The 124,234-nt window shown below is 42.9% G+C and overlaps 3 protein-coding genes across 3 annotated transcripts in view; 2 read left to right on the forward strand and 1 right to left on the reverse strand.

The window, feature by feature from the left end:
* Positions 1–1,191: 1,191 nt before the first annotated feature.
* selenos (selenoprotein S) lies at positions 1,192–6,515 on the forward strand. Its single transcript, XM_083916539.1, has 6 exons — positions 1,192–1,449; positions 2,855–2,986; positions 4,096–4,202; positions 4,287–4,376; positions 4,874–4,946; positions 5,949–6,515. The coding sequence occupies exons 1-6, from the start codon at positions 1,350–1,352 to the stop codon at positions 6,026–6,028; spliced, it is 582 nt and encodes a 193-aa protein (XP_083772665.1). The 5' UTR covers positions 1,192–1,349; the 3' UTR covers positions 6,029–6,515.
* Positions 6,516–7,920: 1,405 nt separating this feature from the next.
* Positions 7,921–60,864, forward strand: chsy1 (chondroitin sulfate synthase 1). Its single transcript, XM_083915562.1, has 3 exons — positions 7,921–8,594; positions 12,207–12,702; positions 58,063–60,864. Exons 1-3 carry the CDS (start codon positions 8,284–8,286, stop codon positions 59,653–59,655), a joined length of 2,400 nt encoding a protein of 799 aa, XP_083771688.1. The 5' UTR covers positions 7,921–8,283; the 3' UTR covers positions 59,656–60,864.
* A 14,236-nt stretch (positions 60,865–75,100) lies between these two features.
* The window catches only part of lrrk1 (leucine-rich repeat kinase 1), a 128,712-nt gene continuing 79,578 nt past the window's right edge, over positions 75,101–124,234 (reverse strand). Inside the window, 22 exon segments of the mRNA XM_083915136.1 lie at positions 75,101–77,421; positions 80,580–80,681; positions 81,986–82,438; positions 83,642–83,856; positions 84,467–84,664; positions 86,071–86,187; positions 87,312–87,429; positions 91,147–91,298; positions 92,534–92,728; positions 101,191–101,328; positions 101,546–101,685; positions 101,786–101,983; positions 102,935–103,104; positions 112,858–113,164; positions 114,004–114,143; positions 114,870–115,036; positions 115,119–115,290; positions 116,416–116,513; positions 116,632–116,810; positions 120,007–120,166; positions 121,438–121,558; positions 121,880–122,052. Of these exon segments, the coding sequence (XP_083771262.1) occupies positions 77,244–77,421; positions 80,580–80,681; positions 81,986–82,438; positions 83,642–83,856; positions 84,467–84,664; positions 86,071–86,187; positions 87,312–87,429; positions 91,147–91,298; positions 92,534–92,728; positions 101,191–101,328; positions 101,546–101,685; positions 101,786–101,983; positions 102,935–103,104; positions 112,858–113,164; positions 114,004–114,143; positions 114,870–115,036; positions 115,119–115,290; positions 116,416–116,513; positions 116,632–116,810; positions 120,007–120,166; positions 121,438–121,558; positions 121,880–122,052 (3,891 nt within the window). The 3' untranslated portion in view covers positions 75,101–77,243.

The following is a 124,234-nucleotide window of genomic DNA, read 5'->3' on the forward strand; positions in this document are numbered from 1 at the left end:
AACTGCACCTGTGAACGTGCTCCCCAAACAGCAGGGTAAGGACATAATGGCCTTGGATGAGATCCTCACTGTTAACTGTGCCTTAACAAACACGGGCAAAAGTGTTGTGTGAGTGCCCCCTGCTGTTGCCTGTTGGAAGAACTTCTTAGGACGGCTGCATACTGTATCTGCAAACACTGAACATGTGATTCTGCTCCAAGTCAAATAAAGGAGACCCTAACAAAGGAAGGGGGAGAGGCTGGGCCAGGATGCATGGATGGAGTTCAGAAACACCACAGTGTCAATAGAAGAGATTTGTTGCTGTTGTTCTTTTATTCTTTTTAAAGATACATTTTAACGTAAGCATCATCTGCCATGGACTTCTCACTGCAGGATGATGGACCAGACATTGCATTAACAGCCAGTGGAAATCCTTTGCACCCCGTTTCTGTCTTTACCATGTACGCACATTGCGGTGAACATCCCGCATTTGTAAGTCAGCTTCCACATGATCTGATCTGTGTTTCCTATATGCTCAATCACAAGGATAATCATGTCCTGTGGGCATAGAATATAGAGTGTTTTTTTATCTCTGAAACGTATTTTAATTAACAGGGAGATGGAAATTGATACCCCATCAAATTTGATGAAAAAACAAAATGGGTATTGTTTGGATATACTGGATATGTGAATTATGCCAAGAGGAAAGGAGCTGGAGTGTTAAATTACTGTGGCTCATCCACTACAAACAAGAGGCCCTTTAAAGATCTGAAATGTAAGCACAGGGGTACAAAGAGAATTAAAATAAGGTGGGCCGTGATTGTGTTTCCAGGTCACTGGCAGCAGTAGCTCAGTCCATAGGTGACTGTGTGACTGGCTGCGGACCGGAGTGTCGCCGGTTTGAGTGTGTGGACCATGAACGGAACAATCACATGAAGTTGCTTTGTAGGTTTACTGTTGAGATCTATGAAGACCTTTGTCGGAACTCTGCACGTGGCGAGGAGGCTGTAAGTGTGTAGAGAGTGTGTAGGGTGTCCTGACCTGGGATCACTTTCGTCATGATCTTGCACTATGAATACAACTGGATTGTTCACACCAATATTGGAACCCGTGCGACAAACTCCAGAACGGTAGGGGGCGGTGTGCGCCTAACGTTGGTATTGCAATCCGCCCCAAAAACAAGAAAAAGAAGAAACAGAAGAAGAAGAGGAGGAGGAGGAGGAGGAAGCCAGCTGTAGCAAAGATGGTTGACGTTGGAAAGAGTCTTCAGTACGATAAGTAACTTTGGAGTCGATACGGTTTGCTCCGCAGCACGGCAGACCCCCGTTGGTGTCCTGAACAGACAGACAGAGACAGACAGGCAGGCGGACATGGATGACGTGGAGATTGAAGATGTCGATGACGGGCACTCCCCGTACCAACCGGAGAAGCCTATCAGAAACCAGGATCTGACGTCCCTCAGCCTAACCGGTAACTTTAACGTGGCGCCACGATGACGTCAGCTTGTTTCACGGTGGATTCCATTGATTTAACTAACCGGACTGGTGTCTGGTGTTAGCATGTTGCTAGTAAACACTGATTACGCATCAGCCAGTGACGTATGCGGGGCAGAACATACGTCATCAACTAATTTAGCGGTGTCACGATTCGATTCTACTTTCGATTTTAAGGAGATCGGGCACAACATTGTGTGTGTGTATGGTAATGTTGGTGGGTCTTCTTTTATTAAAACTAAAAAACCCAGTGTTGGTTGACCAACAGTGAGCTGGTCTGATGCCAATCTGATGCCGGTCTGATGCCAGGCTGATGCCGGTCTGATGCCAGGCTGATGCTGGTCTGATGCCGGGGTTCGTGTTGACTGAGTTAAAAGCTGAGGAGCAGATTAAAGACCTGGAACATGTGTGAGTGTGGTCCATGTTTTTAGTAATGTCCAAAAGGGGCTGGCAGGCGCTTCCACCCCTCCCTTTGCTTTCAACACAAACTGGAGTGGATCCAGTGTGTGTGCGACCCAGCAGGTCACATCCCACCCGGCCATGCACTTGCACAGACCAGATGTCAAGGCCACTGCTCTGTAGTCTTCACTGGTTTCTCACACGGCTCTGGTTTGATCTTGGTCCATTCTGACTCACTCTCTTCCACTGTTCACTAACTGGAGTGGGTTTCTTACACATAACTCTGTTGCCATGGATTTTCCAGAGATTCTTTATGAGGTTATGGGGTGCAGATATGCAGAAGTCATTCAAACCTGTGGCCTCTACACTTCCTGTTAATTTTTGAATCCTAGAGATCTTCTCTTCTGACACAGTGGTTACTGTATATTGTTATTAAGATATGTAATGACCTATATCGTGATAGATTTGTGTAATCGCCTAGCCCTAATATCCCATATATCTAATTCAATTCAATTCAATTCAATTCAATTTTATTGGTAGTGTCAAATCATAACAAAAGTTATCTTAGGACATTTTGCAGAGTAGGTAAAGACCACACTCTATGACTTATTTATGATTTACATATACCCAACAATTCCCCCATTGAGTACGGTGGCAACGAAAACCTTCCCTATAACAGGCAGGAACGTGGGACAGACCCAGCTCTGTGGAGGGTGGCCATCTGTATCTGTAAATGCCAATGTCACTGAGGGGACATTTCAACATTATATTCATTCATGTAAGGAGCCTGAACTCCTCCTGGTTTTATTAATGACATCAATAATTGTGATAATCTCACGTTCTCTTTTTGAACCCATACTTCTCTGTCATCCCAGTTCCTTTTTAGTGACATGATCAGGGTTAATACGCCCTCATTGTAAATGCATATGGAGCTAAGTTCTCTTGAAAGATGACCCATGCTGTGTTTGCTCTTGCCCCCACAGTGGGAGAGCTTCTCGCCCAGTATGGATGGTACCTGCTGGTTGTGACTGTTCTGGTCTATCTGCTCATCCAGCACTTGAGCAGGAGGAGATCCAGCCAGAGCCGCCACAGCTCAGCCCCACTAACACCGCAAGGTCAGAAACAGCACCTCCCACTACATCCCTGCTACACTGTTCCCAAGACAAGGCTACATCAGTCAAATCGGAGTCAGTGGATCCAACACAATCACATATTGTATCCCACTACATATAGTCGTTACAAAAAATCTGATACATGCAGGTAGTGCCTACTGCAGCACCAGTCTGTTACCCCTGTTACAAAGCCTCTTAAATGCAGGGTTGCGCTTTTATTATTATTCGGGAATGCCGGCGTTGAAGTCACGACTGGGTCAGTTTTTATGGCGCCTTAGCTAGGTCTGTGTGAATGACCAAAAAGCTGGCTTTAATTTATTCTGCCACTGTTGTGTAATCTCTGTGTGGAAAACCCTTATCTAACAAGTCACTGATTATCAAAAGTAAGTGAGGAAAAGGTTTCTGGAAAGAGACATGTGACTGTGTTGTTGTGCCTCGTCAATAAAAGCTCTATCCAGTTCTATCTTGATACAATAATACTACCATTCCATTCCATATGTATGTCTATCAATGCCATTCAGATGTGTGAGTAACTGTGTCAGAATAGAGACACCAAATGCTTCTGTATGCAGGGCTCCAGACTCACTTTGTTACATTGGTTTCACAGGTGAACCTAACTTTTCCATAAAGTGCACCCAATTTTTTTCACTGCGCAAGTTGGTGCCGCAATAATACATTTTAAGCATTGCTTTTTTTGTCAGCTCTCATACACATTGGTCATTTGACAGATCAGGGTTTCAGAGTCTGAAACACGCAGCCCCCTTAGTTCACTTGCTTAGTTTGTTATCCATCCCATAGACTTGCAATTAGTAAGTCAAGATAGCCTTATATTGCTGTTTGACATAACTTCAGACTATAAAATCCATAAAGACGGTCTGCCCTCAGGTATTTATTAGTTTCTGTCTCTGGGCAAGTTTAAAAAAAACAGCGACATTTCCTATAACTACTGTGTCTCTGACCTCTCTATGAAACCTCTATGTGATAACTACTGAAAGAACTAAGGCCGTATTTTGTCACTGAGCCTCCCCTCAAACTGTTTGGAGCCCCTGGAGAGGTAAGTGCCACTGCTCACATAAGTGAAGCTAAATGTCATGTTTGTTTGTTTGGTGAAGAGGCTGATTTAGTGGCTAGAAGACAGGAAGCCATGGAAGCAGCTCGCATGAAGATGCAACAGGAGCTTGATGCCAAAGCCGATCTCTTCAGAGAGAAGCAGAGACAGGTGCAGTAGTGAAGGGACATGTTGAGAATTGTTTTTCCATGATGTCACACCTGAACTGAATATGTGATGCATTTTGTTGAACAGCAACAAGAAGAGAAGAGGAGGCAGAAAATAGAGATATGGGAGAGCATGCAACAGGGAAAGAGTTCCAAAGGAAGTGCACAACCTTCTCAGGTGAGTTTACCTTTGTCTCTCTCGCTGGTGTGGACACAATTTAAAATGACATGAACATTAATTTTCATTTATTTGTTTTAAAATCATTTTACAGAGGTGTGTGTGTGTGTGTGTGTGTGTGTGTGCGCGCGCGCCACTCATTTAACAAGCCTGTGCACAGATCATTTTCTGCACTGTGTTCTTCTTCACCATTGGATAAAAGTGTCTACTCTACTTCACCGTGTTGTTGTGGCGTCTGTACGACCACACCTCACATCCCGCTGAGAGCTACATCCAATCAGCATCCGGGCTCTCTGTTTGGTGACTCTCTGAGATCACCTGTGCGTTTATGTCTAAATGATCACACAACCGTTGTTACTGACATGCGTCTCTGTTTTAGACAGTGATTTGATCCGAGGTTGTAAAGGCTGTTAACTGAGGCTAACCACATTCACACAGATGAGTGTGGTCCTGGTCTAGTCCTCGCTGTAGTATCTGATGAATGCTTCTCACTGCAGGCCACTGGAGAGGCCAGCTCATCAACAACAGTGTTGAAACCAAAGGCGGACAAGAAGCCACTTCGCAGCGCAGGTATGTCCTACTCTGAAGCACAGTCGGCACACACTGTAGCTTTAAACGGGTGCTGCTTGAGTTTTTTTAAATATCTACATAATCTACACAAAGCATATGTTACCACAGGATGTGTTGAACCAGAGTCTAAATAAAGCTCATTCTCCTTTACAGTCACTTGGCAGGTCACACTTCAAGTCAAATTCCGGCGCGAAATCAGTCGCTAACAGCCTAGCTGTGCTAGCCATGGCTAACAGTGATTAGCTCAGGGCAGCACGGTGAAGGTATACAAACGTCTTTTTTAACCACTAATACTGCTCAAAATAACAGCAAACCTCTGCAGCAGCATGAGAAGAGTCCCTACACATACAGACAGTGAAAATAATTGTCAGTGGCCGCCCTATCACAAGTGAGGAAGTCAGAAAACTTACACTGAGTTACCTCGGTCAGAGAGGCTCAACTAAGCTGAACTGACCAGCGTAGCAAAAAAGAACGCTCTCCTTCCATTTGAATTAGAAAAATGAAATCTCATCTCAAAGCACTGTGATGTGTTTTACTCTGCTGATTGGTGACCCCATAAAGGTATATATTTATGACTAACTATAATTATGATTTCACAGTTTTATCAAAATCACAATATCGACTAGTGCAATACACAAATTGCAAGGAGAACAATACTTGTTAAAGGCCAAACTGGTCTCAAAGTCCCATCCTGACTGAAGTATTGCTGACAGAGATGTCCCAGCCTACAATTGGTATTCTACAGGCTTAAGAAATCTTTGTTTGATACTGATCCTCACAAAAATCTCTCCATGATCATTTTGATATAGTCTTCAATGAAAATGAACAATATCGTAATCATATCGCAGTTGCAATATCAAAATAACTGCAATTAGATCTTTTGCTCATATGGTGCAGCCCTATTTCACACATAAACAGCGTGTTATCCCCAGACTCACTGCCATGGCAGGGGTCCAGTCCTTGGCTCAGCAGCACTCTGCATCCTGCTGTTCTGTGTTTCAGACTACAATCCCCTGGCTGGACAGGGAGGAGGCTCCTGCTCCTGGAGGCCTGGCAGGAGAGGCCCGTCATCTGGTGGATGAGGTTAAAGAAGGTCAGAGACGTTGGTCTATGTGACCTTTGACCTCTGACATCCTGATGTGCACGCTCACTGACTGAACCAAGCTGACAATATCACCGATCCACACTTTGTTCAAATGTTTGCTTCAACGTGTATACAGCTGCCCTTCTGTTTGATTTGATCCTTCTTCTCTGATCCCTCTGCATCCCTGTGATTATCATAAATCATGCTGTTTAGGGATAAATACATTTTGGGATTGAAAGCTTGTAATGATGCCATTCCTGTAAGCGGTGTGTTACCAGCAGGTGTGGCTGATGAACTTCAGTCAGTGTGGGGTTTTTTTTGCACATATTTTGTTTTGTTTCTGGATGTGTTCCTCCGTAGCTATAGATTTGATATTCATACAGCAACCGTAGCTGGTGGACATATGGTCAATAAGCTCAAATTTGGAACCATCAAAATGTAAGGAGGATATGCCAATGTTTTTATGCAATAAAGATATGATCATATGTGGGCTTTTGTATTTGTCCAGCAGTGAATCCACTACCACCTGAAGGTGCAGCGTGCTGGGTGCAGCTTCTAGAAACTTTATCTATACAGGAAGTGTAATGTTAATATCAACAAATGTCATACATACAACATCAAAAGAAGACGAGTCAGTTACCAAACATGTGCGTGCGTGTGTGCGTGCGCGCGCGCGCGTCCGTGTGTGTAAAAAAAACCTTCAACTTCTCTGGAAACATAACCAACACAACGTATGGGAGTTGCTGTAGACGGCTTAGACCACATGGTGGCGCTCAAGACCAGAGCGGACTGAGTAATGCTACGTTCAACTGCGTTCAATTCTGTATAGCTCATAAAAAAGGCCAAATATACCACACGTTATTAGCTTTATTATGTAGATAAAATGTATATGTATATTGTTACACGTTAACACTACACTTCTTAGGTGTTTCCCAGGACTTGTTTCTAATGTTCTCAGTTATGTTCTTTGCAGCTTTATTTTAAATTCTGGACTTAGTGAAGCACTGAGCGACCATAATAAATTCTAGTGTCATACTAATACTTAAAGTGAGAATAGTAATTAATGTTAATGGTTATAGGCATGAGTCACAACATAACCATTTATCATATATATATATATATATATATATATATATATATATATATATATATATATATATATTGGGGTTATTATAAAAGCGTTTAGATCAGATAAACCCAAGCGTATAGACAACTAACCTCACGCTACAAATGGGTTCAGTATTACTGTGTGTGGGATTTCCCCATAAGACCTGAACTCAGCATTGTTCGATCAAATTTTCAGGGGGGAAGTTAACTACGACTCCCATGGTGCATTTCGGTAATCTAATCACAGAGTTTACAATTCTGTCCCGTAGGCCGCAGACGATTTGACGTATGGTTATATCAATTCACTTTTAATTTCAGGGTCATTTTGGAATAACTATGGTGTGGTAGTTTGTTAACAATTGCGTCAACTAAGAGTTTTGACTTCGCTACAACTGTGAATGGCACCTCGGACTGGATTCTTCTTCATGGCAACGGCGACAGAGGCTCTTGGGTATTGTAGTATTTAGAGCCGCACGCCAGCCCAAATTGACGGATGAGAGCAATTTTTCCGCAACAACGTTGAAATGATTGAAGCAGGTGGTCCTCCCGTATAACATCGACACATTGTCCAGGGGATCACTGTCTCCATATTACGCGACGTTGAGGATACTGACAGAAAAAAAAAGAAAATAAATTGAAACACAGTACTTCCGTCCCCTCCCACTTCGAAGGCATTCATCACACAGCCAGTCAAAGCACGTCTACGGAAAGGCCGTTGGGTCAAACCACTGATCCCTTCGCGATCAGCGATCTCGACAGTCCGACATTCTTCCAATGGTGAGATAAAAGCGAGAATGGGGCCGCTATTCAAGGCAAAGAGGAAAACGGCTGCATGTGGGGATCGGCGCTGAAGTTTGCCGATGGTCGACGGTGACGGACAGCTCGATGAGAGGAAGCAGCGGCAGAGAAGGGTTCAGGTGGCGGCTTCAAGGAGACTGCTGTGATGCTACGTGGGCAACTGGAAGAAAAGGGCTTTTCTGCTGTGAGAGAGTGTGTGTGAGCCTGGTTGGCTGGAGACACGGGAGTCCTACCGATCCGCTTTTGTTGTTTTATTTCTTTCTTTTTGTCTTTATTGGTTTGCTTTTACAGAAGCGCTGTTTTTAGGACCCAGCGAGGATATTCAGTGAGCTGGCGAAGTTTTGGGGAATGGCAGGTCGAAGCCGAAGAGCATGGTTTAGTGTTCTGTTGGGACTGGTTGTCGGGTTCACGCTGGCTTCCAGACTCATCTTACCCAAGGCGACCGAGCTGAAGAAAGCGGGCCAGAAGCGAAAGGCGAACCCTGCCGGCTGTGGCTTGAACGGGGCTCAAAGAAATGAATACGGCGGAGTACTATGGCCACCGCAAGATAACGGTTCACCGGCGACCGACAAGCCTGGCTCCCGGTCCAGTAATTTCCTGTTCGTCGGTGTCATGACTGCCCAGAAGTACCTTAAGAGCCGAGCTGTGGCGGCACACAGGTACGTGACGTGTCAGACAACAATGCTGCTTTCCACACACACATTTGGCGCATTTGACCTATATGGAAGCTAATGGTCCACCAGTCCTCCTTTAAGACTGCAGCCTTCTTATAAGCTTACCTGGAGGAACACGGACCGACACAGGCCTGCATACAACACAACAGTACGAGGGTAGATAGCAGCGGTCATTTCTGCCCGTTTTCTGCGCTCGGTCTTTGTTCCACTGATAGCTAGCACCCGACCCAGGGTTTGCTTTCCAAGAGGATCCAGGAGAAAACACCTAAATGCACCAACTTAGCTGCTGCGTGCTCGGGCTAGTGTATGTGGTCATTTACTGAAATGATGTTCCTTTTATATCCCCAGCTCTGGCTTTAAGGTAATCTAATCACCACTGTCATCATATTATGCCTCTTCATTGAAGCTATGTTAACCCTGACCCATGTTTTTTTCATGGCTACACCCTTCTATCAAATGGACATATTCTACATGTCTGCTGCAGTCTACACACACGTCTCCAAACTTCATCCAGGCAGGTTCGGTTACTTTGAGCAAGCACTGAACCTAATGTTTATTTACACCACCAATCAGTCTGTTGATTATTCCTCCACTTATTCCATTCACCATTTATCTCACAGAATATCAGAAACTGGAACAATGTTATGATCCAAGAGTCTGAACCTTCAAATGTCATGTTTTGTCCAACTGTCCAAAATCTAAATATGTTCAGCCCGAATGTTTACCAACTTGATTCATTGACTGGTTGTTTCAGTCCTAGGCTCTATCCAGCTCTGTGGGTTTGAACAGTGAGTTTGCACTGACGGACCCACTGGCATGTCAGTGGGGTTTGAGAGGTTATTAAGCTTGAAGTGTCATCTGTTCCAGGGAACGTAAGGCATTCTGTCGGGTCTGCTAGTTCTGCACGAGGTCTCCGGGGCTACCGAGACAGTATGCCAACCAGGCCTTCTCAAACCTTTTCATTTCAACAGTCCCCTGACAGAATCCCATCAGAGATCTGTCTGAGTGCTGGCGTTTCCTCACCGCACTACACACACAGTCATATTCAGTCAGAACTCGATTTGTTATTTCCACTGAACAACTCCTGGGACCTCAGACAGAGCGTGTGGCTCTGATGATTCTGAATGTAGTCATTGTTGAATTCGGAAATTTGGGGTGCACCGATCTGAGACTTGTATAGATTCAATACACACTCATCGCTGGATTGGGTGGTGTAACAGCCAATTACTTTCTTAATTAATCGTTTTGTAGTTTGGTCAATAAAATGTCTGAAATTGTTAAAGTGTGGATCAGTGTTTCTCAAAGCCCAAGATGATGTCCTCAAATGTATTGTTTTGTCCACAACTGAATTTACTCAAACCCATTGTTTGAATTCAATACTTGACAACTAATCGATTATTTGAGTTTTTAAGAGCACGTTGTACACTGATTTGCATATTGCGGAAGTCATTGCGCGTTTGTTTGCATAAATCTTAGTGGTGTGATGTGCTAATGCTTTATAATGTCAGAGAAAATCCTGTATGTTACATACTGATGTCTTAATTCCTGTTATTAGCTGCTGCATTTTATAGGATTACACTTGAGTTGTAATAACTCTGGCCTGATTTGGCTGATGTGATCTCATCACAGGATGGTCTATAGTTCCTTTTTAATTTAGAAGATTCTTTTTTTTACCATGCTGCTGGTGCACAATTTTTATTGTTTAAATGTTAAATAACAATTCCGTTAATGTATGCGTTCATTTGTGGTTTGTTTTACAAAGTTTTTAAAGCGATGTTTAAGTGGAGCCCGAGGTTGCCTTCTACATAAAGAATGATCCCTGTCACAGTAAGGATTCAGCCTAGTAATGAAACAACGGTAACAGATCGCTACTCTGTATCAGTCCAAACCCAGTTATACAGAAAAAAGGCCTTATATGTCCAACTGCCATGAAAAGTGTTCTAATGTGCAACTAAAATGATATTCCTTCCTGTCTATGCGAAGTAGATCTTAAAATCTTCTCACACTGTAGAAAATGTGTTTAGCAGGCTAGTTTTTATTTTATTGGAGGTTAAAGTTTATGAATAATTAGGGGCGTGGCCTCTTGAGTGACAGTTAGCCTCTGACCCTCACTTCTCCTCGGAGGTAAACGTCAGCCAGATGGACGTATCTCCCTCCCCCCAACGTCACATACATGTCCTTTTTTGGTAAGAGGATATGAGGCGGAGTCCAAGTCTGACAAGATGGTAACTCCCGTAGGCGAGGATGATTGGATCAAGTTGAGAGACTGGACCTCGGTGGAGAGGCTAGGTCCAGTTGGAGCCCTTTGGACTGTGCTGTAAATGAGCAGTCCATCCGTAGTCAGTGGATGCGTTGTTTATTCTGTTAAAACAAGACACTGTTAAACCTAGTTCTTCTTTTAATTCCATTTCAAAAGCCCCATACCTGGAATGACTGTTAGGCTTCAACTGAATTATTTTGTGAGCCAAGAGGAAATATAGCACTTTTCTCCATCGCAGACATGCTTGCAATATTTGTGGCAATTGTGAATGCACTGAATGAAAGTAGTTCTCTTAAAACATTAGTTCACCCACCACATGCAATGAACCATAGTGATGAATATCCGTTCTTAATTAAAGGACACATTCTGCTTTTGGTGGCACTTCAGTAGAGGAACCATCACACATCAGTTTCATGTTAAAGGGGACCTATTCTGCATTTTGGTCATATGTATTGTATAGTGTTACAGTGTCAGATGTTCATATCAAACGTGGTCAAAGCTTCCAATAATCTGGCCCAGATTTCAGACCGCTCTGAACGCTCCGTTTCCAACCGCGTTCTCGGCTCAAGGTGACGTCAATATAATAATGATATGGTCATCTGATCCAGGAGTACTACTGCACTGTTTACATTACGTACACAGCTGAAACAACATTGACTGATAACAAGCTCATACTAAGTCAAATTTCTAATGTGAAAATCTGATGCAAAATATTTTGAGGGAATGTAATGTGAAGATTGCAGCTTTGTTTTGACATCAAAAATCATCATAAACATTTTTTTATCTCCATAATTTCCCCTGAAACTGTTCTGTTCATTTTGCACTTAAGTTAATAAAATGAGAAAATACCCCAGTACATTTTATTTTTCAAGCATTTCATTCAAAAGAGTATTCAGGCTTTTCAATGTGTTTTTTTCATATAGACTATGAAATTACCACAAAATAGGAAAGGTTATGTCTATTGTCTGTTGTTTTACTGTACTTGACACACATCAAATAAGCCAATGAGACAGATTTTTCCGTGTAACAACTTTTCACGGAGAAATCCCAGAGTTGCCAACAGTCATTAACAGCTGGAAGTGGCTAACAGTGATTAGCTTGGGGTAGTATGGTGAAGGCATTCAAACGTCTTTTATAACCACTAATACTGCTCAAAATAACAGCAAACCTCTGCAGCAGCACGAGAAGAGTCCCTACACAGGAAACAACAACATAGTTAGAGAAGCCAGAGCGCCCGTCCGTCCGTGCGTGCGTCCGTCCGTCCGTCCGTCCGTGTCCCTCTTGCTTGTTCTTTGACCTTTCTGTCATTCCTTCCATCTCTTTCTGTTTGTGTGCAGGACGTGGGCACAGACGATTCCAGGTCATGTGGAGTTCTTCTCCAGTGAGGGCTCTGACACCTCCATACCCATTCCCATAGTGGCTCTGAAGAATGTGGACGACTCGTACCCGCCGCAGAAAAAGTCCTTTATGATGCTCAAGTACATGCACGACCATTACCTGGACAAGTACGAGTGGTTCATGAGGGCCGATGACGATGTCTACATAAAGAGTGAGAAGCTCGAGGGCTTCCTGCGCAGCCTCAACAGTAGTGATGCCATCTTCCTGGGCCAAACTGGCATGGGAGCCCGGGACGAGCTGGGGAAATTGGCCCTGGAGCCCGGAGAGAACTTCTGCATGGGGGGGCCAGGGGTCATCATGAGCCGCGAGGTCCTCAAGAGGATGGTGCCCCACATCCGAGAGTGTCTACAGGAGATGTACACCACCCATGAGGACGTGGAGGTGGGCCGGTGTGTCAGGAGGTTTGCCGGGGTCCAGTGCGTCTGGTCCTATGAGGTGAGACGCTTTCATTTTGTGTTCCTATCAGATTTTTTATACCATTGGCACAGAACCCCTCTAGATGGAAGACTTAAGGACCCTTATATAGAAAAATATGGAATGACTTTAACAAATCAAAAATCTTTCTCGATAATTTCTCGATAACGGCAGCCCAGGCCGGCGCAGTAATCCCCTGTTAACACCGACACGTCCAGCAGGTGTGAGCGAGCATCTATCATTTTTGTGGCCTGTGCTTTAAATCTTTTAACCTCAGTAGCACCAGTGCAGTGTGAACAGCCCTGAACATGACAAGGGGAAAGATATAGGCTAAAAAAAAACAGGGCTCAAGTTAAAGCCCACGACTAACTCACTCTAATCATACTTTAACTGTTGTTTAGGTGGGTACATTTGTGTCTGTTTGAGTGGGATAAGAGAACAGAGACGTGTAATTGCGCTGTGAGCACCACAGGGTCGCCCTGATCCTTGTCTGTGTGCTGGCCCTGACCCGTCGGCTGTTCTTTGACCTGGAACACTCTCACAGCATTCCATTGGCCGGTACACTGTCCTGCCTGCACTGCTGTGTGATGTTTACACAACAAGGTGTTCTGTTGTTTAGATAGCGTCACACCAAAGTGTTCTTTTTCAACCGGTTTGATTGTTTGCACATAAATCACTTAAAGCACAGAATACTGTTGACACACAATCACAACCACAAACATTCACTTCACATCCATCTCCATACAAGGGTCATCCATCTCCATCCAGGGTGGAAACAGCCACACTGGCATGTGCTGAGTTCAGAGAGTGAAGTGGATATGCTGCGAGTGTTGCTTCCTCCTCACTATGAGCTTAACTCCTCTGCAGTTCTGTTACTCGGCACTTCTGCAGAACTGGTTGGCCTGCTGGCCTGTGTGGCATTTAGTCAGTGTTGAGACTTGTGCGAGTGTTGTCATTGTGTTTCATGAGAAACGTGATTAAGACATCACTGCTTACCAAATCAGCCCACCAGTGTGGCCCCGTGTTGGGACAGAGTTTTGAAATCTGTGCCGCAGCCTCGTCATCCGAGGAGAGCGTGTTCACTCCAAGCAGCCTGTTCTGTGACATGTTGAGACACGGCTATGTTACTCAAAAGAGTCAAAGCCCTTTGAAATGAATCAAGTGACTGTGAGAAGACAGGAGATCTGTGAATGATAAAAGGCGTCTTGGTTATGTGCTCAGCTCAAGGAGGAAATAGTAGTAGTGCCGCACAATTCATCTTTTTTTATGTCTGTTAATGCAGACTTTAAGGTTAAACTTTGTTTGTTGTTGATACAAATGATATTGCTAATTACTAAATATATATACGGATGTTGGAGCTGTAGGAGGTGTTTGTGACTGAAGCTCTGTCTAATTGACATTACACGACTTTAGCCCTCACTCACAATCAGAGGCAAATCAGCGTAGCCTCAGTGCTTGCAAAAAGCTATTCCAGCACTATGTGTGAACTGTTTAAAGACTTGAGTCGTGTGACCGCTTTCACGCAGAAAAATAACCTTAGGTCACACTCACACTCTCCATCCGTGCCGTGCCCAGACAGGTTTTACGGGTAAAGCCTAGTTGTTTGACCAGTGTGAGTGCAACCGTACCGCACCTAGCTGCGGCCCGCTCTCCGGCCACGGACAGTTTGGGAGAGGTGGGCTTTTGTAAAGCACGTTTGCACATGTACAAGCACGAGCGTGCGCACGTGTACAAGCATGAGGCCTACGGCGGCTCTGACGTCATTTATCTACGCCTGTTCGGACATAGAAAAAAGAAGGACGACCCATGCGCAGACATTTAAAACAATGGCGGCGAAAGGTTCACGTTGATGTGATGCAGAGGTGGAGTGTTTACTGCAGATTTGGTTGATGAAAATATTCAAAAACAGTCGACAAGACGCACAAAAACTCAGAGGTCTATGGAAAGATTTGGAAACAAAGCCACGCATCGCCATGACGTCATCAATGCGTGTGACGTGTTACGGTGTGATGACGTATAGGCAGGCAAGAAGCATTCGCGCAAGGCCCATGAGTACAAACAGGCCTGGGCAGCGGGGGGAGAGGGGCATGGTATGGACGGACAGTGTGAGTGCGCCCTTAGTTCTGTCAACATAGGGTTGTGTTATTAATATGCCAACTAGCATCATTGATCCATCCTGTAGGTCGCCCACTTTGTCTGTTTGAATGATGAATTACCACTCATGCAGATGCAGAACGTGCTAGGTGGCCGTCGGCTGTGGCCTTTGCGGTGTGTTCAAGTGCCTTTTTCTTTGGGTGAGACACAGGCGACACAATAGTCTGCCTTTGCTGCCGTTAATTCTCTGAAGTGTAAGATTTCTGGCAGGGTCAAAGTGGCAAGTGCAAAATCAACTATTCAGTCCGGTTGATTTAAAGCAGCTTATAGTTCAGTATGCTTCAATTGAGTGAATGTAGTTCAGGTGGATTTAAGAAAGACAGACCATTGACCACTGTGAACATGAGGCACAGCTCCAGAAACAAGGCCAGCAGACTGTACGGCCACAGTATGACTGTAAAGGCCTCATCTTTCCCAGCATGTGCTAAATGAGTTTGTTGCCATGGTTAGCCATGTTCTGCTGTAATGATGGAGAGTTGTTGTGGAAGAAACAGTCTCCCCTCAAACACGAGAGCAGCAACTTGACAAAAAAAGTTCTATATATAGAACAGGATGGTTCTTTGGGTTCTGGCAGCAAAAGGTAGTAAAAGTCTTACAGGGCCAAGGAGCCTTTTCCCAGCATGCACTGGACCGGAGGCATTCAGAGGGAGACAGGCAAACTTGGATAGGTAAAATTATTTTTATACTTTATATAATACAAATTTTTTGTATTATATAGGTCAAGCAGGTCAGCTAGCAAGGAGAGGGAGGTTGAAACCAGCGCAGAGCAGATTTAAACAAAGTCGGAGCAGCGAACTCCTGCTCCAGTGCTGTTACAGTACCCCTCACACCATTAGGTGTAAGCACGCCCAAGCTCGTCTCGTGTTATTACAGTAAGGCAGCATGCAGATGCTCAGCCTCAGTCGTCTGGTAACACAACACAGCTTTTCTCTTTTCTTTGAGTGAGTGGTGAGCTATTTGAGTGGAGCAGCGAGGGGAACAGCTCCGCGAGCGAGGAGTAGAAACTCCAACTGTTCACATGCTTTGAACCAAACATGGCTGCACGCTCTGCTACACAGCTCCTCAATGCTGAGGCAGAATTGTTGTGTTCATGGCTGATAAACATTTAAAAGTGACGCAAGTGCAGATGCTCTGACTGTAAGGCCATTGGACCGTCACTGTGGTCTCCTGTACAGGCAGTCCAACCTTGAACTTGTGAAAAGCCATGCACATGCAGCGGGCACCGGTCTCAAAAATTGGGAAGGTCCATGACATAAGGAAAATATGTGGATGTGATAATATTGTTAAATAACGTTATTATTTCCGATACACGGACAGATATTAAAGTCTACTCATTTCGGCCTTTCTGCTGTTTCAGCTCATTGAAGATAACACAAAAGCCACCAGTAGAATAAGAATGATAGTTACGCTTTAAAGTTCACTGTTAAAGGGTCTGTCTTTGTATAAATCACCTTCTTTTTCGTTGATTTTGCTCTGCTGTTTGCCGATGCATGACACCAACTCCGTGGATACACCGGAAAATAAGCAGCTGTATTCACACATGAGCTCACTCTGAGATTACCCGGTCTTTGTACTAGGGAGCTGGCAGTGTAAACAATGTGGTAAGACAAAATATTGCTGTTCACTGTAAGAGTGAGGTTAATTTTTAAAATCCAACAATTCTGTAATGTTTCATCATGGGATTCTTTTAAAAGCACCTTAGTCAGCCATAGTCAGATCCACAGTGTAGTTGTGCCTGTAGTCAGGAGAACTTCTAAAGGAGTCTCAGGGCAGAGGAGTCCATGTTAGGGAGTACACCGATATGCTGAGGAGACCAGTGACCCATCGGTCTTTTGAAATGTTTGTTTTTGCGGTTGTGCTCTGAGAGGGACGATATTTCTAGATCGACAGTCAGACGTGCTCATGCTAGACCAACACACAGGAAGTCAGCCGCCCACACTCCGCTACGTACGTGTGTGTGTGTGTGTGTGTGTGTGTGTGTGTGTGTGTGTGTGTGTGTGTGTGTGTGTGTGTGTGTGTGTGTGTGTGTGTGTGTGTGTGTGTGTGTGTGTGTGTGTGTGTGTGTGTGTGTGTGTGTGTGTGTGTGTGTGTGTGTGTGTGTGTGTGTGTGTGTGTGTGTGTGTGTGTGTGTGTGTGTGTGTGTGTGTGTGTGTGTGTGTGTGTGTGTGTGTGTGTGTGTGTGTGTGTGTGTGTGACCTTGGATGGTGTCCAACTTCCTCATTAAAGTTGTATACACCTCAGCAATGTTAAAGTTCTGTTGAACTGATCAAGCTTTAACAGCTAACACTGAGCAGTTTCACATGTGTATCTGTGTACTGAATGTGTCCGTCCTCTCCTGTTGTGGAGTGTGTTCCGAGTCAGACGGAGCAGTCATCCTGTGGTCACAGCTCAGTGTGCTTCTCCTCTGTCCCTCCGCAGCAGTGCCTTTGCATCGTGCTAAAAGTAGGCTCTGCCATGTTTACACACAGCATTCAAAAATCAACAGAAATGCAAGGCCAGAGTGCTGAATTAGCATGACTTACAGCTCTGCAGCATGAAGCACAGGCTGTGTGTGGCTGCAGCAGCAGTTTCTATGCAGGATGGGGCTTTATATGTCTAGCAGCGACCACTGAAACCTGTAAAAGTCTTCATTACGGTGGGTGGCCTTTTTCTGATTAATCTCTATTTTCTGTTAAAGTTTAGTCATCTTATTCTGTAAAGGAGTTTGCATGGCCCTGGCACCTTCCCCTTAGTCAATTACAGTGAAACCACTTGTTGTTGTTTTTTCTTCTGCATGCTTGTGGCAGACATGCTCCTTCTTTAAACTACAGTGTTTGGTGTTTTGCACGTTTGGTCAGCTTGCAAGCTTGCAATGGAGTCGACCTAGAGCCCCACTTAGACATGCGTCTCAGCGTAGTCTGCATTTCTGGTTGCTGAAGAGCCATTGTGAAGCTTAGAGTGGGCAGCTTCAGCCGTTGCCATCGTGGCAGTGTCTGACGTTGCCTTACTCCCGACTATTCTGAAAATGCTAGCCACTTGGGATGGAACCCACCTGTCTCTCAACCATGGCACTTCCACATTAGCTTCGTTTCTCAGACCCGGAGGTTGCAGCTCGTTTCATAAGTGTGATGTCAGTTCTCCACGTCCGTGTTTCCCAAAGCTTGAGATGACGTCCTCAAATGTCTTTGTGGGCACAGACAATTCCAGGTCATGTGGAGTTCTTCTCCAGCGAGGGCTCTGATGCCTCCATACCCATTCCCATAGTGGCTCTGCAGCCCAGACCACACATTCATCAGATTACATATGAAACCATGTGCAGCACAAATTAAATTGAGACAGGAAGGAATAATAGGAACGCAGTTAATCCTAAAGAAACGAGGCAGCCAGGCGAGAGTACAATAGTGCTGTTGTTGCACGCAGCCGTGCAAAGTGAGAGGGTCGGCACAGGTTTGGCAGCCCTGCAGGCCCCTCAGGAGAAATTAGGATTAGGAGGTGGACTTGTAGCTCTCGGCTCTGCAGCCTTGTGATTCCTATTAGCTGTGTTGGAGCTTGTTTGTGAACTGGCATGCAGGGAGAGGATGGGATGGTCTCAGTGCGTCTGAGGAAAGCAGGCTCCTGCTCACCTTTAGGACATTATACAATTTAGAGTAAGTAAGCAGGCCACAGGGTCACAGCCAGGTAGAGCTGGGCCGGATGCTTTGTCTTTTTCATTGGTTTTTGATCATATATCATAAATTTATATTGGTGGGAATTCAGATTGAAGATCCAATCATTTTCGTTGTCATGCGGGGATGGGATACCCTAGAGCATGTGCTAAAGGTTACTGTGCAATAATAATAATAATAATAATAATAATAATAATAATAATAATAATAATAATAATAATAATAATAATAATAATAATAGGTCTGAATTGAACGCATGAAGCTAGCTACATTGAATGTTGTCAGAACTAGATTGGAATGTATATTCCAGTTGCTGTCACACAGCCTCTGATAGGGCAGTTCAATACCTGACCTCTGTTGTCACCACAGCTTCCTTATCCTAGTAGTAGTAGTAGTAGTAGTAGTAGTAGTAGTAATATTATTAGTATTAGTAGTAAGGAACCTGACTGTCCAGGCATGATACCCTGCCTGCATCTGGAGTTGAAACTTGCCTGATTAAGAAAGGTTGATTTAACACTTTGGTGGACAGCTTCCTGACATGTGTTCTGGTGCCCTGGCAGGAGCTTGTGTAAGAGGAGCACAAAACACTGTATGATGAAGCACAAGTTAACGCATCAAACGCTAGTCCAGTCACTACACACCGTAGTCCAGTCCATAGTGGACATAAAGCTCCACCAGGTAAATCACAATTCCTTCTCCCGGCCAACATATTGTCTATGTTGTATAGAGCTGACTGTTCAGTGAGCAGGTAGTGTGGCTCACCAACCAACCACTGTAGACCAGGTTCTTCACGGCAAATCTTGGAGAAGTTCCTAATTGTTGTTTTATTATTACTTTTATTATTTTGATGTCTACTGCTGCCAAGCAACAGACTAACTTCCATATTAACTTCTGTATTAACTGGCTTGCAGAAGAGGGGGGCATGGCAGAGTTTGCTGGCTGCACCGTGTTTTCATGCTGCATTGGCTACAGATAATACAGGACTACTAGGTCTGGATGATATTCGTTTGTTGGGTAGGTATTTGGTTTTCATTTGGTGTTTGGATGTTTGTTGTGTTTTTAACACACTAGTTAAAAAAGAATACTCCTTAATTAAAGCGATAGACACGTGTTGCATCACATCGTTTCCATTTCAGCTCAGTGTGGGTCTTTACTGTGTTTTGCTGTCCTTTACTATCTCTTCTCTCTTTTCGTCTCCTCACGCTCGGTTGCTGTGTGATCAACAGAGAGCAGCTGCAGGACAGTCTCCAACTTCTTGTTCTGCTGCCAACATTAACTGCTGTGTTTCAACAATGTAGGCTTCAAAGATGTGCATGTAAGCAGAAAGTTACTCAGTGTTTGGAGCAATTACCAGTAATTAACCCCTTATGTATGAATTCCACTGAAACACTGCAGCCTGTGCATGTTGGAGCGGAAGCTGAACAGGTAACTTTAATGGCAATTTCAAGGGCATCAGTTAATCTCATGAACGTAGGCTACATTAACTCATGCAAGGTTGTATTCCTCAAGCTGAAACGAGCGATCTACAAGTTTGTACAGAGAGTTTTGTGAATCAGACTTGGAACTATGAGACTGTATAATAGAAATGGACATATCTTCTTGGCCTGAAAAGTGAAGCCAATGCAGAGGTACCTTAAAACAGCATTCTTTCTAATGCCCAGCAGGGGGCAACTCCACTGGTTTCCAAAAGAAGTCTATTTGTAAAGAAGTCAATGCGAAAATTAGTGTCCTCCTCACTTGATTTATTACCTCAGTAAACATTTTTCTAATGAGTTTACAGTTTCACCGGGGTAAACCCTGGACAGGACGCCAGTCTATCACAGGACACATAGAGACAAACTGAGACAGACAACCATTCACACATACGGGCAATTTTAGAGTCATCAATGAACCTGACACCTGCATGTCTTTGGAGTGTGGGAGGAAGCCGTTTTCACCGGAGAAAACCCACGCAGACACAGGGAGAACATGCAAACTCCACACAGAAGGGCCCCAGCCGGGATTTAAACCAGGAACCCTCTTGCTGTGAGGCGACAGTGCTAACCACCACACGACCGTGCTGCCCTTTTACACAAAGCTGAGTTATATAAAACTGTCTTGGTTTACCCCATTTACATTTGATGCTACTGTATGTGTGTTGGGTGAATCACACACAAAACTATGGCCATAGAAGCTGTAACACTGACATTATTTCATGATCATGACATTCGAGTTGCCAAAGAATAGTACTATGAACATCTTTGGACTATATTTGCAGTATACAAGCACAGGTAGAGAGAGAGAGAGAGAGTGTGTGTGTGTGTGTGTGTGTGTGTGTGTGTGTGTGTGTGTGTGTGTGTGTGTGTGTGTGTGTGTGTGTGTGTGTGTGTGTGTGTGTGTGTGTGTGTGTGTGTGTGTGTGTGTGTGTGTGTGTGTGTGTGTGTGTGTGTGTGTGTGTGTGTGTGTGTGTGTGTGTGTGTGTGTGTGTGTGTGTGTGTGTGTGTGTGTGTGTGTGTGTGTGTGTGTGTGTGTGTGTGTGTGTGTGTGTGTGTGTGTGTGTGTGTGTGTGTGTGTGTGTGTGTGTGTGTGTGTGTGTGTGTGTGCTCTTTCTTCTTGCACTTTTAGGCAGGTTAAGGCAGTGGAGACCCAGTACGTTGGCTAATGGCTAATTGTTAAAAAATGTGTATTAAATCCTGTCTGATATGACACATGGAATGCTAAGTATGAATGGTGGCCTTGTCATATTTGTAGCCAGTGTACAGCTCTGTCTAGAGGAGACCCATAAGATATAATGTGTTCTCTCTCTTGTCCTCAGACCTTTGTTCTTATTCAGGTTTGACTTTCAGCTTTCCTCCTCTCTTGTCTCATGTACCCAGAAGCCTTCTCCTCTTTCCTGTCTGTTTGGCCAAAGCATTTACTGCCACTCTAAAGCTGCCACTGTAGGCCTTAGTCATGCTCCTGGGCTCCCCCTCCTCCCTCCTAACATTTCTTTCTCTCTCTCCCTTCTTTAACTTTGACAATGTCCTGGCAAGAATTAAACTCCAGGGTAAATACTGACTTTTGGGAGAATTATGGCATATGTTAAGACATTGAAACAGACATACTCAGTAAAAGAGTTGATAATGGTAAAAACCTTTCAAACCCCACATCAGTCTGATCCAGGTTATACTATTACTATTATACTGTTGTTATTGTTTTTAGCTGCTGTGGAAAGATACATTACAAGTGACTGGTGTGTGAACATGCATACAACAGTAACACATCAGTATACCTTGCAGGATTACTAAGGTCTGGAGTGGTACAGGATCTGCACATCTCCCCGTTGAGCCCAGAACTGGGTTGATCAAGCCATTCTTGTTAAAACCCTGGGCAGCAGCCCAGTGGGAGGGCCAGCCTCCCTCCATCTGCTGACTGCAGAGTCAGCCTCTGCCCAGAACTCGGTTTAGTGTCAGCCAACAAAGTCTATTCTAGTTTTCATGTTCCTGTAAGGCTATAGAAAAGAAGAGTTTCAAAGGAAGTTCTGTTTTCAAAATGAAACAGTAGCTGCACTGATAAATGGTCTTAATACATTTTAAAGTGATGATCTCTTCATTTCTGTATGATTGATTGATTTTTCCATTAGCTGCTGCAAAGTCTAGATCCACTATATAACCTACTGGCCATAGTGTCTCCATTATTAAGCTGAGTGTTGGCCTGTCAGATGAGCAGCCTAACAACTCTGTGGGCTAAACATGTTTCTCATCTGTTGATTTCTTCTGGCATTTTAGGTTTACGTTGACTATACGAGCAAGGAGAAATCCTTAAAAAGCAAAACGAGCAAGAGCAAAAGCAAAAACCCATGTTTTTTTCAGTTGCTTCATTTAAAAAGAAACGCCTGTGCCTTTAGATATGCTTTGCTATATAGTGAAAACACAGACGATGCATTAAATAGGCAAGTGTAACTCTGCCACAGACATCAGCCTAGTGAATTCCTTGACAATCTACATATATGAAGAAGTGATTCCATCAAGTGGCATAGATTTTCACAATGACAAAAATTTAAAGGAATCATGGTTTTCATGTGTTTCCACTGTAGCGGATTGCCTGAATGTTCTTTTCTTAGTGTGCCACCCAAAGATTTCCCACCCCTATTAGATGTGAAACTATTTAAACATTTCAAAGGGGGGTCGAAGAATGGTCTGATAGTTCACAGTGAATATTGAATAATATTTCTGTTTTTATATATATATGTGTTGAGGGCAGCTCAGCTTAGAACATATCATCTCGCCACTGACCAGTCCTCTCTAATGAGGTCAAATTTGTAGTGACGTTGGCTAAGATAACACGTTGCCTGCTAAATTTCCACCTCACAGCTAGCTCCATAACAGGCTAATGTGTTCCCAAGAAACAAAACGACATAAACATGAAATATGCCTCAAAAGTTGTGGTGACAGATCATCTGAACCAGCTGGATTCAGTTTAAATGAACTTGGTGGATAACGACAGCTCCAACCGAAAGATGGGGGCAACTTCTTTACTCATTTCCGAGACACTGCACGTCATGTGATCATGATGTCATACTGGGGGTGCACGCGTGTGAGTTTTCAAGTCTTTTTTCCAGATGAACTTGTGTCAGCATGATAACACTAGTCCATCTGACTTAAAGCCCCAATCCTTTCTACAGTGTATCATCAATTCCCTGTACATACAGACAAAACTTATAGACCAATTCCAAATAGTTGCCCATGTCCTTGTTTGTAATGCAAACCTAGTCATAATAATAATAGTAATAATCATAGTCTGTCAACTATGGTGACTATTGTCACTAAGTTGTGCTCCGTAGGATTTCCATCTATTTAATTGTCTTTTAAGTTCCTCTCTATCACAGAGTGAGTTCAAACATTGGTGATTGATCATGTGACCCACTAATGAAAGCACTTGTCTCTTTGCTGAGTATTCACATCTGTGTGTCTGTGGAGACATTCCCTCTCTAGATGTAAATGTGCCGCCATTTTAGTGACTCTGCTGACAGCTGTTGGTCTGTCGGCCCAGATCATCACTAACAGTTATGCTGCATTCACTTGTTGTTGGAAATCGTAAATTTCTAACTTCTGGGGCAGATGTGTAAATGTGTGTGTGTCTGTGTGGATTTAAGAGGGGAACATATAGGGGACTGACTGGAAGTAGAGAGGTGAATGTGTGTCAATAAAGTTTACAAAAAAGCACATTAAAAAGTCAACACAGTGACCATGAACGTGACAAGATGGAGGCTCTAAAAGAACAGGCTCACCTGCAGTTACACAGTACAGTTAAGGTCACTGTACTGTGTATTGGATATTATGAAAAAAAGATTACAATACTTTGAGAATAAAGTCATAATAGAATAGGCTACTTTAAGTTATATTATTAAGTATTTTAAATTTTCACCTGTTTTCCTTTTCAAGTATCGCCTCTGTATCTTGTTTTCGAGTGTGTCATGGATGGCCACTTATTGTAAAAAGGGTTTGAACCAGGTGCCATTTAGGCTCCCATATGTATTTTTAAGTGTTATTACTTTAAACATGAGTTTGATTGCAGTGCTTGAGAAATGGCAAAACTGGAAACTATACCGTTTAATGCAATGTTTTTCGGAGAATGAGAAAACTGAAGAAACATGAGTCGTGTGAGCAGCATGTCTCGCTGTGATTTTAGTGGCATTCTGTGGTTGTTTTGTTTCTTCTTTTATGTATTTGACTTGTTTTGGCCTTTGTCCCTGCATGTTCTTACACTTGCATCAGTTTGTGGAAATGTGAACTATGTTTAGTGTGGCTGTATCGTCCAAGGACATTGTTAGTTGGTGTGGAGTGTTTCCAGGGGCATGCATCACGCCTGGAATGTAAGATATGTTAGTTGTTCCAGCACAGGCGTCTCAGGTAGTTGTGATGTCTCTCTTTGTGTAAAGAGCGGAAGTTTTGATGTATCCATAAATTATACCTTCCTGCCTTTTTTATTTAATCTCCTCTGCTTCTGATGCTAACTGATGTTTTTAACAGTCAGTGTCTTTTACTTCTGTTTTATTAATGCCTGCGAGGCTTTATTTAATGTATCTTTTGGTTTAACATATCATCAGATCAGACTTTCAAAACTATTTTCTTCTTCAAAATAAGATAAATACAAACTCTCAAAAAAAAGCGTCTCTCCCTATAGTTTGAATGCTCATTGATGCCAACTGTGTGGATGAATGAATGAATGAATGTCCTGCCAAACACTTTGCTCCCTGCTCGTCCACCCTGCAGATAAAGCAGATTTAAGCTCTGCTGCTGACATTGGCCTACATTGGGGGCAGTGCACTAACCAGTAAGCCATAATCTTTATCCATCCACGCGGGAATGTATTTGTCTGTCGATCCACCACCCGTCATCATCTAAACATTTACTCCTTCTGATTCTATAGTGGCCACTGTGTTTGTAGAAGAGTGTGGATGGGTCGGATATCTTGGCTCTCCAGCCCCACCCTCCTCGTAACTCCTCTCCTACACTCCAGCCCAACACCCATTTAATGAGGATATGTCAGGAGCCATTGCTGATTTCCTGGCGTCAATTGCCACACTGGAAGAGCAATTGATACGTAGGGTCCTCCATTACAGCACTGTTTGCAGGTTCACATGCTTGCTCAAAAATCATGTATAAAATAATTCAGGTGGGATCTTTTTCTATTTTCCTTCACTTTACTATTTATACATACTTACTTACTAAACTTTCATGCACTGTAGTATAAAGTGCTACAATGTAGGTGATGCAATCAGTCCGGGTCTCGGTCCGGGAGGACAGTGTGATCACGCTGGCAGACTGCGAGAGCAGCGTGGAGACCCTGAGACGCTGATCAGTCAGAGGAGGAGAATTGCTTAAATCAGATAGGAGCTGCAACAGAGAGAGAGCGTCTCAAAGAGGGCGAATAGAGGTGCAGCAGCCACCTATGAAAATGGTTTTAACATTAAAGCATGCACAAATGTTCTAGTAGAAACACAAAATACAAGTATGAACCTGAACATGAGCGTAATGTGTCCTCTGTAAAGGTCTTTACAGATCCACTCGGTTCCTTGTAACCAAGACGCTGAGAGAGAACACTCCAAGTAGGGTCTTATGTTACCACTATTGGGTGGTGTGTGTCCATATAGCCCCTTTCACAGAAACACTGCAAATCTGAAGTTATTTGGATATTACCTGGCAAAGCTGTATGTAAGAACCAGACGTCCACCACACTATACCCTCCCAGCTCCCTGTACGAATACGTTTATTCTCTGAGTGGGCCCATCTGTGAATACAGCCGCTCATCGTGTGGTGTATCCACAGCAAGCAAGTCTGCACGGGGATGTTTTTTCTCTTTGATACCAAAACCATCAGACAAATTCAAAAAGAGGCAAAGACCAAATTATGAAGCGGCTACATGGCCGCCGTATACTCCGCATCCTGTCCTGCATCCTTTACGCTCTACCAGGCGCCCGTCCGTCGTCTAAACCAAACAGAGTATTTCCAGTAGATGAGAGTCTCTGTTGTGCAGTGTATGTGAAAGGAAAAAGAAAATGTTAGTGGAATCAGGTGTGGGCATTGTCAGGAGTGTATATGTGCTCTGCTCAGGCTGATTTATCCTTGGGTGTGTTTGGGACCAGTCTGACTGTCTGTGACTTCCTTTCGGATCAGGTCTCCTTTTTAAAAAAAATGTATGGACATTTGAATATATAACATTCATTTAGCCAACACTTTTATCCAAAGGGACTTGAACCATGAAGACACCACCCAAAAAGTGTAAGAATCATGCAAGTAGCCTATTTATTTATTAATAAGCAAAACTGCTTCAAGTGCTACATTTGAAACACAAGATGGGAGAGTTAATATATTGATATATAATTTCATTCTTGGACGTCATGGAGGTCAGATCAGGTTAAAACACCCCGGTTCTATTTGAGTGCATCACTGTGTTCAGCTGATTCAAAAGAAAACCTAATGAAAATAATGCTTGCTGCATCCCATGTATTCAGATGACGTAACAGGCAGGCAGCTGGGGCCGGGCAGAGCCACAGCAGGAGCCCTGAGGCTGGTCCATTCACCGTGCTCGATCCATCATGACACCCATCACAGTCAATCACAGTGGTGGTGTTAAGCCTCCAGCATCCAATTAGAGGAGATTAGTTCTAAGAGTCTTACGATGACCATGCAGGTCCTCACCATGTGTTTCCTCCTCATAGACGGATCAAAGGGGATCACTCATACCACTCCATGTTCACTTCACCATGGCCTTTTACCTGCATGCCGTATGCTGTTGTGTACAGGGGATTTAACTTGGATGTTAGAAGGCAGAGCCAGCATGTTCCTCTTACTGTTGTGAATTGAAAGAATGGGATTCTATCATTTTAAACGTTCCTTGTCAGAGCGATGAATCTGAAACCGTTCGTTCTTTCTAGTCCTGTCTGCTTAAAAGAGTAACTAGAATGACTGTTTTATTATGGCCCATCGTTTTCCTAAGTAACACACCTAATATCTGATTGATGAGAGAGTTCTGGTGAGGGGAAGAGAAATAGAGACCATGATGTTACGGGGCTCTCATACAGTATATTCTGTAAGCTTAGCTCACAGAATGTATTGATACCAATGCTGTTATGAGTTCTAAGCTTACTGGTCCGATTCTTTATCCACTCCCTTCCTGATCAATTTTCTGTGTGGAAAAAATGTCAGCCTACACAGGCTTTCAGTGCCAGCACAACTGTTTTATTATCTGAGTCTGAACACGGTGTGAATGAAATGAGAGAATATTTGCGCATCTTTCCTTTATATTTAGGTTTTCTTAGTCAAAGAAAGAATCTGCTAAGCCTGCCTTGATGGCATAAAATGTTATAATAAAGATGCGCTTTGGACCATTTGACTCTTCCTCATTCCAAGTTTTCAGCAGTGTAGTGAACCAAGTTTGCATGTGTTTCATGTTATGGTTTTGCAACATGTAAGTATTGATAAAAAAACTGATAAGCTCGGATGCATACAATTGTAGTTGCGACTCAAATTTGTTACCAGTTCTCAACTGGAACCGGTTCTCTGTTCCCATCCCTATGTGTGGATGACACCTTCTACTTCAATACTGGCTTCGGACCTGTTCTGTGTTCTAGATGAATGAAGATGTCTGGATGGACACAGTGTAACGCTCAACATCATTGATTCAGTGTGGGAACATACCAGGGCAGGATCATACTGAGTGTTCCACTGTATGTCCCTGTGTGTGCTACGGTGAATGATGTGTGGAAAGAACACCAAATGTATGAAATGTCATCCTTGATAAGATGACAGACATCCATATAGCATATAGACATGAATAACGCTCCTGTAGTGTATATGTATGTGTGTATATATATATATATACAGTATATATATATATATATATATATATATATATATATATAAAATTTGATCCGTTTAGGTGACTCTCAGAGGAGAGACGGACAGGCCTATAATGGACTGTGGGCGTCTTCATATACCAATTCTACCAGTCTGGTTGGGAGCACCATCTCTCACTTATCTCATCTTTTCCTGTAGTGGATTAGTTGCTGAACTAGAGGCACATGATGCTTTGATGGCACACAGGTAATTGACTGAGCTCTGTGATTTGAAGGAATCTGTAAACCTCACTTCAGTAAACAGAGATTCCTTTTGGTTTTTAATTTCTTCATGTGTCCTGACAGAAGTAGCTGTGTAAAGAATGAAGAAAACCTTAGCTCCAATATAAATCATAAGAAGATATAGTAAATAGCTATTTCCATCTTTCAGTTCTTCAGTTGAGGTTTTTGATACTCCACTCAGGCTGTAACAGTGCACAGAAGTGACAAGGACACACACGAGCCCCCTGCTGAGGACTGAGGGAACATTTTGACAACCGGTAGACTGTTTTCGTTATGAGCATGAGGAACACTTCAAACACTTGTTTATTACGCTGTACAGACACTGTACATACTCATGCTTTAAATACCATATACCCTGTACATCAGTGTTGGCGCTGCAATGATGAAAATTAAAGGAATCATGGTTTTCATGTGTTTCAACTGTAGCGGATTGCCTGAATGTTCTTTTCTTAGCGTGCCAGTCGGTGTTCAATCTGACAATTTAATGGTTAGGTTCGTATTAAAGGTCAATCCCCACATGGATAAATTAATCAGTGTTAACAGGGGTCCCATGCATGCTGTATAGGCATACATGGGGCTGTGTGACCCCTGAACGCACAATGTGCGTGCGTGCGTGCGTGCGTGCGTGCGTGCGTGCGTGCGTGCGTGCGTGCGTGCGTGCGTGCATGTGACCACACGTCACTTCCCACTGAGAGCTACATCCAATCGGGTAAATCTCAGGGGACAAAAGAGGCCCTGCTCTCCGATAGGGCCATTTTCTACTTGGTCAAGCGGTCAAGCATTTTATTGATATCACCCTGAACCTTCCCCAGGTGATTGCTGACATAATTATATTAAATTTTGTTTTCTGAAATTATCTATTTAAATATGCAAATAATATGAAATGTGCTCATTTGAATTAATGTCCAGAACAGAAATCTGAATCCTTGTTTCATTTTGTTGACATATGAGAGTCGAAGGTTTTTTACTCCATGAATGAGAAAATGCTGGCATAAATGGATTTCTCCATGTTTTTATGAATCAGGCTCTGAATGCTATCTGAACAAAGGCCTGTGTAAAACCCTTCAGAATATCGACCGGAATGAAAGTGGAAGCTTTGGTGTGTGTAAGTGCTGCTGAAGAGGAGATTTCTGGATCAGAGAGAGAAAAACAGCCTTTAAAGAGATTTCTGTCAAAATCAAACATTCTGTAAGACACTACCGGAGAAGAGGCTCAACAACGTTAACTAATAGATACCACCATGAAACTTCTGTAATGTTCTGTTTAAATGTGTGAATGAGGCATTATCTCATGCTACCTTTGGGTGAATTTAGGATAAATCTACAGACAAACAGACAGAGTGAAGTCAAATAAATGTTTTCTTTCCTCCGGTCTGAAAGAAGACATGCTGAGGAAGAAAAATAGCCCAACATCTGTAAATTGACCAAATGATGATTTTTGCCTGGGGTGTCTCCCCTTAAGAGTTGCACTATTTACTGTGCACTGTTTCCTTGACAGAGTAGCCAATCACAGCCAACACGTGAAACTCCAAGAACATCAACATGTCTGCTTTGAAGATAAATGATGGCAGGGCAAAGAGCTGCTCTTGAATGTACGAGAAAACTGGATTTGCTTCAGCTTCTTAGCCTGTAATACAGCTTGCCATTGCAAAGGCACCATACCCCTGCATGTCAGCAGATACTACTTATATCTTCTCCTGAATGGTTTGTTTGATTCCACATTAAATGCATTAAGCCTACAACTAATCCTGTGGAAGATCATTTAGTTAACATTACAACCAAGGGCCAGAATGTTTTGAGCCTAAGCCTGAAAGTTTTTGGTCAGAACTTGGCATCTTTATTTAGGAGAGCAGAACTTTAATTGTAATAAAGTGCTCTACATGACATGCACATACAGATAGAAAGTAAAGTTACTCACAGACAGCTTGTTTAGAAGGTATTTGGCTGACAAAATATTTCAAATAAGGAACATTATTTTAAAACCTTTAAAAACCACAGGGCCCAGCATCTTTTTTAACCTTTTTTTGTGCGTCTGTTCAGAGCTCATCCAGTTAAATATCTGGTGTTGTCACTTTCACTGCTGTTCAGGAAACTATCACAAGAAAGACAAAAAAGCCCATTTTGGGAGCAAATTCACCAGACAATAAATGTTGCTGCTGAGTGATGTGCTTTTATCACTATTTTGGAGACGGGCCCTGCTGACATTGACAAAACATAATGTTATGTAATTACATAATTATTTATCCAACAGAAAAACAAAACCTGTGAGTGGAGCAGTAACCCACCGTCATTAGTTTAAAACAGATGCAGAACATTTGTATTGATAAAAAAGCAGCCCTACAGGATCTTGGCTTAACTCCAGGTATTTTGCAGGCATGCCTCTGCTGAGGTGGGAAGGTCACATTGGAAGAAATATTGTCCTTGATGAATATTTCCACTGCTGGGATGCAGACTGAGGAGATAGGACCGCCTCGGCTGTCTTAACCATGGTACAGAGAAAGTAAAAAGGTGTCATTTCTGTTCATTTATGGGGACAAAGTTAGTTCCCGATCATACCAAAGTCGTCAGCTTGTACCCTGTACTGAGCATCTGCGTCCAGACAGATAGTTGTATTGTCTTCATACAACATCACGGGTCTGAAGTTAACATACCGCTGTCAGAAAACCGCTTCATTTTAAATTCCTATGGGTTGTACGGCTTCCTCTGGGGATAGGCTAAAAACAGCTCTATGGACCCAATTATAGAGTGCCTATAGAAAGTCATGATACCCTTTTGAAATAGGGTAGGGTGTCACTTTTATGTTTTTACAGCATGGTATGATACATAAAAAAATATATTTTCCAGCATGATTTACACATTTTGCCTTACAGCATTCAAGTGAAAATCTTTTTTTTTCTCCAAATTTCTGAATATTAATAAAAAATAAAAAAAAACTAGAAAAGCATGGTTGGAAAAGTAATGAGTCCCTTAGGAATAAACATTCTCAGGTATAACCAATCACCTTCCAGATCACACACCAAGTTAATTGGCCTCCACCTGACATCAACTGTGGTGTTTTTGATTTGACTTCAGAATAAAATCACCAGTTCCTTGAGGATTCCATTCCTAGTAGTGCATGGTAACACAAAGAGTTCACCATGGTTGGAAAGATGTTGTGGATAGGCACAACTTAGGAGAAGGATATAAAAAGATTTCAAAGGCTTTAACTATCCCTCCGAGGACCGTTCAGAGTATTGTCCAGAAGTGGAAGGCATATGGATCCACCCAGACCTTGCCTAGATCGGGCCGCCCCTCCAAACTGGATGACCGAGCCAGGAAAAGATTGATCAGGGAAGCATGGGGCTTACAATGGTTACAAGCATCACAGTGACTTGGAAAATTGGCTCTATGAAGCACCTTCCACTGTAAAAGGCCGTGCCTGGCACAAATCGAGGATGAGTGGACCAGTTTTAGAGTGTCCCTCCACTGGTCATCAGTAATGTCTACCCCAAAATCCTTTCCAGCAATCTTATTATAAATGACAGATATCAGTCGTTTGTGTTGTACATTCAGAACAGGAATTGGTCCATCTCAGCTTCAGGGGAGCGGTTCGGAAAATACGGGAATTGCTTTTGGATAAAATGTCTCATTTGAAGGTACCGAAAAAAGGCTATTAGGCAGGCTGTATTTGTCCGACATAGATGCAAAGGATGCAAAAACCCCTTTGTCATACAAGTCATTAGGAGTTTTGAGGCCCTTATCTGACCATATGCGGAACGTAGGGTCAGTGCAGGAAGGGGGAAACGCAAAATTATTCATAACTGGGGTACGGGTTGAAGCCCTATGCAATCTGTACTGCTTCCTAAACTGGATCCTAATTTTAATAGTTTTGGTGTCTACCATATTAGGTGAGACCTTATGGGCAGTTATGGGGAGCTGTGAGCAAATCGTAGAGTGCAAAGAGCAGGAGGAAGATGCTATCTCAGTATGAGCCCAGGATGGGCAGACGCCTGTAACTCCACCGTGGAGCCAAAATAAAAGTTTATTAATGTTGCAAGCCCAGAAGTAGTGGCGGAAATTAGGGAGTGCTAGTCCACCTTCATGTTTATGGAGTTGGAGAATATGTTTTTTTATTCGGGCTGGTTTATTCTGCCAAGTAAAAGCGTTAAGTTGTTGGTCAAGATTAGCAAAAAAACGATTTTTTTCAGACAAATCGGGAGGTGTTGAAAAAGATACAAGAACTTTGGTAAAAGGACCATCTTAATAAGATTAAGGCCTGCCCATCTAGACAAGTCTGACTTGCATTTATCCAAAAGTGGCTGGAAGTTCTTTTGAAAAAGCTTCCTGAAGGAGCTGGTGATTAACACCCCCAAATACTTGAACCCCTTATCAGCTGTTTTAAAGGGAATTATGGATTGTGAGAGTGATCTCGCCAAGTTAGACTTTAGTTTAACTCCATTAAATGAACTCTAAACATTTCACCCTCATTTATTTTTGGTTACAAAGATAAGAATTTAGACTTTAGTTTAACTCTAAACTAACACTAAACATTACACCCTCATTTATATTTGGTTACAAAGATAAGAAGTTAGACTTTAGTTTAACTCCATTATATGAACTCTAAACATTACACCCTCATTTATTTTTGTTTACAAAGATAATAAGTTAGACTTTAGTTTAACTCCATTATATGAACTCTAAAAATAACACCCTCATTTATTTTTGGTTACAAAGATAAGAATTTAGACTTTAGTTTAACTCCATTAAACTAACTCTAAACATTACACCCTCATTTATATTTGGTTACAAAGATAAGAAGTTAGACTTTAGTTTAACTCCATTATATGAACTCTAAACATTACACCATCATTTATATTTGGTTACAAAGATAAGAATTTAGACTTTAGTTTAACTCCATTAAACTAACTCTAAACATTAAACCATAATTTATATTTGGTTACAAAGATAAGAAGTTAGACTTTAGTTTAACTCCATTATATGAACTCTAAACATTACACCATCATTTATATTTGGTTACAAAGATAAGAATTTAGACTTTAGTTTAACTCCATTATATGAACTCTAAACATTACACCATCATTTATATTTGGTTACAAAGATGAGAATTTAGTCTTTAGTTTAACTCCATTATATGAACTCTAAACATTACACCATCATTTATATTTGGTTACAAAGATAAGAATTTAGACTTTAGTTTAACTCTATTAAACTAACACTAAACATTACACCCTCATTTATATTTGGTTACAAAGATAAGAAGTTAGACTTTAGTTTAACTCCATTATATGAACTCTAAACATTACACCATCATTTATATTTGGTTACAAAGATAAGAATTTAGACTTTAGTTTAACTCTATTAAACTAACACTAAACATTACACCCTCATTTATATTTGGTTACAAAGATAAGAAGTTAGACTTTAGTTTATCTCCATTAAATGAACTCTAAACATTACACTATCATTTATATTTGGTTACAAAGATAAGAATTTAGACTTTAGTTTAACTCCATTAAACTAACTCTAAACATTACACCATCATTTATATTTGGTTGCAAAGAAGAAGAAGAAGAGAAGAAGAATTCCTTTATTTGTGGGGAAATTCGATTTTCACTCTTTTTTTTCTTACAAAGATAAGAAGTTAGACTTTAGTTTAACCCCATTAAATGAACTCTAGGTCAGTGAAGCTGCTTGTGTTCTGCCACCAGGAAGTGTCTGGACGCCTGTTGTTTACAAACATTCTGAAATGCCGTATAAGTTCTGTATAAGGAAGACAGTTTGGCCTCAGTGTCAGGGCTGGTAAAACCTAAGATATAGGGGTTGAGACTAGTGTAAGGTGTGTGTTAATGCATATGCACCTGAAAGAGGAATTCCTCACTCCTTGTGCTGTGTGTGGCTGTGGGATTAGAAGGCTGCCTTTGTCTGTGAGCTGGAGCAGGTTGGAGCTGGGTGGAGGGCTCAGGTTGCTGCTGGAGGAATGGTTGGAGGAAGAGGTGAGGATGCCTCAGAGAGAGGAAGGGATCAAGGCCAGAGACAGGAGGACGATTGTCCTCAGGTATGCCTCAAAGGCTCTGTGTGTCATACATCAATCAGTCAGTACCACATTCATTTTAAAATTTCAGTGTAATTACTGTAAGAACCCCAGGGGACATCTGTAAATGTATTCACTTTATGGTGGTGTGAAACGTAAAATGTAATGCAATGTAAAAAACAGAAAATCGACATCATACTGAAGAGGATAAAACCAGAAAGCAGTCCTCTGTGACAAGTTATTGACAGGCTCTGACAAGCCATACATCACCACAGCCCAAAGCTATGCCTTCAACTTTCTTATTGGGCCTATGTCTGACCAACGGTCCAACACTCTTTAGTTTAGAATGACTTAAACTTAGAAAAGCAGCAAATCTAAACTCTTTTGAACCTCCTGTGGTGTTTTACCCTTTTTATTGTTTGACTCTCACTTAATGTCAACTCCAGACACAGGCGGATTTACTGTCATGATTTCAGTTACAAATATAGTCAGTTTGTTTCATCCAGTATTCAGCAGCACTATACACAGATTGTATGACAGGCAGCTAGTACTATGAAAATTGTACTGTATGCTAGAGCTGCAACAGTTAGTCCATTAATCGATTAGTTGTCAGCTATTAAATTAATGGCCAAATATTTTGATAATCAATGAATCATTTTGAGTCCTTTCTTTTTAAAGAAAAAATGTCAACATTCTCCGACTGCAGCTTGGTAAATAGGAATATTTTCTGGTTTCTTTCCTCCTCTATGCCAGTAAACTGAATATCTTGACTAAACACGCGTCTGATGGTGACATAGGCTTTGAGAAATACTAATCAACACCATTTTCTCACATTTATGGAAAAAACAACTCATAAATGAATTGAGAAAATGATCAACAGATTAATCGATGATGAAAATAACTTTTAGTTGCATCCATAGATCCAGCTCAACCAAGTATACCACTAAATCAAACACCATAATGGAGCCCTTTATTGCATGTCCAAACTCATCCCACTCATTTGTTTTAATTTCGGCAGACTTCCTCAGAATGATAAGTGGACCTGACCTTCTATAATGTACTGAACTCTTCTAAGTTTGAAACAAATAACCAGCAGTTGCCATATTTGTCACTGATTGGTCCAGAGGGGGACACCGACGTGTTTTCAAGTGTAGCATAGTCCAGATTGATTGCATTCTTAGATGATGAATCTTTGAGGTGCAAGGCTGTCAGAGACGCAGAGCAATGCTCACAGTCCCAAGGCTACAGAGGGAGGCTATCAGACAGAAACTCATAAGGGCCTTGTGGAGCTTGGAGCTGACTCTGCTCTGACTGGATTCTGTCCCTGATGAAGTCTCCTCGGTCTGGGTTTGAATAGGTGATTCATCAGCCCCAGTGGTATGAGCAGACTGAGACGCAGCCCAGCTGCAGCAGGCCCAGGATATTCTACAGACTCTCAGAATGTGTAGCAAACCTTGAGTTGTTGTGGTCGTTTCGACTCACTGTGTGGATCTTTAACTGACAGCAGCTCCACTGGCTTTTACCCATTTCATAGTGTTACATTCAGCAGCTCTCGAGTGTATCCACAACAAACTTCTTCAGGTCAGTTAATAATGCAACAGTTTTATCGTACCGCAGCTCCCTCGGGCTGCCTGCCTTCATATCCACAGCAGCATCTCACCTCAACACTCCATAATGATATGTATCATGACATGTGTCCCCCCTGCCCAAATGAACCCACCTATACCTCCTCAGGCCCCTCCTCTCGTTTCTCTCTAACCTGTGCCAACTGTCTAGAAGTGCGCTCATTTTTTCCATCTGCTCACTCTCTTCTCTCCCTGCTCTGCTTTCCTCAGCGGAAATAGTCGTCTCACAATATGCGCACTTGAGCTTGTTTCAAAATCCAATGCATCCCAGCTTTCCACTATGCCTATTTCTTTTTCTCTTGCTATGTGGAGGGAGAGTACTATCACACCTCGAAAGACAGCAATATCCATGGTGATAGCCTAGACAAGTAACAGTTTCAGTGTCAGTGGTGACTGTAGTAGCTGTAGAAGTAGTAGTAACCGTGGCAGCATTATCAATGGACAACAACTTTATTTAGTTATTTAACTACCAAACAATTACTATTTAAGGGTTCATTAATTAGACATGGGCTTGAATTGTGGACAAAATAAACTGTGACACACAGGACTTCACCACAGCCAGAGAGGCGGGGTACATTTGACTTTGGTCAGCAGATGAGAATGTTCTCAGGGGTCAAATGTGAACTCAGTGTCACTTTCTTTAGACAGGTTTAAAGAAGAAGCCACATGAAAGTCAGTATGTCCTCAGGCAAGGCATGCTATTCTGCTGCTAATCTGCTGCACACTGAGACACTTTTAATCAGACAGGGAGATGAATAGGATTGTCACACACACACACACACACACACACGCACGCCACACCTCACATGAGGCCAGTCAGTCTCACTGGCTCATCGCGTGTCTGTCTTCCTGGGAGCAATTTCACACTCGTGCACTGCCACCATTCATCATGCTGTCTGCTAAAACCAAGCAGAAAGTCATATGATACAAGCCAAATGCAAGCAGACCTGGGAATCCCAGAGTTAGCACTGTTCTATAAACCTGGACATGTGACATCATGCTTCAGTTTTACCATGTCTGCATGAGCAAGGACAGCACACTTCCCCCTGTTAGCTGCACAGTGGCAGACTGGAGGATGCAGAATTCTGTAGTTCTACAGTGGGAGGCTAATCATCAGTCATTTCCTAAAAGCAAACTCTTCTTAACCACACAGGTTATGAGCCACTATTGCTTCTTAGTGAATATATTGGTCAGCTGGTACATCTGGTCATTTCAGAGGGAGAGGATCACATTGGGCTTGGCTTATTGCTCGCCATAAAAAAGGCTTTCATAGTATATCATGTAAGCAGATTGATTCCAGTCATTTAGCTAAGCTCAGTTAAGCTCTGTAGCATAAGAGTCGAGAGGAGGAAATGTAAAAGATAACATTTAGACAGAGGGCATGTGGGTCTGCACATGTTGAGCAGATCAACAGCCAGACTAATAATTCAGAGAACAATGAGAGGTTTCTTCCTCTTGAGCCTGGGCTAATGCACTCCCTGGCACCATACAAGCTTCCTCCAACAACAAAATTTCATTAGGAAGTGGAGACCTCATTATAGTCAATGACTGAACTGACTTTTTGTTTATTGTGCTTTGCAGTAGCTGTGACTCTGAACATGCTGTGGCCAGTTTAAATGAGGATAGAGAGTGGATAAAACCAACTTTCTAATCCGATGTAATTAGGCAGAAGAGCCAGTGATCAGTTAACGCGGTCTCATAGGAACTGTTCAGATTCCACATATATTCAGTTTGTTTGTGCTGACCATAGCCATCATATTGTATATCAACGATTGAAGGGATGATCAATAATTGTTTCCTATGCTGATATGAAGGCGATTTAACCTCCCTGCTCCACTGCTGTCATCTGGCAGACTGTGTGCCTGTTCAAGTGGCCAGTCTAGTCCATCAGAAGGACTTGGACAATAGCTTTGGAACCCTTCAGAGTGGCCAATGAGACTATTCAAAATTATAACTATTAAACACAGTTGAACAAAGGTTAATACTGGCCTGCAAATCTGCCATCTGCAGATCGCAGCGAAAAGGAAACACACTTTAATATGTATTATATATTCTGACTCTGGCTATTTGAATACATAAAATAAAAAAGTTGCTATATGACACCATTTCAAAATCACCCCAAGCAACATTTTCTTAAAAAAGGTTTTCATATCAGCCGTACCTGGAAACATACAGGCCGATAAAGATCGATACAGATATGTCTGTGATATATATCAGCTGACTGATATATCGATCTGGCTCGAATTCCGCCATGGCCCGTGTCACTTCTCGAGTGTATTTTTGTGACACACCCACACATACTCATGGTGATTCCTCCTGGTTAAAGATCTTGTATGGTATGAGCCCCTGCTGCCGGTCAGTCATGTAGTGGGAAAACGACAGCATTAAGACACACCAATACAAGACAGCAAGTAGTGTAGTGTCTATATTTGTGTACCCGAAAGTTTTCTCTTTTTACAAGCTTGTGTCCACTAAAGGAAACTAACTGACTGCAATGATTAACTTCAGCATTTGTCATGCGGCATGAAAGTGTGTTTCGACAAAACAACAAATGTCCTGTAATTTAAGCCAAAGCTCTCCAGATTCAGCTGTAAGAGAAGAGCTGTGAAGGTTTCCCTGCACCATCAGCAGCCAGTGGTGGTCACATTGCTGCTGGGAGGTTTAAGAGGGGTTCTCCCTGGGTCAGTGGTGACATCTGGACTAGCCATAACCGTCAGCATACAGCTGTTGTTCCATTTACCTGGGGGTCGGACGGCCATGCCGTCGCTGGGATCAAACAGGGACAGGGTTGTAATTAGTACCCAACTCCCGCCACCCCCCCTGGGCAGGCCACAGGGTTGAGGGAGGGACTGCTCACTGTATGCATGTTTCAGCTCCACAGCTGAATTCTAAACACTCATGGGACTGGAGAGCTTTCTCCGTCTCTGTGCTCTGCAGTTCCACCAGGCGTTCAAGGGCTCAGCAACTGCATTGCCCCATTGGGGCGAGGAGAATGGAAGGAAAAAAGAAATCAACAGAGGTGATGATGATGATGAAACAAGAAAACACCTAACAACTCATAAACTACAATTTTATTGAGCATGAAAATAATAAATATAGTTTAAATGACATTAACGATAAGTCTGGAACGTCATGGTGATGAAGAGACAAGGATTATAAGCCTGTACACTACAATAATATAATTCAGTTTTGAACACAAATGACTCTATACACCTTAGCACATTTACTATACAGTCAAATTAGATTGAAATATGACAACTAATGAGAATAGTTTCCTTTTTAAGCAGCATGTTCTATCTATTATTCTATTACTTTCCCTGATGTTCTGGGTTTTTGAAAACTCAAGGTTGTTCTTTAGTCTGGACAGGCAGAAACACTGCTCAGCCTGTTTTAGTTTAAAAAACTCCAGGTCATTCCTTAGTCTGGAGAGGCAGATACCGAAACATTTGGAAACGACGCTCAGCCTGTTTAAGTTTGAAAACTCCAGATTGTTCTTTAGTCCGGACAGGCAGAAACGGAAACGTTTGGAAACACTGCTCAGCCTGTTTTAGTTTGAAAACTCCAGGTTGTTCTTTAGTCTGGACAGGCAGAAACTGAGATGTTTGAAAACTCCAGGTTGTTCTTTAGTCTGGACAGACAGAAACATTTGGGAACACTGCTCAGCCTATTTTAGTTTGAAAACTCCAGGTTGTTCTTTAGTCCAGACAGGCTGAAACGGAAACATTTGGAAACACTGCTCAGCCTGTTTTAGTTTGAATACTCCAGGTTGTTCTTTAGTCTGGACAGACAGAAACATTTGGGAACACCGCTCAGCCTGTTTTAGTCTGAAAACTCCAGGTTGTTCTTTAGTCAGGACAGACAGAAACATTTGGGAACACTGCTCAGCCTATTTTAGTCTGAAAACTCCAGGTTGTTCTTTAGTCTGGACAGGCAGAAACAGAGACGTTTAGAAACACTGCTCAGCCTGTTTTAGTCTGAAAACTCCAGGTTGTTCTTTAGTCTGGACAGACAGAAACATTTGGGAACACTGCTCAGCCTGTTTTAGTCTGAAAACTCCAGGTTGTTCTTTAGTCTGGACAGGCAGAAACAGAAACGTTTGGAAACACTGTTCAGCCTGTTTTAGTCTGAAAACTCCAGGTTGTTCTTTAGTCTGGACAGACAGAAACATTTGGGAACACTGCTCAGCCTGTTTTAGTCTGAAAACTCCAGGTTGTTCTTTAGTCAGGACAGACAGAAACATTTGGGAACACTGCTCATCCTGTTTTAGTCTGAAAACTCCAGGTTGTTTTTTAGTCTGGACAGGCAGAGACGTTTGGAAACGATGACGCAGACCCTCACGTCAGTCAGTCTTATCAGTAAGGTAGGCTGACATACCTTTTGTGATTTTTGTCCTGACTGTGTGGTGCTCCTTTTTCTTTGTCATGACTTCCTCTGGTGATGGATAATCCTCCTCGTACTGCTCTAATGTTGCTGTGTTTACTTTGAATCAAAACTCTGAGTTCCACCTCCTCGTCTGTCCAAGATAATAAATCTCTTACTTTTTACCATTGCTGTTCTTCCTCTGAAGTATTTTCTGGATTTTTAACATCCATGATTTTCAACTGCAGAGTAACATTAGACAGTCTGCTTCCTGTATACACCAGCAAGCACATGCCCAGTGATTGTTTTAGTTTTGAAACGTTGTTTTATACTAAAAAAATCGTCTGGCTGTACTATAGCCTAAATGTGGATTGTGTGGAACATGGGGGAGGCAGCACTGTGAGAGGGTTCACTGTGGATTTATTGTATTTATACTACTGGCTTCAGTTAGGCCTCACAAATGTTTCTATCATTCTCTATTGTCTCTTACTATCTGTTGAGTAATTGTGAACTGCCTGTAAGATCACGTTTAAAAAAACAAGACACAACTCAGACATTAACAGAAGCCCAAAACTAACAACTATAGACCTAATAATCTTGGTCTTCCTTCATCCTCCAGAGGATCTGAGAGCTGTGACAGGATGAAGCTGCTTATTTAGCAGGTGCTGCTTCAAGTACTTCCTCACCTCGTTCACACACACACACACACACACACACACACACACACACACACACACACACACACACACACACACACACACACACACACACACACACACACACACACACACACACACACACACACACACACACACACACACACACACACACACACACACACACACACACACACACGTTGATAAGAGCTCTTAACATGGCACGGTAAGAAATGTGACATCAAAGGGAAGATTTGCTGTAGGAATGAAGGGATTGTTTAGGGCGGGGACTGAGGTGAAGATTATAGGCTTGCATAAACATATTCACTTTCTGTGTGTGTGTGTGTGTGTGTGTGTGTGTGTGTGTGTGTGTGTGTGTGTGTGTGTGTGTGTGTGTGTGTGTGTGTGTGTGTGTGTGTGTGTGTGTGTGTGTGTGTGTGTGTGTGTGTGTGTGTGTGTGTGTGTGTGTGTGTGTGTGTGTGTGTGTGTGTGTGTGTGTGTGTGTGTGTGTGTGTGTGTGTGTGTGTGTGCGCACTTACTTGTCTCTGAGCTTTCCTACACCCACATCCCAGTTCCTGTTGTTCCTCCAGCTTCCTTGGGCGGCACTCACTAAATGCTAGCTCCATGGACCACCAGGACTCCACAAGTATGCTGCTGCCCACCGCACAGCTATAATTTCCTTCCACAATTAAAAAAAGAAGAAGGAAAAATTGACCAATATTGGGTAGTTTTTCCCTTCACTTTTATGGAAGGTTTTAATTTAGGCTTTTGCCTTGATGTTAGAAAGCAGTTCATGCTGTGGATCCGCCCATGCTTTGCCTGTCTGTAAGCAGACAGATAGGGATGAAGCAGCTGTTGACTTCTTCTACCAATGATGAGTGACTGCTGTGGGCCTCAGGTGACAGGAAACCTTATCCATATCACAACTAGGTAAAGTGTTTCCTGGTTAGACTGGTGAGTAAACACAGTGTCTCCTGTGGACTGTGGTTGGGGTGAGGACTGATTTAATTGTCTCATCTCATCTCATCTTCAACCGCTTATCCGGGGTCGGGTCGCGGGGGCAGCAGCTTTAGCAGGGGACCCCAAACTTCCCTTTCCCGGGCCACATCAACCAGCTCTAACTGTGGGATCCCAAGGCGTTCCCAGGCCAGTGTGGAGATATAATCTCTCCACCTAGTCCTGGGTCTTCCTCGAGGCCTCGTCCCAGCTGTACGTGCCTGGAACACCTCCCTAGGGAGGCGCCCAGGGGGCATCCTTACTAGATGCCCGAACCACCTCAACTGGCTCCTTTCAACGCAAAGGAGCAGCGGCTCTACTCAGAGTTCCTCACGGATGGCTGAACTTTTCACCCTATCTCTAAGGCAGACTCCAGCCACCCTTCTGAGAAAACCCTTTTCGGCCGCTTGTACCAGCGACCTTGTTCTTTCGGTCATGACCCAGCTTTCATGACCATAGGTGAGGGTAGGAATGAAGATTGACCGGTAGATCGAGAGCTTTGCCTTCCAACAGTGCGGTAGAGCGACTGCAACACCACCCCTGCTGCTCCGATTCTCCGGCCAAACTCACTCTCCATCGTCCCCGTACTTGTGAACATGATCCCAAGGTATTTGAACACCTTTACTTGGGCTAAGGACTCATTCCCTACCTGGAGTAAGCAATCCACCGGTTTCCTGCTGAGAGCCATGGCCTCAGATTTAGAGGTGCTGATCCTCATCCCAGCCGATCAAGTGAGTGATGAAGGTCACTGACCGACAGTGCCATCAGGACCACTTCTGCAAAAAGCAGAGACGAGATCCTCAGCCCACCGAACTGCAACCCCTCCCCACCACGACTATGCCTCGATATTGGTGACAAAGCCCACCCCTAGCGGAGGCCAACCCCCACCGGGAACGAATCCGACTTACTGCCTAGGATCCGGACACAGCTCTCGCTTTGGGTGTACAAAGATTGGATGGCCCACAAAAGTGACCCCCTCACCCCATACTCCCGCAGCACCTCTCACAGTATCTCCCAAGGGACCTGGTCATATGCCTTCTTCAGATCCACAAAACACATGTAGACTGGATGGGCCTACTCCAAGGCCCCCTCCAGGATCCTTGCGAGAGTAAAGAGCTGGTCCGTTGTTCCGCATTGTTCCTCTTCGATCTGAGGTTCGACTATAGGACGAACCCTCCTTTCCAGCACCTTGGAGTAGACTTTACCAGGGAGGCTGAGTAGTGTGATACCCCTGTATTGGCACACACCCTCTTGTCCCCCTTTTTAAACAGAGGAACCACCACCCCAGTCTGCCACTCCCTTGGCACTGTCCCAGACTTCCATGCAATGTTGAAGAGACGTGTCAACCAAGACAGCCCCTCCAAACCCAAAGCTTTCAGCATTTCTGGACGAATCTCATCAATCCCTGGGGCTTTGCCACTGTGGAGTTGTTTGACTACCTCAGTTCCTCAAAGTGCTCCTTCCACCGCCCGATTACCTCATCGGCTGAGGTCACCAGCGTCCCGTCCTTACTGTAAACAGCTTGGACGGTTCCCCGTTTCCCCCTCATGAGATGTCGAATGGTTTTCCAGAAGCACCTTGGTGCCGCTCGAAAGTCCTTTCCCATGACTTCTCCGAACCCCTCCCACACCCGCTGCTTTGCCTCTGAAAGGCTGCAGCCCTTCTGGCCTGTCGGTACCTTGCAACTGCCTCTGGAGACTTCTGGGATAGCATATCCCGGAAGGCCTCCTTCTTCAGTCGGACAGCTTCCCTGACCACCGGTGTCCACTACAGTGTTCGAGGGTTACTGCCCCTTGAGGCACCTAAGACCTTGAGGCCACAGCTCACCGCTGCAGCTTCAGCAATGGAAGCTTTAAACATCGCCCACTCCGGTTCAATGCCCCCAACCTCCACAGGGATGCCAGAAAAGCTCCAACGGAGGTGCGAGTTAAAGATCTCTCGTACAGGGGCCTCCTCAAGACGTTCCCAGTTCACCCGCACTACTCGTTTGGGCTTACCTGGTCTGTCCAGAATCTTCCCCCATCCTCTGACCCAACTCACCACCAGATGGTGATCAGTTGACAGCTCTGCCCCTCTCTGTACTCGAGTGTCCAAAACATACGGCCTCAGATCAGATAATACGATCCTAAGATGCTCTGGTACCACTTACACTTATGAGCATCCTTATGTTCAAACATGGTATTAGTTATAGACAATCCGTGACTAGCACAGAAGTCTAATAACTGACGACCACTCGGATTTAGACCAGGGAGGCCCTTCCTCCCTATCACGCCTCTCCAGGTGTCTCCATCATTGCCCATGTGGGCGTTGAAGTCTCCCAGCAGAACTATGGAGTCCCCTACTGGAGCCCCATGCAGGACTCCATTAAGGGCCTCCAAGAAGACAGAATACTCTGAACTTCTGTTCGGTGCATATGCACAAACAACAGTCAGAGTTTTCCTCCCTACCACCCGCAGGCGTAAGGAGGCGACCCTCTCATCCACCGAGGTGAACTCCAACACCGCGGCGCTCAGCCGGGGGTTTGTGAGTATCCCTACACCCACCCGGCGCCTCACACCCTGGGCAACTCCAGAGAAGAATAGGGTCCAACCCCTATCCAGGAGTACGGTTCCAGAACCGAGACTGTGTGTGGAGGTAAGCCCCACCAGATCTGGTAGCGCTCCACCTCCCGCACAAGCTCCGGCTCCTTCCCCGACAGAGAGTGACTTTCCATGTCCCCAGAGCCAGCTTCTGCTGCCCGTGTCTGGTCCGTCGAGGCCCCTCACCTTCAATGCCACCCGTGCAGCAGCGCACCCGACCCAAGTGGTTCCTCCTGCGAGTGGTGGGCCCACAGGATGTTATTGTATTGTATATAATCATTTCACATTTCAAAGGTTGAATTAAACTTATGTTCTACATTCTGAAAATCAGTTGAGCCTCTGAGACAGATTTGAAAAAAGCAGGGGAGACGAGGGGATTGGATGAAGGGTACGAGCCAATGGGAGCCTTCCGTGACGAATGGCTCCCATTGGCCAGTTTCTCTGCAAGTCTACAGCTGATAGACTGAATGGATTTTTTTGGTTCTCTTTCCTATTTATATTGGGTAGATTGGACTACAGGACCCTAAACAGCACATAAACTATGTTAATAATAATTACCAATATTCCAAATCGTAGAAGAAGAGATTCTCCTCTTGAAAAGCTTCAGGACTCTGGAGATCTGCAGGTGTGTCAGAACAGGTCTGGATGGGATGACGCTGGCTTCACCTGGCAGTGGACTGGGATTTTTAAAGTAATGATGGATGTTAGCACGAGGCAGTGTCCAGGGGCCTCATACCTGCTACCCCTCTGTTAGACCTGTCCACACTGCACTACGTTACTCTGCTTCTGAATCAGAGACACCTACCTCCATGATGTATACTTTAATCATTTAAGCTTTCTACAAAGAATGTTTTGTCAATTTCCATATCATAACTTCTGCTGATGCCCAAATAATTGAACTGCACCTTCTAATATATCCAAGTGTTTCCCCATAATGTCTACTCGGAAAATAACGCCAAATGGAGATCATCTTGCAATGGGATCACACCATCATCAAGTAAGGGGGAAATGGCCACTTCCCTACTTCCCACACTCTCTACACAGTTGAGTACCTTAACTCACCAAGAACTATTACTGTAATGAGAACTACAGATATATAGTTTAAAAAAACGCTTTCAGAGCAATGTAATAAAAGATTAATTTTATTAATTAATTAATTTGATCAAAATCCATCTGAATTCACAGGACGTCACATTCAGACTCTATAGAATAATAAATAAAGTGTGATAAAGTTTAGGCTACTTACTGCAATCAACATCTCTCTCACCTGAGGATGCACAGCCCCATGACTGTACGGCATAGCAGCAGCTTCTTTTCAACTGTTTTCTTTTTATTCTTATGAATATTAAAAATGACAAATTAAAGATCAATCAAATAACTCATAAATGTATCGGCTGTTTCTTCCTCTTTAAAGTGAGCTAATTTGAAGGCATACAGCTCTGTTAACAGAACGTTTTATCGTTCTTCAGTGTGGATGCTCACATTGTTATAGTGGTGGTTATAGTTATAGTCATAGGTCTTGGTGTGGACGGCCCTTTACAGTAAGAATTACAGTCAGTGAGCCACTGTTCAATGTTCCTTTTTTAAAATGTCTGAAATATTATTTTCAGTATTTTCTTTTGTTTTCCCCTGCTGTACCAAACCCTGAACTTTGTTTACAGTCACAGACTGAGCTGAGCGTTTAGACTCGTTTAGATAGCAGCGGCCCATGGGAGGACTCTTTCAACTTTGTTTTTTCACAATTGAATATAAATTTCTGCTTGAGGCGTCCGTTTGTTACAGTGCAGTCTTATCTAGATGGACGTGAAGCGTGAAGTGTCTACTTCTGCTTTTGCCCTGTGTAGTGTCATTGTGGTAGGGTTGTGCTCTCTCTTGGTTTCCCTGTATGTACAGAAATGTATACTGAGAGTAAGCTGTCATAGTATAGTCAAACAAACTTAGTGTGTTCTCACTTTGAATAATAGGGTTGTGTTTGCTGCTGAAAGTGGCGTACATAAAGGAAGGCCTGTGCTCTGTGTTTCTGGGTGCTTTTGATGTGACACCATTCTTCCGCACATGCTTGGCTGTTTGCCCTCCTCAGGGCAAAAGAAGTGTTTTGAACAACGGGTTGAATCTGAGGATAATGGCACACATTTTCAGACACCTGTCCTGGAAGATATTCACAGGGGATTGAGTCTGTTCAAACTCAGGTTCCTGTCTCATCTCCACACAGCTGGCCATGGGGGTGTGAATGGGTCTGAATGTCAGATTGTCGGTTCCCGAAAAATTATAGAAATGATCAGACAGTCCCCCCGTTAATCTGACGTCAAAAAAGGTGTGCAGGGAGGTGGTTTCAGAAGCTGTTCAGCCATCCTACAGGCACTTCTGACAAACTATACTGGCCCCTGTAGTCTGTGCACTCGTGTGGTGAGATAAAGTACTGTTCATTTTGCATTTGTGCTTTATGTCATCCTATCTCAAAATTCTGTTCAGTTTTTTGGCTCTTCATATTTTCCTCTCTGTTTTGGAGCACAGTCAAAATGCCCCATGTATAGAGGCCGTGGCGGCCGCAGGTTCGACTCCGACCTGCTGCCTTTGCTGCATGTCTCTCCCCCTCTCTCTCACCCGATTTCCTGTCTGTCCTATATAATAAAAGGCTTGAAAAAACTGCCAGAAAATACACTAAGTGAGAGGCTGTAGAGATCATGACATTGGGACAATGCAGCATTTTCATTTTCAAAACATGCATGTGGTTTTCTGTACTTCCACAGGTGAAGTTATGGTAAAGAGAGCTGTTGCTCCATCATTTACTGCTTCCTCCGGCATGATATCCTGTCTGTCCACCGACGAGGTTCTGCTTTGGCACAGGGGAATTAAAAGAGAGGTTGCTTTGTTAAAGATTGGGAGATAAGGACTCGAGGCTGAGGCGATGTCCAACGGAGGCTGACATCCGATCACAAACCCTGTGGTTCCCATGAATCCCCCAGGTGGCAGGATGTTTGAGCCACATAGTGCCACGAGGACCAAGATAAGACATCTGTCATCTTAGAGTGATTTGTGTTGAAGCTTCATTTGTGACCGTTGTCTCATTATAAACAGAACTCTCTCAACAGTAGTGAAGATATAAAACACAGTTGAAACAAAGAGGTCGACAAATTGTTTCTGATCTTGTTCATCCCCTTTAAAGAATTCATAATGTTGTGTTTGTGAAGACACCATGGAGCCTTATTATTATTAATAATAATAATAATAATAAGTCACCTTCATGGTGAAGTGTCGGCAATGCAGAGCTCTCCTAGTTAAGTGATAAAATGATTGTTTTTTGTTGCTTTGCACTGACCTGAAGTCAAAGTCAGAATGGGATGTTTGAGTCCAGACTTTACAGTCACAGTTTGAGTTGCTTTTCTTTTTCTGAGAGCTGTGAGCAACCCAAGACAACAGTTTTTTCATCACGTTTCAACTCTCTTCTGTAATTGATCGTAACAGAGCATATCTCCCATCTCTCCCTGGAGCCTGAGCTAAAGAAGACATCTGGACAGAGGGACCGGCTGGAGGGAACAAAGGGCCTTTTCTGCTCCCTGTCCCAAGTCCTTCCAGTCCTCAGTGGCCTGTTGATATTCCTTCTTTATTAATGCTCTTAGCATGCTGAAGTAATAACAACTTATATTCAGATAATGGCTAAATCGATTATTTTCATTATCGATGAATCTGTTGATTATTTTTGCCCTTTAAAATGTCAGAAAATAGGGGCAAATGTCCATCAAAGTTTCCCAAGTCCAAGGTGGTGTCTTTGAATGAATTATTTTGTCAGTCTAAAAGACAAATATATTTTTTATTTATTATAAATTTATTTTAAATTATGTAAAACAGAGAAAAGCAGGAAATCTCTAACCAAGTTATTTAGAACATCCTCCGTTCATCATCCACAGCCACCTTTGTTGTTTACTATCAAGACTACGACTGCACTGAGAGGAAGCAGTCTTTGATTGGTGATTAGGGATGTTCTGGCATAGTTCAAATCAATCTTTATTTATATGGCACTTTTCATACTTTGACAGTAGCAGCTGGAGGGTAGGAAATCCCATATTTCTCTCTGAAAACACTATTTTCTGCCATTTTTGCATGAAAAATTACTTTAACAATTAATTGATTATCAAAATCAATTGTGTCAATTATTTTTCTGTCTATCGACTAATTGATCAATCGATTCGTTTCAACACTTATCCAGATAATCGTGTTATTATTGTGATGTACATCATGTAAGTTAAAGCCCGAGCAGAAGATTTATCACTGGGATTTATGATCAAGATTCAAAGTAATGAAATATCACAGAAAATCCATATAAACTCCTTTAGACATGCACTTGACTCCTATTCTGTTGTAACTGTCTTAACATATACGTCATATTCACATTACTATAAATATTATTATAGTTACTGTTGGGCTTTGCTTGCATCTCTGCAAGTGTGTCTGTTTGTCTCTCTCTGTCCATCTGTGTGTCTTTTCTCTCTTTCTCTCTCCTTTCTTCCTCCCCAACCGGTCAAGACAGATGGCCGTCCTCCACAGAGCTGGGTCTGTCTGACGTTCCTGCCTGTTAAAGGGAAGGTTTTCGTTGCCACCGACTCTACAGAGGAATTGTTGGGTCCATGTAAATCATAAATAAGTCACTGAGTGTGGTCTTTACCTACTCTGTAAAGTGTCCTGAGGTAACTTTTGTTATGATTCGACACTATAAATAAAATTGAATTGAATTGAATTGAATTCAGTAATTCACTGGCAGGCTGGTGTTATTCTATCTGCCTTCTCAGTATCTAGTAATGTGAGTCTGTGAGTCTGCAGACATGGCTGACATTCCAACTCTTATGCACCATACACTATTTTGTGGTCCTAATGTAATGCACATAGTGTGATTTTAATGTGAGCTGTCCTAGGACTGCAGTGTAATAAATGTACATGCAGGGAATTCTAAACATGACTACCTGAAGCTGCAGTTTAATGATGAACTGTTATCACTTTGATAAATACCAGTTCAGAGGTTTGCTGTCATGGAAACAGTGCAGTGAAGTTGCTGGGGGAGGGGATCGTATTTCTACAGCTGGTCTGTGAACTGAAGATTTCTGCCAATATGTTGAATCAACCAGATTAGCAATGACCTAACTGGAACCGTACTGCAGAGTAGAGGGAATCAACAGTCCAATTAACTGGCAAAGATGTTCTATACTGACATAGACTGATGCATGCTTTCCTTTTTGAATTTGTGCTACTTAACAGCATGATTGGACACTTTGCTGCTGCTCAGGCAGGATTGCAGCTGCCACCAGCAGAGAATGGCTGTGTGGACGGATGCAGTTCAGTGTAGTGCAACAGGATTGCATAATGCTAGATGAAGTGATCAGCTACTTGTGTTTGTGACAGGAACATGTCAATGCTTGTGTCATATCCCTGCAGGCGTTTCTCATGAAGAACAACAAAGCCTGCTTACTCTCATTGCTGCTATGTTCCTGAAAAGACAAACATCTGTCAGGATGTTTGTTGTTATTTGGTCAATTTCCAACTAAGAAAACCGGAAAATAGTGTTTGACCTGTAATGTCTCTGTTTTAGCAGCTTGTAGTGTACAAGAAAGGAAAAGGTTGCACTTTTCAACTAGTGTTCTTTGCATTCATACACAAATAAAATAGTCTCGATGGCTTATTCGATGACCCAATTTGCATAAAAAGGCCTGGGATGATTTTACACAGGAATTTCACTTTAAGTCATTTCCATATATGAGTACTAGCATTAAATGATTAAAGCATGCTCGAGTACTGCAAAGAAAATCTAACGTGAGGAGGTTAACTAGCTAACACTCATGGGGCAGTCCAGCACCATCATCTTTGGTCAAAATTACAATCAAAACAATTGAATATGTTGAATGTTGTTGTAATGTTGGTGGCTAGCATGAGCCACTTGTCAAAGTAGCACATCACAGTGTTATATTTACAGTAACATATCAAAGAAAAGAAGAAGTGAGTCGAACGAATACTGGCATCCACATTGCAGTGGAGTGTGGCGGCTCTGCTCTCCTTTCTTCTGTTCCTTCTCATATCCTCCCTCCTGTCTTTCTAATAATCCTGACCTGTTCCTGTTTGGTGCTTCATTTAGAGTCAGCCCACTCTCATCACTTCGTCTGCTGACTCATTTCTGCTCATTTCTACTAAGTCTTTTCTCTTGCCAGAGGCTTCATACGTTTGAATGTGCATTATATTTTTCACTCCCTAATCTTCCCCATTGTTTATCCTGTCATTAAAATGACTGCACAAAGGCATTTCTGCACTATTCCTAGTGACTCGTGCAAGTTGGTGTCACAGAATGTTACTGGAAATGTTTCAGATAGAAATATAAATACATTTTATAGCTGAAAAAGCAAACAGACACAAAATAACAGCTGGAACAGATAAAGATTAAATAAAGTCTGTAATTGGATTGTGCCGAAGCCACACGTTTTAGACCAACAGTTTTAAATGAGGCTTCATAGAGACTTTTCATCCATAGTCATTTATTTAATATTACACTGCTGGGGAAGAGATGTACAGCATATGCGCACCTTTTTCATTTTCTTACATTAGCGATCATCTTTACCTCAGTTTTGTTTTGTTATGTATCGACAAAATGCAGAAGCTTGCCATTTGAAGTACTGTACCAAGGTTTGAAACTTTGGATCCCAGCAAGACTAGTTGGACTTTTTTTTAAAGTTTGACTCCTCATTCTCTCTTTCAATTCAATTTTAATTTTTTAATGCCTGTACACTACCCCTCCTTGCCTCTTCTCATCTGTCTTCTCATCTGTCCCTCTCTGAGGTCTCTTGCCCTGTTCCCTCTTTATGTCCGATCAATGAATGTCACCTCTTTGTTTTATCAGTTAAACAAACAACAAAGTTTATGGGGCGGGATTCCATTTTACAAATGACTTGGGGCCCGTCCACACGAAGACACCATTTATTATGGTTTTGGCTGAGCATCCACAGCAGCCGGCATTATCGGAGCCTTTTGTGACCAGGTCCCAGAGTGTGAAGATTTGAAAACGCCCCCCATGGCGTTGTGGTCTGGACGGTGAAAGCTCATACTTTGTTAAATGATGCCGTTATCGCCCCACCTCTGACCTCTAACCCTGCAGTGTCACATAACAACAACAGTGTTTTATGTGCGCCTGTTCGGACATAGAAAAAAAAAAAAGACGGACCATGCGCGGACATTTAACAAAAACAACAATGGTGGCGAAAGGTTCACATTGCTTACATCCATAATTTAATTTTTAATTTATCCATCCATCCATCCATCCATCCATCCATCCATCCATCCATCCATCCATCCATCCATCCATCCATCCATCCATCCATCCATCCATCCATCCATCCATCCATCCATCCATCCATCCATCCATCCATCCATCCATCCATCCATCCATCCATCCATCCATCCATCCATCCATCCATCCATCCATCCATCCATCCATCCATCCATCCATCCATCCATCCATCCATCCATCCATCCATCCATCCATCCATCCATCCATCCATCCATCCATCCATCCATCCATCCATCCATCCATCCATCCATCCATCCATCCATCCATCCATCCATCCATCCATCCATCCATCCATCCATCCATCCATCCATCCATCCATCCATCCATCCATCCATCCATCCATCCATCCATCCATCCATCCATCCATCCATCCATCCATCCATCCATCCATCCATCCATCCATCCATCCATCCATCCATCCATCCATCCATCCATCCATATGAATTCCCCCTCTCACACAGCTCCCACAGCCTGATTTGGGTGACATTGACGAGTGGTTCAACCCGGTGGCTTGTGCTCTTAAGTTGAGAATATTTGGACTTTTATGCATATCTAAGAACTGCTACAAAAGAGTGAGAGGAGAGTTTTGCGTTTCTGCCTACATGTCTCTGTGATCACATCCTGAGGACATAAGGACTTCAGTGTTTCCCATGCAGAGACCAATGTGTGGCGCAGCGCCAAAGAATCAACACCAAGCGCCACAAATTGATTCTGGGTTTGTTTGTTTTTTCAACGTGATTTTTAAATTTATAAATATCTTTCCATTCATTCATCTCCGCATAACACTCTTCCTCCCTTTCATTCTAGTACACAAACAAACACACACACACACACACACAAACAGGAGCGCACACTTGCCAATATCAAGAAGACCCGCACTCGCCGGACGTTTTCAACCAACCCAGCTAAAACTCGGACCACAAGTATTACTATTAAAATATAAGGCTATTTATTTAAGTGTTTAAGAGACTGCTAAACAGCCTCACACAAAAAAAGATATATTCGATTAAATAGTCGATTAAAATGTGTGCCGAATCAAATAGGCTGAAATGAAAAATTAATAGCATTGTTCTATCTACTTTTGACTTTTGGAAGTTAAAGAAGTTGTGTATCTTCATCCATGTGTGTGTGTGTGTGTGTGTGTGTGTGTGTGTGTGTGTGTGTGTGTGTGTGTGTGTGTGTGTGTGTGTGTGTGTGTGTGTGTGTGTGTGTGTGTGTGTGTGTGTGTGTGTGTGTGTGTGTGTGTGTGTGTGTGTGTGTGTGTGTGTGTGTGTGTGTGTGTGTGTGTGTGTGTGTGTGTGTGTGTGTGTGTGTGTGTGTGTGTGTACACGATCCTGCACCACACATTGCTGCCTGGTCTGTGGGAAACACTGGCCTTGGTTGTGTCTAATATATACACTGGAGATCGAAATTAGAAAACAAAGTATTAATTCTTGATTTATTCTGAAATACTGTTATTTTTTACTGTTCATTATTTGATCAGATTCAAGGAACTGTTTAACCTGTTTTGCAGTGTGACTGTCCTCTCATGCACTTGTTTTACGTGGACGTCCTACCTTCTCAAGGGACTTTAATGAATCTGTGTCCTAAGTTTCAATATTCTTGAAATGACAGCCATCAGAGAGAGGTTGGGTGTTTACAGTCTGAGAGGGTCATCCCTTTGGTCTTTACCTGGACAACCTTCTGTCTCAGGGTTTCAGTCTCCTTAGAGCAGCTGCCATCTTACAAAGTAACCAGGAGAGCTGCAGATAAATAGGGTGGGTCCGACAATGAAGTCAATTGTCACCAGGTGTCCCAATAACTGTTTTTTTTTTCACTAAATAAAGGTTTTTGTTGAAGTGCCTTGGCTATTTGAAAAAACAGTGGTGGCATAGACACAGAGGATATTCTATCAAATTATGAAGGGTAAAAAATTACAGTATTTCAAGTATTAAAAATGTGTTCTCTAATTTTGATCTCCAGTGTACGGTCCTTGTCCTTGTTTGAAATGAGTTCAGTATCAGGGTCAAGTGCAGCCATTCTGCTTCTCATCAGCTCCCAGAGCTATCAAACAGATGTTTGAAACAAAGCATGCAGGGCTTCAGCTCCCAGCAGTACCATCTGACTAACCTTTGCCTTTGTTAGACAACCATTGTAGTTGGAGCAGGGATCTTGTGAGGTTAATGACTGTGAAGAAATTGCACTAAGGAGTCATAAGTTGCAACGGTGACCACAAAAGTGGAGGTCACGTAATTAGAAGGAGTGGTAATGATGGTAAAGCCACAGGAGAGAGCCATAAACGTCCTGACCAATTGGCTGTCAGCTGAGGACCACTGGTGGTACCCTGCTGGATACAGTCTGAGCCAAAAACTGAACTAGCCTGGAAAAATTCTGTGGGGAGGGAAACTACTAAGGTGTCTCAATAAAACAAAAATAACAGACAAAAGCCTGGGGCAGTAAGTGGAAACTTATTACCAGAAATGTTAGAACAACTCTTTCATACATGCACCCTTTATGTTAGTATGTATGTCTGACTTATGTCTGGAAGCAACCTGGTCCATTTTTCTGAACTTATTTATATCAAATTAGGGATATATTTCTCAATAACAAGCATTACTTACATTAATAATCAGTACCAGTTCAATTTAATTCAGTTCAATTTTATTTACAGTGCCGAATCATGACAAAAGTTATCTCAGGACACTTTACAGAGTAGGTAAAGACCACACTCTATGACTTATTTATGATTTACATAGACCCAACAATTCCCCCGTAGAGTACGGTGGCAACGAAAACCTTCCTTTAAACAGGCAGGAACGGGCAGACAGACCCAGCTCTGTGGAGGAAGGACATCCATCTTGACCGGTTGGGGAGGAAGAAAAGGAGAGAGAAAGAGAGAAAAGACAGACAGATGGACAGAGAGAGACAAAGACAGACACAAAGAAAGACAGATGTACAGAGAGAGACAAAGACAGACAGATTTACAGACAGAGACAAAGAAAGACACAAAAACATACAGATGTACAGAGAGAGACAAAGACAGACAGATGACAGAGAGAGACAAAGACAGGCAGATGGACAGACACAAAGACAAACAGATGGACAGGGAGAGACAAAGACACACACAAAGAAAGACAAGTGTACAGAGAGAGACAAAGACAGACAGATAGTCCCAGAGATGAAACAACCACAAAAGTAACAGTAACTATAATAATATCTATAGTAATGTGAATAGGACTTATGTTATGGCAGTTAATATATCAGAATAGTAGAAACAAGCACAGCTAAGGTGATAGAATATGACAATAATAATAATTATGGTGGTAAATATGATAAATGATGAGTAGTGATAATAAAAGCTGTGACACAATGAGATATATTACTGATGATATTGTTATGGCCACAAATTTTATAATTTATAAGACTAGTGATAGTATATATGAGTAATAGTTATAATAGCAGCAGGAAGCGTCATGCAGGACCACGGCAGCAGGCACCTGCACGATCAGCAGAGACCTGAGAGACGACAAAGAACAAACAACTCCGGGGAAGAAGTTGAGTTAGTAACATACATTGATGAGACATGAGTGATACAAACAGCGAGGAGAGAAGCTCAGAGTATCAGGAACAGTATTATCCCCCGGCAGACTAGGACTATAGCAGCATCATTAAGGGCTAGGAAGCCTTAACTACGAGCTTTATCAAAGAGGAAAGTTTTAAGTTAACTTAATTTACTTAAACTACAGATGTTCTCTCTTAATGTTAACTGTGGACGAACATTAGGGATGTCCCATTTTGGCCCTGATCCCAATCTGAGTCTTTTTAATATTTGGTGTCCAATCAGACACTTAACATGTGTGGCCTTCTAATTTTTGCACTCTTCATTTTTCATGCTTGATCCAAATATTGAAGGTCCTGGTACATAACTATGACGCTGATAAGTTTAAAATATTGATATGATATTAAGGAAAGTTGTTTTGGCCTTTGTCAGGCGATGTTTTGGGTTGTAAAGGATACTACATATGCATTTCTGTCAGTTGTTGCACATGCAATGGCCAGGTTTCAAATGTAAAGGCTGACCCTTCACCTCTAAAGGCACAGCTTGGCTCAAGACTTCCATTAATGACAAGGTTACAGTGTGTTTTGATTGGCAGGCTGCCCCCTCTTAGGCGCAGAGGAATGCAGGGTAAAGCCATGGAAAAGCAAAGAGTTACCCAGGCAGTTCCTGGGATCGTATTCAGCTCCAGGTATCATTTTCCACAGCTCTCAGGCCTGTCCTGTTTTATTCCCCGCATGGCCTTTCCCTGGGGATCGGGCTTGTGGCTGCATTCCAGAGCCGTCCTCTCAAATTAGACTTTCTAGAAGCTGCAGCCGTTCTGATGCTCCCTTCATTGGGAGGCAACGACACAAACCCTGCCTTTTTGACCACGGTTGAGATCCTGCCAGCAGCTCCTGAGCAGCTGTCCCAATGTTTACACTTTTAGCCTGCGATATGAGTAACAGTAGGTTTGTAAAAGTCCAGCAGGTAGGCAGTAAACACTCACTCACTCAGCAGTGGACTAAATACAGGACAACACTTTACATTCACTGTGTTGACATGCACTCAGACCTGCATTATGCAGTATTTTTCATACAAGCACCAATATGGAATTTAAGGGCCGATAATAATGTGTTTGTTGTTTCTGATACTTATATAATAATAATAATAATAATATAAAATCAGTAATAATAATAATCTTACAAATGGAAAAATGTGAAGGGGAAAATTAATTCTGTATTAATAATATAATATTCTTCTGCTTGTTCAACAGGTCAGTTGCTCATACTGTCTGTTTTAGAAGCAAACTTGTCGTCAACTCGAGTAAAAAACAACCTCAAGTCTGTTTTATTCTCTCTGCTCTGGCCTCTACTCTCTAAAGCCATTTTCATATATGAGGACATGTGAAGGCAACGTCAAAGGAATCAAATACAGAGATATTTTCTGAGTAGAAAGTGCAGGGGGGTGTACATGACGTGCGATGCACCCCACCGACGGGGCCGGTTTTTAATTTGGTACCAAACCATCTTTAGACATTATTTGAATTGTCTGATATTTTTGGTTTGAGTCCTTACTGACGGATGTTATTGAATCTTTTCCACTCTCCAGTTAGATATTTACATTGCCGTCGTTTGATATAGGTCATCAACGCCCCACTCAAACTATGTGAATACAATGGAGAATGACATAGCTCACATATAACCCTGCTGGGTGATGTCTAGATAGACACGTTTGCAGTGCTTGCATGAAAGGGGCTTAACCCTGATTGCGTGAGCTGCCGATATCAGTAACAGTATGTACAGGGCTCCAGACTAACTTTTTTTTTTACTAGGAGCACTGTGGCCCCCAACTGAAAATTTTAGGAGCGCATCTAAAACGGCCCCTTCCCTCGTACGTAAACATACAGACACTACTCCACAGAGCGAGATTTGACGGCCATCACTCGTTCATCTCAGATTTTTCTCCAGCTGTATATGTGCTTTAAACATATGAACCGTATCTACACTGACTGATCAGATCAGTCTGTTCGTGTTTTAAACATATGAACCGTATCTACACTGACTGATCAGATCAGTCTGTTCGTGTTTTAAACATATGAACTGTATCTTCACTGACTGATCAGATCAGTCTGTATATGTGTTTTAAACATATGAACTGTATCTACTCTGACTGATCAGATCAGTCTGTTTATGTGTTTTAAACATATGAACTGTATCTACTCTGACTGATCAGATCAGTCTGTTTATGTGTTTTAAACATATGAACTGTATCTTCACTGACTGATCAGATCAGTCTGTGTCACCTGCTGCTTCACTCGCTGCGCTGGGCAGAGACATAAAGTCAATGAATCAGTGAAACACAGTTGATTTCTTCCCTAGAGCTGACATGAAAACTATTTTGGTTGAGTAAATTTCTGCTGACAGACAGCAGAGGTCGTCTGTCTGCAGCTCGTCACATACAGAGGCTTCGGGTCCGTCAAGTCCCGACACTGTGACTAGTTGCGGGAGCTCTCTTGTTACGTGTATGTGACGTAGTATCTTCTTACACTGCTTACATATTGTCCCTGTCTTATCTGTCACTCTGTTGCTGTTAAGCCTCTTAAATATTGATATGGAGGGACATCTGGGCACATCTAGATGTCAAATTCAGTCGCACACGCTCAAATTTTGGTCACAGTCTGGAGCCCTGATATGGGATGTTTATGAAAGCCCTGTAGCTAAACAGCTAGGAACAATTGCTGGTCATAACTGTACTTTCATTTGTCATGTCACAGTATGCTGTGTGCTTAGGGGCAGATGTGACAAATGTCATACATTTCCAAATGAATTAAACAGCCAGTGTTCCAAATGTAGGTGACCTCAGTAGCACTAACACCTTTCATCTCCTGTCTCCACAGATGCAGCAGCTCTTCTATGAGAACTATGAACCAAATAAGAAGGGCTACATACGAGATCTCCACAATAGCAAAATCCATCGAGCCATCACTCTCCACCCCAATAAGAACCCTCCTTACCAGTATCGCCTACACAGCTACATGCTCAACCGGAAGATCGCATACCTGCGCCATCGAACCATTCAGCTCCACAGGGAGATCGTTCAGATGGGGCGCTACGGAGCCAATGAGCCCAGCCGAGAGGACCTCCAGCTTGGCATGCCGCCTTCATTTATGCGCTTCCACCCACGGCAGAGAGAGGAGGTCCTGGAGTGGGAGTTCCTGACAGGGAAGTACCTGTTCTCATCATCTGATGGTCAGCCGCCCCGCCGCGGGATGGATTCTTCCCAGAGGCAAGCCCTGGATGACATCATCATGCAAGTGATGGAGATGATCAACGCCAATGCCAAGACAAGGGGGCGGGTCATTGACTTCAAAGAAATCCAGTATGGCTACCGGAGAGTCAATCCCTTATACGGGGCAGAGTATGTGCTGGATCTGCTGCTGCTGTACAAGAAGCACAAAGGAAAGACCATGACCGTTCCTGTGAGGAGGCATGCCTACCTGCAGCAGACCTTCAGCCAGATCCAGTTCAGAGAGGAGGGGGAGATGGATGCCAGAGCTTTGGCCAGCCACATCAACAAGGATTCCGACTCCCTCTCGTTTCTGTCCAACTCCCTCAAGATGCTGGTGCCCTTCAAGTTGGCCACGTCTGGCCAGGACCAGAGGGAACCCAAAGAGAAGAAAGTCAACATCTTGGTACCTCTGTCGGGACGCTATGACATCTTTGTGCGCTTCATGGCCAACTTTGAAAGAGTTTGTCTGATTCCCAACCAGAACGTCAAGCTACTGATCCTGCTCTTCAGCACAGACAACAACACAGAGCGGGTCAAGCAGGTGGAGCTGATGAGGGAGTATCACATGAAGTATCCCCGGGCTGAGATGGAGATAAAGCCTGTCACCGGCTCCTTCTCCAGGGCTCTGGCTTTGGAAGTGGGTTCCTTGCACTTCTCTAATGATTCACTGCTCTTCTACTGTGACGTGGATCTGCTCTTCACCAGTGACTTCCTCAAGCGATGTCGGACCAATACTGCCCTTGGGGAGCAAACCTACTTCCCCATCATCTTCAGCCAGTATGATCCCAAGGTGGTGTATGCTGGGAAGGTCCCTAGCAACAACCACTATGTCTTTACCTCCAAGACAGGTCTGTGGAGGAACTACGGCTTTGGGATCGTCTGTGTCTACAAGGGAGACTTGGTCCAAGCTGGAGGCTTTGATACTTCTATACAAGGGTGGGGATTGGAGGATGTGGACCTCTTCAATAAATTTGTCCAGTCAGGGATTAAGTTGTTCAGAAGCACAGACACGGGGATAGTGCATGTTCACCACCCTGTCATATGTGACCCTAACCTGGAGGCAAAGCAATATAAGATGTGCCTGGGCTCCAAAGCCTCGTCACACGGCTCCACCCAGCAGCTGGCCGAGCTCTGGTTGGAGAAGAACGACCATGGCTTCAGGAGACTGGCCAGCAATAACGGCTCAGTTAGGACAGCGTGAGAAAAGCCGGGCTGCGTCCTGTTGTAAACTGAAAACTGAACCTGGTCTGTGCTCACCTGTCACTGCATGGTGTTTTCACTACCTAATTTATTTTTTACTGAAATGAAAGACTTCACATGGATATATTTTGAAAATATGTCTTTTTTTTTTAAAAATGTAAAAAAAGAAAATCTACAGAAACGCCATGATGAACACTTGATAGGGACAGTCTGGGTTGTAGTACTGATTTACATTCTTTTGACAGCCTGATTACAGCAGGGGCCCGAGGCTTCTCGAGCCTGTTCCATGTTACCTGTCAGGACAGTGGGAGAGAGAGGGACAGGTAGAGGTTATTAGTGTGTATCCTAGTGAAGTACGCCGTCACGGTCCTTAAATATTCCATTCATCCTGTGTGCAGAAAGCAAAGTGTGTCTATGTCCTCTGACCAGCAGTGCTCCAAACAGAACTCAACTATTGATTGTGAATGTTTACAAAAGACTGATTGTCAACAACAATTCATCAATGACAAAACTCAGTTCACAGCTATCCCAATCATTACTAAGGGGCATTTCATTAGATCTGTTCTTTTACAGTGGTAGGGCTGCAACTAACGATTATTTCATTGTCAATTATTTTCTTCATTTATCAATGAATTGTTTGGTCTATAAAATGTCAGAAAATGGTGAAAGTCAGTGTTACCCAAAGCCCAAGATGACGTCCTTGAATGTCTTCAGTTTGCTGGAAAGAAACCTGGAAATAATTACATTTAGGGAGAGAAAAATGACTCAAACCGATTAATTGATTATCAAAATAGTTGCTGATTAATTTAATAGATGACAACTTATTGATTAATCAACTAATCGTTGCGTCTCTAAGTGGTTTTCTTATCCATTTGCTTTTATGGTTTTGGTAATAAGACACAACACTGTTACTGTTTCTCCAGGATCTTTTTTTTAATTTTACTTTTATTATTAATTTCTGTGAACCCAACTGCTGGATTTTATATCTGCAATTCATCTTTGCTGTCTAATTTATTGAATTTGCAGGCTCCATTTTCTACTCTGACTGTTGAAATATGTATATTGGAAGATTGTATAACCATGTCAGTTGTGGAATGGTGTTTTTTTTTTCCATGTTCCTTTTCCTAAACTCATTATCACCAAAGAGTTTTGCACAGTCTTCTTTAGGTGTGTGTGTGTGTGTGTGTGTGTGTGTGTGTGTGTGTGTGTGTGTGTGTGTGTGTGTGTGTGTGTGTGTGTGTGTGTGTGTGTGTGTGTGTGTGTGTGTGTGTGTGTGTGTGTGTGTGTGTGTGTGTGTGTGTGTGTGTGTGTGTGTGTGTGTGTGTGTGTGTGTGTGTGTGTGTTGCAGGCACAAACATGAAACTGACTGTATAATGGAGAGTAAACATAAAAGCTCTATCTATCCCAGGCCTCTCTGATGGGTGAGGTAGGAACCAGTCTGGCCTTTTGTTCCAGTGGGTTGAAATTGGAGCAGCACTCTGGTCGGCCAGCTCGAGTCACACATCACTGTCTCTTTTTATAAATGACTTTCTTTTATGTTGAAATGAAAAGTGTTGTGGCTGGTCCCAGTCCCCAGAGGTGTGGCTTCAGTGCTGATTTGGTGTTACAGGTTTGAGGGCCGAGCGTTTCCCCGTGGCAGGCCTGGATCACTGTGTTACACATAGGCAGGTACTGTACATTGTAGCACTCCAACAGGTTAATGCTCTTGTTTCAGCATTAACATGAATGGCTGATTTTAAGACTGTTGTAACAGGATGAATGACTGTGTTGTCATTATAGTGTTTTTTTTCTTTGTTTTTTTATTGGACTTTTTTTGTAATTTTTGTTCTTTCAACTCTGTCCAGCTGGGCAAGGTTTTCTATTTAAAAAGAAATAAAATGGGGGGAAAGTGTCAAAATGTGCTGCTTTTGTGTTTTTTTTTTCTGTTCCATTTTCAGTAATCACCTGCCAGGATGATGTCACCACCAAGGCTTTTAACAGTATCAACACTTTGAAACATTAGGTTGCATTGCACCAGCCTGCTGGCAGTAGAGTTTTAAAGATAGATTTAATATATTGGTACCACCAGACGAATGATCTAAGGAACCCTTTGGTACCAACGTGTCATGCTTGTTTGTCTGAAATTAGGCTAAATAACGTTCCTACGTTAGGCTAAATAATGACAAGGGAAAAACTGTCATGTCCAATTTATTAAAGGGGTCCTTTGACCTCTGACCTCCAGATATCTGAATGAAAATGGCTTCTTTGTGTACCCACACATATCCTCTTTAGAGGCATGTCCTGACTTTATAATGGGCGGCTGTGGCTTGGTGGCAGAGTGGGTCGTCCTCTGTTCGAGAGATTGGTGGTTCGATCCCCATCTCCCCCGGTCCACATGTCGAAGTGTCCTTGGGCAAGACACTGAACCCCGAATTGCTCCCCGTGCTGCGCATGGGTGTGTAAATGTGGTGTGAATGGTTAGATCAGATTAGATGGTATGTAGATGTCCACTGCCATCAGTGTGAATGTCTGTGTGAATGGGTGATTGTGACAGACACTGTGAAGCGCCTTGAGTAGTCAGATGACTAGAAAGGCGCTATATAAGTACAAGTCCATTTACCAAGTCCATAATAATCCAGACAGTTGTTCTCCTGCAGTATAAATGTGATATTTTTTCCCGTTCTAAAATGGACTTTGGAATATTTCTGCCTACTGGGGTCCATAAACAGTGTTGAATGACTGTAAGGCTGAGACTCTTGTGGACTCAATGAGTCTACTTGTATTCATGTGTGATGATGTTAGTCTCTCCATAGGAGCTGTTGTGACATCCAGGATTACTTTAAAACAAGAGACCTAGAACATTCAGAGGATGGATTTATATATATATATATATATAAGGCCGTTTCTGAGCAGTTCACAGAAAAGAAGTGCTCATTATCCAAGCTTAGAAGAATATAATTTTTGTAGAAATGTCAAGATTTTGATCCCAAATCACAGCATGGATTTGGGATCAATCTCTGGAAAATCCTGGGCAACAAAGTAATGTGTAAGAAACCCACTCCAGTTAGTGAACTGTGGAAGAGACTGAGTCAGAACGGACCAAGATCAAACCAGAGCAGTGTGAGAAACTAGTGATGTCCTGTGGGCGCAGATGTGCTGAAGTCATTCAAAGTTGTGGCCTCTACACTTCCTGTTCATTTTTGAATCCTAGAGAAGAAAACATTGTTGAAATCTTCTCTTGTGACACAATAGTTACTGTTCTCTAACTTTACTCACTGTTTTTTTTCACTAAATAATGTTTTTTGTTGAAGTGCCTTGGTTATTTAAAAACATGCTAGGGCAGCAGTGGTATAGACAAGGAGGATATTCTATCAAATGCTGAACAGTAAAAAACAACAGTATTTCAGAATAAATCAAGAATTAATACTTTGTTCTCTAATTTTGATCTCCAGTGTAAATCATAAATCACATTAGTCATCAAGAGAAAAATTATTATAAAAACTAGCTAGTGGATAGAAAAATACAATGGAAAACATTAATAAATGACTTGCCCAAAAAAAACTTTTTAAGGAATACGGCTGAATTTCAGAATTTGTATTAGTATACCTACATATTAAGTGCTACACATCAGAAGTAAAGTCAGATATGTATAATCAATCTTGCTATACTCCTATATTGCTATCATTGCTGATTGCCAAAGCTTGCAGTGTAGTTCTACTTCCTCTCTCAGTTTTTAGTTTTGCTGCTTAAATGTGTCATAATATTTGCTGCAGTTGCATCACTGCAGCCATGGAAACATTTACAATCTCTGAACACCGCTTGCTTCTCCCAGTTCCAAATCTGCAATTTAAATACCAATGCCCCAGATGAGGACACAATAGGAGATGGTATTGGACTGATTCAATTGATGTTAGGTCCAAATCACACCTATGATTAATAAAGAGACTTAATACAACCCCTAAATGCACTTGTGCCTTGTAATTTAGACCATGTGCTCCAGATCGTATAAACAGGGACACAAGAGTCCAATGAGGCTTTTCTGTTTTGGCAAGGGACAAAGTGAATTAGCCGAGGGGACATTCCTCTGCTGGCAGTCATATCCAGCCCATGGAAAGCGCTATTCAATTACAGGCTGTAACAGCAAACTCTACCCATTAATTGAGATTGAGCAAATAATAATATCTTGTGAACAACAATCGATCTCAGTCGGTATATCCTGAAGGAAAGTGTGAGGCAGCTGTGTTGAAGCTCATTGGTGGTTCTGTGATCTTTGATCACTGACAGGAAGCTCCCGCAGGGACAATAAAGCAGGGCCTCCTGAGATAAGTCAATACTCAGTGTCTAGAGTTCTACAGCAGACACAGGATCAGTGTTTCAACTGCATCATCTAACTTTAATGGATGTGTTTATATCTATTTACATATAAGAGACAGGTTTGGTAAAGGTTATATGTTTCTCTCTGCCATATTAACGTATATGGAAGAACATAAATATTAAAACCTGTGTGGCACAGCATCAACAAAAATCCAAAATACTGTTTCTCAAAGATGGTATTTATATCAAGACTGCTGCATTAATTACAATGTACAGTTTTTTTTTGTTTTTCTTCCGACTATTATTAAAATGATCAAACATTTATGCTTTGAGCTTCAGTTAATTCTTGAACTAACATCAGGAACAACAGTGAAGCAATCTCCCCGGCTTAATAGCTGTCCTGTATTTATGCATACTTGAATAAATAGACTTATATCAGTGGGCATTCCTGTAAACAACTGGTGATGTAATGATCAACTCTGTAATAAACGTGTCATCAATCACTACTGAGCGCACCATGTCATTCTGAATCCAGCAAACAATAACAATGTTCTCATTCTGCTAAATACACAGTTGATGATCTGTCTGTCTCACATACAAGAACACACACACACACACACACACGCACACACACACACACACACACACACACACACACACACACACACACACACACACACACACACACACACACACACACACACACACACACACAGAGGTCTGTTTTATAGGCATGCCTTGGCATAGTTTTTAAAGACACACATGGAGACAGCAAGGCCCCTGTGACATTTCACCTCCTGTACCAGACATGCTGTGAGGCCAGCATGACACTTTGACTACTGGGCCCCAGTTTACTGCAGTCAGTGATGTTGGAGATTCTTTACTAACAGGAGCGCCAGCAGCACCACAGTGTCAAAATTCTACACTGCATGTTTAGTATTCAACCTGTTATTGAAGTAAAAGCAAACAGGAATTAGCAGTGAAAGGTACTTGAATATTGTGTGGACAAGAAAAGATGCTACGGTGATAAATTATTAGTTGTCTTAACATATGACCTCCGGACAATGTCAGGAGAATCACAGTGTCTCTATCACACAACAGACAACACACACTCAACAGCAGATTGTCCGTGTCAGATGCATTCATACTTACTCTGTTTGTTTAGGTGAGGGGTGGGCCTGGGCGGAGTGTACAGGGGGCAGGACATGATGCAGATTACACAGCGCTGAAGGAGTATCAATATTTGATATGAGGTATGAGATTACAGTTAATTACAATTTCTCCTTGGCATTAAGGAGATGCCTGTTTGGTCTATGGCGTTCTTTTGGTAATGCTCATTGATTTCTTGCTTCTTTAAATAATATTTTGTATGGAGACTGAAAGAACAACAGAGCATTTCTGCCATATGTGGACACCAAAACTACATGGTTAAGTTTAGGAAAAGACTGTGGTTTTTGGTTGAAAAGAGTACGTTTGTTATGTGATTAAGTTTCACTTTCCCATGGGGCGGGACACGAGGGGACATGAACTGCAGATGGTTTTACATGGGAGTCAGTTAAAAGCATGGTACTTATCATAAAGATGCAAACTGGGGCCAAATGTGTTTCTTAATGTTTCTGTGGTACAAGTACAAGGCCATCATTTTTTTCTGGCGGCTGGTTTAAAGGATCGTTCATTACGAGTTGGAGTGAAACAAGATTGTGAGTACCAGCATTGTTGTGTAGCATCTTGTGACTTTTGTCTTTAGTCCCCTGTGTTCAGTGAAGTTGCGACCCGACAAATTGGGGCAGGTTTGGACAAATCTTCACAAATGAGGTTCGTGTACAGCATCAAGTTCTTTTGACTGAAAATAGTGTTTGTTTTAGAAGAAGAGTCAATTAGTTCCCACTGAATATTGAATACTATTTTCTGCTTGAAATGCCCATCCGGGTTCAGTCTGTGTGGTGGCCTGACAGGTTCACCTCCAAAGTGAATGATGGTGGGGGCACCCCACCAAAGACTAAAGCCAGCCCTGTATCTACTGTAAATATATAGCCTTAGAAATGGCCTCACACCATGAAGCTGAACCAGGATTTTATTTTATTATTTGTCTTTTACTAAATGGTATTACCTTCTTTTCAAGTGAGGGTTACTGTGTGTGATACAGTGTCATTCTGGAAAGCAGAAATGATCAGTTCTATAACATAAGTATAAATATGCAATCAATCAAACCACATCACTGCCACCTGACTGCCATAGAACACCTTACCTGCTGACAAAGTGAAAGAATTCCATCCGAGGCCTGCGAAGAGTAAACATATGCATCCAGTGTTTCTATATAAAGATTAAATTCATCATTGAAGAACTGATGATCTGGGTAAAGCCTCCAGATAACAGTCAGGAGATCTTTGTCTTCAGCAGAGAAGAGAGAGCAGAGCATGAAGGGAACCCAGCAGGAACACACTGAGCCCAAGCTTTTTAAAGAAACACTCATCTTATCTGCTTGTTTGCAGAAAATCTGGAGTTGTCTTTGGACCTTTCTTCAGCTCTGACAGAGGTTTATTGTGTCATCCTGTTTCTGAGCATGTCCTTGATATCGATCTTTTCATATGACTCTGGGAGAGGTAAGAGACAAAAATGATTTACCTAAATGTCACTAAAACCCTTAAATTCAACTTTGTGCTTCTCTTTCAGGAATGATTGCTGTGCTGTAACACAGCCCTGCAGGATCCAGGCAGTCTGCTGCTGCCCCGTCACAATAACCAGCAGAGCAGCCTGACACTTACAACAGCCAGCTGTGTTGTGTGCAAAGCTAGCGTAAATGCCATATGCCAATACTGTTCTTTATATAAAAAAATATATTGCATTCATCTCAAATGGTTTTTGGGGTGGTCACCAAGCTTTGACTGAAGCAAAGCTAGAAAATTCACAGAAAGAAAGTGTGCACACTCTGAGCCATCACTGGCTGAGAGCTCATCTGAACATCATATTTATCCTGCATGAATTCAATCCATAATGAGCCAAACACTTCACTCTGCCTGGAGGCCACTGTTTGAATCTTTTGTTGAAGATAATATGGTACTGGGCTGTTCCCTGGGCAGGGATGGAGCAGTCCGGCCTTCATGTGCTGGCCTGTCTAGTCACACTGTTTTCATTAGGTGTAATGCTGCTGTTCCCTGGGGGCAAGCTGAGCTGAAAACAATTTGGGGGCTTCCTGCCTGGATGTGGGTGTGTTTGAGTCTATTGCAGACTGAGGAGTTTACCTTAATCTTGATCAAATGTGTTGCAACATGCCCTCCTCGTGCTACCCCGGGTACAGGATTGTAGAGCTCATCAGATGCATTGCCAGTAAATATTGCCCAATCCTGGTCTCAGACCCACGGTGCTGGCTCTGCCAACTGATTTTGGAGCCACATGGGCCTGGCACCAACCAGTGGTTTTACATTTTAGAGGGAGATTTTTGACATCTGCACCTAACTTTGGCTTTGACAATTTATCAGAAAAAAAACATTTAATGAGCTTATAAAATATGGGGACTTGCTGAGAGGAAGTACATGGGCAGCTCCCCCGAGAACTACATTCCTTTAGGACTTGTTTCTGTTATAGGTAGTAGGAATGCTGAAGTGACGTAAGCCAGCCGGTCCCTCCGCCTACCTTCCTGCTGCTGGCAGAAAACAATTAGCTAGCTAGCTTGTACATAGACCAGACCAGCATAGCATCATCCCTAAGGCCATGCCCCGCTTCTGGTGGATCGTCATTCTCACCTTCATGTCCCCTCTGTCTTCCCCCATTCAAGTCCCCACAGCTGCAGCCTCCCGCTCAAGCTAGCTACCATTAGTAGTTACTGTCACCAGCAATATTTAGCATTTACCACACTGAACAGTGAATATTCATGTATCATTATGAGCCCCAAATGTCAGTGTGAAAGTCTTGGGTAACCTGCCACACAACAGCTTTTCAGCATTTTCCTGTTTCTTTCTGCAGCCGTGGTGATGAAGCGATACCCGTTTGGTCTATCTCCGGTGCTGGCTAGGTAGCTAGTGAACTGCTGTCCACCCTCCTTCCTGTGTAGTAGTGAGTTGGAGGTACCATTAGACCCAGTGCTGCCACTGGCCACCCGCATACTGTTTCGCTCATTTTCTCCAACCAGTGCAGCATGAAAGTATGGTGGAATGAACAGGCTAGCTAGATAAGTAGTGGAAGGCTGGCTCATAGTTCCTCTTGTACCTGTGCCTGTACCCTCTGTATCAGCCATCCAAGGCGCTGCATATTATACCCAAACCTTACCAATGTAAAGAGTTTGTCCAGGCACCAAAAATTCTGGAAGGTTTTTTAATTGTGAAGTGTAAACTCCCCCGGCTCCAGCCCTGGATTAAACTACCCAACAGTACAACAGAGAATTCAAAATTCAACTCCATTTTCACCAACATTAGATTGCTGCTCACATCAGCAGTCACTTGCTTCAAATACTCTGACCTAGGCCTGCTGTATTCTATAATTTGCCCACCGTAGTTTGTCAGCACAATTAGGACATGAATAGGTCAAATACAGTAGTAAACAACACATAAACACCCACATGTATGAGCATTAAATAAAACATCAGATCATGCCAGATCCATCTGTCAACAGCAGTTAAAGTTACCATCACACACAGATGAGCACAATAATGTAAGATGAATCATATATCAATAATAGTCAAATTTTACACAAAAAAAAATGCATGTCAAAAAAGGATATTGTCAATATTTAAGAGACCCCTCAACATTTCAAAAATCATGCTTTCAGTGACGCTCATGTCAGGGAGTAGCTAAGCTCCTCTTGGCTGCGTTGGAGTTCACATCCTGAATTAATGAATCTAACTGAGCAGCATGTGGCTCAAAATACATGGAAATAAAGAAGTTACACAGTGCTCAGCACTGGTTTCAGGATATGAATAAATACAAAAGTAACATAGTTTAAAAGCTGAAACCTGTTGAAATATTTCCCCTTGTATCAAGAACACTTCAAGAACACAGGACTCAATAAGGAACAAAGCTGGCTTGATAGGATGGAGATGTTTGGCTTTGCACTTTACATGGATGTGTTTTGTTAAGAAAAGGATAATAATGCAGCTCACTGTGACAACATGGAACTTGATTTATACTGAAGTGAGACTTTACACATTCACTTACACACAAAATGACTTAAACAATAAGGGGCACATACACACACACACACACACACACACACACACACACACACACACACACACACACACACAAGCACACACGGGGTGAGGAAATTATCAGTGTTGTGCAGAGGCTTTTTTTTTTTTTGAGTGAGCCAAATCTCCTTGAGACTTGAGAACAGTGAGAACAACAGAGGCATTGTCCAGCTCTGTTTATTTCATAAGCAGCCAGCAGCCTCTGATCCCCTTCAGTGACTGTGAGTCACACTGCACATTTCACTTTAACTGTCTGAACATTCATCACATCTACAGATTTATAGATTTAGCTAATATAATTTAGACAGTTTGGAGCTTGATATTAGCCTCTCACGCTCGATTGCATTGGGAAAAAAAGTAATTGAGGGGGTAGGGATTACACACGAGTTACAGTGCAATACTTTCACAGTTTGATCCCATTTCAGAGCAGTTATTGACACTGTGTCAGATACTCCTCGGCTCTGATGGGTTGTTGTAGGTGGTTCGTGGTGGAATCTAGCAGATGCCATTAGGAGCACACAGGCAGAGGTACATCTGTACATCTGTTTCACAGATCTTCTGTTTCATTGTGCCGTCAGGATGTAGTGACAGTTTCAGCAAATATGACAAAAACAAAAGTTCTACAGGAAGTTACCAACTTCAGCTTTAACTGTATAAGGTTCAAGTTTAATTTAAAGCAATTCTTCCCTTTCTGGCATTTTGACACTTTTCTTTTGTAATCTCTCTAAATGCTTCCAATACGCGTATGGCACACTAAACTGTTAAAGATATCCACCAGGTGATGTAACTCATCACAATTCAATTCTCATATATTTCTGATAAAAGTCTGACCAATTTGCAGAGTTTCCTGCCTGTCATCGTTGCAGCATCCCATCCAGTTGCCTACCGCTGCCACTGCTTGCGAGTCACATGCATTTCCGATAGAGCGGTCTGTGAGATGACTGACCAAGGCGAGCTGCCACTTACACCCCTAGGTGCTCCTACAGAGAAAACTATCAGCAAAAAGACTATTCAAAAAAAAAGCTGCACTAAAGAAAAAACTTGATGCGTCAAGAGGCAAGACATGGGCTCTGTTTTCCAGCGATGTGGGAGGCTATTGCAGCTTTATCCGGAGCTAAAAAGAGATGAGATGGTCGCAGAGTTTCCTGTTTTGTTTGCCTGATCCTAGAATAAAACATTACATGTGATAATCAGTGGTGGCTGCTGGTCTTTCAAGGAGGGGAAGCTCATTTTTCCAGCCTACATCATAAATGTGTATTTATATGTAAATTCTACCCTTCGTTCCTTTTCAAGAAAATTATCTGTGACCTTGTTGTACCAACTAGGCATCTTTTCCAGGGACTTGACCAGTGTCCTCTCAATGGCAGCAGGGCTAGGCTGCTTAAACGGCCCTGGCCCAGCTGGAGCTGCTGCGCCGGGCTACTGTGAAGTGTGACCACCTGTGAGTGTGAGTGATGGTGAGGGGGGGAGAAGCTCCACAGCGGCTGCTGCTCGTTGGTGAAAGAAACGGCAGACTGACAGAACAGACGAACACAACACTAGTCATTTTTTAACAAAGACAAAGTCTCTGGGGATCGGTAAAGTCTCCGGATCAGTTCAGAACAAAGGAATGAAAAACTTGGAAAATGCTTCGGTGGATGTTTATTCTTCAAGATCGCTGATTCGCTCATTTAGCTGTCAATCAAAAAAGGATTCCACCTCAGGCAGCTCATCTAATCATCATGCAGAAGCCGAGCGTCCGAGCCAGCCCACTGTCCCATAGACCCCCAGAGACGCTGAGCGTCAGATGGGCGAGATAAAGCCCAGCATTTATCCAATGAGCGTCTAGTTTGGCTGCAGTGGAACAACCTGCTCTACGCTTCCCAGTTGAAGTCAGTAGAAGCTGAGCGTCCGACTGTGTAAAGAGCTGTGGAGCTGTGGGGATGAAGGAGAAGGAAGCTGCTCCGGTTACCTGTGATAAGTAGCTGATTCTGAACAAAAGATGAAGGCTTTCTAGCGCAGATTTAGTCAATGAAATGTACACACAGCAGTACATATTTCACCACTTTTTTTCTTTTTGGTGACATTTTAGGGGAAGCTCTAAAATGGCGTCACTCGGGGGAAGATCTTAGAGCAATCGCTACTGGTCAGATGCTATCAGTTATCAAATACTGTAACCGAGTATTCAGGGCACCTATACTGGGTGAATAATAAAATAACAAAAAGACACGAATGGCTGTCTTCAGCGGCAACAGTGCCGAGTGTAAATCTTACTTGTCAGTCTGGTTTGTTTACATTACCAGTGACATTAGCTTCAGCGGTAGCACCGGTGTTTATGGTGAAGTTGTCCTTAACCCCGTTCTAGTATTAAAACTCTGAGGTTGCGTTTGACTTTGTTGCTCATACAGTAACCAGAGCTACTTCAGCACATCTCACCTCACGCGTCGGGGTAGGAGGGAGCATCAGAGGTATGGACATAGTCAGGTAGGGGGAAGAGGGTGGGAGTTGTTCATGTTCAAAACTTTTCTAGGTGCTGTGCGAAGGCACGAAAGCCATAAAATGCTTTAAAGGGACTGCACTCGAGATTCAGAACATTAAAGCTGCAGTCGGCAAGTCTGGCAGATTCAAGTCAAATTTTGTGTGATTACAACTCTCACGCCCCTCCCTCTCTACCACCGAGCTCCTCCGCTCCCTCCCATCGAGTGCTCGTCAGTGCACGTGCCCAAGATTCCTGTGAACGCGCCTGTGTCTTCTCTCATCAATAAACAGCATGGAGTACATGCAACATGGAGGTAGGCTGGCTAACTTACTCATAGATAGCAACTGCTAACATCATTTAGCGTAAGCGTAGCTTGAGGCGTGTGCTTGTGATATTGTATCATGCGTGAGCGTGGAGGGGGGACAGCTGCGTGACAGGCTCTAGGTGCACGGAGAGGCACGTTTATTTTTTCTTTCTTAAACCGGATGACTTATGTTGTTCTATCTGAGCATAGTGTCGGCTTCAGTGAATATGATCATAACTTATGTTGCAGACTTGCCTGCAACTTTAATATAGCAGCAAATAAATATTTTCTAAGTAAAGATATAGTGGAGTAGTGACATCCTAAGCAGAGAATGAAGTTCCTCTCCCTCTGTGTGTGTTGTTATAATAACTAATTGATGGTATCGGGGAACAGTCGTGAGAGCTGCATTGAAGCAATCCCAGCCCACTTTTTTCCTATTCCTTCTGTTAAAGGGCACAACCTTTAACAGAAGGAATAGGATGGGAGACAGATTCAGAAAACACTCACATACTGTAGCTCTCACCTTCAGTCGTATCTGTATTGAGTGAGGAAGAGGAGCATGATCCCCCTTCTGAAGGTAATACCGACAGATCAATGCTCTATATAGACATGGATCTGTAGCCTATTTGCATCCCTCTTTTTGTCTCACTGGCTGCAGAGTACGGACAGTGACCAGAACTAACACACATTTACAACAAAAATGAAATTACATTTCCTTTTCCTGAAAATTAGTTGTTCTTGTCTGTGGCCCCTCTGGTCTGTCAGAGACAGCTGCAGGCTGGGGCAGTGAGCTTGGGTGAGTTTGGAGAGGAAGAACCAGTACAAACAGTACAAAATAAACACCATTTCACTAAACTACATTAGCATCACATCTGACAAACAGATCATGTGATAACAATGATGAACATGACTGAAAGGAGAAACTTAAAGTCATAGGACAAAAGAGAAAACACTGACGGCAGCAATGCATCAAGGCAGCTTGTCAGATGATTTGTTCTCTCTACTGCCCTCTTCTGTCTGATGATCTGAAGAAAAACCACAACTATAAACCACTGACAAGACCATGTGACAAGTTTCAAATGCTGGGAAACATATGACAGGGATATGCAAATGGTGTGTGCAGGTCTGAATGTAATGCTCAGCAGGGCTGGTTCAGTGTGAGGAGCTGAGAGGCTGCGAGGCCAGGGTTGCTGTGGGCATTTTGACCTGAGAAGACCCAGAAATGAGAGCACCACAAGACTGAGCATGATTTATTCATATCAGTCCAACAGAGGGCCGAGTCTTTTTAAATGACAAGAGCATCATTCATGATATTTGTAGTGCCACCATGTTGGCTGATGAGTAAACTCCTGGCACCAGCCCTGTCATCTTGTTTACAGGAGGGCTCAGCCGGGCCAGGTATTTCCAAGAAAAGCTCTGTAGCCTCTTGTCTTTTCAGGATGCTCGCTCATTCAGGAGCTAAAATATCAAAGCCAAAGTTATAGCTCAGAGATCAATTTCTGATCAGTTTCCTAAAAATAACATGCATGTGTTCATGTATGTATGTATGTATGTATATGTATATATATATGTATATATATATACATATATATATATGTATGTATAACAAATATGTAATTAAGACAGGAAACCAGTGCAATTAGCACAGTTAACATGCAGCTGGTTAGCAAACAGATTTATATGTGCAAATGCACATACTTTAGCTTAGTCTAGAAGTGGATAAACATTCAACCTCTAATGATGTCATCAGGGTCATGGCATCAGTATGCTTTGAATGTGGTGAAGGAGGCAGTGTCAAACAAATGAAACAATGACAGCAGGCTCTGCAGAAAGGCATAAACAGACTGCAGCCTTTGTATGCTCTCAGCCACGGTGTGGAGTTTAATGGTGCTTTGTTCATGTGTGTTTACATGTCGGGAAATGAAACCATCAATGTTTGTACTGCATGAATCATATCATATAATTATTTTAACGCTGAGAAGACACTGACAAATGATTCTACTGACAGGGACACTAGAGGTCAAAGGCAGGCGACCCTTTTATGATTAATTGTGGAAAGTGATGAAAAACATACTTTGACGTTTAGTTTGGAGCACATGTTGCCAGCGCTTGAGAAACTTTTGTCTCAGGAAAGCACAGGTGACCATTCAAACTGTAAAAATATAATGATAATATAACGCAGTGAGGCTCTCAGTTGTTCTGTAATGCTTTTTAAATATTTATGTGATCCCAGCTGAGTGTGTTTTGTTTGGGCAAGTGACTTCTTTAACTGTGTATGTGCCTACTGTTCATGTCAATAATACATGAATTCTTCTTAATTCCTTAAGAAAGCCCTGGTCTTTAAGAACACGTTTTTTTGGGGAGATTCCTTCTCATTTAAACCTATCCTGTATGTGTTCTCTGAGATTTCCAGAATAAAATCATAGCCTACTTTGAGAAACAGTTGTCATATTTATCAGCCCTTCATCAGAGTGAACACACTGAACACAGCCATCGTGTGGTTTATAGCCTGCACTGTTTCTACTTTGTTAATAATCGTTTTTTCACACACATAGGCACAAACAGGGCCTATACACATGCATAATGAATGGTGAGATGTCCGAGTGAAGGGCTGTCTCACAGGGTTGAGAACAGGCAGTCGGCCCCCACCGAGGCAGTGCCCAGGAGGTGGACTGCACTCTGCCTTGAACCGGCAACCCTCCGGTTTTCCTGAGCGACTGCTGCCCCATCTTGTGTGAGCCCGCCTCCCTTGTCCCACCCTAAGCCAGGTTGTGACACGTTGCATTATGGGAATTGTAGAATCCTTTTTTTTTTATACGAGGGACAGGAAGTCAGGATATCTCACCCTGTTCAGTTCATCATTTTAAATGGTGTCTTTAGGCACCCAGATATTTTAGAAGTGAAATCCTAACATGCTCCTTTACACATCACGTCACTGCTGGACATGGAAACATGCCATCAGGAGCAGCCAGCATTCAGCTCTGAGCAGGAAGCTGCCTCTTATGTTCCTCATACCAAGCATGAGCCTTTTATTGGCTTCCTTCTCCATCTTTCAGCATCACTTCATCCCAGGAGGCGTCTCTCCTTCTGCCCAGGAGTGTGCGTTGTGCAGTTAGTGCATGAATGCACAAGGACACATCCGTGTTTCCATGTGTCTCAATGATTAAGACATGAAACAGTTATCATAAGAACTTTATTACATTGTACAGTCATTATGTACACAACAATACACTTCCATTGTACATTCAGACAAATAAATAAGCTCTGCCTTACTAGCCTCGTGAGTCCATCCTGATCTCTGAGATCCATTGTATTTTACTCAGATCAGTCTGGTAACGCAGCCGGAGAAAATTTGGAGAAGAAAACGAGAAGAGACTGTTCAGTGTAAACAACATGGCAGCTTCCACAGATGAGATGAGTGCAGCAACCGACGCTGTTAGTACGTCATACGCTTCGTTGATCTGAGTTGGCCCGTATGTTGGTGATAGACGGATGGTTTATCCAATCAGCAACCAGTATTGTCGCCCCTTTCCAAAAGATCTCCAAACCAGAGTTCAGATGGATCTGCTGAGACCATGAGAATCAATCCATCTGGAGGAGTCAGTCAAGAGTCAACAATATTGATGTACAGGTATTTACTGGCTACTGTAGGAATCCAGTTTAACTATTTGGTTGGAAAGAAAATGATGAGAACTATGTCAAACCATGTGGGAAGGGCTGGTCTCCTACAGTGATTCTCAGACAAAAACCACACAAGTAAGCAAATGCTTCACCCAAAGCCCATGCTTTTAATATATATCAATATATAGTGTATATGATCCTGCATGAATCTGCATGTGTGTAATCTGTGAGGTCCCCTGCTAACAAGTCCTGTGTGGATAGACCAGAAAAGCAGTCGTGTGCATATAATACATTAGAGATGTGTTGGTGACAGCACTGAGGTTTGGCTATATAACTAGCCTAAAGAGCATCTGTCACTCAGAAATCAACAGATGAAGACAAACTGGTGCAGCCAAACAAATACCTTGTTTTAATAAAGACTATAGACGCAACGTCGGATCAATGATCGTAGTAGCTGGGTCGAAAGTTAGGGTAAAGCAGAGTCAGAATTCTCTCTCTCTCTCTCTCAGAGTCGATTTTAGATTCTACTCTCTGATGAATAATATTGATGAATTTTTGTCTCAATGGTGTTTCAGCAAAGCTCTGTGTTCTGTTGTTGAGGGGGAACTGAGTTTTAACTCTGTGTTTCTATGAGATTTTTAACATATTTATTTATTTCTGTCTAATCAGGTAATAAGGTCATTTTGAGATTGTCTGTTATTTACTGGAAAATAAAGGTGTGTTTTAAAAATAAAAAATCTCTCTCTCTCTCTCTCATGAACTCATGAAGTGCACTCATGAAGTGCTTTTGTAAGTTTGCTTCCTGGGGAGACACCAAATTTCTCTTTTGGTTATGAGCTACTTTATGAGAAAAATAAAGTAGTCTTATGCCTGTGAATGTTCTCATTCGTCCAGGTCATCGTTATCCGCAAAGCATGAACTGATGAAGCCTCTTGGATGAGAGGTGAAACGTCTTCCTAGACAAACAACCAGTCCAGTTGTTTTTGACTGAAATTGCTTTGCGGATAAAGTAGTCTTATCTATAGGAACATGCGAAAATCATGAGGATTTCACAGCACGAGCTGGAAACCACTGTCCTGTTGCACAAAGTTGCTTACAGGGCAGGCCACTCTGGTAACAATGAGAGCTGCAGCTGATGCAGAGTCATATGGCACAGTTAAAGAGAGGAACAGTGTTACTGCCTTCTGCCCATCTATAACACAGCTGTTTCCCAGCAGCACCATCTTAACTCCAACACAGATTCATTTCAGAAGAGTCGATCCTCGTCCCTTGAGAATGCCCCCATCCCATAAAGTTGGATTGGAATACTTAAAGAAGGCAGAGACAGAAATAGACGGACAGAATAAACAAACTGTTGCATCAGCTGGAGTCAGACACAAACAGTCCACCACATCTTGAACTATCATACCAAACTGGCTAAAAATGACAATGAGAGCAACATTAAAAGTGTGTGCAGAAGTGAACCTTGATCTGTTACTCAGCATTTTGTGTCTGCTGTGGGATTTCACAGTTTTCAGGTCTTTTACTTATTATTGGTACTGAAGTATGTAGTGAGAGGACATAACCGCTGTGCACAGCTGGAGGCTCAGCCCCCACCCCCTACACGTTGCCCTGACGTCAGCGCTCAGCGGCCCCCTGCCCTGAACACTGGCAGTCTGTCGGTGTGTATTCCCCTCGGCACACCCTTCGTACAGAGCTGTGATTCTGCACCTCGTCGACGCAGCACAACAGCTACCTTCTTTTCCTCATTCTGGTCTCCAAGCGGCCAAGCTCCTCGTAAGACTGGTAGAAGACTTCCAGCTCGTGGCAGCCCCAGCCCCTCCAGACACACAGGCACCACTCCATGTTTTCCTTATGAAAGCCACATACAACTGTGTCCTTTGCCACTAGCGCTGCCTCCTCCAGGATCCTGAGAGGACGAGAGAGAGAAGAAGTGAGGGACACAAGACAGAGATCGATCTAAAGGGGAGAGCTAAAGTTAGCGGCACATCTCTGTGCACTGTAATTAACTCTCCCTAGAAGCTAGTAGGCAATTCTAGGAAGTGGTTCCCTAGAAAGCCACTGAGGACACTGAATGTACTGTTAGCACTGAAGTAATGGTTTGTCTAAGTGATGGTGAAGAGCTAGATTCCTGCTCTAAAATGTCAAAACCCTTTTTCCTGGACACAAAACATGTCAACGGATCAAAGAACTATGTGATAAAGCAACCAACTTTTAAAACCTCTCTAATTTATGAAGGCTGTGACACAAAGCAGAGCTTCTGGAGACCCTGTGTCCTGAGCTCAACCACCCATGTATCATGCAGAACAACCGTGAATTATCTTCTTCCATTGTTGTTTCATCTTTCTGAGGTGTATCATTATCCTCCTGATGTTCTGTGATATACAGCCTCATGGGTACAAGAACAGGTTAGGCTGTGCCCTGTGGAGTCACTATGACAGACATCACAGGAGCTAGCAAACACCACCGATAATAACTCAGGCTTTAACACATTTGTAAGGGAGTGAAAGTGTCCAATCAGGGTGGGCAGGTAGCATTCGCTTCCTGATAAGAACCACTAAAGAACAATACAACAGCTGTGTGACAGAAAAGGAGCCCTGCAGGCCTGATGACCCCTCCCATGACCTGAGCCATGACCCCCCAATGTGTCGCCAATGTTACAGGTGCACCATGTAATAACTGCTTATTAAGGGCCCTGGTTTGGGTGGCCCCTTTATTGCCTGTTGCTAAAAGACCAGGCCCCTTTGTGGAAGCTTACACAGAAGTCCTTTCTGCAGAGGACCAGCTGCTGCCTTCTTTACAGAAATAATTACAGACTCAGCCAAGCACCATAAGACCATGATGAAGGATCCTGCTCAGCTTTATTGAAGCTGCATCAGTAAATTAATTTATATTTTAGGGCTGAAAAATGAGCTCCATGCAGGTGGACAAAAAGACCACTTTAAAGGAAAGGTTCACCCCGCAGGTGAGCAAGCAGTATTAGTTATCTCCAAAAACTAGTAATGTCGGAGCACCGGCCCCTCCTCCAGGAGTATGCTTCACTCTGCGCATTGATATGGTTGGCAGGTGTAGTTTGGTAGAAAGAAAATAGTTCCTACATGAAACTGCTTAATGAATGACAACTGTCCTGTGAGTGTGACATGATTTCACTGCTGCTGCCCTGTGTCACTACACTACATTTTCTACCAGAACACCTCGTGAGCCACGCCAGTGACACAGAGAGGACCAGAGGCCAGGATATGGATCTAGATGCTCTGTATGTTAGTGACCGCACATGTAGGCACTAATATGTGTTTAATATAGGCCAGTTAGAAGCAGCTTATTTGGCTGACACTGACGTTTCTTAAAAACCTGGAGCTATTATTGTTTAAAAAGGGTACCGGTGAGTAAAATGTTTAACTAATAGATATCACAATGAAACTTCCCCAGTTGATTACTGACATATGGACGATATGTTTTTGTATTACAAGTTATCTGAAATGTCCTGTTTAAATATGCAAATGAGTCATTATCTTATGAAATGTGCTCATTTGAATTTATGTCCAGAACAGAAATCTGAATCCTTGTTTCATTTTGTTGACATATGAGAGTCAAAGGTTTTTTTACTCCATGAATGAGAAAATGCTGGCATAAATGGATTTCTCCATGTTTTTATGAATCAGGCTCTGAATGCTATCTGAACAAAGGCCTGTGTAAAACCCTTCAGAATATCGACCGGAATGAAAGTGGAAGCTTTGGTGTGTATAAATGCTGCTGAAGAGGAGATTTCTGGATCAGAGAGAGAAAAACAGCCTTTAAAGATATGGATTGTAAAATTTCATATCTTTTGAGAATGAAACCTTATTGAATGATTGACTGACTGGCTGAAATGTGTCTTCTTCTCCCAAGAACATCGAAGGTACATACAACACACATGACACAACACATGTGGAGAGAGGAGCACAGGGTCAGCAGCTAAGCCGCTCAGCCAGAATGAGGTGAAATCCACAGAGAAAATAACACCTAAATGTGTTTTTTTTCTTTCCTCTAGTCTAGAAGACATGTTATAAAGTATTATTTAAAAGTATTATTAAGTATTATATAAAGTAATATTTTAAGTGTCTCCCCCTAAAGGCTGAATAACATCACTTAAAGCTGAAGTTGGTAACTTTCTGTAGAAAATGTTTTTATATTTGCTGAAACTGTCACTATTTTGTGACAACACAATAGACGACTTGTGGAATAATAATGTGTGTCTCTCTCTCTATGTGCTCCTAATGGAATCTGTTAGAGCCACTGCCCCTGATGATCAACCAATCAGAGCAGAGGAGTATCTGTGTTAACGGCATTTCTGAACTGCTCAAACTGAAACTAGACAGCACTGATCAAATATGAATCAAGATTTTGTTTCTGTATTAACATATTTCTCGCATAAAATGTTTTTAGAAACATATTTTAGTTACTGTTTGAATAAAAAATGAATAAAATTTACTTTTTTTCCCCGTCTGGTTGGCTGGGCTTGGTCTCATTTAACAGCTAAACGCTTGACTGAAACAGAAAGATCGTCCGTCTCATTTTGCTGTCAGGATATAGTGACAGTTTCAGCAAATTGACACAAAACAACCCAGCAAAAAGACACAAAACAACCCATTCTTAGAATCATTTACAGGGGGATGAGCAGGATTTTTTGGTTACAGTTTGTAAACATGACATTCAAAGTTGGTCCCTCTTCCCTACGTTCACTTTTGTTTTGGAAGCAGCTTTGTCTGCTTGGTGCTTCACCTCGCTAAATTTGCGTTCATTTAAACTGTGTCTGCCATTCCTTCTGCCTTCCTCTTTGAAGCATGCGTATACGATCTGCCAGCTAATCACTACATTTTTATAGAGGGTGACAAAAGGGTGAGAAATAAATGAGGAGACAAATATTTGTCTCAAAAAATAAATAGTTATAAATATAATGGATATATTAAATTGTGCTACTGATTCAAGAATGTGCTGCAAAAATAAACCATTGGCAGAACAAAGAAAGAAAGAAAGAAGTTGCAGAGCTGACGTCATGTTTGGAGCTTAACAGGAAATTACTCTCACCCCAAAGAGGAACATCCAGGTGGACTGAGGACAGCAATGACACGGCCCCTCAGCCGATCTCCATGGGACTGCATTTCAATGACCATCACATCACCTCCACGTCTGTCACACACACACACACACGCACACGCACACACACAAGATTAAAGACATACAGTATGGCCTTCTCTTTGCATGTGAAGAACAATGCACAGGGTTCAAACCTGTGTAAGTCTTTATTAGACTAGAAGAGATATTTTACCCATCTTAATCCAGGTCTGTGTCGTGGTAATGTGGACACTGTGTTCAGATGAACGGAGTTTGAACTGTCTCTATAGTGAAAGTCCCTGTGGAACGGAGCTAACTAGAGAAAACTATCATATATAAAACATGTTTAAAGTGAATATAGTGAAATGGCGAGTAGCAGGTAACATGGAATACTATGCACATATGTGACCTGACACCTCATTCAAGTAATTCAATAATATTGTAATATGTTAAAGCTCAGCATCATTTGTGGCGAAAAGTTAAAGAAAGTGGAGATTTTGTTCAGTACCAGTGAACTAAAATGGATGAAGTTTGTCCGTTCTTCAGATCCATTTATTCAACTTATTGTTCAGGAGCCAAGGTAGAGCAGTAGAGTGTGAAGATGTTTGGACAAGGTGTTCTTGAGAAAGCTGGAAACAGTGATAGTGGAGGCCAAGCCATCGGCCAGTTCACAACATGTACGTTTTACACACGCTTCAAATGACATATGACATTGAGCCAATAGCATTATCAGCACACATATTTGTGTATAAATATGGAACAGTCAAATAGACATTCATAGAGGATGTCTGCTTGAAAACCTTTTGAAAGTCACGTGCAGCACTTGATGCTGCCTGTTTAATTCAATTCAATTTTATTTATAGTGCCAAATCATAACAAAAGTTATCTCAGGACACTTTACAGTAAAGACCGCACTCTAAAACTTATTTATGATTTACATAGACCCAACAATTCCCAGTAGAGTAACAATCTGGCAACAATCTATATTCCAGCTTTTGTGAATGCCACTTTTTGACAGCTCATTTAATTACAGAAACTTCTATGAACAGTACATATAAGTACAATACAGTGTTTCCCACAGAGCCGGTATCAATGTGTGGTGCAGGGCCGTACGGAGACCTTTTGAGGGGCAGGGGCTGACATTTATGGGATTAAGATCTATTAGGCTATGGTTGTATATATTTATGAGGGACACATTAGAGCCAACCAGTCTCCTTGACCTGCAGAAATACCTTTTTGTTCAGTTTGTATAATTGTAGCTGGTATGTTTAACACCTTTATTTGCCTGCATCGTACTGATATTCCCTGTCTCCTTCTCTGTCTCTTCATGTTACCTGGTGTTTCTGTGCTGTGTTCACTTGGTGTGCAGTGTTTAGTACCTGGGGACCCACAGAGCTCCGTTCACTGGCAGCACAGTGAATGCTTGCAGCTGAGGTGGTGTGGGGTTCACAGTCTCTGCAGGGTCCACATCAGACTCTGGTTTAGTGGATGCCTGCTGGTCCTGGTCCCTGGCCGTCTCCTTCTGGGCTGCAGGCAGTGGAATGCTGCTGTGGCTGTCTACTGAGGCGAGGCCTACTGAGGCGCTGGAACAGTCTGAGCCCAGCGGCTCCAGGGAGCAGCTGGATGATATGGAGCAGTAGTTTGTCAGTGAATCCTGGTGCTGGATGATCTGAGTGCCCGCATCCTCACTGTAGATCAGTGTCACTTCTCCGTTCAGCCATTCCAGCTTCTCTTCCTGATCTGTGGTCTGGAGTTCAGTGGTTGTCACCATGGAAACCCCTGCAGGACGCTGCACAGGGAAGACGTCCCGAAGAGGATGGCTGTCTCCGCAGCTGAAACCATGACATGATCTCATAAACAGCCGCTCAAATCAAAACCATTATGTATCACACAGGTTAAGACTGTATGTAACATCAGTATGGGCTCAGCCAGCCCACCTGAGGTAACAACGTTATGATATTGCTTCAAATCTGAGGACGGCCAGAGACTGTCCTGCTTTGCTCAGCAGCTAAGGTTAACATCACTCACTGTCAGCTCAGTATCACACACAGTGGCTCAATGGGCCTCACAGGGACACATCAGGAATGCTGTCCACACTCAACTTTCCAGAAGAAGACAGAGGGCAGGGACAGAGAGTTAATACATCCATGGTTAAAGCACAGCTAGTCTGCCAGCTACACATTTGAGCCATCCTGAATCAGTGCTGGTTAACATTATTAACCAGATTCTGGTTTAATGAAGGCCCCATCATTATTACAAGCAGAGCGCAGCAACAGAGGAGTTGAGCTTTGTGCCGTCACTGTTTTCTTCACTGTGGATGGATGTCTTGGGTGAGTCCTTCATGAACTAAACCAGAGCGCTCACATTAGTTCTGATGCAGCTGTAGGATTCATCCTGGTTCACTTTGTTAGTTAGTTCAAGACTGGCTTTGCACAATGAGCCCTGCTTCTCTGAGCCACCTTCAGAAAACACCTGTCACGAGTCACTGCTGGGGACCTTCTGTGATGATGTCACTGCTGTGTTTACTCACTCAGCGTCTGGATGGATTAAACTAACCACAAATAACATGTTAATCAGTGAGCTGCAGAGGTGCTGGAGGAGAATTCTGTTGCCTCAGTTCTGCAGCTCCTCCATTGATGATGGACATGTACAGACAGCCCTCAGACCAAACCATTTAGTTCACAGCTCAAAACCTGTTTAAGTGTGCAGTACCTCTTGAACTAATCAGTTCACCCAGACTGTGTAATGATAGGTGTAATATGCGAAAATCAGCCAATAATAATATACTGTATATATATATAATAACATCAGCTTGCTTGATGTTGTTTTCTTACAAGCCAGAGTTCATCCCACAAGCCTGATTCACTGTTCTCCAGGAAATGACACGCCTCCAGGAAGTCAAAGAGTTCATTTGTTTGGATGCAGTCCCTGAAATAAATCGACCTTATCTTTCTGTTCTGCTCATAGACGGATGTGTTTATAGACACAGCTGTTCTTGCAAACGTGGCAGTCCTGTACGTTCAGGCTCCACTCACCAATACTTGGCACAGAGCTGGTAGGAGGCAGCATGGTAGAGCAGCAGGGTGTTGATGTGGTCGTCCAGGGTCCAGACCGCCTCCTCTCCCCAGAGACTGAAGCTGGTTGTCATGGATACAATGGAGGACGGCGACTTGTATGGCTCCAGCCTTTGAACTGCCTGGAGACTCAGACAGTCAATGACCAGCAGGCCTGGACCATTTGAGAACCATAACTGATAACCACCAGGGACAGGGACAGAGACAGGGACAGAGACAAGGACAGAGACAGGGGACAGACTAAGTAAACAGTAGAAAGCAGCATGGAGGCCAGCGACAGTGTTACAGTGCCTACTTCTTTTTTATATTTGTTAATTAGTCGGTGCAGACTAGTTTGGAACGCTGCAGAGTGCTGTTTGGGTAAAGATGGACAGAATTTGTGGCTGAGATGAAAAAGAGTGGTGTAGGTTACAGACGGAGGTGACAAGCGTCATAGGATCCTGCTGAAAAAATGGTCCAGGATTAGGGTGTCCACCCAGGTGACTGCAGATAAATACTAAGGGCGTCACTATTCTGCAAATGTACTTTGAGAAAGCTGGACTTTTCATTTTAAAGGTCACAGTTTAATTCAATTTTTTAATTGAAACATCTTTGTTTGTTGATACTGCTTTTGAATTCAAAAACTGGAAGCACATTTCATTGGATGCTCTATTTAAAATCATGGTAACCCTCGAAACCCAAAACAAAAGCCAGATGTTTTGTTTTGGGACAAAGACACTGTAGGTCTGTGTGTGGGCTGTTTGTCCTAATCAAAACATGACGTATTGGAGTGTTTTTTCTGCTCACCTGGGAGCCACTGCTGACCAGTGCCATGCTCCTGACTGGGTAGGGTCTCTGCCTGGGATCTGAGTCCTTCAGAGCAAACGTCGTCTTGTTGATGGTGTGTGAACACAGGTAGGTCTCCCCCTCCAGAGGAAGGTCCTCTACCAGGCTGTACACTGCCACCAGGCCGTCAGACATCCCCGCAAACACTCGGGCTAGGCTCTTAACATGGTGAAGAATATTTACATTTCAATAACACACTCTTATGATCAAAGGATGTTGTGTCCCATCGACTACACGTCGTTTCAGAGGCCTGTTCTCCACATGTTTCCTACTTCTTCAGGCTATTTCCTGCTGTGCTGCTGTGACAGAGACATTTCCCTCTCGTACACTGTAATGTGAAAAATGACTGTATAGTATATGAACTGTTAATACAGGGATAATCACTTGTACAATATCAAACAATCACAGCTTTACACAAAAATGTAATCACATTTCTTCCTGCTCAGTGATACCTGTCACTTTAGCCGTCCCACCCCCCAGTCCCAGCACAACCCACCACCCTCCTCACACCTGGATTCTCCCAGCCACACTTCAAAAAGGTGCATTGCAGTTATGTGTACATGGGAAAGAAGGTCAGAGGTCGGAGGTGAGAGGGGGGAGCAGCAGCACAGACCATAAAACAACAATGCATTGCATTGGTGCCTGACACTCGCAGCTATGCTACTGGCTGTGAGATGTATTAGGGCAATTACTAGAGGCAAGTAGGCTATTAGCATGCTGTTATTACTAACTGGACACCCCACCTGTCAATGTCTAAATGTTTTCACTTTAATGGAGACTAATGTCCTGCCAAGACTCTTCAATTCTCTCTTGTCTTTATCTAGAAGTATTTTCTCCTGCAGACCCAGTATCTGTCTATCTGTATTGTCTCTGTACACAGACCTAGAGCAGCGCAGAAAGAGTGTCACTGCTGGAGAGTGATATGAAGTTAAGCTGAATTAAAACGATATTTTGCAGATTTTTCTGGGAAAGCACTAGACAGAACTCTCATTTTATCACATGCTGTATGTGAAGCCTTTTGGTGGATACTCGTTTATTCCTCCATGCAGCTGCCATGAGTGGATGTACACTTTTAAAAGGTGCCTCTGGGGGAAACATCTTTTCTTAAAATCTCAACCTTAATGTTTCCTAGTTTGATGAAGCAATTTCATTTCTCTCCACACAAGAGATGATATTTAATTTATTAATAGGTGAACAAAACATGAACGTAATCTCTGTGTGCTGAACCCTGTGATGCCGTAGTCTTTACGTAGACCAGACAGCATTCTGTTCAGCTGTGGACATCTTTCTTTAAGATTTTAGTATGAGTGTGTCGATGCATACATGTGCCAAAATCTTCTCTGATATTAGATTTGTTTTAAAATAAACTATTTACTCAAGTAAGACAACATCCATTTCTTTATTCCTCAAAATGAGATTGACCTGAAGTAAGTTTCTTTATCACCTGTGTTATCGGTCCTGTATTCATTTGAGGGAACAAATTATGCTTCTCTGCCTCACAGTACTGATGCAGCGATGAATGTGTGTGTGTGTGTGTGTGTGTGTGTGATGATGCGCGAGCTGACCTGTTCTCCTGCTGGCACAGGGAACAGGCAGGTGATGATAGCTGGACTGGATAGCTGTTTCTGGGGTTGACTGAGCGGACACATGTCCTTCAGACTGTAGATGAAAACTTCCTGCTCCTATCACACAAAGACAAAACATCAACACATTTGGTGTAAAGCTCCAGATATATACATGTCAGAGAGCCATCCTTTTTACAACAGTATTACATTTGTTGTAAGGATGATCTACTGAGACACTGCCACCACAACGGTTCCTTCAGATACACTTACAAGACCTTGAGAGGTTCAGATGAATATCCATCTCATTTGTTTGTGTTAAGAATGGAGCTTGAGTCAGAAAGTGCTTTATCTCACCCCTGAAGACTGTCCTGATGTCTGATGCCCACTGTTTGTGGACGGAGGTGGATTGCATCAGACAAAATGCAATCTTGGAACTCATGCCGCGATGCAGAAGGAATAGATTCAAGAGGTAATTTATTCCTGCTGCTTTCAGCATTTTAAATGAATCTCTTAACATGTAAAATCTGAATCTATTTTGTTATTGTTGTTGTATTAATTTATTAGTTGTATTTGTTGTTTATGTAGCACTACTGCTGGCTGTAAACCAAGTTGTCCTTCGGGATAATAAAGACACCTTGAACCTTGAAGTGGAAAGTCTGCCCCCACAGGCTTAATCATCATCAGCACTGCCTGCTGATGGGTTTCCAGAGATGTCCAGATTCTTTTACATCCTGAACTATAAAGTGAACCAGTACTGATGCATGTAAAGACAGGCTTCCCCCACCTTCTTAAGAAACATTCAAGTTTTTTTTTAAGACTTTCCAGGCCAAATTTCCTCAAATTCAAGGACATAACACGGTAGTAGTTAGACACAGACTAAAGTAAATTACTGTTATAGTAGTGAGGACTACAATGAGAAGGATCAGTCAGGCTGCAGGACACACACGGACAGTCGTAGCCTATATACTGAGTATTCTTTTACTCAGTAAAGAAAATATATAAAGAAGTTCAATTTCTATTCTTGCACAAAAGCTATACATTTTAGCACTTTCAATGACCTATGTCTATATGTCTATTTTGAAAAACTTCAAAAGCCTTGATTTCCCCCCTCAAATTACCACATTTTCAAGCATTTCAAGGGCTAGTGCGACCCATGATTGTAGCAGAAATAACATTCATTCATTTATTTGCATGAAAATGGTGAGTGTGATTCCATGCTGCGTTGGATGGGTGGTGCTTACCTCAGTGGCCATCCACAGACTGTTACCCATCTTCATCTGACAACTGATCCTGCTGCCTGCACAGGACATCCTCTTCACCTCCACCTGGCCTTTCTCCACATTCACCACACTGTAGCTCCTACACAACACACACAGCAACACACAGAGATGACCACACAAACACACACACTCCACCTGCTTTGGATAAAACCCTACCATCACGTGACCAAATTACTTTAAAAAGACTTTCTCCTTAAGGTTAACAATTCATAAAGTAATCATTCATTCTGACGTTCGCTGGTACAAGCTTTATTCCAGAATATCACAAGTTTACAAGGTTACTGGTTATTGTCGACTTGAATACTAATTAAGACAAATACTTCCAGAAAAAACATGATTTATTATTTGATTTTAGTAATGCCATTACTGTGAAAGTCACATTTACTCCGTGTGTGTGTGTGTGTGTGTGTGTGTGCGCGCGTTAGTGTGTGTCCTTGTGTGTGGAGAACCTGCAAGTACCAAAGACCTCAAGAGTGAAAACTCTTGACAATTTGTTCTGCAATTACTTTTGATTTATACAATCAATGTGATACATCAATTACCAAAGAAACGTAGTTGAGGTGGAAAGACTCATATTCACATTTATATCAAAGGCAAATCGGACTCTCCTGAAACATGCCATTTCCTGGCATTACCCAGCATCTCAACAGCTGCCTCTGCTCTGTGCTTCTGGGGTGGAGAATGTGATGGTGAGACAGCTCATGAAATATTGAGCAGCATTTTATTTGAGATCTGAGCAGACTTCTACTGTATATCCATCCATCCATCCATCTTCAACCGCTTGTCCCTATCGGGGGCTGGAGACGATCCCAGCTGACATCGGGTGTGAGGCAGGGTACACCCTGGACAGGACACCAGTTTGTCACAGGGCACATAGAGACAAACAGAGACAGACAAACATACATACTCACATTCACACCTACGGGCAATTTAGATCAATGAACCTAACACCTGCATGTCTTTGGACTGTGGGAGGAAATCGGAGAGCCCGGAGAAAACCCATGCAGACACAGGTTGAACATGCAAACTCCACATAGAAGGGATTCGAACCCTCTTGCTAGTGCTAACCACCACACCACCGTGCTGCCCGGAAGTACTTGGAAATTCAAAATGTGAAGCTCACTGTGGAGCCCAGGCCTTTGTCAGATGCAGCGCCAGCTGCTGGTCTTTAAAGGAGGGGAAGCTCATTTTTCTGGCCTACATCATAAATGTGTTTATTTGTATGTAAATTCTACCCTTAGGTCTTTGACCTCGTCGTACCAACAGGGCGTCTTTTCCAGGGACTTGAACAGTGTCCTCTCAATGGCAGCAGAGCTAGGCTGCTTAAATGGCCTTGGCCCAGCTTAAGCTGCTGCGCCAGGCTACTGTGAAGTGTGACCGCCTGTGAGTGTGACTGATCCGGGCGGGGGGAGAAGCTCCGCAGCTGCCGCTGCTCGTTGGGGAAAGAAACCGCAGAGTGACAGAACAGAGTCTCCAAACACAACGTTAGTCGTTTTTAACAAAGACAAAATCTCTGGGGATCGGTAAACTCTCCAGATCAGTTCATAACAAAGGAATGAAAAAACTTGGAAAATGCTCCGGTGGATGTTTATTCTTCAAGATCGCTGATTTGCTCATTTAGCTGTCAATCAAAAAAGGATTCCGCCTCAGACAGCTCATCCAATCATCATGCAGAAGCCGAGCATCGGGGCCAGCCCACTGTGCCATAGACCCCCAGAGACGCTGAGTGTCCGATGGGCGGGACAAAGCCCAGCATTTATCCAATGAGCTTCTAGTTGAGAATGCAGGGCTACTCATCGTTCCTAGAGTCTCCAAAAGTAGAAGTGGAGGCAGAGCCTTCAGCTACCAAGCTCCTCTCCTGTGGAACAAACTCCCAAATGTTATTCGGGAGGCAGACACTGTCCCCTTATTTAAAAGTAAACTTAAAACTTTCCTTTTTGATAAAGCTTACAGCTAGGGCTTACGATAAGACTTTATTCTGCTTAATTATGCTGCTATAGGCCTAGTCTGCCGGGGGATAATACTTTTCCTGATACTCTGAGCTTCTCTCCTCTCTGTCTGTACCATTCATGTCTCATCAATGCATGTTACTAATTCAGCTTCTTCCCCGGAGCTGTTTGTGCTTTGTCGTCTCGCAGGTCTCTGCTGATCGTGGTGGTGCCTGCTGCCGTGGTCCTACATGACGCTTCCTGCTGCTATTATCACTGTTACTCATATATACTATCACTAGTTTAATAAACTATAAAATTTGTAGCTGTATCGTAGCTGCTATTGCCACTACTCATCATTGATCGTGTTTGCCACCATAATTATTATCATTTTCATATTCTGTCACCTTAGCTGTGCTTGTTTCTACTATTTTGTTGTATTAACTGTCTTAACATATACGTTATATTCACATTACTATAAATATTATTATAGTTACTGTTAGGCTTTGCTTGCATCTCTGGAAGTGTGTCTGTCTCTCTCTGTCCATCTGTGTGTCTTTTCTCCTTTTCTTCCTCCCCAACCAGTCAAGACAGATGGCCGTCCTCTACAGAGCTGGGTCTGTCTGCCCGTTCCTGCCTGTTATAGGGAAGGTTTTTCGTTGCCACCGTACTCTACAGAGGAATTGTTGGGTCTATGTAAATCATAAATAAGTCATTTAGTGTGCTCTTTACCTACTCTGTAAAGTGTCCTGAGATAACTTTTGTTATGATTTGACACTATAAATAAAATTGAATTGAATTGAATTGAATAGTTTGGCTGCAGTGGAACAACCTGCTGTTATTGGGTGACTCTGTGTTCCTCTACGTGAGGGAGCGTCAGATTTTACGCTGCAGAGCAGAGAGGGCGTGCTGGGGTGTAAGGCTTAATCATGTCTTAGATGTCCCATGAGTGGCACCATAAGCAAATGCTAGTGTCTTGAAATGGATGTGAGCAACTACAGGAAGCCAGTGAAGTAAGTGAAGTGGAGGTGTAGTGTGACAGCACTTAGGTAGGTTCAAGACAAGCCGCTGCATTCTGGATAAGCCGAAGGGGTCGGATGGCACAGGCCAGCAGACCAGTCAGGAGGGAGTTACAGGAGTTAAGGTGTGAGATGACAAGAGCCTGGACCAGAACCTTTGCTGCCTTCTGGGTCAGAAGAGGACTTATCCTCCTGATGTTGTTTTAAAAACAGACTTGAAGCTGGTTGGCTACAGCTGGTCTGACCACATCTCCGAAACTGTTCACTGTGAGTCACTAAGCAGGAGAAAGTCATTTTTACCAGGTGAGTTTACCACAAAAAGTATCTTTAATACTGTTTCAAGATAGTCAATTTACCAGCAAGTTGAAAGTAAATCTGAACTTAGCTCTAGGCTGAGTTAAAATCAAATCAAGGTATCCTTTACTCTAGCTGCTTCTAGCTAGCTTACAAATCTGTGTAAAACAGTCCTAGATCAGAAACAGCACAACAGAGCACACAAGTAAACCTTAGACAGCAGATATAGTAACAGTCAAGCAGAAAGGCCTAGTTACAAGTACTTAGCTTAATTTCAAGCTGCTTTGTAGTCGGAGCCAGAAAGTCAAATGCACACCACATATATTTTGGCTGTGCATTCAAACATTCTATCAGTGTGCTAACCGAGCATCGTTAGCCTTCACAACAGAGCCGCTGCACTTGTTAGTTAATGTTTCATTACAGCGTGTTTTCTCTGTTGATCTGTGCTCATGGTTGAAATTAATAAATAAACAAAGCAGAATATGTTTTACAGCTTATATTGCCTTATCAATTATTTCATTCCCGTTGTTAGCAGACTGAAGAGTTGAAACAAACCTGGTGTCTTTGTCTCCGTTCCAGAACACTGCACTGTGTCCCTGCAGCTGGGACAGGAAGAGCTGGGTGTGGCTGTCACAGGTCAAAACATACCTGAGGCAGGGGAAGCTGGGCTCCTGCATCTGCCTCACACACTGCATGGCCACCGGCCTCTACACACACACACACACACACACACGCACACACACACACACACACACACACACACACACACACACACACACACACACACACACACACACACACACACACACACACACACACACACACACACACACACACACACACACACACACACACACACACACCTCACACACCTCACACACCTCACACACACACACACACACACACACACACACACACACACACACGGGGTAACTTTGATCTGCAGTCTTTCTTTAGGCAGCAACTAATGTCACACCATTCACTGCTTCCTGCTGAGTAAACCCTCTGGACCTGTAGTGTAATCTCTAAAGGCCCCCTACACATGATACGCAGTAAAAACGCTTTGCGCCAGCTGTTCCATTAATTTCCTATGGAGGAGGTGGCAGCGCAACCGGTAGTTCAAATCAGTTGAACTTTGACCTAGTTGCGGCTGACCTTTCAAAAGCGCAATCAATAGATAGAGAGAGATAGAAGTTTTTTTTGAGTTTGACGTTTATGTTTCCTAGGGAACCAGAGAGCGACATCCAGCTGGTTAGAAAGATGGAGGAAAAAACGATTGTGTGTCCGGGTTTCTATTTAACGTTACATTAAAGTGGTTTCATGATCAGGGAGGAAAATGTAATGATGGAGGTTCATAAGCATCACAGCAGGTTTGTGAATAGGCGGTTTACTAGCTAACGCTTGTTTCAATACTAAAGTTGATTTATCTGTTTACGGTTTACCAACCTCGCGTTGAGTCCAGTGCAAAAAGCTCATCATGTGAAGGCCCCTAAAGTGTGCAGCTCCTGGTGGCTTCAGTGTCACCATTTTGGCTGTACCTGACTAAGCCTGCTCCTGGCTAATCCAAACATGGTCAAAGAGGTGGAGCTACATGGAGCTGAGGCGAGATGTTGGAGCCTAGCTTGAAGCTACCAAGCTAGTGAAGGCACATGAGCTAGGCAAAGAAACTAGCTAGACTACTTCACTGTGAGGAGATTCAATGTTGTATGGCAAACATGACCAGTTTACTCTAACCCTGGGTCGTTGTGATGGTGGATGACAGTTTTTCAGTATGTTTGGTAATGTCTTCTCATGGGTCTCCAGTTTATCCTCTACCCTCGCCACACTGGGAGCAGTACAGTTAATCAGTCTGTTTCCAGCAAAGCAGCGCAAACAGTGAACCTTGTGTGTTTTAGATCAATCACTACGTGATAAAATGGTGTGAACAAAGAGGGGGACTCACCTTCTCAGGCTTGGTGTCCCAGCACTGGGTCAGCAGGCTGTGGAGGCAGTAGAACTGGACCTCCTCTGGACTTCCCAGCACCGGCCGTATGCCTTTGGAGAGCTTTTTTGCCACTTGAAGCTGGTGGTTTCCCAGCACTGGCCTCCGCCCAGACAGCAGCTCATATAGCACCATACCATAGGAGAACATGTCCACCTCAAAAAAACAAGGAAGATCAAGGTCAAGTTTCAGAGTGACATCTGAGGAGGGCATTAAGTCCTACAATCAGCCTTCAATTTAGATGAGTGTGTGGCTGGAGATGGTTATGTAATTCATGTCAGGAATGAGGATTCGATGGACAATAAGACACTCATGAAATTGAAATGAGAAAACAGTTCATCTAATCATAGAAAAGCATGATGCCAAAAAACTATTTTGAAAGGCGAAGTGAAACTTCAATCCCCCTACTTAGGAGCAGCGGGAGGAGGTGAAGGATTGTTTGACTTTTACTGAATCACAGAGGAGGCACTGATTGACAGATACTCCACCACAGCACAACTCCGTCTTATCCCAGTCTCCTCTTATCTTCTGGAGCTCATTCACCCTGTTCTGACCTGGCACTAACATGTGTCCTAAGTGTGCTGATCACAAGTGGACAGCTTTAACTACAGATGATAACATTTTCAGGACGCATTCAGAGGATAATAACCTTAGACTTTAGGTTCAGAACTGTCCCCAAATTCATGTATATATAGATATTACTACAGATATTCCTGTTCGGTCTTTGTGCCGTTGCTATTACAGAGTCGGAGCAGTTGCTGGTGAGTCACATTAATTTCCTATAAATTCTTCAAAATAAAAGTCCCCTGTGTTTTTATTATTCAAATGCTTTTATTGTGAAGCAGCAAGATCAGGAAATGGGTTTTATCTGCAGTACCTTAACATGTTGGTAAAATAAAGCAGCGAGTTGAACACGGAGACTTTTAAAATGTCTTTCTTTCTGCTCTCCTGCACAAATCACGGCAGGCAAACATCGTTATTCATAGTGTCTATAGAAAGTCATGATACCCTTTTGAAATAGTCACTTTTTTTGTTTTACAGCCTGAAATGTTAATACTTAAAAAACACATTTTGCCTTACAACATTCAAGTGAATTGTTCTTTTTTTTCTAAATTTCTATATTAATAAAAAATGAAAAACTAGAAAAGCAGTGTTGGAGTCCCTTTAGAATAACCATTATAAACATTCTCAGGTATAACCATTCACCTTCCAGATCACACACCAAGTTAATTGGCCTCCACCTGACATCAACTGTGGTGTTTTTGATTTGACTTCAGAATAAAATCACCTGTTCCTTGAGGATTCCACTCCTAGTAGTGCATCGTAACACAAATAATTCACCATGGTTGGAAGGATGCTTTCAAAAGAGCTTCAGGATAAAGTTGTGGATAGGCACAAGTTAGGAGAAGGATCTAAAAAGATTTCAAAGGCTTTAACTATCCCCCTGAGGACTGTTCAGAGTATAGTGCAGAAGTGGAAGGCATATGGCTCCACCTAGACCTTGCCTAGATCGGACCGAGCCAGGGAAACATTGATCAGGGAAGCTACCAAGAGGCCCATGGTGACCTTGAAGGAGTTAAAGTCTTACTGGCAGAGGTTGGTCGATCTGTGCATGTGACAACAATTTCACAAGTTCTACATGTTTGGCAGGATGGAGAGAAAGAAGCCTCTTCTGAAGAAATGTCACATCGAGTCTAATTAAAAAACATATTGAAGATTCTGATGCCATGTGAAAAAAGGTGATATGGTCAGATGAGACCAAAACTGAACTTTTTGGGCTGAACTCCAAGCTCTATGTTTGTCAGAGACCAAACCCAGCACACTTCCCAGAACACATTCCTACAGTGAAGCATGGTGGTGGCAGCATTATGTTGTGGGCTTGTTTCTCTTCAGCAGGGACTGGGCAGTTGGTCAGGACTGAAGGGAACATGGATGCTGCCAAGTCCACCCAAATTCATTAGGAAACCCTTGTCCCTCTGTTAGACACTATAAAAGGGGCAGGTGGTTCACCTTCCAGCATGACAACGACCATAAACACACCTCCATAAAAACAACACAGTGGCTAAAGGACAGGAAGGTGAATGTCCTAAAGTGGCCCAGTTAGAGCCCTGACCTGAATCCTAAAGGAACATCTGTGGATGGACTTGAAGAGTGCAGTCCATCACCGCTCACCACAATCTGACTGAACTCCAACAGCTCTGCCGGAAGAATGGGGAAATATTCTCCAATCAAGGTGCACAAAGCTGGTAGAGACAGATCCAAACAGACTGACGGCTGTAATTAAATCAAGAGGTGCCTCCACAAAGGATTACATCTGAGGACTCATCACTTTTACAACCCTGATATTCTAGTTTTGAAAAAAAAAAAAATAAATTCACTAGAATGTCTTAAGGCAAAATGTGTAAATCACTCTGGAAATATATATATATATATATATATATATATTTTTTTATGTATTTTCCTTTCAGGCTGTAAAAAAAAAAGAGTGACTATTTCAAAAGGGTATCATGACTTTCTATAGGAGATATATGCATATGTTCATAAAATACACCTGAAATTCTGAACATATTACACACAAACACAGACGTTTGTGTGTTATATGTTATATGTTATATGTTCAGAATTGGCACACAGTCAAACTGTAGGAAATCACTCTCATCAGTCATCTCATGTTTCTGTAATAATGATTTATGTAAGAGTAACAACTGAAATTCACACACAACACAACATTAACAAAAAGGAATTGTCATTCAAATTTGTAGGTTATCTATCTGTCTGTTAAGTTGTGATGTAAGGCCCTTTCAAAAGACACCCCAAGCCTCGTATTTTCTCCAACGCCGCAGTGCCGTGTTCCCCGTTGTTTAAACAGATCTGAGTTTTTAAAACACAATGCAATGTCATTTTACCTGTTTCTTCGATGAAAAAGATACCTGGTGACAACAGAAAGACTGAGAGCTGAACACTTGTAATCAGATCATTCAGATCGGATGTCTTTACCAGGTTAGAACACTTAGAATCAGACTTCTCTTTATAGATCCCTTTTGGATGACTCCTGCAAGGAAATTGGATTCCAGCAGCTTACAAAGCAGGTGTGGAAAATAAGGAGGTATAAAAAAATACGGTATAAGTATATTAACAGTAAACTCTTAGCTAAATATATATAAAGTAGAGAGAGAGAGAGAAATGATTGCACTTGTGAGTAGCACTCTGATCAAACTGATGCTATTGCAGCATCTCAGCTAACCTCTTGAGCCACCATTGTTGTTTTGTCATCTCTCGTGTCGTCGTCACTCCCCCCCAAATCCCCCCCCTCCTTATTTCAATTCAATCCAATTCAATTCAATTTTATTTACAGGGCCAAATCATAACAGAAGTTATCTCCAGACACTTTACATATAAAGTACTGTGGGTCTTGACAACACTATGACAAATTCTTGTAAACTATCTGCTGACGGGCAGCAGGCAGTGAGTCACAGCAGCAGAGGGAGGACAGAGGAAGCACTGATACTGACTGATGTCTGCTCTTCATATTTATAAACTTGACTCAGTACTGTCATGTCAGGAATAAGGTTAATCTGATTTCATTTTACAGGTTTCCAGTGAGATGTTATTGAGTTGCTGCTCTAGAAACAACACTAGTTCGATTTTAAATATAGATCAATTCTAATCCAGTTAAGACGAACTCCAGTTTCTCTCCATCTTCCTCATCCTTGAAAGCCATATCTGAGGACCAAAATACCCAAGTGGATTCCTGTCTCTGAGTGGTCACAGTGATTGAGGGACTTCCCAGAATAACTGCAGAGGCAAACAGAGGTGCAGCGCCAAAAGCACTGAACTTCTTCTGTGGTGACATCACTTGCTAGTGTCTCCAGATACACTTAAGGTCTGTGGTATGCTATGGCGTCACAAGGGCAATGGAAAACTCTGGTATATTCATATAAGGAAGTCCTTCTGACCTCAATCGGACTAGTCTAGCACCTTTTCACTCTTCATTACATGCTACAGTTGTTACGGTGTTTATCCTAGCTAAAAAGAAACTTGAGCTTGATAAGACAACACAGACGCTTGTATATTTTTTTATTAACATTAGATGTATTAACTAATGTGACATGATAAGTTGTTTTATATACAGTGGGGTGACAAATGAAAGGATTCAGCTGGTTAGTTGGGTGGACTAATGACTAATAACTAAACACTGAATGCTTTGAGGAGTATACAAGTGGCCTTCATATCTGCCCAGAGATAAGGCCAAAATATATCTGGACCCAGCTGCTGCATCAGTGCTACTGAAAACAAATATAGAACCTAAACCAATAAACACACACTTGAAAAGCATTACTTAAGCTGAAGCACTCACTCCGATCTTAAAGGTAAACTAAACAGCCTTTTCATAAAAGTTGATGTATATACTGATACACAAGGAATCCCTCTCAATCATCACTGATCGAGCGTGGTGGTGGTGTCTCCTTTTGAGAAAGTAAAAGAAAGGAGAAAAAAGGAGAAACCTTTAATATAGAGGCACCCCTACTGCTATAAAAAATTGTGATAATAAATCAAACAATGAAATATTAACATAGAAAAAGATACATAAGAAAAATACCACATTGGTGTGTTACACCAGTCTAGAGAAGACACTCTTCAGACCGAGTATTTAACAAAAATAACAGTGAAAAAGAAATCGCTGGATGAGGAACGTTCATTTTTCAAGTTACTTTTGTGCTAGGGGAAAAAATACTTTGACCTGTTTGCATTTCTAAACCAAACACAATCATCTTGGGTGGAACTAAGTGGATAGTGCCATTGCAAAACATAAATCAGAGCTAGCGGAAAAGTGCCTGAAATCCGCCCCTATCACCCTGGATGAGCCCTCCGTCGACACTCAGTCCTTCTGCTTTCTGGGTTCCATCAGCACCCAGGACCTCAGGAAGCCCAGCAGAGGAGGTAATTCCTGCAGCAGCGGAAGAAGTTTACCAAAAGCAGATGAAGGTGCACTTCTGCAGCGCCATCATCAAATTCACCATTAAATCCATCATCAGCCCTCCATCACCATCTTGTATGCTGCAGCCAAGGACAAGATCAAGGGCAGACTGCAGCATATCATTCACTCGTTTTGCTCCTTTGTACTTTATACTTCTTACTGTACATTTCTGTACATCCATCAGTCAATATTTTACTTTTACATTTACATTCTTGCACAAAACTGTACAGCTCTTCTATACACAAAAGAGATTCAGTATAGTTTTTCATAATTTCTTTTGCAAATTTTATATTATGCCTTTTAATTATTTCATTGTTTTTATTGTATGCAACAAACCACCAAAGCAGGTTTACAGAATGGGGCACTGGCAGCAGATAATGGGCGTATACTAATTCAGTAGACATGGCCCCACTCTAGATCACACTCGTCTTTCATTCATTACACTCTAACTACAGTCATCATTCAATGTTTTGGATTCTTAATCTTGTCACTCATCAGTGTTTCTATCATCGCAGCCTGTAAACAAAAGGGTTCTGTAGTGGCTGCATATTATCCAGATACTCATCTGACAAATACTTACTACTTACACGTGTTACAGCTCACAGCTGGCTAACACATTATCATCCATGAAGCAGTATGGAATAGGAAAATGAAATCGATTTTCCTATTCCATTCTGCATTCTTTTTCCAGTCACTGCATCATTAATTCTTTCTCCAGCCATGCCTGCATTTAATTAAAATAGTTCAGCCTCATCAAAGAGTGAAATTAACAGCCAGGCAAGGAGCGAAGGTGTTTCATTGGCTGAAGTCAGCAGATATTTATGGGAGAGGGGCTGATGAAAAGAGGTGGGGTCTCTCTGCTCTTTGAAATCTCCCTCTATGGAGGCAGGGGCCGCTAAAACAGTAAGCCCTAGTAAAGCTAGCCACAACAGAATCTCTAACCCTAACCCATATAATTGCCAATTGTGTCTCTTAAAGTCACACTTTCTCATTCATCCCCTTCGTGGTAAGGGATGTTTGTAAGGTCTTAGAGGATCTGGACCCTAGAAAATCGACAGGCCTTGATAATCTCCCCCCTCCATCTTATGTCTGGCAGCAAGGTATTATAGCTGAACCACGGTCACACGTTTTAAATCTCTTTATAAAAGCAATGTAAATCCTCATATTTGGAAAACTGCCTATGTTCTTCCTTGATTGAAAGGTGTCGAATAACTACAGACCCATTTCAAAGCTCACTGTTTTAGCTACTGTAAGGTCCTTGAAAGGCTGGGAAATGACCAAATCAAGGAATACATGTGCTCCAACAACATTTTATCTCCTCTGGTTTTAGGGAGCAGAAAAGTGCAGTAACTGCTGCTGTGAACGGGGCGGGAATATGTCTGTTTGCAGAAAACAACTGTAGAATAATGAATCAAAAGGACATGTTTAATGTGCACAAAAGCACAAAGGGTTCTGTGTTTAATTTACTAAAGTCTGGTGATGTTGGTTACACAAAATGTAAAGAGCCGATGTGCCCTGACGATGTGTAACACCATGGAACAGATACCTGCTGCCTTCAGGATGACTGTAAGAGAGTGTAGAGCACAGTCCTTCTGTATAATACTGTGACATGATAAATACTTAAAAAAAACATTTAAAGAAAAAGGAGAAAAAAAAGCCAGAACACACACTAGGCTGTAGTCCTGAAAAGCCACACAACTGAAGACACACTTTCAAGCAGGTAGCCCTGTTGTTATGGAAATCCTGCAGCGCGTCCAACCACGTGAAACCAAGTCACGCCAGCACATGTGCATGGAAAGGGACTGTAAAAAGGGTGTAAAATCAAACAAAGGTTTTTAAAAAAAGTGTTTAAATTGTACAAAGTAAGGGATCGTAAAAGCTTTGTTTGGCTTTTTTTTGTAGTTTTTGTGCAGATGCAAAGGTAGTAACTATAAAGCCATGGTAAAACCAGCATGCATCTCTGACTTTAAAGCAAACATATGGTACATATCAGACAGCAAGGCAACACACTGCAGAGAGGAAGTAGCCAGTCAAAACAATCCGAACAAACCCGCTGACTTTAAACCCTTTGCAGTGATTAGTTAAATAAAATCTTTCATTCCTAACACTGACTACTCAAACAGGAAGCCACACACAGTCGGGATCCATTTGTGCTGCTGTACCGGACTGTCCCATATTGAGCATATATTGCAGATAAAGGATCAAACTAATTTCAGCAATTAACGTTGTACTCCATCAGATTTGAGATTCCTTGTTTCTAGTGGCCTCTGTGGCGGTAAGATGTAACTGCCTGTTCTTTAAGAGCCTCCATCTTGTCACGTTCACGGTCACTATGTGTTGACTTATTTTTTTTCCTTTTTTGTAAACTTTACTTTCACCTCTCTACTTCCAGTCCGTCCCCTATATGTTCCCCTCTTAAATCCACACACACATGTTCCAATTACACTTCTGTCCTTACTACAAAACTGACTCAGAAGTTGGAAGTTCATGATTTCCGATAAGTGAATTGCAGTGAAGTGAATGCAGCATAACCATTAGTGACGATCTGGGCCAACAGACCAACAGCTGTCACTAAAATGGCGGCTTATTTACATCTGGAGAGGGAATGTCTCCACCGACACAGATATTGGAATACTCAGCAAAAAGGCAACAAGTTCTTTCATTAGTGGGTCATATGATCAATCACCATTGTTTTAACTCACTCTGTGATAGATATTAACTTAAAAGACAATTAAAGATAAAGATTAAAGATGTCTTATGCTGCAATCAAACCACACGCGATAGATACGATAGATGCAGCGCGATTACATACAAAGTCAACCTACAGCCGTGATTTGAAGCGGTTCTCGCTCAACCCGCGTTACCAGGGAAGCTAGAGACGTGAAAACTGAATGATATTCGCCTCCAACGCCTACAACGTGCAAGTTCAAAATATTGAACTTTTCACCTGAATCACGTGACGCTGTGGTGCGTGAGCTAATCAGCGTTGAGATTGCGGTAAGGGTCATAACATCCGGGGGATCACCAGGGGATCATCACAGCTGCCAGTTCTTGACTACATCAAGGAAACAGGACTTTCCTATATAATGGATATAACTCTGAACTGTGGATGGCAGCAACGTGCCTTTAGGCATCTAGTCTACTGGAAATTCAGAAGAAGAAGTAGAAAGCCGTCAGTGCAGAGGGAAGCCTATTCCACGAGCATATCGGTCTGATCTACAGGAGAGCTGCAGAGGCAGGTCAGCACCCTCTACAGCACACAACGGCTCTTTAAGATCCACACACTTCATCTGAGATCTCATTTCTGCTCTTTTAAGCATTTAGATCCCTGGTTAGCACTAGCATCCCCTCCCACCTACCCAGCAGAGTAGAGCTGCAGGCAGCTAGCCGCCGGCTGCTACCAAACTGCCTCGACACTCCAAACGCGTGATTGCCGATAAGCAAAGAGGTAAGAGGACAAATATGTATTTTTGATTTGGGGTGACTTGTACCTTTTATGTCATGAAATGTAGCGAGCAGTTTTCAAGGTCTTGTTGTATGTATGTATGGACCTCATCCTGACAGCACTCTGTACTAATCCTATCCCTACTAAACCACTACACACATCACTTGATGTGGGTCAAGGAGAGGTGGTCAGTACCTTCTCATCATACACAATGCCTGGTCGGATCTCAGGAGCCTGGTATCCCGGTGTCCCCTCGACCCCCAGTGCCCCCTCATGGAAGGTTTGTCGAGAAATGCCATAGTCAGACAGTTTAATGTTAACTGGATCCTGCACCTGGAAGAAGATACATCAATGAGTGAACAAGTTCGATGATAGATACAGCAAGCCTGTCCTTACAGAACATAGTCTCTGTTCATATGATTCAAGTCTCAATTGATGTTGTTTTGAATGTCTCTCTCTTGATAAGGTTTGGTGGACTGTGAAAACAGCAGGGATAAATGAAACAAGTTCAGAACTTGAACTCATTGCAAATAGTAATCCATAAACATACCTCCAGAGACCACACAAGGATGTTGTCAGATTTGAGGTCACAGAAGATGATGCTCTTCCTGTGAAGGTACGCCAGTCCTGCTGCAATCTGATGGGCTACCCTGAAAGTTAACATGTGACCAAGGGGCATGTACCTGGATCCTGCAACAAGAAAGCAAAACTCATGTTCCACTAACAGAGAAACAGGCTTTAAGAGCAATTTCAGATGGGGAAATCAAATGCAGCAGATCTCTCTACATGCCTTTGCGCTTCTCCTCCAGCACAGTGTTGAGGCTGCCCAGGGGGGCTAACTGCAGGGCGAAGCAGAGTGGATGGATGCTGATGCCCACCAGAGAGACGATGCAGGGATGCTGCAGAGAGTGCAACATACTGGCCTCTTGGCGAAATTCAGAGAAGCTCCGACAGGCATTTGCAGACTGCAGGTGTTTCACCATGGTGTCTGAGGCATGAAAGAACAAAAAGGGAGGTGACAAGAACAATCTTAACAACTAAAGTCTAAAAATTTCTATCTGGAGCTCATTTTGACCCCATTTCAGTCTGGTGTTAGAGTGAGGCACAGTACTGTAACTGCTGTTACTTTGTATCAGCTTTAGAGGAATAAAAAAAATCACCGTGTAGCACTTTTAGTTGATCTTACTGTAGACCATATCCTGCTCCTGCGAAGGCTAAATCATTTTGTTTTTCATATAAATGCATGTCTTTGGTTCAGGAACTGTTCAATTGGGAAGCTACCATGTTAAAAGGTGTATGGATGTGTAAAAGTAAACAGACACTTACATATACAGGTTTTGGAACATATGCTGGCAAGTTGAAAAGTATTTCAGTTTTCAGTACTTATTTCAGCAAGACAATGCCAAACCACATTCTGCACTTGTTACAACTACACATCCAGCAGCATCTGTAGTAAAAGAGTCAAGGGTCTAAACTGGCCTACCTGCAGTCCAGACTTGTCACCCATTGAAAAGGGTGAATTATGAAACATTGAACTGTGGAGCAGCTGAACTCCAACATCAAGCTGAAAAAACACTTTCATAATGACAGCAACTGGTCTCCTCAGTTCCCAAACGCTTCCAAAGGTTTGTTAAAAGAAGAGGTGATCAACAGAGTGGTAAACATGACCCTGTCCAAACTGTTTTAAATGTGCTGATGGCATCAAATTCTAAAACAATTACAGTTTTCTCTTTCAACATTTGAAAAGTTGTCTTTGTGCTATTTTCAGTTACATATGTGGTTTAATGATTCACAAAGAATGATAGGTCTCCTCCCCAGAGCACATTCTCACAGTTAGTCTTTCCTTTGTCAAGAATTCTTGTTGCATACTACTGACACCGGATGTTGTCCATCAACAGCCTCTCAAAATTCCAGTCTCAGCTGGAACATGCTTCTGTACCTGTGTCACTGCTGATGGTCTGCTGTCGACACTTCTTGAAGTGGAAGCGTTTGATGGCCACTGGCTGGTCCCGATATCTGGCTCGGTAGATGATGGTACCACTGCCACCCTGGCCAAGGATGTTATTCTCCTCCTCAGAGTACTCCAGCTGGGCCCTCTCCAAAAAGAGCCTAGCACGCACGCCCACACACACGCGCGCACGCGCGCACGCGCGCACGCACGCACGCACGCACGCACGCACGCACGCACGCACGCACGCACGCACGCACGCACGCACGCACGCACACACACACACACACACACACACACACACACACACACACACACACACACACACACACACACACACACACACACACACACACACACACACACACACACACACACACACACACACACACACACACACACACACACACACACACACACACACACACACACACACACACACACACACACACACACACACACACACACACACACACACACACACACACACACCAGAACAGGACAAGAACTAAGGAGATCATAGTGGGCTTTGGAAGAAGCAGGGAAAGAACTACATCCCCCCTTAATACCAACAGGTCCTTGGTGGAGAGGATGGACAGATTCAAGTACCTCAGTGTCCACATTACTGAGGACCTGACCTGGGATCTGTATACTGACTCAGTGGTGAGAAAGGCAAAGAAAATACTTTTTCACCTCAGACATTTTAGGTAATTCCAGATATCCCCTCTAACATTAAGGAATTTGTACTCCTGCACCATCGAGAGTCCTGATGTGGTGGAGCATGTGGCGGGCTCAGTCCTTGGGCAGAAACCTGGGATCGAATGCAACCTGCTGCTCTTTGATGTGTGTCATCCCCTCTCTCTCCACCCTTTACTGTCACTCTAAAACTGCTCCAGGTCAGGAAGAAGGTAGCAGATACACCAAACCAGCACTGAGAGCCTACTCACACTGTCCTTTTGGCCGCGGCCAAAACCGGTTTTTCAGCTAAAGCCTAGTACCTTTAAGCAGTGTGAGTGCACCTGCTCCGCGCTCAACTGCGGCCAGCGGACCGTCCACGGCCCGCTTGAAAGAGGTGGGCTTTAGCGGAGCCGTTTGCACATGTACGAGCACGAGCGTGCGCACGTGTACGAGCACGAGCACGAGCCCTACGGCAGTAGCGTTATGTGCGCCTGTTCGGACATGTAAATAGAAGGACGGACCATGCGCGGACATTTAACAACAACAACAATGGCGGTGAAAGGTTGACGTTGGTGTGATGCGGAGGTTGAGTGTTTACAGCAGATTTGGTCGGATGAAAATATTCAAAAACAGTCGACAAGACGCACAAAAACTCAGAGGTCTGTGGAAAGATTTGTAAACAAAGCCACACACACGCGATCAATGCGTGTGACGTGTTACGGCGTGATGGCGTATGGACAGCAAGAAGCATTGGCCGGCCTTGGCAGTGTGAGTACAAACGGGGCTGGGGCGCGGGGGGCGGGGGGGGGGGGGGGGGGGGGGGGGACAAGTACCCCAAAGTCCGGGTCGCGGTCCGGGAGGACAGTGTGAGTATGCCCTGAGAGGCTCAGGAGGAGCTTCTACCCTTAGAGGACACTGGGATCATTACGAGGGCACTGCCTAATGTCTGGTATATTAGTATGGTTGTTTTTAATATCTTTCTGTAATTTAGCCGTTTGTCTCCTGATGTGACATTGAGATTTTTTCCCCTTTTAGCTGAATCCTCCAAGGGTTCAGGGTAGGGGTGTTCCAAGCAGGTCTTCAGCACTGTATCTGTATCTCACAGTATTCATCAACAGATGGAGTTTGCTCAGTTATCATGGAGATTAATTTGTCATTGGTTCAATGCTAAATGGTGGACCTTGAGTTACAATCATTTAATGAGACATTCAATGGTTTCAACAGTTTGACGAGTGTTTAAGTGATAGCTGTATATTGGTTATTAGTTATATTAAACTGCATGGAATGTATAATTAACACTAACCTGCTGTTACCTGGGTTAAATAGACCAAACCCCTCCTTCCTTTGGTAAATAGCCATGGTAGAAGAATGATAATACAATATAAGGGGTCCCAATATTGAGAAATGAAAGGACTGAAAGCAGAGTAATGTGCGGTGGAGATCTTGTCCAAGATTGTCTAATATCAGGCCTAATGAGCACTTTACATCTCCATATGGGAGGTGGACAACACAACTGTCTGCTTTCACATTTCACAATACACTAGTCTCACCCTGACGTGTGCACAGTTATACGAGCACCCAGCTGTAAATGTGAATGATGTTAGTCACTGACATTCCTGTTTATTCCAGAATCTGTCTTCCATTATTTAAAGTCTTGAGTACACTTGTACTAGTGTTTGGAGGGGCTGTTTAACTGTTGCAGCAAACATTCCCATGGCTCTCATCTCATCTCATCTTCAACCGCTTATCCAGGGTCGGGTCGCGGGGGCAGCAGCTTTAGCAGGGGATCCCAAACTTCCCTTTCCCGGGCCACATTAACCAGCTCTCATTTAAATAGATAGCGATATCTTTGCACAACTGACTGCCCGCCCACACACATGTATGTGTGAGAGTGTGACACAAAGACATATATTTATCCCAACAGTTGAAAGAGTGGTGGTTACACTTGAGCCCTAACAATACATCAATACATGCTGTCACTGGGAACAAGTCAGCTGGAAGTCGTTATACAGCCAAAGCCCTGGAGAGCAGCTGACTGTCACTGTGCGTGTGCTTGTTTACCACTTAAATGTACTGTGAGAATGGTGGAAGGGCTGTCTCACTCTGAAGTCCAGTGAGTGGCTCTGACAATCCTCCATGGACTGGTGTCATCTGCCCTTTAAAGGAAAATACTAAAAGCCTTTTAATTCTTTTTCTTGCTCAGCTGTTTCCAACCAGTTTGAGCCTGTGTCTCTTTCTCACCTAAAGGAAATTACTGGTCATATGAAACCGTTGTCTGAAAGATGTTTTCCCCGCCCACTTTTTAAAAGAGATTTGTGAGACCATTAGACCAAACATCCAACCAATTATGAACCGCAGTCTGGCTTCAGGTGTTGTACCTACACATTTTAAGCATGCAAATCTGGACCCCTCAATCCTCTCAAACTTTGAACTGATTTCCAAACCATTTTTTTCAAAGAGTTTGGAGAAAACTATACTATAATTATACTACAATTACAATCTTATTTAGACCTACATGGCACTCTTGAGGTGTTCCAGTCTGGTTTGAAAGTGTGTTGGCATTAAGGCATTGTCCTGGAGTAATTCAGGTCTTACCTATCTGACAGAAGTTTTTCTGTCTACCTAGGCGACTCTGTTTCCTCCTCAGCTCCTCTTCCTTTTGGAGTCCCCCAGGGTTCTATTCTCAGGCCAATATTATTTTACCTCAACCTGCTTCCTTAGGGTCCATTTCTAGAAAATATGAAACTCGTTCCATTGTTATGCAGATGACCCCCAAATGTACCTCCCATTGAAAGGGAAAGATGCTAACTCGATCAAGTCATTGTTGGGTTGTCTCAAGGACATCAAAGCTTGGATGGCCTTTCTTTAGTTTACTTAAGTTTAAATGAGTGCTGATTTTTGGACCCAGCGGTGCCTGTGGAGCACCTCATATGGATTTGTGTTCCCTGGAACCATATGTAAAAGTCACTGTAAAAAATCTAGGTGTGATAATGGTCAGTGATTTTAAATTTGACAAACAGTTAAACTCCAAATTTTTCCAGCTGAGGCTTTGATCTAAGGTCAAGTCCTTTTTATCATAATATTGAAAGGGTTATGCATGCTTTTATCTCCTCCAGACTTTACTACCATAATGCTCTTTATGTTGGTGTCAGCCAGGCCTCCCTGTCATGCTCGCAGTTGGTCCAAAATTTAAAATGTGCTTTATAAATAAATTTGATTTGATTGTAAAATAAACCATGAATGATTGGAGTGGGACTTCATCACCTCATATAGTTTTGCACAGAATCTGTTATCCAAACGAAAACTGTGTGGTTGTTTCCAAACAACAATACATGGATCAGAAAAGACAAAAAAGCTCTAATCTTAATATGCATTCTTACAGGTTATTCAGAATTAATATTACAAGCAGAGATGTTTTAGAAGTGAGACGTTGCAACTCCTTAATTTCCTGTATCTATCACAAGTGTTTCTCCAGGCTAGCAGCAGTTCCTGACAGTGTTGATTCCAATGGGACAAGTGAATGTCTACACAGATTATGTCTGGTCCTTAGCTCCATAGTCACTGATGTAATTTGGACCCGTATTTCACAAGCTACATACCTCCAGAACATTTGGACACTGAAATGGCATTTTTCTGTCAAATGAATCAGGAGAAAACCTCTGCATGTTTCTCTCGTTTTTTCGGTTAGATGATCAAGGGGGATTGTTTTGTTTCTGGTTAGCCATCTAGACTTCTTCTGCTCCATTTACTGGAGGATTATTGCCATGCTTAGAAGCTGTGCAGCCTAGTTTATTCGCTCCAACCCAGCTGGTGAAAACACACCTAATTCAAATTTCTTTTTTTCCAACATTTTAAAAGGTCTCTTAAAATCTGATGATGGGCAGAGCACAGGAGACACAAAGTATCCAGTGCAATAATTCTGCCAAATTTGCAAATTAATTCAATATCTTTTTCGCTTACGATTAATTGAAGTAAACAAAACAGAGGTGGTGGCTGTTCTTCTGTTTTGAGCTGAACTTTTGTCAGGTGATTGGTGAAGTTGAAAGGAGATATCTATACAACACCTCCTCATTTCACTACAAAAACCTAAAAAAATGTGTTGTTGAAGCCAAACAGGTCAGATATGGTAAATCCAGAGGAGTCTCAGAGGTAATTTGTGTCTGACGCACTACAGGGCTACTTGCATATCTGTTTGTGTGTGTGCATGTGGGGCAGAGTGTTGGGGTCTTGTTTGTTACACACACTGGTGGTCAGCTGGTGAACGGGAAATGTAGCTGTTTTTAGGAGCATGTTTTACATGTTCCACACATTCTGTGCATATTTAACAGATTCAGTGTCGACAGAGAGCACTGATGCAATGCAATAGTTGGACGCTCGCTTGCTGTTAGGACACAGTGTTAGGAAGGTGAATTCACACAAAGCTATAGGACTGGCTCAACTACGAGAGAGGATCCTTAAAGACTGGAAATGTGTTTACCAAACTTTTGCAGCTGTTCATCGACAAGCTTTGTACCAATCTGGAAAACGTCCACAATAATTCCCATTCCCAAAAAACTGTAGAAAACTGGAGCCTAAGAAATGCAGGATTCTGACTCATTACCCTCAAGCTGTGTCATCAATAACCCATGGCAGTTTAATTCAACTCAAAGTGGTTTGATGACAGTCATCTTTTGTTGAATGTAAACTAACAAAATGTGTCTAAATGGTAACAAGAATAACCCGCCAAGCACTTCATTGAGAGAGGGATTAAAGGAAGATTTTGTGGCATCTAGTCGTGGGGTCTGTTAAATAGGGTCAAAAGGTTAAGACCACTAAGCCCCTATAAAGACCTATACCGTGAATGTATAAAGGACGATAACATCAAGTTCTAATATTTTCTGAGATGATTATATAAAGACATGAGTTATGTTGTGATTGTAACCAGCTTAAAGTCATAACGTGTATGACTTAACTGATTAATGAAATCTAATGAATCTGTTAAACTAACAAACAAGCACGTATAGAGCACTTATAAGAACTGTAGATAAGATCAGCTTCCTCTTCAAGTCACAAGGACCATATAAGGAAATCTGGACGATTAAATGAATTTATCTAAGCAAGCAACACCCTTCCCTGGAGATGGGTGCTCAGTACGCACCTGCCATGGAAACCAAGGGGTGTGTGTCATTCTGGTGTATGAGCTAAAAGATTGAAGGTTGGTGTGTAAGTCAGATCACAAAGTATATAATGAGGAACACAAGGGTGTTTTCTCAGTTCTTCCTTTGACTTCCGAAACATAGACAGACGGAAAACATCATAAGAGAGAGTTCTTGAGCAGCCTAACAGCAAGAAAAAAACGTCAACTGTTTTTCCATTGTCATTTGAAGATCGAGCACAAAGGATCAACCTTCTTCCAACTAAAGAGAATCACAATTTGCATTGGAGTGCTTTTCTGCTCAACGTCGAGGACTTGGACATTTGCCTGGAAAGAGGTCGGGGAACATTGTACCAAGTTGGGGGCTGCCCGTCTTCCTCAGAAACAGCTTGAATGATTTGCCCAGACATCAAAGCCCTCTCTTCTTCAGAATTAAGAAAAGATAATCAATCAGCCTCAGCTTTTAAGGAGTAATTTTAGATGATAACAGTTTTCAGAATTAAAATATTTTATTGATGATTGAATATTGAGTTGAGTGTATGCCATTTTTCCGTTGCCAAAAGCTTATAATAAAGTTATCAAATTGCATTTAAAGTACAAGATGTGGATATTTAGTGATTAGGTTTCTTGTTGGTTGTAAAAAGTTAGGAATTTGTATGTCTAATACCTGAATCCTGGTTCTTAAAGTTTATCCTGGCCAAAATAAATTAACAGACCCTTGGGGCTCGCCCGAGCCACTAAAACCATATCCTAGCCCCATAACAAGTGCACAGATTAATGAGAGGAGACCTGTCATTAACAGGCATGGCTGATTGGTTACTGACTCAAGGGCTTTTTAGTAAGTTGCCACATCAGATTAAGCAGGGTAGACGTCTGGATACAGTCAGCAGCTAGGTGAGTCTCCTCACCACCAGCTTAAGCAGTCCCTAGTTTAAACTCCTTTTAGGGTAATACTCTTAAGGCTAGAGATCTAACCCTTTTGCAACGGAGAGCTGGACTAGTACCACCTTTACAGGGGTTTTCCCGGGATCTAACATGTCACAACCAATGTGAGCAACAGCTTGAGCGTCAACAGAGAGATGTGCAGCGTAAATGGATCCAAGTATTGGAACAATGGAAAGAGGGGGAAGATATGAGTCATAGTGAGTCCCTCTAAAAGGTATGATCCTATAATAAAGATGATCACCAACTTCACAAAAAGGGACTGAGTGTGGACGGAAGCTATCTCCAAAGCTGCCCCCTGCTATAAAGAATTTAACGCAGAACTGAAAAAAGAAAAGCAGACGAGACAGAGGCAAGTCCGGTTACTGACCACCTTAGCCCATACACTGATTCCATTACCCAGTCACATGGTGGAAGTGACCAAAGGGATGACGAGAGCCGTGATGTGTAAGAGAAGGAAAAGACCAGTGGATGGGAAGATGATCTATAATAATATTAGTACTATTAGTACAGCACCAGGGGTAGTTCCCATGCTCGAGACCTTGGGGGATGCAACCTCCGAGCCCCCCTCAGAAAAGAGGGACACCAGAGTGTGACTCCCCACTGTGTCATTGTCAACCCTAGCGTGTGGATATGATATTGCTGCCACATACAATTCAAGGGTAGAGGGAGACCTGTCGTCATCCAAAAGGGACTGCAGGAACTCTAAGATGGTAGGCACGAAGCAATGTACCAGGTCCTCACTGCGGCATGTACACAAATGACAGAATAACTTCTACCTATTGTCGTACTGCAGTTGGGTGGATGGCACTCTGGCGTTCATAATAGTCTGCCTGACCGAGTCCATGCATCTGTTAATCAGCAGGTCAGGCCTTGCAGCGGCCAAACCCACAGAAGGAGGCGCTGAGGATTGGGATGTCAGATCCAACCTCCCAGTTAAGACAGTAGGTCTGTCCTCTGGGCCATGATGTGCTGGCCATGGCATGCTGCGTCAAAGCCTGTGGAGCAGAGAGAACCGTGTCCTGCCTGACCATAAGGGGCCACTATAAACATCCTGGGACCCTCCTGAAGAACTCCCTGAAGTGTCGGCCAAATCAGAGGAACTGGTGGAAAGGCGTAAAGAAAACTCTCGGACCAAGGGTGAGCCAGCGCATCCTGGCCCAGAGGGCTGGTCACCTGTCAGGGAGAACCAGAGGGGGCAGTGGGATCTACAGCCTCAACAGCGGTCTTGGCCGTCTGCACGACGGCCAGCATGGAGCTGTCCCCCATCTCACTCTCTGAGCACTGGGCTGAGAAAAGAGCCTGGCACCAAGGTTTGGGAGGCTCCGTCATCATCAGAAAAAAGAGAGACTGATGCTGCCAGAAAGAGAACATCATCCTCTGGGACTAGCATGAGCATGGGTGGCGTAGCATCTGGCCTGGCAAGGGGTCATCCACCAAGGATCCACATGCACCAGACTAAAGCCCCCAATACCCGAGGCATGTAGCTGCACTTCATACAAGGGCTGTCAGAAAGCCCCTCCGCCAGGTTATCAGGAACGAGGCACTTCGAGGAGAGGTCATGGCCATTGCCAGCCTGAAGACGAAGCCCACAGCCAGCACCAAAATATGAATCATCAATGGAGACACTAAGCACAGTGTAAGCTGAGGGAAGGGGGCACAAAAGACCGCCTGGACAGCAGAAATGTGAGTAGCCAGAAGCCAATATGGCACCAGTTACAGTAGCTCAGGTCGAATACGACTGCCACCTTTACCAGGCCCATAAAACAATAAGCTGAAGGAAGGGGGGGAAGACGCCGCATATACCAGCTTAGGTTAGCGCCAACAAGACGTGAACAGATGGTTAGCCCGCCACTAACTATTAAAAGTTAGTATTGGCGAAATAGCAAAGTTTCGGCTACTAACTTCAAAGTAAAGCAAGGAACTTAATACAGGGAGAGGGCAGCGCAGACGCTGCACAAAGTCAGTATCGCCGAAACACAGCCACTAACTTACTCAATGAAACTTAAACAACGTAATGCAGACGTTACCTTCACTGACAAAGATTACAAGTTACAGTAGTCAGTAAACAGTTAGCAGATACGGGTTGCAAATAAAGTCAATCACATACCTAACACCAGGAGAGGCAGAGTAAAATACTACCATACCACACCGATGCTGTTGCAGCCCTTGGAGGACAAACTAAATGTCGCTGCTCCGTCACAGGGCGATGGACATACATGTTGCATTCTAATGGGTTAGCTTTAGCCAACACTCTGAAAAATGCAATGAGACTGCACGTGAGAAGAAAAAAGGAACAGAACCTCTGATGTCACCGAAAGAAGCCTTTCTCGGGGCATCCAGTGGTCAGGTGACATTGTTGGTATACATACTCGCACATAGTAGACTGCATGTGCGAAGGGAATATTCAGTGCTTTAAGCACTACCTCTGGTGTCAGCAGGGATGAAATAGAACTAGAGACCATGCTGTGATGGGATCACCCCAGCCACAACGGCAAATTGGGCCGGCACCCTTCATTTTGATCTCAACTACACACCTGTAAAGTTTTGTTACTGTCTTGCACTATTGCAACGCTGTCGCTGTGACAAAATCTGTCCACAGTCAGACAGACAGTCAGACAGACATACTGTATAAACACCTGGTGAATCACTCAAACCTCCTCTATGGTAGTTCCTGCTACAGTAGGTGTCTCCAGGACCACATTTTTCCATGATGACACACACACACACAGAAAAGGTGACAACAATACCAGCGTGTTTATTGAACACCCATTCGCCAAGACAGACCAATAACAGTTGGACCTAATGAGCCCAGCACTGAGTCTACACCAGCAGTGTAAAGAAGTATTGAGCCACAGTACTGCTGTGCACCTAGAAGTCAGACACTCAATCAATGTAGTTACATTTTCTTCCATAAGTCGGAGCTCTCAAGGCCTGAACCGTGAAAGATGCTCTGGGTCTCACTTACGCATATAAATCAGTTGTTACTGAGTCTGTGCAGATAGCTGTACTGATGAAAAAACAGAAGCTTATCTATTCTGTCAGATTTGTGTGAGACAGATGAGTGAAAAGTCTACCTGGAACATGTTAATTGTAATGTCTAGAGCCCACCCAATAACATTCTGTAAATTAAATGCTACATTTAATGATGAGGGGTTACCTGGCAGGGAAGTCAGTCATGAAGAGTTCAGGGACCAGCTCCTGGAGGGTGACTGGCTGCTCAGGGTGCTGAGGACAGATGATGTGCTCCTTGTCGACTGCAGCAAGCACACAGTCCTCCATGTTAAAGTAATGAACCCCTCCTCCTCCTCCTGCATCATCTCCTCCACGTGCTCCTTCCTCTCTATCCGAACCGGCCATGTTGGCTAAACGCTCAGCCTGCTTCTGTTCGCCCAGTGAGGAGCAGAGGGGACAGGGGGCATACTGCTCCATGAGGAGACTCCCATCACTCTCACTGGCTGTCAAAGCTACAGGAGAAGACACAGAGATAAAATACACTTACATGATCTGTTTTTTACTCAAGAGATGGAAACTGGGTAGATTGGTACATAAGAGTTTGGCCAGTCCCCAGTTTTAACATTATAATGTGAGTGAGTGAGTTTTTCAGGTTAACAAATACATTTGTATCATGTCATCTTTGCTTTTATTAAAGGGCTCATTTTCATTTATAGAATGCTAATAGTTTTATTTTTTAAGTATCAATGTATATATATATATATATATATATATATATATATATATATATATATATATATATATATATATATATATATATATATATATATATATATATATATATATCATTCATTCATTTTCATTCATATATATATATATATATATATATTCCTGCAAACACACACACACACACACACACACACACACAGGAAGGTGTTGCACTGTCGGATTATGAGTCAATGCCGCTTCATTGTGTTTGTCTGTGTGTTGGTAAAACAGAAACACAACTGTGCTGTGCAGAGTTGCAATAACAGTGTTTTACATGGCTAAGTGGCTTTGAAACTTTCATTTTGAAATCGAAATAAGGCTTTTTTTTCTTTTTTGATAACGTTGTCAACTTTTCAGCTTTGCTGAGCATGAATGTTTTTTTGGCAAACTGTTTTTGCTCATTTAAAAGACGAGTCAGTTCTACAAATACTGTAGTACTGAAGGTAATAATAATTTAAAAAAAACAGAGTGATATTAGCAAAACTACGAAGGAAATCAGGAAATATCTGCTCAAAGAGCAACAAGACTAAGAATGTGAGCCAGTATAGAGAGGTGAAAGTTAGTGTGAGAGCAGCGAACTGACCTGGGAACCACTGCTCAATCAGAGAGGTGACGTTGTCTGTGATGAAGGCCATGGCAGAGAAATCTCTCATCTCTGACTGGCAGATGATCTTTATGCCTCCGCTCTTCTTCCTCTTCCAGTTGATATCTGAGGACTCCACGCTGCAGAGACATGGATGCATGTCACCACTTCCTTTCATCAAGTTTCATCTGCTTTTACCACCACACAACCATGAGCACGGAAGCTTACAGTAGAGCAGCAGGAGCCTCTGAGACCGTTCAACATTCGCTCTCTCTTCCCTTTCATTTTTTGCATTTATTTTTGATTCTCTAAACCGCAGATATTTGAACCTCAGTATTATAGTTTGGCTTCATTATAAATTATACCACCAAGACTGCTGTAATAGATATGAGAAATTAATGAGATATGAGAGATTATAAGCAATTCCATTAATATTAAAAAAATAAGTGACACTGTTTGAGAACTGTAAGAAATAGTAGCAATGAAATACAAATTAAAATCTTGAATATCAGCAGGCATAAGACATTAAGACACACAGTATCATGTTTGGTCTATATTCTAAATGGAGACTTTTTGCTCTTAACCTTCTTTAGAACTTCTCAAGAAGACTATCTGTCAGAATAATGTAATGTCATGTCCAGGTTGACCTGTGGAACCTACCCACTTCCTGTGAACCAGTATGCCATTGAAACTGACTGAACACTGGCTCTGAACTGCTGTCTGCCTCCCCACGTTTTGTTATTCACGTCTGCTTATCCCAATTTAGAACTGAGGCTGAGTCTAACTGAAGCTTCATACCCTTCACTTTCTAACAAGCATTTGTCTCATTTAATCAGTGCACACATCCTTCTAGCAGCAGCTCTGACCTGAGGTAGCCTCCATCAAAAGTGACCAGCAGCCCCTCCTTCCAGTATATGGTCTGGCTGCGTCGGACTCTGAAGGTGCTGCAACGGTTTCTCTGCTGTGTTCCAGCGAAGCTGTAGATCACAGAGTTCCTGCTCCTGCTCCTGGTGTTTTTTTTGGGATCAAATGACTGTACAAACACAGGGCCATGAATGTAAAAATCTGTCAGCGGTGAAAACCAGTGATTGATGGGAACCTGCTGGTTTCAGCACCTGTAAGTCCATCTCATTGAGGCTGATGAGCATCCTGGCAATGAAGCGCTCCCAAAATCCAGCAGGAACAAAGCTCATCTGGACAAGGCGCTGCAGGGTGTTGTTGGTCTGCTGACGGAAGCCATGGATGTCCAAGGCTGGCTTTGGGGGAAGGAGGTGGGGCAGCAGATAGCTTCATCAAGAGGAAAGGGAAGAAATGAAGAAGTAGGTGTTTAGTTTAGTTTAGGTGTTTGCTAGGGCACTGGTTCTCAATCTGTGGCCTGTGTATCACTGGTGGTAAGGGCAGGAATATATACAGTATATACATATATATATATATATTTGGCAGTAAGTCAGAAGCTTTAAGGAGACTAAGGGCGCACTCACACTGTCCGTCCGTACTGTGCCCCGTGCTTTAGGGTACTTGTCCCCCCCTCCAGGCCCGTTTGTACTCACACTGCCTGGGCCTCGCGCGAATGCTTCTTGCCTGCCTATACGTCATCACGCTGTAACACGTCACACGCATTGATGACGTCATCGCGATGCGTCACTTTGTTTACAAATATTTCCATAGACCTCAGAGTTTTTGTGCGTCTTGTCCGACTGTTTTTGAATATTTTCATCCGATCAAATCTGCAGTAAACACTCAACCTACGCATCACACCAACGTGAACCTTTCGCCGCCATCGTTTTAAATGTCCGTGCATGGTCCGTCCTTCTTTTTTTCTATGTCCGAACAGGAGCACATAAAATGACGTCAGAACCGCTGTAGGCCTTGAGCTCGTGCATGTGCACACGCTCATGTGCAAACGTGCTTTACAAAAGCCAATCTCTCCCAAACAGGCTGTGGCCGGCAAGCGTGCCGCAGATAGGTGCGGTACAGTTGCACTCACACTGGTCAAAGGAACTAGTCTTTACCTGTAAAACCTGTTTGGGCACGGTACGGATTGACAGTGTGAGAGCACCCTAAGCCTTTCATTGAGAAAAAAAAAAGATTTTCTTTCTTTTCTTTTTCCCCGTCATCATTTCAATGTGTACACAGAACCAGCCTCAGGTAGTCAGTCGGAAAGCAGACAGGTTACTGCAAGGCAATAAAAGTATCAAGGGAGTAAAACTTTTTTATTTTTTTTTAAATAGAATTACCTTGGTAAACTAATGGGACAAGCTGTGCAGAAAAGAAAAGAAATCCTAGGATAGGGCCTCTGCTATCACTGGTTTTTCTACTAGCACAGTTAAGTGTGTTTTGTGCAGCAAACATGCCAAAATGTCCAGGGAATTTGTATCAACTCAGAATCAGTTAGTAAAGAGAGTGTTTTACCTGTTGCTGGCCACAGGAAGAGCAATCTCAAACTTCGCTAGAAACTGGAAATACTGTTCCTCTGTCTGCTGGGTGAACCCTGTTCCTACCAACAGCATCTGCACAACAGACATCATCAGATATAGCACCACAGGTAGTCAGTATGATCAGTAATGCACAGAATGACTCTGAAAGTCCAGATTTCTTCCTTTTTACCAGCTATATCTTGAATCTCACCCTAAGGTCTTCAGCTTGGATCACTCCATTCCTGGCTACAGAGCGAGAAGACTTGAGGTGCATTATCCTCTCCAGGCATTCTGACAGCCACACAGGACACAGGAAGTAGAGGGTAGACAGGCCATGGCTGGTGTCAGGGAAGTGCAGCAGGGTCCCCGTCTCTATCAAGAAGCTGATAGCTGGATGGTGTGCAAAAAAGTGGAGAGCCATAAGCATGGTGTTCCTTTATGAAAGATATAGTGAAGGAAACCCCCAGACTTTTATGTGTACGCCATCAGCACTATGTGCAGAGAATACAGAACAGATCAAACGCTTTAGTATGCAATAGTGTGCTAAGGGGCGCTTCCTGTAGGTGACATAGGCTGCCTAGGGTGCCACCATGGACCACAGGACTTGACAAATGGAACTGTTCTACTTTATTAAAAGAGCATGAGCAGCCCGAGGCAGGAGAGAAGCTGTCGCCAGCAGCAGTCCGCCATAGCAACTCGGATTACCTCGCCGGCCGGCTTACCCCCCGGAGAGGTGATGTCGAAAGCGGTGCGAGAGAAAGAAGAAGAGAGGCAACCGCAGAGGCATTGGATCATGGCTGGCAAAGAGGCCATTCCGGTCAGCTATTCCAACCATCCTCCTGTCAAACGCAATCAGAATCAGAATCAACTTTATATATACTCAGGGGGGCAGTGTAAATGGGGGGACCAAGACCTTTATGTTTAAGAGGCCAGTTGCAGAGGGGAGCTGTTCTTGTGGTGGGAGGTTTTGGTCTTTCCAGACCTCAGCCTCTTGCCGGAGGGGAGTCTATGTCCATGATCCTCTCTGCTCGCCTCAGTGTCCTAGAGTCGTGCAGGTCCTGGAGGGACTGCAGGTTGCAGCCGATCACCTTTTCAGCACAGCGGATGATACGCTGCAGTCAGTTTGTCCTTCACAGTAGCAGCAGCGTACCAGATGGTGATGGAGGAGGTTAGGAAGGACTCATTCAATCATTGCCTTTGGCAGGTTGAATTTCTTCAGCTGCCACAGGAAGTATATCCTCTGCTGTGTGTAAGGTCTCTGGACAATAAAATGGACCATATACAGCTGCTGAGGCCTGTGCAGCGCAGAGTGAGGGACAGCTGTGTGTATGTGTTTACTGAGACATGGCTGACCAACCGCATCCCGGACTCCGCCGTTCAGCTGGAGCAGCTAACATGCCACCGCTCAGACAGAGTCCTTGTTAAAGGAGGAAAGAAGAGAGGTGGGGGAGTCTGTGTGTACATCAGTGATGCCTGGTGTCGGGACGCTGTTGTGGTATGTAAACACTGTTCACCGCTGGCGGAGTTTATGATCATAAAGTGCCGTCCTTTCTATCAGCTGAGAGAGATAACAGCGATTCTGCTTGTTGCTGTTTATATCCCCCCACAACCAACAATGCTGATAGAGTTGATGCACTCTGGGAACTTTCTAACGCCATTAGTGAGCAACAGACAGCCCACCCAGACAGATTCCTCATCCAAATTCCACCAATATGTGAACTTTCCTACAAGAGAAAGTAACACTCCGGACCTGGCTTAGACCTCACACAAAGGTGCATACAAAGCTTCCTCTCTCCCCCACATCGGCCCTCTGACCACCTCAGTGTCGTGCTAATGCCTGCATACAGAGCAAAGGTTAAAGTCACCAAACCAGTTCTGAAGCAGGTACGTGTGTGGCCAGAGGGGGCCTCTGCTGCACTCCAGGACTGCTTTGACACCACAGACTGGGAGATGTTCAAGCAAGCAGCCACCTACAACAACCTCACAGACATTGAAGAGTATACAGACACTGTCACTTCCTAGATCAGCAAATGGATTGTTGATGTAACCACCACCAAGACCATCACAACCAGGGTTAACCAGAAGCCATGGCTGAAAGGGGGAGTCAATGGGCTCCTGAGGGCGAGGAACGGTGCCTTCAGAGTCATACGGCATCAGGAAAGCCAAATGAAATTACTCAAAAATAAAATAACCAGACATTTTGAGAACAGCAGAGAAGCACAGAGCCTGTGGCGTGGTACCCAGACCATCACAGACTACAAACACTCGCCACAGACCTGTGACAGCAACACCACTCTGCTGAATGACCTCAACAGCTTCTTTGCCAGGTTTAAAGTACAGAACAACATGCCCACACAGAAGAGCACCCCCTCCCCATGACCAGGCTCTGTGCCAGACTGCAGCCAGCAGGAAGATAACTCTCTCTAAGATCAACACACTCAAGGCTGCAGCTCCGGACAACATTCCTGGTCGTGTGCTGAAGGACTGTGCAGAGGAACTCAAAGATGTCTTCATGGACATCTTGAAAACTCCTCTGAGTCAGGCCGTTGTTCCATCTTGCTTCAAAGCCCCCACCATCATACCTGTGCCAAAGAAGCCCTCTCCATCCACTCTCAATGACTCTAGCCCCGTTGTACTGACCCCCATCATAATGAATTGCTTTGAAAGGTTAGTCATGGCTCACATTTAATCCACCCAGAACAAGCAGATTCCTGGGGGTGCACATCAGTGAGGACCTCTCCTGGACTATCAACACTTCATCACTGGCCAAGAAGTCCCTGCGGCACCTCTGCTTCCTCTGCAAACTAATCACTGCATCACTGTGTGGTACGGGAGCTGCACCGCCTCCAACCGCAGGACTCTGCAGCACATAGTGAAGGCTGCCGGTTGGATCATTGGTGTCCGCTCCCCTCACTCCCTCGAAACCTCTTCAGCCTCCTGCCATCTAGAAAAGGGTACAGAAGCTTCATCCACCGGGCTGCAAGGAAGCTCAACATCCTCCCCTCTCTCCCTCCACGAACTCTGGACTTTAACACACCCCCCTCATAAGGAACAGCAGCGGTCACTTTCCACATCATCAGTGCCTTTAATTGCTGTTTAAATTTTATTATCTTTATATAGTTGATATATTGTACAGTATGTCCATTGCACTGCACATTTTCATATCCTGTTTTCTATTCCTTTGCACTATTCAGTTTTTTGTGTTTTTCTATTTCTCTTGCACTATTTAGAATTTATTTTATTTATTGTATATATTTTGTACTATTGCACCTTCGGTCGGAGAGAAAGGTATTTTAGATTCCTCTGTATGTCTGGCCCATATTGCAGAACTGACAATAAAGCTGACTTTGACTTTGAAGAACATGGGAAGAGAAAATGAGATCTATGTGAGTTGTGATCTGATCACAAACACTGAAAGGTAGATTTGGTAAATGTTTTGGATAACCATATCACTGGCATAGCAGCGTGCCTGAATGGGAAAACTTTTATCAAATAAATAGTGGAAATACATTTGTGTACAAGGAAATTATTCTGTCAAATAAATGTTTTCACATGAATGATTTTTTTGCTAAACATGTCGCAGTACCAGTCTGCAGGTCCTCATAGTCTCTGATGTCACTTCCTGGGTTCTGTTCGATTATGCGGTCCAGCTGGGTATCAGTAAGGTACTGGACCTCTCCCTCAGCATCTCGCCTCTGCTTCTCTGCTATCACTGCCTCTTGAAAAGTCAGGTAGCTCCTGGGGATCTGGGGGAGGAGACACAAACCTGTCTGTGCTGTTGAATAAAACAAAGGCGATTTAAGTGCTTGATAGTTTTGAGTCTTTTTTAACCAAACAGTTCCAGGAACTAACCATAGGACCTACTGCAAACAGAACATTTGTGTTTGCCTTTCCACTATGTCTCACACCCACAACAATAATGTTTTATTGTTTCATACATCAGTGATGTAATGTTTGATACATAAAGGTCATTGTGCATGTGCAGCAAACTGTGCCCCTAGAGTTTGTGGATACAGTACCTTCAGAGGGTAAGACTGTTTCCCTGGCAGGAGAGTGGACAGGAAGAGCAGGCTTTGCCTTGCTGTTGTAAAACAGTCTTGTTCATTATTAGGGGAGATGTAACTTCTGAAATAGTCTGATTGTTTTATAATTCATTTCAAGAACTGTTATTTTATACCTCTTTGAAAGATATATTAACATAAAAATCTATTTTATAAATCTGTATGTAAGTCTGTATGTACTGTAGTGAGCATGCATAAACACTGCATGCACTGGTTTAAAGCACAGAACAGAGCATAAACTATTTCACATTATGATTGTGCTTTTTATATCTGTATCCATCCTACACAGTAAAATCAAGGGAAGAGAACTGAGTCACTGCCAATTCTGAATTTTAACAGGCTTATTATATTGTGAATTCTACAGCTGTTGGTTAAAACAAACCTGGTTTAGAGGTCACCAAGATTCAGAAAATATGAGTAGCAATGAGCTAATCAGACTTGCTGTTGGATATGAATTCCTACTGGGTTCATGTGCCATAGAAACACCTCCAGGAAGATGACCGTCCCTGCCATAGTCCCTGCCCACCGAGTACCTAACGAATGGACTTTGCTGTCCACAATGTCCTCACTATCACCAACCTGGTAACATAGCACAAGCTAAGCATGCTACATGCTACAAGAATCAAAAGAAATACCATTTTTATGTTGTTTATTTCGCATGTTAGTCTGTTGAAGTCATGCTAACGTTATGCTTTAGTCAAGCGATGGTCTAAAGACAACACAGCAGCATTAGCAGAGTCTCAGTACCCACAGGAGAAAACGTCTGGATGACCACTGACCTGAGAGCTCCAACACCAGCTGACACAACTTCAATATACATAAACCCTTAATTCTGATGGAGAATATGATTGGGGACAGTTGCTAAATGTGTGCATTTTGTGAACACAGTTTATTTTTTAATGTTACTATGAATAAAGTGCTTTAAAGTTCTTTTTTCTTTGGTCATACTGCCTTACCAGTCTGCCCAGCAGTTTACTGCCACAGGCTGAGCTGCTTCTATCTTTCATGGAGAGAGCCACCTGGTAGATCAGCTTCTTCAGCCCATCCAAACCCTCCAGGGTCTTACAGGACACTTCACTGAGTACCAAGACACAGACACAGACACAGACACACACACACACACACACACACACACACACACACACACACACACACACACACACACACACACACACACACACACACACACACACACACACACACACACACACACACACACACACACACACACACACACACACACACACACACACACACACACACACACACACACACACACACACACACACACACACACACACACACACAGTGACATCTGACATGAAGCTTACACGATCCGTGCATCTACTTCTTATCAACAGAAATTAACAAACAGTGAAAGGTAAAATGAGTGCTTACTGCAGGTGTTTCCAGGTGATGTCAGGGTAGCCGGTGGCTCGAGCCCCTGACGGGGATCGGCACAGAGCCAGAATATAAGCCCTCAGCGTGGCCAGTCTCTCAGTGCGAAACTTGGTGTCGATAAGATCCAGATGTGTTCCCACAACCACTACTGCTGAGTTGGGTGCTCGCGCCTACAGGCCACAACACACAAGAACTAACATGTTTACTCAATTTGCATTAAGGAAAAACAAATAATGAGTGTGAACATTAATTCTTGACCTAGAAACAGTTGTTTGACACATACAACAAACTTAACTCAGTTTTCCAACCTCCAACTTTTTCCAGGGTTTTGAACCACTTCTCATTGTGTGATGTGTCACTGTCATCTTATGGCACAAGTATGGAACTTTGGTTGCACAATAAACTAGTGCTTCTTTATTGATGAATACATTTTTGTGCCTTAAATTTCTGGTGGGAGTAGCTTTTAGTAGCTACCGTTCTGTCCAACTCTATAGAGTCAACGTAGTTTAGAAGAGACATGTAGCTAGTAGCCTTATGGTAGTTAGCTATTTACCATTTCAAAAAGGACCATAATAACTGTAGCTTATACAGGTAGCTTTTTGGAACTCACATTTTTTAAAATGGTTGTCATACTATTTACAATGTTGACATCAATACGTTACACTACTAATATGCTCCTTATACGCTACTAATACGCCATGTATCTCATATCATTTAGCAACTCATCACCATCCCAGCAGCTGGCTGACCAGCTAGCTTTTTGGTTATGTTTAGTACTCATTGGAGAGGTCTTGGTGTCTGTCACCCCGGTACTGAGGTTTAAAGTGTAGCCTTCCCTTTCATGACTCTGTTTTATAGCATAGCATATACTGTACAGTACAGGTATGTCTACTGTGACAGTGTATACTAAAATTATTCATTGTTGACACAAATGATGGCAGACACTCATTTCATACCCTTTCCTTTTTTAATGTTTTATATACCTTTGTGTTAAATACAGTTTGGTATAAGTACTTGTTGGAGATCAAATGTTTCTCCAGTGTAAGTGATGAGAGTAGGTGGCAGTACTAACAGGGTCAGGCACTTGCCTGTGCCACTGCCTAAACATGGCTAACGTGACTGAAAACAACAGCCTGTCATCTTCAGAAATAACAACTCCATGCCTGTACTGGTTTACAAACTGGGCGTCTACTGTAGAACTACTGAAGGCCCTCACCAAGCATCTCAGTGACAGACACCAAGACCTCTCCAAGGAGTACTAAACATGACCGGTTAGCCATAAGCTAACTGGCTAGCCAGCTAGTAGGATGGTGATGAGCTGCTAAATGATATCAGATACTGTATGTAGCGTATTATTAGCGTAGCTTATACCAGCCTGCTCTGTACCGTAAATAGCATGACAAGCATATTAGAAGGGTGACCATAATGACCCTAGTTACAATAAAATGCAATTGGGTTGATGGAGTAATGTTTAAAGGATACTTTACCCATTTTACTCCAGCTCTCTGAAATGGCAGTGTAGGCAGATAAAGGGTGTTTGGCGGAAATGATTGGAAGAGTCACGATTTGTCATTTTTGAACTATTCATAAAATAAGACATGGTACTAATAAAGGTCTAAAATACAAAATACATTACATTTGACCTAATATATATAACCATATATTAGCCCTTTATGAAATGTATTTTGTCAGTTTTGGTCTTGTGGTTTTGCAGCATACGGGACATTCAGTTTCAGTTTCTAGTGCTGTTTTGTCGGCGAGTAATGTGATACTAAACTGCGTTTGGTATCAAAGTCAAAATCTTGGTATTGTGCCAACACTACAGTGTATCATGTATACGGGTATATATTTGGATGCACATGTTTGGGTGTGTGTGTGTGATAGAGAGGGAGAGGAGAGCACACACCCTCTGAGGAAATATGTTTCATGACTTCCAAACACTCTTTTGACATGCTTTATTACACATATTCCTCAGGAGTGTGAGAGACAGGAAGAAAGCTAGAATTAGAATTTTGTTTGTTTTTTGTCTTTATCCATGTGTCTCATTTGGCTCAGTGTGGTACTAAATTATCTCTATTACATATTCTCTACCAGCAGCAGTTTGATTCTTTGTTTCAATTTTATTTACTGATTTAAAAAATCAAAAACAACTCACTTTTACAAAAAGAAAAAAAATCATACAGGCTTTTGCAGAATAACAAACTCTGAGAAAAGGCACAGATTTTTTTATATGTAGGGTAAATTCTTGTGTCTGATTGGCTATTCATCACTTTATAAATGTATCTTATTCTTAACATAGGATTTAATGCTTCAAACTAACTCCACAAACTGTTAGGAAGCCAAGAGGATTCT

The sequence above is a fragment of the Echiichthys vipera genome (assembly GCF_963691815.1).
Source record: "Echiichthys vipera genome assembly, chromosome: 1".
Taxonomy (NCBI): Eukaryota; Metazoa; Chordata; class Actinopteri; order Perciformes; family Trachinidae; genus Echiichthys; species Echiichthys vipera.

Coding starts and splice junctions, on each gene's coding strand:
- selenos (XM_083916539.1), top strand. CDS start 1,350: ATGGATGACGTGGAGATTGAAGATGTCGATGACGGGCACTCCCCGTAC. Junction 1,450..2,854: donor GACGTCCCTCAGCCTAACCG/GTAACTTTAACG, acceptor TTGCCCCCACAG/TGGGAGAGCTTCTCGCCCAG. Junction 4,947..5,948: donor GAAGCCACTTCGCAGCGCAG/GTATGTCCTACT, acceptor TCTGTGTTTCAG/ACTACAATCCCCTGGCTGGA.
- chsy1 (XM_083915562.1), top strand. CDS start 8,284: ATGGCAGGTCGAAGCCGAAGAGCATGGTTTAGTGTTCTGTTGGGACTG. Junction 8,595..12,206: donor CGAGCTGTGGCGGCACACAG/GTACGTGACGTG, acceptor GTTTGTGTGCAG/GACGTGGGCACAGACGATTC. Junction 12,703..58,062: donor AGTGCGTCTGGTCCTATGAG/GTGAGACGCTTT, acceptor CTGTCTCCACAG/ATGCAGCAGCTCTTCTATGA.